The sequence below is a fragment of the Microcebus murinus genome, chromosome 22, assembly GCF_040939455.1.
Source record: "Microcebus murinus isolate Inina chromosome 22, M.murinus_Inina_mat1.0, whole genome shotgun sequence".
NCBI lineage: Eukaryota > Metazoa > Chordata > Mammalia > Primates > Cheirogaleidae > Microcebus > Microcebus murinus.
The window spans coordinates 11,914,827-12,057,061 of NC_134125.1; the positions used below are offsets into that span (position 1 = coordinate 11,914,827).

At 53.2% G+C, this 142,235-nt stretch overlaps 1 protein-coding gene and 1 non-coding gene across 2 annotated transcripts; one reads left to right on the forward strand and one right to left on the reverse strand.

The window, feature by feature from the left end:
* Positions 1–2,161: 2,161 nt before the first annotated feature.
* On the reverse strand, positions 2,162–107,536 carry NOS1 (nitric oxide synthase 1). The gene is made up of 30 exons (XM_012756647.3): positions 107,450–107,536; positions 83,753–84,900; positions 70,258–70,384; positions 57,347–57,475; positions 55,949–56,094; positions 53,816–53,978; positions 52,980–53,071; positions 49,252–49,393; positions 46,961–47,100; positions 42,465–42,639; positions 39,799–39,900; positions 38,554–38,748; positions 38,141–38,226; positions 34,639–34,783; positions 33,434–33,538; positions 32,819–32,877; positions 31,728–31,829; positions 29,770–29,886; positions 25,408–25,582; positions 21,803–21,941; positions 21,300–21,378; positions 15,529–15,722; positions 13,294–13,463; positions 10,444–10,654; positions 9,644–9,731; positions 8,121–8,242; positions 6,976–7,124; positions 5,691–5,885; positions 3,709–3,827; positions 2,162–2,772 (listed from the first exon to the last, which is right to left on the reverse strand). The coding sequence occupies exons 2-30, from the start codon at positions 84,475–84,477 to the stop codon at positions 2,757–2,759; spliced, it is 4,407 nt and encodes a 1,468-aa protein (XP_012612101.2). The 5' UTR covers positions 84,478–84,900; positions 107,450–107,536; the 3' UTR covers positions 2,162–2,756.
* Positions 45,532–45,648, forward strand: LOC142863778 (U5 spliceosomal RNA). Its single transcript, XR_012914419.1, has one exon. It is a non-coding gene; the product is annotated as a U5 spliceosomal RNA (small nuclear RNA).
* Positions 107,537–142,235: the final 34,699 nt, after the last annotated feature.

Below are 142,235 nucleotides of genomic sequence, written 5' to 3' on the forward strand. Positions count from 1 at the left end.
CCGGCCAAACTCCCTTTTGTGAAATGGGGTTGGAGCTGCTATCGGCCAATTAGAGGGGAAGAGGGCAATAAATGGGCCACGGCTGGGTAACCCTCAAATACCCAGTCAACTCTTCTTTTTGCTCACTTGTTGTTGCTTAATCCCATTTTGCACCGTTTTTTTTTTTTGGCTATGGTGTCTGACCTAAAAACCACCACAAGAGGGCAGTATTTACCCACCCTGGATCTGAGCTCGATTCTAAGTCTGGACTCTGAGCTGCATTTTTTCCCTCTGGATTGGCTAGTCATCGCAGTGAGGTTTCTGATACCAGGAATTCCGGCAAAGGACAGAAACACATCAGCTCGGTCTCCTGTCTTCTAGCCAGGAGCCATGAAGCAGCTCGTGTTGGGTTGAAAGGTGTTTACTTATCTATTTAAAAAAATCCTTCTTGGGAAGAAACATGCATCCTGGTTATATATATATATATATATAAATAGTGTTTCTTTGGATTCTCCAACAAAATGGGATGTTTCCATCTGCCTACCTGATATAGAAGGGCAGGGATATGCAGGGAAACGGTGCCTGGCACATAGGAAGCGCTCCTAAGTATTCATTTGGTGGTGGGAAAGATTCCATGCATAAAGCTTGCCTTAGAGAGGAAAGCAATTGATCAGTTTCTCTTTGATGGAGATTGGACACAGCAGTTCAGGCCCTGGGGAAGAACTGGTGACAGCTTAGGAAGTGTTTGCAAAGGTGTAAAGGATTGGGAAAAAAATTCCCTTAGCAGAAGATCTACTAGGAGCCAGAATTGTGTTTGCAGGGAAGAAGTTGTCACAATGCATTTTCCTCCAGGTTAGAAAGGGGTGGTGTGTGTGTGGGGGGTGCTGGGTGTTTGTCTCTGTGTCGGTGGAAGACCGAGCAGGAGAAAATGGCATTAAAGGCAGGCAGGGGGAGATCATAACTGGCATGGAGCGAAATCTGTGTGCCAGGAACGAGACACTGGCAGGGGCTGCCAGGGACGGCAGAGAACAGGGGGACACGGCTTTCCCTTTTAGAATCTTGGATGTTGGGCCCTTGGGGGTCTCGGTGGCCTCATTGTCAAGCCCTTCCAGAGTGCCAGGACACCTCCTCTTTGGCAGGCACCCAAACTGGGCATCCGAAAAGATATGCCCGTGCACAGTGTATAAATGGAGAACGGTTGTTCTGTAGGACAGAACACATCAAAAACAGGACAGAACTGGCTGAATACGTCTCCTCCATGCTTGGGGACCCCGGGCTGGTCCCCGCAGGCTGGGAGGGTCACCAGAATTCCTTGGTGTTTTTTCTGGCTACTGCCTGACATTGATGTTTAGCACTTAAGTAGAGAGAGAGAGACCCGGACACTCAGCAGGTCGGTCGCCTTCTGGGGAAATTGCACCGGCCCGATTCCTAACGAAGACTCTGTTGCTCACTTTTGATGTGAGTTGTGGGGCGTTTATTCGTCAACATTTTTATAGCAGGTTAAAAAACCTGGGGATCAATTTTAGAGGGCCCACCGTTCCCACGGAACCAGCCACGCGGCTGTCCATGGAAATGGCATTTCTTTCTAACCCCGTCCACTTTAAACCGGCGCTCAGTGTTTTACCCCCAAGGCTGGAGCAGCAAGCCTCATTTAGGGGAATTTTTTTAAAAAATCATATGCTTCCTTGATATTGTTTCCAGACTATAAAAACTTTAAAGTTCAGCCCATTCATGTTCTCTAGGCTGCTAGCATGACGGCCAGGGGAAACTGAGGACAAGTGACTTGTCCCAAGTCACCCAAGATTTCTTTATTCCCAGCACACTCCCGTGGACATCACTTCTGGGCTGTGTAAATGGGACCGCCTGGGTTGGGGAGCCGGGGAGGGGGGAAGGGAACGAATGTGGCCAAATCAGGTGGCCCTGGCTGGGGTGGGGATTTGGAGGGAGGTTTTGCCCAAGCCGTTCGATGGGTTCATTTCCAGTAAGGGCTCCCCAACTAGGCATCTGAATGCATCTAGTTCTGTGAATGCCGCTTTCACTGGGGGACTTCCCTTGGATCATCAGACTCGACCCCCCAGCCCTGACCCTCTGTAACCAGGACAGTTACGGGGGCTTCCAAGGGACACCGGTGTGAACCCTTCATTATGGAGGCGAGAAGAATTAACACGGGCCGGGGAGCGTGTTTCTTGGCACTAAAGGTCTTCAACAAAGGCGAAGGACTCAGATCTAAGATCAACACACTTGCACAGGCAAGAGGACAGACGAGAGAGCCGGCCCGTCACAGGCACACGTGCACACACACACACACGCACACGCACGACCAAAGCGTCATCATAAAAAAGGGGGGACATCGGCGGCCAAGGGACTGGCTCAGAGGACTTGTGTCCAGCGCCTGCCGCCTTCCAGGGGAAGCCCGGAGCACAAACCCGCACAGGGGTGGCGGCCACGTTCCGGTGGTTTCATGCACCCGTGATTTGCCCTAGTCAGCAAGAGAGGCAGGGGGGAGGGGACAGAGTTTCGGAAGAGCCACTGCAGAGTATAAAGGCATTGCATCGCAGCAGGAAAACTCGAGGGGGACAACCCAGGAGGGCCGAGAGCCCGGAAGAGGAAAACCAGGACACAGCGACGAGGAGGACGAGAGAGGCAGAGCGAGGGCTGCGTGGGTCCCGGAGGGAGGTTCAGCAGCGTCTGTCTGTCGGCGCTGGCGGAAGGGGCGGCTGCCCCCGCTGGGGCACTTGGGGCGGCCGCTCTGCATCCGGCTGGGCGGGAGGGTCCCGTTAGGAGCTGAAAACCCTGCGGGAGGAGAGGGGGGTGGGGGTCAGGGCCGGGGCCTCGTCGCTGTCATTTCTTCTGCAGCCCCGGTGTCTTGGGCAGGGCCTGGCACTCGGCAGGGGCGAGTCTCCGACGGATCAGTGAGTGAATCAGGGAGTGCCTGCTCTCCCCCACGACAGCGACACCTGAAGGGTCTCCCTGCTGACAGCTACAGGAGTGGCCATCTCAAAGGCAATGGCGTGCGCCTACTGCATGCGAAAGCATGTTCCCGGGACTGCAGTGCTGTCTTAAGGAGAAACAACGAGGATGGCGAGTTTGGGAAATGAGTAGCGTGAGTCTTGTGCTACCGAAAAGGAGAGACGGCTGAGTTCCCGCACGGCGTGAGGTCATGGGTACACAGTGGCGGCTTCCACGTGTTCTGCTGGCAGGGAGTGGGTGGGGGGAGGGGCCGGGCAGTGAGATGACAACCAAGGCCCCATGTCCCGGACTTACAGTAAGGTTTAAATAGTGAGATTCAGCCCCAGTCTCATGGCGCCTCGGACTACTGCTGGCAATCTCTACAGGTTGGATTAAAGTGTCCAAATCACACGAATTGTAATTTGTGTCCACGAAAAAGCCCTGGGTGATTAGGGGGTGTGAGGTGTAAAAGGCACCAAAGCTAATTAATGGGTAGGAATTCAACGCCCCAGAGGCAGGTGCCGTCATGCCACTAGGGGGCGCCCACCCGCGCCTGCCGGAGGGGCTCCGGAGAAATGCAGATTCCCTGTGGAAATGCAAACTGCTGCACCCTCCCTAACTCCCCAGAGTTCCAGATCCAGCAGGGCCGGGGGGCCTGGGCACCTGCATTTCTAACGCGTCCTCCGCTGGTGTTGGGGCTGCGGTCTGGGGACCTCCCTGCCACCGGGCCCCGGGAGAGGGCCCTGCCCGCCCTGCCCTGCCCGGGACGGCGCCCCTTACTCATCGGCATCCTTTTTGCTCTCTTCAATGAAGGCAATGGACTCAGATCTAAGGCGGTTGGTCACTTCATACGTCCGCAGCGTGACTCCGAAAATGTCCTCGTGGTACCGGTTGTCATCCTAGGGTCACGGAAAGCCAGAAAACAGCCCTCAGATGCCAGACGGGGGCTTGGAGAGGGGACAGACGCCACTGTCACCCGGGGTGGGGCACACCTAGAGAAGATGGTCCCTAAGGAAGTGAGGCCGAGGCCGGCGCCCCCGAGGAGCCTTTGGCACGTAAGACTCAGTTGCTCTCCAGGACACGGGGCCGCTCCAGCCCAGCGGCAAAGAGCGTAGGAACACACGCGTGTCACCATGCAAGAGCAGTGACGAGGTGCAGCGGGGACCCCGCCATCCCCCCGTTTGCGTCCAGCCTGCTCCTTCGGGCTCGGGTCTGGGCCAAGCTGGGTCTGGTGTGACGCGTCGCAGCCCGCAGGGACCCGCGGAGAGGAGAGCAGAGGACGAGGCCCGCCCAGCACCCAGGGGACAGCCCGGCCGCTGCCCAGAGTGGACAGCCCCTGGGCACACGGGTGATCTGAAGACGGGCGTCTCCGCCCACAAACGAGCGAGCAGAGAGAGGATCTTCCCCCCAGACTTAAGAAGCGGCCCGAGCGAGGACGGGCTCGTGGCACCTGAGAACCTACGAAGCTACGGGACCTCCTCTGGCGGAACCGAGGGGCGGGCGGTCTAGAATATTCTCAGAGGGCAGTGCGGTTGAGGACCGGACAAAGGGAAAAGGCACGCCTGTGCCGAGGAGGGCAGGGGCTGGGAGCACGCGTAGGGCCAAGGAGGCACGGCGATGCCCTTGCGTCCCGGCGTCCCCTGCTGGGTGAAGGCTTTTTTTTTTTTTTTGAGACAGAGTCTCGCTTTGTTGCCCAGGCTAGAGTGAGTGCCGTGGCATCAGCCTAGCTCACAGCAACCTCAAACTCCGGGGCTCAAGCGATCCTCCTGCCTCAGCCTCCCGAGTAGCTGGGACTACAGGCATGCGCCACCATGCCCGGCTGATTTTTTCTATATGTATTAGTTGGCCAATTAATTTCTTTCTATTTATAGTAGAGACGGGGTCTCGCTCTTGCTCAGGCTGGTTTCGAACTCCTGACCTCGAGCAATCCGCCCGCCTCGGCCTCCCAGAGAGCTAGGATTACAGGCGTGAGCCACCGCACCCGGCCGTGGGTGAAGGTTTTGAAGAAAGTCGCCCTTCTGTACAGCGGGATCATTTTTAGTTGGGGTGATTTTTCGACTCTCTTCTGCAAAGTCCTGGGGAATCTATGAAGGTGTCTCTTGAGGGCCAGACCAAAGGGACTGCGTATCTGGGGAGTCTCCACAGCTCTCCCTGGATCCATGACATTTCTACCAGAAAGTTCTTTTTTTTTTTTTTTTTTTTTATCCTACTGGGGTTTAGTATCAGATATAGAGCAAGGGCGTCTTCTGCAAAAATGTTTGACCCCTGATCACTGCTTGCTTAGGAAAGCAGGGAGAAGGACACAATCACTCCTGGAGCCTCGTGGAGGTTTGGGACTCAGTTTTTTCTATTTGGAGCAGTTGCTCACACAGTTAGGACTTTGCTTGCTGGGATGCCGCTAGCCTCTACTCAGCCTTTTGGCAAGTTAGGAAAAGGCTCTTCCTTCAGGGTGGGGCGACAAACATGGGGTAGCTTTCAGATCCTACTTGTCTTTCTTGGACAGGTCTTTTTGTGCAGTGCCCAACCTGTACAACTGAACAGTGCTGCAGCTTTTGGGAGCAGGCCGGGTTGGGGGAGGACGGTTTCTGTCTAGCTACCCCAGAGGTTCAGCTACTCATTTTCCTGCACCACAGCCCCCAACCATATTTATACCTGCACCTGCACTGCCAGCCTTTCTTCCTACTTTCTCCACCTCCCCTAATCACCGGGACAGCTGGGGTGAGGAAGAGGAGACAGGAGCTGGATCCCGGCCCGTGGCTCACCCTCAGCCTGCTGATAAACACGCCGGCATCCTCTGCTGAGAGCTTCCCCTGCTGGGTCATGATGCGCTGGATGGCTTTGAGGACGTCGGCGGCCATGGTGACATCCCCGCAGACATAGATGTGGCCCCCTTGCTCCTTCAGGGCCCGGTACACGGCCTCAGCCAGCTGCTCCTGTAGTATGTCCTGCACGTACTTCTGCAGGTAGCAGGGGGCCAGTGAGGAGGGGACGGGGACCCGGGACCTGCCTGTTGTGGCCCGTGTCCCCCCAACCCCAGGGAGCTGAGACTGACTCAGGGGTTTGTGGGCGCCCTACGCCAGACAGCCAGCGAAGCCCCAGGACAGACAGCAAGAGGTGGGGCGAGGGGAGGGGCTGGCGGCTTCCAATTTGCAAAGCCACTGCTGCAGTGACAGCTAGAGAAAGGTGGGCTAAGGGGACGTGGGGTGGGCACAGGGGTGTCCCATACAGCCTCCAGGAAGGGGTTGCCTTGCTTATTGAGGGTGTCTTTAACTTGTCCGGGAAACTCCCCACCCCGCAGGGAGGCTGCCGCTGAGCTGGAGTGACCTGGCGTGGCTGTTCCGGCTGTTCCTGACATCCTCCCGCTCTACTTGTCAAATAGCCACCGCCCAGACACCGTGAGTGCCCCCAACCCCAGGTGTCCTGGCCGCCTCCCGGGGATGCCCCGGACCGCCCCAGCATCTGATAGGAACATGCTCCTGTCCTGTGTACGGCCTGTGTCTTCTCTGACCAGTACTGCCTCTCATGGGCTGCTAAATACATGTTTTTAAAAATTCCTATTTTTATACAGTTGTAATATTTGTTACTATGGTAAAATACGCATCGCATAACACGGACCATTGTAGCCACTTTAAAGTGTGCAATTCAGTGGCATCAGGCACCATTCACCACGTTACCCGACGACGATCGCTATCTAGTTCCAGAACTTTCTTACCCCAAATGGCAACCCCGTACCCGTGAGCGGCCGCTTCCCGCTTCCCCTCCCCCGGCCCCTGGCAGCCACTCGTCCACTGTCTGTCTCTGTGGATCCGCCCATTCCGGATATTGCATGTAAGTGGAATCCTAAAATGCGGGCTGTTAAATATTTTAAATAGATGTTTTCCCTGTCTGCGCTTTTTGAATCGCAGAGCAAGTTTGCAGAGAAGAGTCAGGATGAACGAGGGTGGGGGGCGGTTTCTCGGAGTGGGCCGTGCCAGTGTGTCCACAAGAGCGTGTGCACCAGTGTGCTGGGCTGGGCTGGGCTGGGGGGCTGTGGACGGGCTGGGTTACCTTTGGTTTGTCCGGTTCCCGGGAATAGGCCGTGTACAGCTCTCTGAAGACCCCCTTGTTCTTGGCCTGCAGGGTCTCTTCCCTGTAGATGTGGTCGATCTTGGACTGCCGGCACCCGAAGACCAGGATCATGGGGCAGGGACTCATCCCTGGGGACCAGCAAGACCTCACGTCACCAGTCGGGCTCTGCTGCCCGGTTTGGGTGGCGCGGTGACTGAGAGGCCAGGGGCGGGGCTCTGGGACCTGAGTGTGCAGTGTGCAGACGGGCTCATGAACACGGGCAGGGAGGTTTGTGCTGGCACGCATGTGCACGCACGCAGAGGACGGAAGCAAAACGTGTTCAGACTTCGGCAGACCGCCCTTCCCTTCCCTGAGTCTCATCCTTCCTTCTGCCCCCCACAACTACTGTGAGCAGCCAAGAGCCCAGACTCTGGAGCTAGACGTCCTGGGTTCAAATCCCAGCTGGGTGTGCTGATGAACAAGTTACTTAACTTTCCAAACCTCAGTGTTCCCATGTGCAAAATGTTAACTTTCCAAGCCTCAGTGTTCCCATGTGCAAAATGCAAATAACAGCAGCACGTGCCTTGGGGGCTTAGTGTGAGAAACGAGCGTGACACATTCCGACCGTGCCCGGTACCTAGCGAGCACTTGGAAAATGCTAGCTATTCCGCTAGAACGACAGTTCCACAGGGCAGGCTTTTCTTTCTCTTGGAGTTGTTTTTGTGTCTCCTTTATTGCTGTGACCCCATCACCTATGATATTGTTTGGCGTTTATTAAGCGCTCACGGAATCCGTGTTTCACATGTGCCACAATTTGTGGGTCTCTGTGACGGTCACATAAACACAGCCATTTGAGAAGGACTAATGCCTATCACTCCTTTTGGATTTTTTGAGTGAGCTAAGCTACATCTTAATGGTGAAAGCAATATCCTCTGGGATGGCATTTCAGGCCCCTGGGACAAGCTGGGAGGGAGATTTGTTCAGACAGGCGTTCAGATTACGCCAGGAACTTCACCTACGGGGCAGGTGGGCACCGCGTTCCCCGCCCCTCCCCCGGGCAGTGACGCCACTGGGAGACAACGTCACCACTCTTCCTCCCCAGACCCAGGGCGTGGGAATCAACTGGCTTCCCGACCAAAACCGACCTTTATGCTGAATGTCAAATTGCCGCTGTTGCCAGAAGCTTCGGAAAGGGGCGATGCCGGTGCCTGGGCCGACCAGGATGCAGGGGACTTGGGGATTTCGGGGCAGGTGGAAGCTGGGCGCGCTGGACAAGGGTGAGAGAGAGAGTCAGAAGTCTCGCAGGGCTCCAATCTGATGTAGAGCGGCTGAGTCCTAGGTAGACCCGGTGGCCGTCTCGGCCAGACATACGATGAGACTCTCGGCTCTGCCGCTGGGGCAGGCAGGTAAGACATGTTTTCAGGGTGGGAGTCCCACAGATCAGGGGAATGCCAAAATTCCAAAAACGGGAGGTCCCCAGGGCCTGGCTGCTGCTCCATTCCCCGGTTCTCCTTGCTGCTGAGCTGAATCACAGACGGCAGTGGGATCGATTGGACCCAGTTTCTCTACGTTGGCACACCTGCCACTTGGGGCTAGATGCTCCTTTGTCATGGAGCTGTCCCCTGTGCATTGTAGGATGTCAAGCAACACCCCTGGCTTCTCCCCGCTAGACGCCAGGAGCACCCCTGAGTTGTGACAACCCCAAATATCTTCAAACAGTGCCCAGTGTCCCGGGCTGGGGTGGGGTGGGGTAGGTGAGAATCACTCTGGCTTGAGGACCACTGATTTATTTACCCATCCATGAAGTCTTTAAACCAGGGGAGCACAGACTGTGTGCATGAAAGATTCAACCGGAGATGCCCAAAGTGCAGATTCCTGGCCAGTGCAGCGAGTTTGGGCTCAGGAATCTATTTTTGGAACACCGAGGGAGATTCTGATGCCAATGGTACAGGGACCATCCTGAGAATATTCTAACCTCAACGGCTGAGAAGAACGATTGGCCGAAGCCACTGTGCAGGCGGAAAAGTTACTGATCAACAATGTAGACACCTGCAATAGGCTCTGGTGTAGCCTTTAAACTGGAGTTTTAGGGGAAAAACTCCAATTAACGGGGGTGGTTGGATCTTCCCCCATCTCTAAGAAACGGGGAGCACTGGTAGAATTTGGATAGAATGTCTACAGCCCATAAATTCCACGAAGATGGAGGCAGAATGGGCCTGGTTTCCCACTGTAGCCCCAGTATCTAGCTCAGCACATGGCCTAGGTAAACAGCCTGTTGTATCCATGTGACTTTGACTATGGCAGCGGTCCCCAACCTTTTTGGCACCTGGAACCGGTTTCATGGAAGACGATTTTTCCATGGAAGGGCGGTGGGGGCCGGAGCTCAGGTGGTAATGCACGGCCTGGGTCCTAACAGGCCATGACTGGTACCAGGCTGCAGCTCAGGGGTTGGGGACCGCAGGACCAGAGGACTTGCTTAGCTTGCTGTGTTGCTCTGTCCGTGATCCTGTATCCTCGATCACTTGGAGTAGTGATGCGGGACATGGGTCTCTATACCGCGTGAACAGCCACCTCTCTAGATCCCTTCCGGCCGGCCCACCTACCCCACGTCATGACATCAACATGCAGATCGGAGACATCCGCTCATTTCTCTCCGTTTGCTACTCACCCTCTCACGAAACAGGGGACCGCCTCGTCAGCCTGGATCCGGTTGAGCCAGGAGGAGCACACGCCGTGGTGAATTGGTCCTTCTCCATCTAGCACAATAAGCCGGGTGGCCTGGGTCACCCGCTGTCCCCAAGCTGTCACGGTCTCCTCCCCTAGCCCTCCGATGCAGAGCACCCCCAGGCCCAGTGGCAAGTTTCTGCCTTAGAATTTTGTGTGGCTCACTTCCCCCAAAGGGGGAGAGGAAACCGTGTATTGTCCCCTGGGCGACTCCCCAGGGCTCTGTCGGGTAGGGGTGGGTGGGATTCCAATCCTGCCCGCTGAAAGGTGCTCTGGGTGGCTTGCCGGGGTCCTGGTCTCAGAGCGCTCGGGCACTGCGCATTTTAATTGCTTTATATCAAGGCAAGGAGGGAAAACACGGGAGCAGGGCTTGAGTTACCTGACCCACAACTAGCTGAGCATGAGGCAGCAGCCAGTCCCCCCGGGGAATGGGTGGTGGTGGCTTGTTCTAGTCGCTGCCTTGTGGGGGTAGGAGGGCATGCAGAGACTGAAAGGGACCGCAGGACTGGGGACAGCTGAGGCTTCCAAATGCATGTCCTGCCCCTTTCCCAGTTCTGCTCAGGGTTGGCTCTGCCCTGGGGGGGACAGCTCACCTGCTGCCTCTTCCCCCAGTGCCCTGGCCTTGGGCATGAGTCTCCTTCCCGGGATTTGGGATTTAGGGGGTGGGCAGTGGTTTAGGGGAGACCTCTAGGGACTCCTGGGGGAAGATGCAGACCAGGAGGCTCGCCCCGTGCCCCCGCCCACCTCGGGTGCGGTAGGAGACGATGGCCACGGTGAGGTGCACTTCGTCCGGGTACATGTCCGGGGAGGAGCTGATGGAGTAGTACCGCGGCTGCAGCAGGGACAGCTGCGTCAGGAGCAGGGTGGCAGGCATCTGGATGGACGGGAACTCCTCCAGCACCTCCACGATGGTGGGGTTCTTGCCCCACTTCCACTCCTCGTACTCCTGCAAACCCTGTGCCAGGGAGAGGGACAGAGACGAGCTGGAACCCAGCTCTGTGTATTTCCAACAAGGACCCAAGGAGGCCCGGGAAGAAGAAGGCAACATAAAAGGAGTCAACGTTAACGCTTAAACAGTTGTTATTCCAGGCCAGGTTTCAATTCTCACGAGGACCTTATGAAATAGGTCTTCATAGATGAGGAAACTGAGGGTCAAAGAGGACCTAGCACTACTAGGTGTTGATGCTGGGTTTTGAATCTAAGCCAGACGGTGGCAGACTTCAGACCACAAACCTGTTTTGTGTGGCTGCAAGGCAAGAATTGCTTTTACATTTTTAAATGGTTGGGGGGGAAAAAAAAGAATAATAATTCATGACACAAGAATATGATATGAAATTTAAACTTCCTTGTCCATAAATAACATTCGATCGGAACATGGCCACACCCGTTCGTTTACGTATCCTCTATGCTGTAGAACTACAAAGGCGGGGTGGCATGGTTGGGACAGGGACTAAATGGGCTGGGAGCCTAAAATATTTACTGCCCAGCGGCCCTCTACAGAAAGTCTGCTGACCCCTGCTCTGGGCAGTCTGTCCCCAGAACCTGTGCTCCCGGCCACCACATACTCCTGAAGGACGAGCACTGCAGAAGGAGTCATGACTCGCTAGGAGAGGTAGTGGCAGGGGGTGGCAGGCACAGAAGGCAGACCTGCGATTCGCTGGTTACAGGGGATCAGATGCATCTGCAGAGAGCGTGGGTCACTTTCGGGACGGTAGGTGACAGCCCCGGAAAAACAGTTTGGGGTGTGTGGAGGAACATATATTTGGGGGCGTGTTGACAGCAAAGCCCAGCTGTTACCAGGGAACAGAGCAACTCTCTGGGGCTCTGGAGATATTTTTCCTACATCTCAGAGAGATGCCCTGAGAAGCTCCCCTCATTGCCAGGACAGGAGGCTCAGTTTCTGAGGCCAGGGGTCAAGTCTACTGAGACTGCGCCTCTCAGATCCAGCCTTACTGGTTTTCAGCTGTAGGAGCGCAATGGACCAGGAGCCTCAGCGCTCAACTCCTTGAAACTGAGATCCGCAGGAAACTGACATGCACCTGAAACTGACATGGGCCTGAAACTGACATCCGCCTAAAACTGACATGCACCGGAAACTGACATCCACGGGAAACTGACATCACCTTGTGTTGGCCGCAGGTCTGGCTTCCCCAGGCTGCTTCTAGCCAATGACTGAGCCCAGGAGAGATCCTGGCCTCCCCACGTCCCTTGCTGGTCCTTCCTTAAATTGCAATGCAGTCTAGGATGCTTTTGCCCAACCTTTCTTCCCTTTCCTTCACTTGGGATCAGAGCGAGACCATGTCTCTACTATAAATAGAAAGAAATTAATCTCCAACTAATACATATAGAAAAAATCAGCCGGGCATGGTGGCACATGCCTGTAGTCACAGCTACTCGGGAGGCTGAGGCAGCAGGATCGCTTGAGCCTGGAGTTTGAGGTTGCTGTGAGCTAGGCTGATGCCACGGCACTCACTCTAGCCTGGGCAACAGAGTGAGACTCTGTCTCAAAAAAAAAAAAAAAAATTCTTGCTCATTTAACCGCACCTTGGAGTCTGTGTACTTTTAGGAAGAAATGGACTAATACATACAGGCATATCAATTTGAACTTTAAATAATGCTACGCAAGCACTGCAATCTCTGGTCCTTCTTCCTACGACCCCCCCCCACCCCACTGATTAAAAGTTTTAAATTAAAATTATACTTGTATATAGTCTCAAAAGCTACATAATTTTGCAAAGCTTGTGATTAAAAATAATGGTCTCCTCTTCCACCTCTGCCATCTGTTTCTGACTCCCCAGAGGTAATCACTTACAACTCTTTAATTGTTTCTTCTGGTGTTGATTTTCATATTTCTAAATAACACGCTCTCACTAGTTGGCCTCTCTCTTGCTGCTCACCATTCAATTCCCTCTACCTGACAGCAGAAGAAAGCCAAACCATCCTTTGCTGGGGCTGGGGGCTTGCTCATTAGAAAGGAGCCCCCCCTTCCCACCTGGGAGGAACCCCTGGGCGGTCCTCGTGGGTAAGATTCTTTTCTTTCTTTTCTTTTCTTTCTTTTTAGAGATGGGGGTCTTGCTATGTTGCCCAGGCTGGTCTCAAACTCCTGGCCTCAAGTGATCCTCCAGCCTCAGCTTCCTGAGTTGCTAGGGTTACAGATGGCAGCCACCATGCCCGGCTCCTGGGTAGTGTTCTTACTGAGCAAGGTCTTGCAGCAGCTTGGGACAGGCGAGTCCATGGTTGCTAAGCAAGGGTGCTCAGAAAGGCTGTGTGTGTTTGGGTCACCTCACCATCAGAGGCCTCTTAAAAGAGTCAGAACAGCAATTTCTCTTGCAGCCAGAGAACTCTGAGATTCAAGCGGGGTCACTCTTGTTCTGTCGGGCCTTAGTGAGAACGAGGAGAGGTGGTGATGCCTAGCAAGACCCAGCTATTTATTAACAGCTGGCCTGGGTGGCAACCTTCCGCAAACCGGAAAATGGCAGCCTTTGCCCAAGGCCGCCACCTGCTGGAAGACTGCTGTAACAGCAGCCTCACAACTCCCCAGCCACCCGGAGGCGAAGGGCGCCCCCTAGGGTTGTGTGAAGCCGGGGCACCCACCTTGCTGAGGACCAGCAGGCGCTGCTTCTCCTTGTCGCTGGTGGCCAGGGAGGCGAACTGCTGCAGCTGCAGGGGCGTGGGCGGCGTGGTGATGTCCAGGTAGTACTTGAAGGCCTGGAAGATGGTGCATGGCGGCAGGCGGTGCTCGTCCGTCCAGTTGCTGATGACGCCTGCGGAGCCACAACGGCGGGAGGGCCCGGGTTCGAGTCCAGGGTCCGGGCCTGCCCCTGGGGCAGAGGAGGGGGCCGGGGGAGCAGGGCGGGCCCAGAGACAGGCGGCCCCTTGCTGTCCACGCTCCCCCCATCCACACCCAGCGTCCGGGTGGCCGAGTGGTCACCTCGTGTGTGCAAGAAGCAGGGCCCAAGTCCATTAGGCACACTAGTCTACACATTCAAAAATAAACGTGGAAGGAGGAGAAAAATATTAACGTATCCCAATAGCTCGAGACAGTCCACTGGTGTGCTACGCGGGGAGCCTCCGACTGCACGTGAGATGTGAGTCTACTTTGATCCCATCTGTCCTTTCCGTTGTGAGCCTCTCACCCCCCCAGTGGATTCTAATGTTCAGAATGACAAGCATGGCTAACCGATACTCATCTGGCACTTTCTATACGCCAAGTGCTATCCTCAGTCCTTTATATTATCAACTCAGTTATATCATCACAACGATCCAAGGTGGTCGTGGGTGCTATTCCCATCCCCATGGAGAAAAATGGAAGCACAGAGAGTGGAAGGAACCGGTCGAAGGTCACACAGCTCATGTGTGTGTGAAGTCGGGCAGGCTGGCTTCAGACCGTGTTCTAACTGCTACACTGCACGGCCTCTGTGTGCTTTCCATCCCATTCGGCCCCTAAGCAGCAGGCTCTCCTGCATCAGGCGTTCAGCCCCAGATGAAAAGCGCCGATTCAGGCAGGCACTGTCGCTCGCGCCTGTAATCCCAGCACTTTGGGAGGCTGAGGCAGGAGGACTGCTTCAGGCCATGAGTTCGAGACCAGTCTGAGCAACACAGGGAGTTCCTGTCTCTACCAAAACCCAAACACACCAACCCAAAAACCAACCAAATAAATAAATAGAAAGAAAGAAAGGAAAAAAAAAAAAGCAGCTGTGTTTCGACACAGAGGAAGGACGGGCTGGGTTGGATTTATTAAGATCGTGTCTGCAAAGTGGTGCCTTCCTAAGGGGTTTTGAATAGGGCTTTGACTATCATACTGTTTTCACATTCCGCCCTGACTGTCCCCTCTGGCCCCTATGTGACAGTCATGGTACCACGCTGCCAGGCAAGGCCACTGCAGTGCCTTGTCCCCGAGCCCTGTGCTTACTGAGATGAAGGCGCTGAGACCCATTTGCCTGTGAAAGTTCTTCCATATGAACGTCAAGGAAGGCCACTTAAACAGCCTGGAATTTGATCTAACGAGGTCAAGCGTGTGGGCTCCATTGCTAGTCGGCCATCGCGCATCACATAGCACCTTTCGATGCTGAGAGGAGGCAGGATGAGCCTTCAGCTGTCCTTCGCTTGGTGGGCAGTGGGGAACGCAGATTTTTTGGGGGTGGTGGCGATAAAGAAAATAAGAAGAGTGGCTACCGCTAAAATCAGCATCTAGCTGATGCAGGAAGGTGGAAACCCCTGTTCTTTCTTTTTTTTATTTATTTTATTTTGTTTTATTTTTATTTATTTATTTTTTGAGACAGAGTCTCACTCTGTTGCCCAGGCTAGAGTGAGTGCCATGGCGTCAGCCTTGCTCACAGCAACCTCAAACTCCTGGGCTCAAGCAATCCTCCTGCTTCAGCCTCCCAAGTAGCTGGGACTACAGGCATGCGCCACCATGCCCAGCTAATTTTATATATATATATATATATATATATATATATATATGTTAGTTGGCCAATTAATTTCTTTCTATTTATAGTAGAGACGGGGGTCTCGCTTTTGCTCAGGCTGGTTTTGAACTCCTGACCTTGAGCAATCCGCCCGCCTCGGCCTCCCAGAGAGCTGGGATTACAGGCGTGAGCAACCGCTCTGGTGGAAACCCTTGTTCTTAATGAAGAGCCACTGAGCTGGGCCAAGGTCGCCAGGTCACCCAGGAGAAAGGGGGAGTGCTCAACCTCTTAAGGTGGAAGTGACAGAGACCCGCTCTCCCACCCGGGTTGGTGACTGGGGGGAGGAGACCCGTTCCCCCCATCCCCAGACACCCCGAGTCTCTGCCCCCCTGGAGAAGGGCCGGGCCGGGCGCGTTACCCAGAGCCGTGCTCCTCTCCTCCAGCAGCTCCACCTTCACCGTCTGGTTGACGGGGGGCGCGTCCTCCAGCCGCTCGATCAGGGCGTTCACCAGGTCCTCGTGGTTGCCGGGGAAGATGCCCAGGTGGTCCCCAGGCTGGTACTGCAGCTCCTGGTGCCCGTTGGTGTGGAGCCGCACGAAGATGGTGGATCGGCTGTTGGGAATTGGGGGGAGCGATAGGACCAGGGCCACCAGCCATCGCTCCCTTTCTGTGCTCCTCTGACCCTCCTTGGTGGCTGCACTTCCCCTCCTTCCGTCCTCATGGTTGGGGCCTGTGCCAACCAAGCTCGTGCCCCCATCACTCCACAGCGAGGCTTGTATCAGGGTCACCCCCGAAGTCCTCGTTGCAAATCCAACGTCCCAGGGCTCACTCAGATCATCGGAACAGCATCAGACAGAGCCACGCCCTCCCTCCTCCTCTGCTCCCTTGTGTTGGACTCCGGCACCCCGTTCTCAGCACCAAGAGGGGCTCCCTTGGGGACTAGCACGCCATCAGAACCACGGGCAGTGGTGTCCCCAAACTGTGACATTCTATCTCTCCTAGGCATTTCAAACTCATCCCCTTGGGCAACAGGCATCCTCACACTATCACGGTTTAGGGGAAAGAAGACCTGGCCTTAAGCTCAGGTTCCTCTCATGCATAAATCCACCAACATCACAAAATCGAGAGACCTAGAAAGAAAACCGCAGAGGGAATCTCCTTTACGCCAGCCGGGTCACACTTTTTCGCATGGAGTTTTGCATTTCAAGTTCAGGAGTCCTGTGCTAACCACAAGGCTTCCAGAATGAACTCTCAGAAGGGGACTGTACTGGTCCCTTTTACCGTTTTGGTGGATACTCTGCACTCCACATAATGAGACAGATCACGCCTTGGTACATCGAATTCCTTTGCACCCTCTGAGCTACGGCTGCTTCTCAGCTCTGCTCTTTCTTCGCTGCCAACTGGGTTTCAGCAGCTAGAGATGCTTGATATTCAACATGAAGTTTCCATATTCTCTGTGGTATGTAAATCAACGCCTGAATAGACCAATGGGACTCGCTACTGAAAGGCGTTTCTGGCACAACCGAGAGCCCCTTTGTGCTGCAAATAGCCACCATTATTAAAAGTGGTTGAGCTGGCACATCATTTGGGGGTGTCAAGTATTTTCTTGAAGCAAGGCACCCCCGCCCTTAGTGTGGTGGGAAATCTGACAACCATAATTGTGAGTGGCAGTGTGGGGGGGGGCTGGGGTCCCGCTTTCTTTCCCTGGGAAGATTCTGCCCCGCGTGGGGCACTGATCTTATAAATTCTACCGACTCGTGCAATCCATTCTCTGAGCTCACACCGGGCGGTGACACGTCACCACCTCCCACTGGCCACAGGCTGGGGCTGAGCCCAGGCCGGCGGCCAGCAGGGGGCGCTGTGGGGCTTCTAATTTGGGAGCCCCCCCCCCCACACACACTCGAAAGGAGCCTTTGAAAGGCCCGCGAATCAATTCCCCCTTTCTTCCCAGATCATCACGATCTGCACAGAATAGACATGCGGAGGTCCCACCTTGCTGAGCTGGCTCACGAGCACGGCCACCTCCCCTCAAGTCCTCTTGAGCGAGGCAGAGGGTGGTCCCGCGGCTAAGGGGCAGGGCGGCTGGCAGGTGGGGCCCAGGCTCGGCCCTGCTGGAGTTTAAACAGGGGACTCTGCAGGTCGCTGGCCGGGAGCCCGGCACGGCACGGCCACGCGGTCCCGCACTGAGAGCTGGTCCTCCATGCTTTGCCGGGCCCCTGACGCACTAGCTCTGGCCCCGAAACCCATTGTCTTAAATCTCAGTTCTGCTGGGCGTTTCTAAGTGTAGGATTCTTAAATTATTAATTTTCTTCTCAAAGCTTGGGATACATATGGGCCACTGAGAAGTACAGGGAGAGGGGGAACAGGGCAGTGGTGGGACAGCACCAGCCTGGGGCTACATCCCATTCTCCACCAGGGCGTCCGCTGCGTGGGATGTGTTTATATCCACGTAGGGAAGCATCTCACACACATGCACACACACGCACACACACGCACGCACACACACATGCATGCACACACACGCACACACATGCACACACACGTATGCACACATACTTGGCGGTGGTTCAATGACAGGTTCGCAGATCAAAGAACAATCTGCTAACCTCCACCATTAAACGGTGAAAAAAAAAAAGCTAATCGTCCTTCTTCCATGAAAGGAGGCAATACTGTCAGTTGTGAGCCATCTGAGTCAACACGGTTCATTCGTTCGACACGTTTGTATCGCGTGTCAGGCACTGTACTGGGCACTGGTGCGGGAGTGTGGGCTAAGGATGACCAAGTGTCCTGTTCTCCCGGAGGAGTCACTTAAAACATCTCCGGTGGGGTTGGTGGTGTGGACGGGTGGGTGGTGACAGGTTGTAGGGCAGGGGCTGCCATCAGATGGGACGGTCGGGGAGGCCTCTCTGGTGATCTGACGCTTGCGCAGAGACCTGAGCAATGGGGAGAAGTGGGGACGCAACGATCTACAGGCATGGTGTTCCAGGAAGGGGGCAGAGCATGTGCAAAGGCCCTGGGGCAGGAAAGAGGGGAATCTGGCTGCTGTTTAGAAAATGGATCTTTGAGGCGGAAGCCAAGAAACAAGAAGACAAGTTGGGAGGTTTGGGCTGAAGCCAAATGTTGATGTCCTCTGTTGAGGCGGGGAAGGCTTCAGAGAAGCAATCTCTTTTGCAGGGAGGTGAGAAGTAAGCATTTCCCCCCACCAAGAACTCCCCACTGTAATATCCACCATTCTGCAAGGCACTCTGGTGCTCAGGCCCTCTTTTAACCTTGGCTCCTGCTGGTCCTTCCTCCTGGACCCCCTGCTTGCTTCCGCCTGTCTAAGCCCCACCCTCCCTTAGAGGTTCCCCTCAAACCCAGCGTTTTCCCTCCTCCCAACGTCTAGGATTAATTACCTACACCCCACCCATTAGCGCTCCATTATACCCTCTCTCCTGTATCCTTTGCTAACTGTTTTGCGTACATCAGAAAATGTATTTCCAGGCGGTGATGGTGGCTGTGGTCACTTTTCTCTTAAGATTTGCAAGGATCACCCTCAAAAGGCTGCATCCTCCCTCTCAAGCACTTTGCTCGTCATTAAGGGCCCCTCGTGGGGTGATGAGTGATATCTCGGTTATGGCCTCCTGGGCCAAACAGTCCAACTTTGGCCTTGGGCAGGAGAAAATGGGAGAGTCATGGTTTTCTACTCAATTATCTTTTTTTTTTTTTTTTTTAATAAGCCTTATAAAGCTGGAAATGGTATTCAGTGTGAAAATGGGTAGTGCTACAGAGTAGGCTTTAGAAGAGATAAACACCTAGGTATGATTTGGTCCTTTTTGTGCTAATGCGTAACCGATTTTATAATACAATGTTCCAGTTCCTAACCTTATTGGGATCATTCTCCTGCGAGTCACTTTAGACCCTCACCTAAGAGTTAGTTGCCTCTCCCGGAGGTGGGTGGGGGCTGATCTTGGGATTTTGGTTTAACTTAGAATCAAAACGTTTGCAAGTTTCCTTGCTGATTATGATTTAGGCAGCGGTCCTTAAGCGACGGCCTACGGGCCACATGCGGCCCTCCGAAAACATTTATCCGGCCCGCCGGGTGTTTTTGCCGCCGCTGCCTGTCCTGCTTAGCAGCCGACTCGCCCCGGGCCCACAGTGCGCATGCGTGGAATGTGCGCCGCTCTCTCCAACGGCCCTCCAACGGTCTGGGGAACAGTGAACTGGCCCCCTGGTTAAAAACTTTAAGGACCCCTGATTTAGGGCATAATTTTTATAAACTAGCCTTTCCTAGTTTGTTGCTATAAGAAATTGCCAGTAGATTCTTAGGCTTTCTCTTCTAAAGCTACGTAAGTCATACCTTTTGCAGGACAGAAATGGAAAGTGAGATATGTATAATCAAACACAGAGTCCCGCTTTGTATCAGAGGTCTTTGTATCAGAGGTCGTTGTGGTTTGGATGCTGCATTTGGCTAATTATTCAAAGAGATTAATTTCCCCAAGCCATTCCTTTCATGTTTGAGGATCCGGGAGAGAACACGAGTGCCCCGGGGCTCTGTGCTGTTGTCGCTCTTATCAAAGGTCTGGAAGGCTCCATAGAAAACACGCACACTAAGTCTGCAGGTGACATGAAGCTGGGGCGGCTCAGGAAGAGTGACGGGCATCTGTGACAGGCTAACGGCTTTATGTCCCTTGTCCTTAATACAGCAGCAGCCTTGCAATGCTGTGGAGGCCATCTGTGTAGCCATTTGGCACTGACTTTGGCGTCAGACAACCGGGTCGGCGTGACCTTGAAGAAGTCACTTGCATTTTCTAACTGTCGTTTCTCATATTTAAAACATCCATGACAACAGTCCCTACATCCTGGGTGGCTCAAATCCTGAGCCATCCAAGCACAGTGCCTGCAACGTAGAAAGCTCTAGATCAGGGGTCCCTAAACTATTTAAACAGGGGGCCCAGTTCCCTGTCCCTCAGACCGTTGGAGAGTGCGCACTGTGGGCCCGGGACGAGTCAGCTGCTAAGCAGGACAGGCAGCAGCGGCAAAAACACCCGGCGGGCCGGATAAATGTGCTAGGTGGCCCACGTGTGGCCCTCGGGGTGTAGTTTGAGGATGTCTGCTCTAGATACACATTAGCCATCTTTATACTTGGTCATTCTCGTTTTACAGGCAAGGCGACAGGGGCTCAGAGCGCCTGAGTGAATTGCCCAAGGCCACACAGCTGCTGTGTGGCAGAGAGGGGTCAGAACCCACGGAGCCCACTCTTTGCACTACGCCATGCAAACAATCAACCTTTCAAAAGATCTTCGTGGGGGTAACTGCAAAGTGAAAAGGATTCCATTCAACAGGGATCCACGCGGAGACCTTCATTAGTGCTAAAAACCTCACTTCTGTAAGTAGAGGGCGGACAGACGTGGTTTGAGCACTTTGAGAGGACGTGACAGCGTAGTGGGAGGACAGACCGGCTGTCAGAGCCCTGGGACCAGGTCTGGGGACGGCACCTGCAGCGGGACGGACCGTGCCCTTTTACTAAAGCCAAAAGCTCGGGGACTCAGGTCTTAGCAGGCATGACTTGGAGGAATGAGGACCCACGAGGGGGATCGGTCGGTGTCATTAGCTGTCTGTGGGTCTTTCCTTTGGGAGAAGTGACTTTGTTTTGGGTGTTACCATAGAGCACAACTGGGTTTCACATGAAGCATTAGGGAGACACGCTTATATCAGCTATTAAGAGGTTTGGTTATGTTGGATATTAAGATAATTTCTAACAAGTAGGACTTTAAAACACAGAGCGGGCTGTTTTGTGAGGTAGTGAGCCCCCCGTCATCCCAAAGGAATTTAAGAGGAGTCTGGGTGGCCATTTTCCGGCACTCCATGGCCAAGCGATTGCTGCCTAAGATGCTGTAGTACAGTGGACATTCAGCAGTTCTACAGGGGCGTGGTCCACCGTTCCAAACTGCTCATAAAACCATTTTCTCTCCTCTTTCCACACTGATCAACGCCACCTCCTTTTCCCACCACGCCTCCGGGTCGCAGCGTGGAAAAGGAAAAGCAGGAAACCCAGAGGCCACGCGGCAGCACCCGGGGCCCCCAAGGCACGTTGCAACGGCCGGGAAACGGGAGGCCAGTCCTTGGGGCGAGCGAGTCGCCCCCCCCCCCAGTGTCGGTGGCATCCGGGACAGAGGCGGGCGGTTGCGTGAGCCGACGCGTCCTCACCTGGACTTAGGGCTTTGCAGGTTCTGACGGCTGAGGAGCCGGGCGGCGGAGACTCGCTTTTTGTGGACGTTGGACAGACCTGCGGCGAGAGGAGCAACGGGCTTTCCTGAGATGCACGACGGGACGGCCGTGCGTAAACCCCCCAGCCCTCTGCAGACTCCACTCCCGCTTCCAGCGCCCTCAGGCGAAAAGAGACGGGGGAGAAGGGGTCAGGCGGGCTTGGCGGGGACGGGTGGGGTGGTCGCGGACAATGCAGAATGAGAAGCAAATTTGGGTGCACCAAGCTGCGGAGAGGAGGGTTCGGGGGACCACAGTGTGTTCCTGCAGAAAGAGACTCCTCCCCGCACACGGTTTACTGAGCTGGGGCGGCAGCCGCGCAGTCGCCGCGCCGCAGGGGGCCAGAGCGGCCAGGCCCGTGCTCTCTGAGCGCCTTCTGGGGGGAGGCCTCCCACCTCTCCCTTTCCCCGCCGTCATGAGTGCCCCAGGAGGGTGGCGGGAAGTACCTTGTGCGAGTTCCGGAGCTTCAGCGACATAGGTGAGGCGGAACTTGTTCCTCTTCCAGCTGCGGTCGTTGCTGATGAGAGAGTTGTTGGCCTTCTCGATGTTGACGTCATCCCCCACGCAGAAGACGTCGCAGGCTGCCTGTGGCGGGCGCGGGGCTCTCGATGACCTCTTTCGGCCAAGAGGTCTCTTTCCCAGTAGCTCCAACTCATGGCACATCTCCCTCCCCTGACCCACCCCTCCCCCACCCACCCATCCATCCACCTCTCCATCCATCCACCTATCCACCTCTCCATCCATCCATCCACCTCTCCATCCATCCATCCACCTCTCCATCCATCCACCCATCCACCTCTCCGTCCATCCATCCACCTCTCCATCCATCCATCCATCCACCTCTCCATCCATCCATCCACCTCTCCATCCATCCACCCATCCACCTCTCCATCCATCCATCCACCTCTCCATCCATCCACCTATCCACCTCTCCATCCATCCATCCACCTCTCCATCCATCCATCCATCCATCCACCTCTCCATCCATCCATCCACCTCTCCATCCATCCATCCACCTCTCCATCCATCCACCCATCCACCTCTCCGTCCATCCATCCACCTCTCCATCCATCCATCCATCCACCTCTCCATCCATCCATCCACCTCTCCATCCATCCACCCATCCACCTCTCCATCCATCCATCCACCTCTCCATCCATCCACCTATCCACCTCTCCATCCATCCATCCACCTCTCCATCCATCCATCCATCCATCCATCCATCCATCCATCCATCCATCCACCTCTCCATCCATCCATCCATCCATCCATCCACCCATCCACTTATCCATCCATCCACCCATCCACCTATCCATCCATCCATCCATCCATCCACCCATCCACCTATCCATCCGTCCACCCATCCACCTATCCATCCATCCATCCATCCATCCATCCATCCATCCATCCATCCATCCATCCACCTATCCATCCATCCATCCATCCATCCATCCACCCACCCATCCATCCACCTCTCCATCCATCCATCCACCCATCCACCTATCCATCCATCCGTCCACCTCTCCATCCATCCATCCACCTCTCCATCCATCCATCCACCTCTCCATCCATCCATCCACCCATCCATCCATCTACCCATCCACTTATCCATCCATCCACCCACCCATCCATCCACCCATCCACTTATCCATACATCCACCCACTCATCCATCACCCATCCATCTATCCATCCATCCATCCACCTATCCAACCATCCACCCACTCATCCATCACCCATCCATCTATCCATCCATCCATCCATCCATCCACCTATCCAACCATCCACCCATCCATCCATCCACCCATCCATCCACCTATCCAACCATCCACCCATCTCTCCCTCCACTCATCCATCACCCATCCATCCATCCATCCATCCATCCACCCATCCACCTATACACCTACCCATCCACCTACCCATCCATCCTTCCATCCATCCATCCATCCATCTATCCACCCACCCACCCATCCATCCATCCATCTACCCATCCACCTATCCATCCATCCATCCATCCATCCACCCACCCATCCATCCATCCATCTACCTATTCATCCAACCACCCATCCATCCACTCATCTACCTATCCATCCACCCATCCATCCATCCACTCATCCATCCACCCATCCATCCACCCATCCACCCATCCATCCATCTACTCATCCATCCACCCACCCATTCATCCACCCACCCATCCATCCATCTACCCACCCATCCATCCATCCACCCACCCATCCACCCACCCACCCATCCACCCACCCACCCATCCACCCATCCATCCACCCACCCACCCATCCATCCACCCACCCATCCATCCACCCATCTATCCATCCACCCACCCATCCATCCATCCATCCATCTATCCACCCATCCATCCCTCCACCCATCCATCCTTCCATCCACTCATTCTTCCTTCTTTCCTTCCTTCTCCTCTCCTTTATTTCCTCCCTCCCTCTTTTCTTTCCTTCCATTCACCCACCCATCCATCTATACACTTACCTGTCCAGCCACCCAGTCAGCTACACATCTACCCTTCCATCTGTCCTCCCTCCCTCCCTTCCATGCATCTATCCATCCTATATATTTTTTGAGTGCCTTTGGTATGCTGGACAGATCCTATTTTCTATTGACCCTTTAGGACCTAACTTCTACTTCACATGTTATTCTATAATGTCATGTATTTCTAAAATCTACACGTGTAGAGCTTTAACATTAAAAAGAAAGTAAACACCTTAGAATTTCCTATCCATCTTTCTCTAAAGATTTTAAAAATTATATAAAGGCAGAATACATTGAATGTCTGGATGCCTGTGTGTACAATTTTCTTTCTTTCTTTCTTTTTTGGTCAAGCTCATTAGTTCTTCAACTTCAACGATCCTAAGAATTGCTATTCAGAACATTAACAAGGTTGTTCCACCACTCTCTAGTTCTAGAACATTCTCAGCATCCTCATAAAAACCTTTGCATCCATTAGCAGTCACTTCCATTTCCTACCTCACTCCCCACCCCCAGCCCTTGGCAACTACTAATCTGATTTCTATCTTTATGGAGTTTCTGATTCTGGACATTTCATATAAACGGAATCCAACAATGTGTGGTCTTTTGTGTCTGGCTTCTTCCACTTAGCATAATGTTTTTGAGATTCCTCCATGTCGTGGCTTCATTCCTTTTTTATGGCTGAATAATATGCCATTGTATGGACATACCACATTTCATTTCTCCATTCATCATATTTAATTTTAATTAATGGAAATTTAAAATTAAATAGCCATGTGTGGCAGTGGCCACCAGATTGGTCAGTGAAGATCTGGCACAAGAAGGTTACGCTTGTCGAGGTAGACAGGTTGGGGAGACCTGACTTACAGTTCTATGAGGCATGGCAAGTGGTTTGGTTGGCCAGCTCTGTGTTTTCTGTGTACTTGTCTACCAGATGTGAGTGAGGGATAGATTCCTCCCAGCCCTGAAATTCCAAGACTCTATAATACTTTTTGTGGATAGACTCTTTGCCCATATGCAGGGCATTGGATTTTGGGTGGGAAATGTATATTTTAAGGCCACAAAACCCCTATGAGCTGTTAAAAGAAGCTGGATACATGGACTTCTTTCAACTTTCTTCTCATTCCTTTTCTCTCTCTCTCTCATTTCTTTTTTCTTTTCTTTTTTTTTTTTTTTTTTTTTTTTTTTTTTGAGAAAGGGTTTTGTTCTGTTGCCCAGGTAGAGTGCAGTGGCATCATCATAGCTCACAGCAACCTCAAACTCCTGGGCTTAAGTGATCCTCCTGCCTCAGCCTCCCGAGTAGCTGGGACTACAGGCATGCACCACCACGCCTGGCTAATATTTTTATTTTTTGTAGAGATGGGGTCTCGCTCTTGCTTAGGCTGGTCTGGAACTCCTGGCCTCAAGCAATCCTCCCACCTTTGCCTCCCAGAGTGCTGGGATTACAGGCGCGAGCCACTGCGCCCGGCCCCTTGTCTTTCTCAAGGATTCAGGTTCTGTCTTTGGTGGGCGCGGGGAGCAGGACTTCCGCCCCCGCGTCTCTGAGACCCAGGTTACCTTGAAGACCTTCTTGGCCCAGGTCCTGAATGCCTCTTCCTGCCCGCAGAGCTCGTCCCCTTCTCGCATCTTCAGGATCCTCTCTCCTCCCAGCTCTTCCAGGAGGGTGTCCACCGCATGCCCAAAGGCACAAAAGTGAGGGTAGGCGCGTGAGCCGAGGCCGAACACGGAGAACCTGCCGAGGGGACGAGAGAAGGTCTGTGCGAGGGGGCCGCGGGGTGTCAGGTGTTATGGGCTGAACTCCGTCCCTGAAAATTCATATACTGAAGCCCTAACCTCCTGGGTGACTGTATTTGGAGACAGGGCCTTTAGGGCGCTAATTAAGGTTAAATGAGGTCATATGGGTGGGGCCCTATTTTGTAGAATTAGTGCCCTTTCAAGAAAAGGAGCTCACTCCTGTGTACTCGCTTGCTCTCTCCCTGTCTCTCAAGCGTCCAGCAGGGAGGTGGCTGTCTGCAGGCCTGGAGCAGAGGCCTCACCAGAAACCAACCCTGCTAGCGTCATGATCTTGGACTTCTATCTTCCAGAACTATGAGAAAATAAATTTTGGTTCTTCGCTGGGTACGTGGTATTCCGTCACGGCAGCTGGAGGAAACTAATGTATCTGGTGTCTCGGGAAGGACTGTGCGTGGCTGCTGGTGGCCAGGCAACCCCAAGCCCATCTGTGGAAGGCTGTATTTAAACCAAAGAGCTCTTGAGGCCTCTTCTCCATTTCTTCTGGTGTCTTCCAGGTGTCAGGAGAAAATTCTAGCTGGTTCTAAAGAGGACAGGTTGGAGATAGCGATGACCCGCAACCACTGGCTGCTGGACCGACTGGGGAAATCAGTCTATGTTAGCAGCGGGTGACATATGAGGTTGGCTTTAAGTACAAAGGTAAGGAAACTACAACATAGTGGTCCTCAGGGACCCGTATAAACAAACAGACCAGAAGAACTTGTCATCGACACCTCGACTGCTGCAGTGTAAACAGGTTCTTCTGAAAGGGGACGAAAGGGTGATAAATGTCCTGGCTCCACGCCTTGTGATGTCTGAGAAATTAACCTGCTCCCCACCTCTCTGCATAGAGACCACCAAAAAAGGGTCGGTGTATGAACTAGCGGAAGATTTTTCTCTCTGTGGAGCTGGGGACACTTTGAATGGGGGACGGGGAGAGGAGGGCTGTGTCCTCGATGGCCCTTTCTTGCTAGGTCACCGTCCTAGAGACAGGAGCCTCCTGCCACATTCCCAGGGCGTGGTCTTGGCTGTGGCCCTGGACGTCTCAGGGGCAGGAGCAACAGGTCCACAGGCAGGACGAGAACACCCCACCGTGGCACTTCTTTCCAAGGGCAGAGTGTCCTGCCGTAGACTGTCACCTTAGACCAGCCGAGGGGTGGGGCTATGTAAGCTACTGCATCCAGGGTCTGGAGCTGTCCCCGAAGCTCTTTGTTAGGATGATGGGGACAAGATGGTGGCAGATGGAGATGGGGGGAGGAAGGGAAGCTGGGAAGGGACTGTCTATCATTGGCGAGTGAACTCAGCGGGGGTCAGGTGTCTCACTGATCACATGACGGCTTAGCGTCCACTCCTCTGGCATGCACATTTGACTGTCTCGCTCCTTCCTGCCCTCCTTCCCTGGGGGCCCCAGAGCCTTCCAAATAAAGTGTGTGGGATTAGGCCGGGCGAGGTGGCTCACACCTGTAATCCTAGCACTCTGGGAGGCCGAGGTGAGTGGATTGCTCAAGGTCAGGAGTTCGAAACCAGCCTGAGCAAGAGCAAGACCCCGTCTCTACTATAAATAGAAAGAAATTAATGGGCCAACTAATATATATACATATATATATAAAATTAGCCAGGCATGGTAGCGCATGCCTGTAGTCCCAGCTACTCGGGAGGCTGAGGCAGGAGGATCGCTTGAGACCAGGAGTTTGAGGTTGCTGTGAGCTAGGCTGACGCCACGGCACTCACTCTAGCCTGGGCAACAAAGCGAGACTCTGTCTAAAAAAAAAAAAAAAAAAAGTGTGTGGCATTAGACAGCATCTCCCCATCATTCCTTAACCCATGATCTTCCTGGATCTGGAAACTTTACCTTTTTTTTTTTCAGGATGGCAGCCTGACGGGTGGAGAGAGACCGTAACCAGCTATGAACTGATTGGAGGAGTGACAGGAAAAGGCACCCCTGCCCCAAGCCACCTGCCTCAGCCTCGGCTCAAGGCAGACCTGGGACCTCCCAGTACCAGTCACACTTTGTGTTAAGGCATTTCCCAAACCTCTGTCTCATCAAGCCCAATGCCATGGCCAGAATGTTTGCCCCCTCCACGCCCTGCCCAGATTCTCATATTGAAACCTAACCACCCAGGTGTTGGTAAGGTGGGGACCGTGTAAGGTGGGGACTGTGGGAGGTGATTCGGTCATGGGGGTGGGGCCCTCCGGGATGAGATTGGCGCCCTTGTAAACCAGGCCTAGGGGACCTAGCTCGCCCCTGCCACCCTGTGAGGACACATCTAGAAGGCACCACCTATGAAGCAGAGAGCAGGCCGTCACCAGACACCAAATCTGCCGGCACCTTGATCTTGGACTTCCTAGCCTCTACAAGTTTCTGTTGTTTACAAGCCGCCCAGTGTATGGTATTTTGTTATAGCAGCCCAAATGGACTAAGACTCCCAACTCTTGCATTCACCAATGGATGACGGTTCAGGTGGCTGATTCATTAACACTTTTCTCGATGGACCGGAAAACCTACACCATAGTTACTGCTACACTCACATTCCCACCACGATCTTCACCTTGTGATTTCAAAATTCCTATTTCAAGCCTCCAAATCGGGAGTTGGCAAACTTTTTATATGCGGGGTCAGATGGCAAGGAATTTTATGCTTGCAGGCCAAGAAACAAAATCGAAGCTCTTATGCAGGTACTACATAACAAGAAAGAAAAATTCTCGCACAGTTTTTTAATTGATAAAATTTAAAACACCATAATAATACTTGGGTGCAATTTTTTTTTTTTTTATAACACAGGTCTACTCATGAGAAGAATGGAATTCTTTTTTGGTGGGGATAACATTTTGCTTAATTGGGTTCAAAGGCAATGTTTTCTATCATCGAATTAATTACAAGTGTTCACTGGGAAAAAAATCATTCTTCGCTCATGGGTTATAAAAGTACCAGGTTGGGATTTGGCCTGCAGGCATTTGGCCAAGCCCTGCGATGATATATTTAATGAAGGAAAAATGGGTGTGTCAGACTCCAGAACTGATGTCTCGAAGCTGAGCTCAAACATGGACTGATGTCAAAACCCACAGAGGATGTGCAGGGCCGAGAGTGAACCCCAGTGTAAACTGTGGGCTTTGGCCGATAATGATGGGTAGGATCGTCACTTCTAATAAGTGTACCGCTCTGGTGCGGGATGCTTATAGTTGGGGAGACTATGGGAGGGGAGACAGGAACCCTTTGCACTTTCTGCTCACTTTTCCCATCAACCTAAAATTGCTTAAAAAAAAAATAAAGTCTATTAAAAAAATGCACTTGTCGGCATGATGGTTATTTCAGTAGTAGGAACCAGTGGTCTGAACCGTCTACTAAGCATTGCTCTGAGGAGTGATGAAGAGGTTCAATTAGCAAAGGACTGAGAGATTCGTGGCCAGGTCTGAACATTCTTCCTCCGGGGCTGCCCACATCAGCCTTGTCTCGACCAAAATTCACGAGGCCAAGGGTTTGGCATCCCAGTTTTCTTTCTTTGCAAATACTCACTAAACTGAATACATGACTGTTAAAATATAAAATATTTGCCCACGTGCCTTCTAAAATTATCTCATGGTATGTGACTATGCTTTTGAAAACACAGGGATTGGCCAATATTTTTCAAATCTGACTGCCCATTAGAGTTAATTAGGGAGAGTTAAAGGAAAAAAAAAAAAGCCATGCTTGGGCCCAATTCTAGACCAATTAATGTCTAATGGCTTGGTGGTTGCACTGGTATATTGCAAACATCCCCGGATTTTGATCTGCATCCAGGGCTGAGAACCACTGAGTCATAGCAGGACTGTGATGACAGCTTTTCTAGAAGCTTCTACACAGTGCACAATGTATCCCCTGGGAAGGGCAGCTTGTTGAGCAATATGTAGAGATTAATATCCTTCAGCACAAAGGAAGCGGTGAGTCTTGGGTGATGATGTGTGTGGGAAGAGAAGTCACAGAAAGGACCCAAAATGGCACATGGGAACCAGGGCGTGTGTTTTCACGGCAGGAGGGGTCCTGGACGACCAGGGTGCAGCTGGCTTGAGCAGGGACGAGTGGGCTTGGAGACCCCTCCACGCCACCAAGAGCCCACTTTGCAACTAGGTCCGGCCCCCCGGGGACCCCTGCTCCCCTGACCCGCTGTTCACCTCACATTGGCCAGCGGCCCGGCACTCTCAAAGTTGTCCCTGAGGTCGGGCCCGTCGCCTGATGATTTCCGGGAGTCAGAATAGGAGGAGACGCTGTTGAATCGGACCTTGTAGCTCCTGCCAAAACCCAAGAGAGTGTGAGAGCTCTGGCTGGGAGTCCCCTCCCCAGGGCAGCACCCCTGGTGGATCCCCAAGTCACCAGTCCTGGTTCTAGAGTCTTGTCCCCTGTGCAGAGTCAAACCGCAGCACTCCTGTGCTATGACCCCTTCTCTAATGTCTGATCTCGCCCACGCCCACCACAAGGATGTCCGCCCACCTGCACTTGGCCCTGTCTGTACTTAAAAGGTTTCTGGCCACGCCTAACTCAGGAACCTCGAGACCTGCAGAGTCAAAATGATTTAATCAGCAAGAAGCCGGGAATAGAACTGACTACATTCTGAACCATTAGACCATGCTTCTTTGCTTCCCAATTTTTCATGGGCACAAGTGCCATTCTGGGATCTCGTTAAAATGCAGATTCTGATTCCGTGGGTCTGGGACAGGGCCTGGAAGCTCCCAGGAAGGAGGCTCGTGCTATTCACTATGGTAGCCATTGGCGAAGTGTGGCTGTTTGAATAATTAATTATCAATTGATTAACTGGAATTAAAATGCAACGAAAAATTCTGTTCCTCACTTGCACGAGCCATGTTTCAGGTGCTCAATAGCCATGTGTGGCTACTGGCTGCTGCCGTGGACAGACATAGAACATCTAGGTGATTGTAGAAGTTTCCACTGGACAGTGGACTTTTCAGGGGTCTGTCCCATTTCACATTTCAAGTAAGCATGAAAAATGTTCGGCACTAACGCCTGGCATGAAATGAGATGGACTTTTTGATTAAATTGCTTTGAAGATGAAGAAGAATGTCACTGGGCTCAAATCTCAGCATGAGCAGCTCAGGAGCCTTAAGACTTAAAAAGAAAAATTCCAGTTTCTCAGTTTTCCTCTAAACTTGGTAAGTTTTGTTCTTAGACAAAGCAAAACAAAGCAAAGCAAAAACAACCCCCCAAATCCCCAAGACCAAACAAACAACCAAAACCCCAAACGCAAAACTCAAGACAAAAAACCAACACACAAATATGAGTACAAAAAACAAAAAGAAAAAGAAAAAAAAAGAAAGAAAGAAAGAAAGAGAGAGAGAGAGAGGGAGGAGGAGGAGGAGGAGGAGGAGAGAGGTGGGAGGGAGGGAGGGAGGGAGGGAGGGAGGGAGGGAGGGAGGGAGGGAGGGAAGAAAGAAAGAAAGAGAGAGAGAGAGAGAGAAAGAAAGAGAGAGAGAGAAAGAAAGAAAGAAAGAAAGAAGAAAGAAAGAAGAAAGAAAGAAAGAAGAAAGAAAAGAAAGAAAAGAAAGAAAGAAAGAAAGAAAGAAAGAAAGAAAGAAAGAAAGAAAGAAAGAAAGAAAGAAAGAAGGAAAAGAAAAAAAATTGTGCATTTTGGCAGCAGAGTTTCTGAGCGGGATATTCTTCAAAGGTTTTGCTCTGGCATCAGGAAAGTTCTAAATATACGTAAGTGTATTTTCTGCCCTAAAATAGTCTCACATTGAGTCACTTCTCCAAATAAGCCATGCAGCCTATCAGGGGGTGGCCGTGTTGTTAATATGGGAGGAACGGTTGATGGTCGTGGGTAAAAATAACAGCACGTGTATTTGTGTGAGGTTGGAGGTTCCTCCAAAAGCTTTCCTCTTTGCTATCACCCTTCCCCAGACTGCAGGCCCCAGAGGTGGGCAGGGCGGGGCTGATTTCTCCCCATTTGGCAGATAAGACTGAGGCCCACAGAGGTCAAGCGACTTGCTCAAGGTCGTTCAGAGAGTTAGTGACTCAGCTCGGGTTAGGACCCGGGTCTCCCTGAGACCCGGATGTGGCCTTGGGGGCCCGGGCATCGGGCATGCATGCGCTTGCACACACACGCGTGCACACACTCTACCTGCGCTGGCTGTCACGGGCTGCAGCCAGACCGTGGACTTCCGAGTCACCACGGGGGAGGGGAGGCCCTTTACGGGGAAAGAAACGCAAGCGTTCCGGGTACCTAGAGGGGAGAATGGATGGCGCCCTATCTCTCCCTGAAGGAGGGGTGAGGGGAGACCTGCTGGGAGCCCACCCAGGACGGGCTGGGAGGGGGAGGGGCAGGGAGAGCGAGGACTAAGATGCTGCAGCCGGGTGCAGCAGGAGGGCCGACCACAGGGGACTCAGGGATTGTCCGTCCCCCGGGTATTGAACGTATGTGAGTTGTTTGGCAACATGTTGGGGACACAAAGAAAACCAGCAGGGACTTCCTGCCTGACACAGAACTCGAAGCACCAGCGGCTACGGCATTTGATGCTCACCTTAGGACGCGGGGACCCGCTCCAGGCTGGAGGGGACAGAGCTGACCTCATGAAAGGCAGCTCAGCGTGCACACGACATATGTCCTACACCTTACGGGTGTACGGGGCACCTGCAGCTCTGTTCAGGGTAATTTCGACCGCAGATGTTTTCCGCCTTACCAAATACCTTCGGAACCCAACCTTTCGATTCAGTTCCACCATGAATATCTCTTGACTACAGGTATTTTTTCTCTTACGCGTTCTCTTATCTTTCAAATTCAACCTCCACTCGCTAGCTGCAACCCCGCTGCGAACACCACACAGGAAAGTTCGAAAGAAAGAAGCCCCTTTCGCTGACGTTGGGTGCAGGTTTCCAAAACAGGGAGAATTACAAGAACGATATTTGCTCAGCGCGCTCACATCTAGTTTCTGATTTGATTCTTACCCGTCAGAAAGTGAGAGCAGGTGTTATCATCTCTATCCAATTAAAAAAAAGGAACTGAGGCACAAGGTTGTGAAGTGACTTATTGAGAAACCAAATATCAGCCCCAGTGGACCGCAGACCTCCCCCAACCCCAGCTAAAATCGGTCACAAAGGGACTTTAGGTCCCAACCACCATCCAGAACTCAGATGTGGAGCTCTAGGCACCCAGAATCATTTTCCAGTTGCTGGGAGGTGGTGTCGGGTGACATGGAAGTGTCATTCACTTACTTCCGTTCCTCCTGTATGGAGTTGGGGTGCCTCATTTCCATCAAAGCACAGCCGAATTTCTGGAGGCCGAAACAGATGAGTGAAAGGTGAAAAACGTGTGTTAGTAAATCTGGAATCGGGTCGGGCACTGAGAGGCTGGGGTCCTGGCTGGCCAAGGCTGACAGTGCCCGGGAGCCAGGAGGGCAGGGGTGGCCAGGGACTCGGGCCGCAAACGCACTGCAAGGGGCCAACTGTTTAAGCGACTGCAAGCGTGGACCCCCGTCCCCAGCACACAACTCCCCTTTGTAGCCTTCTCTCTATAAAAGCATCGCCCCTACGTCCCTCATCTGAACCAGGGGCCACCAAGCTCATGACTGGAGCGTCCATTCCAAACAAGGAGCTCGCTTAGGTGACAAAATTTTCACTAGGGACCAGCTAACGAGTGGACACCACTAGGCTGAGAACTTAGAATCGTCCAGTCTTTGCATAACTTGGATCCACGTGGAAATCACTGGCTTGGGGGCTCTAAAAGGGTTTGCTACTGAATATCGGGTGTAGGGAAGGGTCCCCACTGTGCCCCTTCCTTCTCCTGGGTGATGGAGCCACAATGCTAGGACAGGCGAGTGCTCATCTCACCTCCCCGTTCTCAGGGGGGTCTCCATTGCCAAAGGTGCTGGTGACCACCAGGACCAGAGTTTCGTGTTCCAGGTGCACGATGTCATATTCTTCCATGGACATCACCTAGGCGGGCAGGGGCAAAGGCGCGGGGTGGCGGAGAACAAGGAAGAAGGTGACGAGGAGAGAGGAGGAGGAGAGACACGAAGCGATGGAGGAGCAGAAGAAGGGGGGAAGGAAACAGGTGAGTCATTCTGAGCCATCTATCTCCTTTGGGAGGAGAACCCAAAGTTCAGGGGTGTCAGTATTTCGATGGGCTCAAGTGGGAAGAACTAAAAGCTTATTGGTGGCGGGGGACCTTGCTAAGGTCACTGTGGCTTGAAGGACCGTGGGGAGTCTGGGGCAATGGTCCAAGAGACTGGCTGCCAGTACAGACAGCTTTCAATGGAGGCTTCTTATAGCCAGTTCATTCTGGATTCTTCCTGACCCCATTTGGGCTGGGAATGACCTGGCTGTATCTGGGCAACTCTGCTCAGCTTCCTCTCTGATCCTCCATGCTGCTGTGTGGAGCACTTGGGCCCAACAAGCCTGAGACACCTGCCTTAGGAAAAAGATTGTTGCCCTGTGTCTCATCTGAGCAATACTCCTCAAAATGGGCAGCCCAGTCTCCTGGGATGCTCCAGGAAAATAAGTGGTCCATTCTCAAATTTTTTCTCTTATGCACTCTCTTATCTTTCAAATTCAACCTCCACGCTAGCTGCAACCCTGCTGCGAAGTGGTCCCTGCTCAAATATAAGTGGTCCAAAAATAAGTGGTCCAGGCTCAAATATATTTGGGAAACATTTACGTTCTAACCGCTCGAAGATTATAGTACACCGTCGTAGCTTAAAGGCACTGAGAAGTCCTGTAGCAAGGAAATCCATTGAGCTGCATTTCATGCAGAGCTTCCCAAACTGACCTCAGAATGGTTTCTGATTAACCCTTTAACATTCTGCTCTAGAGATGGGGATTTCACTGTGGGACTCCTGGACTCCTGCAGGGGTCATGGGGACAGGGACATCACTGTCCCCTGAGATTTATGCAAATGTGTGTATGGGAGCTCACGGGCATCTTTGCGCATGGCTTCATCCACTGTCAAAGGGTTCTTCTCTGTTGGCTTCCCTGTCTCCCCCTTCCTGTATTTCTGTGCCACGCACGAGAGGCCGGGGAGCGGGCCCCCTACCCACCTTGGCATCAAAGGCGTGTTTGAAGATCTCGCACAGGGTCTTGGCGTAGGCTTGCGACTTGCCCGTCTCTGTGGCATAGAGGATGGTGGCTTTGACCCTCTTGGCCATGGCCTGCCCCATCAGCTTGGCTGAGAACTTGACAGCTCTGAGGGGACACGAGGGTGGAGAGGAGAAATGGGAAACGGAGAAAGGGAGAGAAGACGTCGGACTGATTGGTCCTTTGGGGCAAGAACCGAGATCCATGACATTTAACAGGCAAGAACACACTTTCTTCATCTTTGATGACTTTGGGGGGGGGTCCCTTCAAGACATCCTTGCAGCCCCTGAGTTTAGGCACCCTATTGGCGCCTTCATTAAATCCCACCGGAGCAATCAGTTATGAGTTAAAACGGATGGTTAGTTTTGCCAGTGTGTAATCTGACTGATGGATCCTACTCTTAGGAACCTTGGTCTGTGTACATATGCGTCTTTACAACCACACCTTGATCTCATACGAGCATACAAACTCCAAGAAATACAGATGTCACACACTTATCGAAAATAAAAATTACATATCATCAAAATAGACTCTTTACACATCTCAAGCCAACTCTTGCTAGTTATAGTCAATCCGTACTCCACAGCTAGTTTTACCAAGCCACTTTAAGGTACAGCAAAATGTTAGTTTTTGCAAGTGTGCCAGCTTAAACATGTGGACGGGACTTAAGCCAGTTGATTTAGTAAAAGGTAATCATTTTATCTAAGATATTTAAAGTCTAGGAATGTACAGAGCTAGTTTTAAAATAATGATCTTCAGATAAAAACCGAGATTAAGGAAATCTGCATTGGTATTCTCTCAAGCACTGACGGTTTCTATCACACTCTAGCTCCACGTTTGTATTTCAAAGTACTTCTGAATACATTTATGAACTAATTAGACTGGACTTATCCATACAAAGTGGAAATTCAGGCCTTAACTATTTGATGTTTCCAGTTCAACAAAGCCAATTGAAGACTGCCCGGTAAGCAGTAGAGTCCCGGAACTTTCTAGATCTTTGCTGCTCCTAGCGTGGAAACCTGAGACCACCAAACATATCGATCCTGCCCAACTCTACTGAATGGGGGTGGGCTTGGCATATGTCTAGCTAAAAAGGGAAGCCATAGAAATATGAAGACACCAAAGTGGTTTAGCCTGCAACTTAAATTAGTCAACTTGTAGATGATAACTTTTCTTTCTTAAATACAATGTCAGCTAGGGATATATCATTTGAAGTGCTTGTATTGATTTGGGTATAGGACTTTAAGATCCTTCAACATTGTACTAAAACGTTTCGATAAAATCATGCTGACAACTTTTCTTTCACAAAAAAAAAAAAAAAAAAAAAAGAACCTTGGGCTGCCAAGCATTGCCCCGGAAGATTCACTCAGTCCTTAGTCGGCCAAATTTTTGCTGAGGGCCTGCGTGTCGGGCAACGTTACAGGGGCTGAAAGACTGAGAGAACATAGCTGTGAACACGCAGGGGGGTCCTGGGGCTCGTATTCACATGTGTGTGTGTGATCGAGAGACATGCAGAGAGAAACGAACCACTAATATGTCACCAGGCATCCCTTTGAGTTCAAAGGGATTTTAGAGGTTTATAGATTCACAGAGGGAGGGCCAGGTCTGGTTTCTTCATCATTGCACATCCAGGATCTTGCCCAGAGCCTGGTACCTAATAGGCACTCAATAAATATCTATCTAAAGAAATTATGAATTGTAAAAGATGCTACACTGAAGCCCGGGGGAGTTTAAATGTCAAGTCCATGCTCTTTCTAGCTAAACAGAGAAGCCCAAACCGTTGCTCTTTCCTTCCCTGCTACCGGGCAGGGCTGGGGGGCGGGGGGCAGACCGGTGAGAGGCTCAGGGTACCCTGGGCTTTTGAGCGAGCCTCCCTGTTCCAACAAGGAGGAGTCTCGGTGTAGACAAATCGCTAATTACTCCCCCACCTGGTGCTTACTGGCGGTAAATTCATTATTTTTTTAGAAATAGGGCAGCCACCTACGTACGCTGCAAGGAAGCCTCCAAGCTAAGGGGGAGAAGCAGACAGAATAAAAGGTACCTGGAGGGTTCCCTCTGAATGAGTTGAGCATAAAAACGCATCTATAATTAATCCCCATTGTTACTACCCAAAACTTAATAGTGCAATTAACGTTTCAGATTTCTCCCTCCAGAGATGGAACTGAAGCGAAGCCAAGGGCTGTCCTCCCAGAGAGCATGCGCGGTACAGTAGGGAGGGGGAAGATTCCTGCCGGAGTGTTCTAGCTGGGCGGGAGGGCAGGTTGGGGGTGGAAGCAGAGAGAGAGAGAGAGAGGGACAGAGACTCCGCGGGCCATGTTAACGGAGCCAGGCTGGCCTCCCTGCAAGGCCCACCCGTGTCGCGCTCTGGGGCGCCCAACTCAGGTGGCACCTGCTAGATATGAAACACAGAGAGTTCTGGACTCAAGGGGGCTGAGGAAAGAGAGTAAGTAGCTTAGCTCACACCCATATCTCTTGCCCCAAAGTTAGCTACAAACAGCAGTGTCTGCTGAGTGGGTCAGTGGGGCTCTCTTTCTTTGGGCACAAGGCTGGCATCCCCATGAAATCGTCTCAGGTAGTCCCGTCCTTCTTGCCAGTTGGTTCCCTGGCTGGCTAAGTAGTGTTCAGGAAAATCGCTCCTCAGTCGTCTTGGGCTGTAATCCCCTGCCCTCCCCGTCTCTGCTCAGTTAAACCTTCTTCATCTCATTCTTCAGCTCCATGGTCACCTCCTCCAGGAAGCCCTCCCTGACCTCCCAAACTCTGTGAACCATTATGACGTCCGTGAACCCTTCCTCGGTGGCACCTGCTGCCACAGCTTCCACGTGTGCTGCATTTGTGAGACTCTCTGACAAATGAATGGCTGTGCGCGTCACGAGAGCAGGGACCCCATTTGTCTAGCTTGCCGTGACATCCCTGGGGCCTGCACGGTGCCTGGCACGGAGAGGCACTCGGCGCTCACTTGTCGGCTAAATGCATGAATGGCTGCGTAAACGGGTGAGTGAAGACAGGGCCCAGCCCCGGCCCAGGGTGCTGTCTAGGCAGTGGTGTCCTGGAGCCGACATGACGGCCCAGCTCTTCCCTACTCTGCGCGCAATGACTTCCGCGGGTAACTGGCAATTGGCCGCGGTGGGGGAATATTTACACCATGGAAATGGGCAAACGCCGCAAATCGAGGCGCTCCCGTTCCTGTTGTTAGGAGAGCTGGTTCCACCAACACGTCGCTGCGTCTGGGACAAGAATCTAGGACACGGGGCCAAGGAAGGTGAGGCTGGGAAGATAAGGAGTTGAGGGCAACGTTCAAACCTCAGACTCGGAGGCAAAGGGGGCACGTGGTGGCCGCAGAAAACGGAGCAGCCACATCCTAGGAGAGGTCGCAGGTGCAAGCACCTGCCCAGCTTCCTTTCTGGGCCTCTCTGAGTTCGTGGGCACGTCCCCCCCTCCCCCCACCCCCCCCTGCAGGGGACTCACTCCGCCAGCTTCTTGAAGCCAATGGCTCTCCGCTTTGTGGGGGTCCCGTTGGTGCCTTTCCAGACGTGGGTGTTCCAAGGGTCAGGCTGCGCAGGGAGGACAGGACACTGGTCACTGTGGGGAGGGCGTCTGCCACCTCCCGGGGATGCTCCGGGCTGCCCCACCCTCGGCCCTGCCCTGCCCCGCCCCGCCAGCCCTTCCCACTCGGCCCCGACGCTCTCTTCCGGGGACCCCTGACGACCCGTTGCGTCTCTACCCATCTTTCGGCCAGACCTGTGCCATCCGATACGGCGGCCACCAGCCGCGCGCGGCCACCGAGCGTCCCAAGTGCTGCTACCCTGGGTCGAACTAAGCGGGACGCCCACGCCGGACGCGGGAGACTTAGCGACGGGGGCGGCGGGCAGGGGCGGGACCTGGTACTCGAAGGACGGGGTGAGCCGGTAGTTGAGCATCTCCTGGTGGAACACGGGGGTGACGCTGCCGGACATGGGGGGCACGATCCACACCCAGTCGGCCGGGCAGCCACCCCGGCAGCGGTACTCGTTCTCCATGTGCTTGATGAAGGACTCGGTGGCAGAGTGGTGGTCGACGATCGTCACTTTGTCGCTCTGCGGGAGGAGAGGGGCGTCAGCAGGTAAGAGACGCTGAGGTTTTTTTGGGGGGACCCCCTTGCCCATAAAGCGGCGTTTCCCAGAGGGTGGTGGTCCCAGAGACGATTTTGATGAAACAGAGATTCTCTGCCAGCCCTTCTCGTGAGGCCCGGGAGACAGTCTCTTGTCAATGTCACTAATCTTCCTCCCTCCCCGCCCCCCACCTTTTTTTTTTTTTTTTAAGAAGAGAGAAGTGCCAGCCTGCCAGGCCCCAAGCCACGCTCCCGAAACCTCTCTTCCTCCATGGTTAAGGCAGAAGGGGGGTGGCCTCCTCTCCTCTTGTCCCGTCTGAACTTGTCACCTGCCTGCCTGCGTTCTCCCCGCACCTGACACGGGGACCTGTGGCTCCTAATCGTATCTAGTCTCGGCTCGATTTAACACGCCCGTTCTGCCGACCGTGTGTGCGTTTCCCACGCGACTGTGGGGGTCCAGCTGCCTAGACTGGAAGCCCCCAGATGACAAAGTGGGTCTCTACGACAGCGACCTCTACTCTCTGGGCTGCCTGGTTTGCCCAGGGGAATCCTTGGTTTATACCCACCGTCCTGGCATAATTATTATAATTATTACTGGTGTCCTCCTTGTGCTTCTAAAGTGCCACGGGGAAACCGATCAACGTCACAGCCACCCGACTGTACCGCTGTTTACCCCAGACCCACGTGCATTTAGGGGCCTGCATGTCCCTGACAGTGACGGTGAGTATTTGTCTCCGGTACGTGATCGCCCGAGTCCCTAAGAGATGGCGAGACACAAAGGAGGCCAGTCGTCTCCGTTCTTGGAACCCTGGGCGACAAGTGACAGCACCCCAGCCTCATCTAGTCGTCTCCTCACCCAATCGTCCCCACCCCGGGATCCGCGCTGGACAGGGAGGCGGGAGACCCTGCTGGGGACAGAGTCTCCCCAGAGGCGGTTTCTGGACGCGGCGAGGCGTGTCGCCCCTCTGCGCCGAGGCCCGGACAGGTCTCAGCTCCCCGTCGGGGCGCGGCCGGGTGGCGAGGGCCCCGGCGCTACCTGGAAGCTGTATAGGACTGCGATGTTGATCTCCACCAACGCCTGGTCCTTCCACAGGGAAGACGTCTTCCTCGTGTCCAGCTCCATCTTCTTGGCCACTTCCTGAAAGCGGAAGGAAACACACGCTCACAGGCTGGGGAGGGGGAGGGGCAGGACTAAGTGTCATCAATTAATTCCTTAATTAGTTAATCAGCTCATTCCGCAGACAACTGACTCACTCACTCACTCACTTCAAAGCTGTTTTCATGGAGAACCGACCGGCAGCAGGAAACTGCAGACTTGGCCGGTCCTTTAATTATTGAGCTTATGAGCTGACGGAGGAGAGAGACAGTTCGTATTGCTAATGATACGTGCTGATTCCTGGGAAGGAACTACGACAAGGACATGGGACGGAGAGGAATGTGGGGGCTGGGTTCCTGCAGGCAGGGAGGGCAGGGAAGGCCACTGCATTCAAGGTGGGACCTAAGTGATGAGAAGATACTTGCGGGTGGGGGGGAGGGAATGTTCTAGGCAGGAAAAACAGCAAGTGCAAAGGCCCTGGGGTGCGGTCAGGCTTGGGCGGTGTGAGACACAGAAAGGCCAGTGTGCGTGGGGGGGGCGGGTGATGAGGCAGGCCTTGGATGATGTAAGGCCTTGAAGGGTGTGCCAAGGAGTCAGGATTTTATTCCAGACGCGATGGGATGGGGTCTTTGGAGCGTTTTAAGAAGCGACGTAGTCTGCGTGTGACATCATCTACTTCCTAGTATGAAAATCTCCCCATGCATTCTACTTCACCCCCCCGGGGGGGGGTTATTACTGATCATCACGGGTGCTTTGAGCTCATGGGGACACCTGTGGGACCCCTTCTGACAGATGGGGAAACTGAGTCATGCAGAGGTGCCCGGACTTGTCCAAGGTCCACAGAGCCAGTTGGCCTTGCATTTGGAGCCCAGGGGGATGGCTAGCGTCTAAGACCCGGGAGCGACTCCCAAACCAGCCGATGCCTCTGGCAGAATTACTTGCAGGAAACAACTCACGGCATGTACGTTACAGCTCAGGCAGGAGCTGGGAAGACCCAGTCGCAAGTGCATTAATTAAAGCCCCGCTTTTCACTTCCTCTGTCAGTGCTAGTCACCAGCGGGGAGCTAGGTCTCATTACGGAGCCCGAATGCAGCCACGTCTTAGGTTTGAGCAAATTTCTTCCCGGCCCCGCTGTCAACATTTGTACATAATGGCAGTTGGAATGGGAGGGCTGGGGTGGGAGGGAGTCTCACTTAGGTTACCCGGTAACTACTCTTCGCGACTGAAATGTAAGCAGAGATCAGAAAACACACTTATTAATTCACTCTTTGGGGCTGAGGCGTTAGGATCTGTTTGGGGTCTTTGTGAGTGACACGTGTGCAGGAAGTCAGAAATTCGATGCCGCTTTACATAAATACATACAAAACTCGAGTTAGCTGATGACAGAGCAAAGTGTGTACAGCCAGTCATGCTGTTACTGTTATTCTATTTTGGTTAAAAGAATAGAAATTAATTGCAGGGGGAAAAAAAAAAAAAAAACCCTCTATGACTTTAAAGAAAAATATCCCCAAATGCGACTTGAGCCATGCTCATGGAAATTTCCTGAAATGTCTTTTCCTTTTCCAGAAGTTTGTACGGATCGGTGGCTACCCAGTAGAATCTCCCCGGGAGCTTTGCAAAATGCTGATGCCCAGGCCGTACGCGAGAGCGATGAAGTGAGAACCCCAGGGAGTGTGACTTGGGCGTCATAAACACGCCCCGCCCCCGCCTGGCCACCCATGTACAGCAAGGCTGAGGGTCCCTTGCGTCTATTTTTCCAGGGTGACACGAGTGGATTTTAACAATATAAACCTAACGCTTGGTTCTGAGTTCTAATCTTGTCTCCGGGGCCTATTTACTGTGTGACGCAGGCCCAGCGCTTAACGTCTCTGTTTCTTGGCGCCCTCTCCTGAAACAAAGCCAACAGCGGCAGACTGTTGTCAGAAGACATTTGCTGACAAAAACGCAGCAATCATGGTGCTTTCACCGGAGCTGAGCTTCAGGAAGCTCCGCTCCAGCACTTTCGAGTAGATAAGGATGACTCAGCCCGGGAGGGAGTCGGACCCTCCGCGGAGAAATGCTTAGAGTGGGGACCACGGCCAGCCCTCCTCCTCTGCTTTTCAGAAAGGAGACTCACTATGTCCTGAGTTTGTGGGTCATCCTCCAACTCTTCTAACGGGGTTTAGCGCTGAGAGGCAGTGTCGCGGGGTGGCTATGAACTTGGGCCCTAAAGCCAGACTGGGCTCACATCCCAGCCCCGCTGCCTGCCCTGACCTTGCACTTGTCACTTCATCCCTGGAAAAGGCCTCAGTTTCTGCATCTGTGAAAGGGGATTATCATAACTCCAGGTTATGTAGGCATTAAATGAGCACGTAATATATGCAAACTGCTTTAACCAGTGTTAGCACATAGTACGTGCTACGTGTGTCCTTGCTGTTATTTCAGCCACTGTTAAAGAAAGACGACAGATGCCTCTGGAATTTCTAGGGGTTCAACAGGATTGAAATTCCGTTCTGACCCCTTCGAGTCTCTGAGTTCCGGAGCTCGGCTGCGGGGAAGGATTGCCGAGCCAGCAAGCCCCCCACGCCTTGCGCTTTCCTCCTGGCGGGACCAGGCTGGGCCCTCACCTCCAGGATGTTGTAGCGGGAGTTGTCACAGTAATCGCGCACGCCGATCTCCGTGCCCATGTACCAGCCGCTGAAGGGACAGGCGCTGAATTCCAGGCCGCCGATCTCCAGGAGCATGTTGGACACGGCGGGCAGCCCGTACCACTTCAGCCCCAGGGCCTTGAACCACTCGAACCTACGGAGAGACCGCAGCCCAGCTCGCCACGGGCAGACTCGTGAGCCGGAGAACCTTCCTCCGGGGACGCGGAAACGCCAAGGGCGGCCTGCGTCGGAATCTGATCCCTGGAGCCCCTTCAGGGCTGTGGAATCACGGGCTCCACAGCCGGGGGGCCTGAGAACGTGCATTTTAATCATGTTCCCCAGATGTTTCGGATGGACGTCCGGGCCTGAAAACCACTACCTTGGGCTTCTGTTTCTCTCCCAAATCCACCCTGAAAAGTGAATCCAGGAGAAAGTGTGTTAACCTCGCTCTCCCCCAACCTGCTGAGCTCCTTCCTACCTCAGGGCCTTTGCACAGGCAGTTCCTGCCTCTGCGGAGCTTTTCCCTCCCTGCTGTGCTTCCAGCTCCAACCCATCCTTCGATTCTCAGCTAAAATGATGCTTACTCTGAGAAGCCTTTCCTGGCGCCCAGTTGCCTCAGATGATTTCACGCTTCTGGGTACCATAAATTCTACTTGCAGCATTTCAGTGGAATCAAGTAGTTATGTGAGCAATTGTGTGTGTGAGATCTTTTCCTCCTTGAGATCATAAGCACTTTGGAGGCAGTGGCCAAGTCAGGCCCTGAAGCTAGCACGACGCCCGGCCTGGGAATGATAAACTATGCTGAACAAGACAATGCAGGAAGGAAGGAATGTAGGTTAAGTTTTACTGAAGAGACTAGGTGACTTCCCAGACATCACAGTGTCAGAGCCTCGGGACACTGGCTCCCTCTCCCGGGCTGACACTGGGGTTGAGGCATGTGAGGCCAGCCCTGGGTGGAAAAATTTAAGGGGAGGGGTGCACCCAAAACTCAGTAATCATGATCAATGCTGGTATTTATTTATGCAATATTTTATTTATTTATTTTAATTTATTATTATTATTTTTTGAGACAGAGTCTCACTTTGTTGCCCAGGCTAGAGTGAGTGCCGTGGGGTCAGCCTAGCTCACAGCAACCTCAATCTCCTGGGCTCAAGCGATCCTCCTGCCTCAGCCTCCCGAGTAGCTGGGACTACAGGCATGCGCCACCATGCCCGGCTAATTTTTTGTATATATATTTTTAGTTAGTCGATTCATTTCTTTTTCTATTTTTAGTAGAGACGGGGTCTCACTCAGGCTGGTTTCGAACTCCTGACCTCGAGCAATCCACCCGCCTCGGCCTCCCAGAGTGTTAGGATTACAGGCGTGAGCCACCGTGCCCGGCCTGTGCAATATTTTAAATTAATGCAACATTTAAAAATATCAAAGTTAATGCTGTGTATGTATGTACACATATATATGATGAACAAAATATCAACAATTTTAATAAAGACAGGACCCACTCTGAGCTGCATGACTCACTTCCCTTGTCTCACCTTAATCTCAGTCCTGAGCTGGATCCTGCCTTTAATGAAAGTGTTGATATATTGTTCATCACGGGTTTTTATTCTTTTTAAGAAATATTAACTTTGAGACCCAAACTTATAAAACTACTAGAAGAAAATATAGGTGAAGTGCTTCAGGACATTGGTTTGGGAAGAGATTTTATGAATAAGATCTCAAAAGCATGGGCAACAAAAGCAAAAATAAACAAATGGGATTCTATCAAACTAAAAAGCATCTGCACAACAAGGAAACAATCAACAGAGTGGAAAGACAACCAACAGAATGGAGCAAATATCTGCAAACTATTCATCTGACCCGGGATTAATATCTAAAATATAAAAGAAACTTGAACATCTTGACAGCAAAAAAAAAAAAAAAAAATCTGATTAAAAAATGGGTAAACGATTTGAACACACATTTCTCAAAAGAAGTCATACAAACGGCTAATAAGTACATGAAAAAAATACTCAACATCACTAATCATCAGGGAACTGCAAATCAAAAATCTTAGTTTTGCAAAATCTCACCTTAATTAGGATGGCAATTATCAAAGAGACAAAAAGTGACGACTTCTGGCAGGATACTGAGATAAGGGAACTCTTACACACTGTTGGTAGGAATGTGAACTAGTACAGCCAGCAAAGGGGTTGCTCAAAAAGCTACAAATAGAACTGCCACATGGGCCGGGCGTGGTGGCTCACGCCTGTAATCCTAGCACTCTGGGAGGCCGAGGCGGGTGGATTGCTCAAGGTCAGGAGTTCGAAACCAGCCTGAGCAAGACCCCGTCTCTACTAAAAATAGAAAGAAATTAATTGACCAACTAAAAAATATATATATAAAAAATTAGCCGGGCATGGTGGTACATGCCTGTAGTCCCAGTTACTTGGGAGGCTGAGGCAGGAGGATCGTTTGAGCCCTGGAGTTTGAGGTTCCTGTGTGCTAGGCTGATGCCACGGCACTCACTCTAGCCTGGGCAACAAAGTGAGACTCTGTCTCAAAAAAAAAAAAAGAACTGAAAAAAAGAATATTTGAAATGATATACTAATTACCCCGATCTGATCACTCTATATATGTCCTGAACCATCACTAGGTACCTTGTGAATATGTGCAATTATGTGTCAAATAAAAACCGAAAACAAAATGCATTAACTTTGATTTTTAGATGATCCAGTAGTCCCGCTATGGGGCATTTCTCCAAAGGAAAGGAAACCAGTATATGGAAGAGACATCTGCACCCCCATGTTTATTGCAGCACTATTCACAATAGCCAAGATGTGGAATTAACCTAAGTGTCCAACAGCAGATGAATGAATAAAGAAAACACAATGGAATACTATTCGGCCACAAAAAAGAATCATAGCCTGTCATTTGTGGCAACGTGGCTGGAACGGGAGGACATTATGTTAAGTGAACTAAGCCACGAATGGAAAATTAAACACCGCCTGTTCTCACTCATATGTGGAAGCTAAAAAAAGTTGATCTCATGGAAGTGAAAAGTAGAACAATACTCTGGTTTCTCTTCAGATCATATGACTCTTTTGGCTTTTACTAAAGATTTCCAAGGATATAAACAATTCTGAGTCTTAACCCAATTTTTTTGAGGCCTTGCGTTTGGAGGGCTAGTAAAAAGAGAAAAAAAATATATAAAAAGAAGTAAAAAGTAGAACAGAGGATACTAGAGGCTGGGAATGGTAGGGGGAAGAGAGGGATGGGGAGAGATTTGTTCAAGAATACAACATTACAGCTAGAAAGGAATAAGTTCTAGTGTTCTATAGCACTGCAGAATGACTACACTTAACAATAATACATTTAGTGGTTTCAAATGTCTAGAAGGAGGATGCTGAATATTCCCCAGTACAAATAAAGGATAAATATTTGAAATGATATACTAATTACCCCGATCTGATCACTCTATATATTATATGTCCTGAACCATCACTAGGTACCTCGTGAATATGTGCAATTATGTGTCAAATAAAAACCGAAAACAAAATGCATTAACTTTGATTTTTAAAAATATTGCATTCAAGGCTGGGCGCGGTGGCTCACGCCTGTCATCCTAGCACTCTGGGAGGCCGAGGCAGGAGGATTGCATGAAGTCAGGAGTTCGAAACCAGCCTGAGCAAGAGCGAGACCCTATCTCTACTATAAATAGAAAGAAATTAACTGGCCAACTAAAAATATATAGAAAAAATTAGCCAGGCATGGTGGCGCATGCCTGTAGTCCCAGCTACTTGGGAGGCTGAGGCAGGAGGATTGCTTGATCCCAGGAGTTTGAGGTTGCTGTGAGCTAGGCTGATGCCACAGCACTCACTCTAACCTGGGCAACAAAGTGAGACTCTGTCTCAAAAAATATATATATTGCATTCACATATTATTTATCTCAAGCATTACTGAGTGTTTTAGCAGCTGCCCCTGGGTTTTGTCCAATACTAGTTTTGAGTCTAGTGCCTCCCTGGGTCTAGCACCTTCACTCTCAAAGGGCAAAAATGCTGCCTGCATTGCCGGCCTCAGCTCTGGCAGCAACTTCTGCAAATTCCTTTTGAACCTGACCCACAACAGGTCCCACAGGGTTTTAAATAAAAACCTTGTGCCCACCACAAGACAGTAGGTACCTGCGCTCTTCCAACCCTTAGGGCTAGAAATAGGGCAGGTGCTTGTCAATCACGCAGGAATGAGCTGAGGGGGGAAGGGTACGTGTGATTCAGAAGGGACAGCGGTCCCCAAGGCTGGTCAGGGAGGACTTACTGGTCTTTGCGGGAACTCGCTCTGCCCAAGACCTGCAGTGAGGACAGGAACCAAGCCGCCACCCCCCCCCCCTTTTCAGCCTCTGTCTGGGCTGGAGAGAGAGCGGGGGCTCGGGGGACGGCGATGGGCAGAGAGGGGCACTGGGAACCCCATCACCACCCCCGATCCATGGGGGTCCCTCTTACTTGGGGTGCCTGATGGGAACTTCCAACACCAGCTCGGGAGGGATCTGGAAGAGCTCGGGGTCGTTGCCGTTGGCCTGCAGCAGGAGCGGCAGGACGTCGAAGCGGCCTCTCGGGGGCTTCCAGCCCTGCTGCACGCAGATCTGCAACCAGACCCGGCCAGGTGATGCCCCCGTGCCCCCGACCCTGCAGGCCCGGCCGCTCTGCGGGAAGAGGGGCTGAGCGGAGACCCAGACGCAAGCCCCAGCAGCAGCCAGTCCCTCAGAGGAGGCTCTTGGACCACGTCACCTCCTTTATGAAGGTCTCCCTGACATCGCCACGGAACTAGCACGCCTTCTCGTGGTCCCACCGGGCACAGGGCAAACCTGTCCTCCAGCTCTAAGCTCTGTGGTTTTGACTAACTGTCGCACCTGCCCTGTGCTCGCCCCACAAGTGCTCGCATTAGTCGCCATAAGATACGAAGAAAATCTACTGAAATTGATGAAGGCAGACGTATGCAGAATTACTGCATAGCCTGCATTTGTTACAGCAGCTGTCCAATGCACATATAATCTGAGCCACAGAGGTAATTAAAAGTTTCTAGTAGCCACATTAACAAAACCACAGCTGAAAATAATCTTATTAATATGCTCATCTTAAATGATATAGTTTAAATTCAACAATATCCTTAATATTAATTTATTAACAATGTATCAATATCTCCTAATTATATACTTGGCATTAAAATTATTTCCTAATGTTTCCTAGTCCAATAGATATATCAAATGTATATAAAAAATACATAACATAATCAATGCATTATATATCAACAGTAACTTATTAATGATAAAATATTAATATGAATGTACTGAAATATATTTAATATTAAAGCTAAATATGTAATATAGCAATTAATCCAGTAAACCTATTAATTTATTAATATGTTAGCCTCCTACTATATGCACATTATTATCATGTCAACATGAAAAATTATCAGTGAGCTCTTTCCGACTCCTTTCTGTGCTCGGGCTTCGAGATGTGGTGTGTGTTTTCACTACGGCACGTCCCCACTGGGAACTAGCTGCATCTCAGGTGCTACCAGCCACACGTGGCCGGTGTCCTTGTGGGGCGGGGCAGGGCTGGAGGGTTGGGGAAGATGTGAGTGCTACAGTCTGGGCTGATTCTTCGTGCTGCGTTAGGGGAGGCGGGAAATCGCGGACTTAACAGAACACGTCCCGGTCAGCGAGTTTCTGGAGGACAGAGCGAGAGGAAGAGGCTGGGGCATTTGTGTTCCGGTGACCACGAGGACAAGGTCAGCCAAGTACACAGTTAGTGCTCAGCCAAGTGGAGCAGCGAGTCTGGCTGCGGCTGCCGGCACAGGTGCGACTCCTGGTCGCCCTGGTGACAGCTCCATCCCCCTCTGACAATGACGTTTTTTTTCATAAGAAAAGCCACACGCAAATGAAGCCGGCAGTCCTGGGCACTGCAGGAGGGGCAGGGGGACCCTCGGCAATGGCCAGCTCTGTCTTGGGGGAGGTTCTGGGAGCGGGTGTTCGAGGGGCATTCGGGCAGCAGACAATGGTGACAGACAGAAGGTGATCCAGGCCTGTGTGGCTGAGATCATTCCAGACACGGGGTCTGCCCGTGGTGTCTCCCGTGGGCACAGTCCCTAGAAGATAGGGACTGTCCCTACCTGTCCACGCGACCACCTGGAAGGGACACCGGGTGGGGAGATGGCGGCGTTTGCTTTCCTGGTGGCTTTTACGAATCGACCTGGGCTACCGGCAATTACGTGGGTGCTGATGCCACGGACAGCCACGCCCTCTCAGAGGGTTGGGCGGGGAGAATTGTTGTCTCCACCAATGGATGAACGGGTGACGGGAATCTGACACACTACCCAGCGCAGAAAAGGCAGGTGCCAGGCACGGCTACTAGCCCTCGGCCGCTCTCCTGTTGAGAGGCAGGAGACCCGGAGTGTGGCCCTAGGCCTCCCTGTCTACTTGTTTAGTAGCCTTGGGTAACTCGCTTGGCCTGGGTGAGACTCAGTCTACCCATCTGTGACATGGGACAACAGTGCCCGCAGGAGGGTTGGGCGAGGTAATGGCATGAAATTGACCAAATGATCAGCTGAGAAAGAACCAGAGGACGGGGAGCAGCCCCGTGGGGGTGATCCGCCAAGAGGGGAGTACGCTGCACCCCACTGGCGGCTCTCTCTGTGATGACAACATTAAAGGGAGACAAGCCCGTGGACAGAGACAGTGTGGGGGCGTGGCAGCCCGGGTGGGGGCAGGGGTGGGTGTCGCAGGCGCTCGTACCTGCGTGAACTCCACGTTGGCGGGGTCCCCCAGGGTGGAGCCGTCGGGCTGTTTGTAGCCGGCGTAGCGGATGAGCTGGGAGTTCCACACTCGGAAGTCGTGCTTGCCGTCCGTCCGCTGGGGAAATATGGTGATGGCAGACCTGTGGCAGAGAGAGGGGAGCCCTGGCATCAGGGCGGGACTTGGACTTCTCGGGGACATACCGAAGAGGGTGTCACTCAGGCCAACAGCCGTTGAGGCTCGGGGTGGGTGACGTCCCCCGCAAGGTCCCCAGGGCCAGTCCTGTTCCTCCACCGGAACCTCTGGGAGGGAGGAAAGTGGGAGGCCCCCGCCAGCTTGCTGAAGGAAGGAGAAGGCCTCTCTATCTGGAGTCTTTTTTTTTTCTGAGACAGGGTCTTGCTCCGTTGCCCAAGCTGGAGTGCAGCGGTGCGATCACAGCTCACGGCAGCCTCCAACTCCTGGCCTCAAGTGATCCTCCTGCCTCAGTCTTCTGAGTAGCTGGGACTGCAAGTGTGGGCCACTATGCCTGGGCAATTTTTTAAAAAAATTTTTCATAGAAATGGGGGTCTTGCTATGTTGCCCAGGCTGGTCTCGAACTTATGGCCTCAAGTTATCCTCCTGCCTTGTCCTCCCAAAGCGCAGAGATTACAGGCATGAGCTGCTGCCTCCGGCCTAGCTAGAGGCTTTTAAACAATATTGACTAGAGCTAGTCTGCCAGGGAGCTCTGTTGTAGCTGGTAATCTCCAGGAAAACGTCAGACCCATTTCCCTTTCAGAATGTATTACCAATTCCCAGTTCCTGTCTTTCTCCTAACACCACCATTAATTTGCATCCAATTGCCCGCCTCCCGTACAAAGCTGAAGTTTACAGGTGTAGGGTTAAAAAGAAATCAGCTTGCATTTGTACTCACATTTATTTATTTAAAAGAAAACGGTAGGTTGCCAAACACTGGCCTTGCCTACCTAAATAGGAACCTCGAAGGCCGTATTATTTTATTAAATTGTGGAAAGAGGCCTGCAGGCTGGCTCACCCCTGTAGTCCCAGCACTTTGGGACGTCAAGGTGGGAGGAATGTTTAGGTCCAGAAGTTTGAGACCAGCCTGGGCAGCATAGTGAGACCTCGTCTCTACAAAACATAAAAAAATTAATGGGGTGTGATGGCACGCACCATGAGTCCCAGCTACCCAGGAGGCCGAGGCAGGAGGATCGCTTGAACCCAGGAGTTCGAGGCTGCAGTGAGCTATGATCGTGCCACGGCACTCCAGCCTGGGCAACACACAGAGACCCTGTCTCTTAAAAAGAAAAACTGTGGGAAGATGTCATCTGCCAAAGCTCCTAGCTGAAGCCCTGGTCTCTTTGCTAACGGAAGATCAGCAAATGTCAGATAGGTGTCAATGATGTCTTAGCACCAGACTGAGCCTTTTGCCGTGGCATCATCAGAAGGATTGGAAAAGAAAAAAACCCCCCCAAAAACAGAAAGGAGAATAACTTTTTCACGACGTGGTTCAAGGTTATCTCATGCCGGGGGCTCTCGCCAGCGGCACTCACCGATCCATCCGTGGACTGAATCCCAGGCCATGGAAACGCCGTCCTGTCCCTGTGTCAACACGGGGCTGGCATCTCAGGTCCAGCCCATTGCTCACAGAATTTCCCTCATACACATTCCCTCCCGGGTCTTTGCCCTGCGGGTCCCCTTGCCTGGACGCCCTGTCTCCTGTCATGCGTCCTCCTTCAAGGCCTAACCCAAAGCCACTTGGCCCACGAGGCAACGCCTGCCTCATCTAGTTCCCGGGGCTGCCTTTTTCCCCCAAGCACTTTTTTAAAGGTCTTGTTCTCTCCCCAAGACCACGTGGCATTTCCTACTGCAGGGCGTGCGTCCCACCTGGGGGTGTGGGGAGTCCAGAATCGGGCTCAAGGCGAAAATCACACAAGTTCAAAGGTGCCTCATGGGTCTTTGAGCAGAGGGGCCGTATTGGAGAGGAACGCAGAATGAGTCAAACCATGTTCCCTCCGGCGCTGAAACCCATCTCTGCTTCTCTGGCTGAGCACCAGATACAGGGTGTTTGTGTGACGCGTATCTCTAGAAAGCACGCTTGGAAACACTAGCTTTGCACGCCGCACGTGTGCGCCCGCAGCACGGTGTCACTGAAGGGCAGATGGAAGGTTTAGATTCTGTCTCCCTCCCTCCTTCTACCTCGACCTTCCTCTCTCATGCATGGACTATCCCTCTAGCATGGTATACATTCTCCTGTGGTGCTCATCGTTTTCAGACGTGGGGTTTAAAACTTAAATAAAAAAGAATCAGGCCGGGCGCAGTAGCTCACGCCTGTAATCCTAGCACTCTGGGAGGCCGAGGCGGGCGGATCGCTCGAGGTCAGGAGTTCGAAACCAGCCTGAGCAAGAGCGAGACCCCGTCTCTACTATAAATAGAAATTAATTGGCCAACTAACATATATAGAAAAAATTAGCCAGGCACGGTGGTGCACGCCTATAGTCCCAGCTACTCGGGAGGCTGAGGCAGGAGGATCGCTTGAGCCCAGGAGTTTGAGGTTGCTGTGAGCTAGGCTGATGCCACGGCACTCACTCTAGCCTGGGCAACAAAGTGAGACTATCTCAAAAAAAAAAAAAAAAAAAAAAAGAATCAGCTGAATATTTTCTTTCATAGATGATCTCATGAAGACTTCACCCCAACAGGTGATTGGAAAAGTGGAGGTGCCCCGCCCAGCCTGGGCCCCCCCCCAGTGGCTGCTCATAGCACCACTTGAAACCACCAGAATAGCCCGTAAGCTCCCTGGGGGGCCCAACCGTGACTGGGTCCCCTGTTGAAGGCCAGGGTAGCAGGAAGGTTCTTTGGTGTTCTCTGAGGGGCGCGGTGTCTTGGGAAGGAGACCTTTATACTGATTCCTCATGCAAGCCTGGGCTTAGGCCACAGGCCCGTTCCCTCCCGGTGGACCCGGGCAGCTGGAACACTCTGTCTCCTTCTCAAGGAAGAGACGCAGCCAAGAGAACTCATGCTCACTGCAAATAACCTGCTTCTGGAGGAGCTCAGGGTAGCCTGGGGGCTCGTGGGAACATCCTGGCGGTGGCCCCAAGGTGGGACTGGCCCTGAGCAGCTGGGAACACACGCTGCAACAGCAGCAGGGAGCGAACAGGATCAGCAGGTGTGGCCGGCTGCTGTGGGGCCCCGGCCAGCTGTCCCTCTCCCAGCTGGGACTTGCCAGCGTGGCAGCCTCCAGCCACACGGATGCCTTCCTGCCTGGGCCTGCTCCCTGGGGTTTTGCCCTCTGTGCTGGTGCAAGAGGAGTGCAAGGTGCGGCTCGGCTCCGTGCTCCCTGAAGGAGCAGTCCCCACCGCAGCAGGAGGGAAACTGCCTTTGCAACCAAGGCAGATTTGGAGGCAGCTCCAAGCCACAGAACAGGACACAAGAAGAAGCAGGTCACCACCAGCAACGGGCGTTTCCTATTCCTAGGAATCTAAGCTACCTCTTCCTGCCCTCAAGGCCGGGTTGAACGTGATGCGTGTTGCTGTGGCTTTGCAGACCACACAGGCGTCTGACTGTCCCAGAAGAGAAGGAACACGGAACGAGGGCGTCAGGACACCTCTCCCGGCTTGGCCCCTCTCGCTGAGAGGAGGAGCCTTTCTCTGGCAGATGAGCCGACTGCAGAGCCCAGCCTCGATGCTGGGGAGATGCCTGACTCCCCACTCCCCACGACCAGCTGGTCAGCTCACCTGAGGTTCCCTTTGTTGGTGGCATACTTGATGTGGTTGCATATGTAGTTGAACATCCCGTGAGCCGTGGTGCAGTCGCGGGCATCGAACACCTAGAAGAGGTGTGGGGTGGGATCGGTTTACCTCCTCCTTCCCTCCCCGGCCTCCCCAGCGTGGCCTTCCAACTTTAGGAAACTCTGGAACTCGCTCCAGCTGCTGCCCCGCTGCCGTGACCAGCACCTCACTGCTGACTCCCGGGCTGGGTTCTATATTTTCTTTTCCTATCCTAATAACCAAGGTCAGCCAGACCAGGAAAACTCCCCGAAAAGAAGGCATGGAGTGTGGGCGAATACGGGAAAGGGGGGGTGGATCAGAGAGGGGGTTTCAATGGGCTGGTTACATTTCCTGGTAGGTCATTAGAGATTAGGGATCAAAAACAAACACAAAAATTAAACAACCCCCTGCATCTTGATAATGAGTCCACCTCCAACTTTAAATTATTCTCTGCAATAAAATCGTGCCAAGGGACACAGAAACTCACGCCTTCAGGCAGATAAATAATGGAAGAGAGGAAGTGTAAGACAAAAGGGAGTGGTAAGGTCTGCGGTAAACTGGTAAGTCTTACCAAGAGATATAAAAAAAAATTTTTTTTTAAGGAATCCCTGTGTTGGCTAAATAAGACATGGCTATCATCCAGATTTGGCCATGATGTGAGAATTGGGGGCCCCGTGGCCACCATCTGTCACCATGGCCACCCTTGGGAGGAGCTGAGCCTTTTTAAAGCTCCATTGGCTGCCCTTCCCGCCCAGCCCTCCTCTCGTTGCAGGGCCTCGAGGTGTCTGAGCCTCAGCACCCACCTGCAGCTTGGACCACTGGATCCTGCCCACGCAGCGGGAGGCGTTCCGCCAGGCGTGCTTGGCCCCGTAGATGAGTTCTGTGTCCTTGAGCTGGTAGGTGCTGGTGGTCTCGATCTCTCTGTTCACCTCCTCCAGCCTGTCCATGTGGGCTTTGGAGCCGAACCTGAGTGGGCAGGGAAGGGACATGGGAGCGTCACCCTCTCGCCTCAGTCGGAGGTTGGCGGGAGGGGTGAGCTGTCTCGGGAGGTTGGGAGCTACGGAACGTCCCCAGCTGACTTCTGCCCGCGACAGTCTGAGCAGGATGTAGAGACTGCAAACTCAAATGCCCACGCGGGCCTGGCACTGCACAGACGACCGAACCCGCCGGGGTGGGGGGGGGGGACTGCGGCAAACATGCCACCCCAGGCCTTGTCCAAAGGGGGACGGCCACCGCTCAGCTTTGTCACCTGAAAGGAATGGGGCCTAGTGCTGCTTGATATTCTTTCAAGAGAAACTGGGAATCTGATTTTTTAAATTTTATTTTAGCGTATTATGGGGGTACACGTGTTAAGGTGACATATATTACCCATGCCCCCCTCCCCCCTCGAGTAAGAGCTTCAAGCGTGTCCATCCCCCAAACGGTGCACATCTCACTCGTTGTGGTTGTATATGCCCATCCCCCCTCCCACCCTCCTGACACCCGATAAATGTTACTCCTTCTAATTTTTAAATGTTGGCAATGAATTCAATTTTAGAAAGTTTAAAAAAAAATGATTACGGAAAAATCTAGGCTTACAAAAGATATATGGGAGACTATAATAAACACCCACGTCCCAAGCCTAAGAAATAATATTGCAGTTCCTTAGGGATGACTTCCTCGTCACAGCCCACTCTCTGCCCAGAGGTGACTGCTACTATTAACTTGAATCCGGTGTTTATGATTCTTATATATTCATTTATGGTTTTGCCCCAGGAGTATCTAGCCCTAAACCATGTGCAACAGCGGTCCCCAAGATTTTTGGCACCGAGGACTGGTTTCATGGAAGACAGTGTTTCCACGGACCGGTTGGGAGGGGGAGGATCTGGCAGGAGGCGGAGCTCGGGCGGTGATGCGAGTGACGGGGAACGCCTGTAATCACAGATGAGGCTTCAGTCGCTCGCCCGCTGTCACCCCTGCTGCGCGGCCCCGTTCCTAACAGGCCACAGACCAGTACTGGTCTGCAGCCCAGGGACTGGGGACCACAGATGTACAATGTCACACTACATGTTTAATAAGTTTGTACAGGGCCAGGCGCGGTGGCTCACGCCTGCAATCCTAGCACTCTGGGAGGCCGAGGTGGGAGGACTGCTCGAGCTCAGGAGTTTGAGGCCAGCCTGAGCAAGAGGGAGATCCCTGTCTCTACTAAAAATAAAAAAAAATTAGGCAGGCATGGTGGTGCAAGCCTGTAGTCCCAGTTACTCGGGAGGCTGAGGCAGGAGGATCACTTGAGCCCAGGAGTTTGAGGTTGCTGTGAGCTATGATGATCCCACTGCACTCTACCCGGGGCGACAGAGCGAGACCCTGTCTCAAAAAAAAAAAAAAAGCTTATATAGATGGTATTACATTGGATGTAGCTTTCTATGAGTTAACTTTTCTTTCTTCTGCTCAAAATTATTTGTGAACTTCAATTCTGTGAACATTCAGAGCTCCACCCCTTCCTTTTTTACAGTTGTATAGTATTCCATTACTGGACTATAGCACAACTTACTTGCCCATTCTCCTGTTGATGGTTTTAATATGGTTTCTTGCTGGCTCTTTAAGAGTAATTTTCCCTACCATAAAGAATGTTCCAGTGAACATTCTTATGCATGCCTCCTTGTGAACAGGTGGGAGAGTTTCTCTAGGAAACGACACATATATATACCCCCCCACACACACATATATCTAGGCATGGAATTGTTTAAAATATTTCAAATTTTAAGCAGCTCTTTGCAGGCCAATAAGAGCACTTCTGGGGGGTCCCCTCTGGGCTGCCGATTTCTGACCCGTGTGTGTGGCGGGCAGAGGCCGTGGGGTCAGGTCTTGCTTTAACTACACACAAGGCCGGAGCTCACGTCTCTGTCCCCGGCACTCAGTGACTTGGCCCAGGCTTCCCAGAGCTGACACACACTTGCCTTTTAATGGACGAGTAGTACTGATCAATGAACTCCTTGGCGAGAGGGGAGAGCTGCTCTTTCGTGCGGACGTCCTCGGGCCGCCGCGTGTGCAGGGAGGGCAGCATGATGGAGCCCGTGCAGATGTGCTCCGTGCAGCCCGTCTCCTGGAAGACAGAGATATGTGGCCACCGCCCGGTCGCGCCCCAGCGTGGCAGGTGTCCGGCCGCGCGCCTGGATCTGCCAGTCGCGGGCGAGTCTGCCCGGGGCCCGCCATTCTCAAAGAGGATTTCTCAAGCGCCGGCTTTAAATCGTCGCTGGGCACGGTCACCAGCCAAGGTCAGGGACGATACCCCGCGTTTTAAGGTCCCTAAAGTGTGTTCGCTCTACTCAACTGGGGGCGACAGGAGCTTTCTGCCTAGGAATCAGAATCACTGGTACTAGATTCTGGAATATTGTTTGATTCCACATTGATCAAGAAGGAACCTGCAGAAACTCATCTGAATGCATCTACGATAGACTGACTGCAAAAAAAACAGTCCCAGTTCGTCTTAGCCCTGTATCCACGCCCTTTGCAATGTGACTTCATAGCAATTCCCCATCAGGAGGTGGAGCCAGTCCCCTCACTCCTTGAGTCTGGGCTGGTTTTGACCCACAGGATGTGGCAGAAGTGACACCGAGCCAGTTCCAAGCCTGGGCCGCAAGAGATCTTGCATGCCTCTGTTTGTTCCCTTAGAACCCTGTGCCTGCAAGTGACAAGCCCAAGCTAGCCTGCTGGGATAGGAGGGACCACACGGGAAACAGAGCGGAGTCATCTCAGCCAGGGCCAGCCTACACCAGCCTTCCCTTAGCGGACTCCTGAGATATCTGCAGAATAGCGTCTCCAGCCACTAAGTTTCGGGGCAGTTTGTTACTCAGTGGTAGCTTACAGAGACAACGTTCCCCCAAGAGGCCCATGTTCAACAAAAACGGAGAGCAAGATGTAGATTTGTTGACTGTGAAAAATGTGAAATAAATATTCCAAGAACACACTGTGAAATCGAGGAAGCTGTGTTTGATACCAATCGGTGGTCAGAGTATAAAGAGAACGTATTCGGGGCCGGCAACTCCCCTTAGGTTCCTTGGTGACCCAGGTACACGAGTAAAAGGTATTCACGTAAGTGAGTGAGCATCTACCTGTGGTTACCAAACAGGGGTGAATTTCCTGGCCAGGGGATGTTAGGCAATGTCTTAGAGATGTTTTTGATGGTGACAATTCTGGCGGGCAGTTCTGACATTGATGGGTACAGCCCAGAGGGGGTTGTACCCAACACTCTGCAATGCACGGGACAGTCCCCGACAGCAAAGACTAATCTGGCTCCAAATGCGGATAGCGCTGAGGTTGCCACACCCAGGTCTACACCCTCCTGGGGTACTCACCAGTGTGCTCTTAAGGTGGAGGGTGTCAGTGAGAACCACGTCAGTCTCCCAGTTCTTGACCTTGAGGAAGCGGGGACACTTGGAGGGGCTGCCATTCTTGGTGGGGGACTGTCTTCCCGAGGCAGGGGGCTGCAGGAGGGGAGAAAGGTGGAACGTCAGGTACGGTCTTGGGTGGACTGTGAAGTTGTCTCCGCTGGGACGGGCAGAGGCACTGAGCTTCCCGGAGTGTGCCTTGAGTGGGATCCAGAGTGTGCACAGAGAGGGATCCAGCCCTCCCTGGCCGACACAAGGTTCCTGGTATAACCTGGTCCCTCCACCTGTGCAGGAAGAAGCACCATGGAAGAGCCCTTTGGGTTCTGTTCTAGAAAGAGAGGCCAGGAACTCAAACGTGGTCTCTGACATCTGGCACAGGGTCTGGCACATTGAGCAGGGACTCTGTGAATGTTTGTTGAGTGAATAAATGACTGACAGGGCACCATGGGCCTCTCTGAATCATAACAGCCCTCAGTACTGAGGAATCGATATGAAGCTGGGTCAATTTACTCGGATTTCTGGGCCTTCCTGCTCCAGCCCAAACTCATCATTTATGTGAAGTAGTTGGAAAACAGGTTTAAACGGAAAAGTTTTAAAGCACAGACTATTGTCCTCAAATTTCAGGCGTCTGCCTCTCAAGAATGCCAGGCTGTTTCCTGCCTCAGGGCCTTTGCACATTCAACTGGTGTTCACTGAGCACCTACTATGCGCTCAACAAACACGCACTGGGGATACAGCAGTGAGCGACACAGACAGGGTCACTGCCCTTCTGGAATGTTATCGTGGGAGAGGTGGAGATAAATAATAAGTAGACTAATGCACGGACAGTATCATTTCAGGTGGCGACAAGAATAGAAAACAGGGAGCAGGTGATGGTGGCGGGGAGAAAGGCAAGTGCAAAGGCCCTGAGGTAGGGATGAGCTTCTTCAGTTCAAAGGGCCAGGGGCTGGAGTGTGTGGGTGAGAGTGGGTGCGAGGAGATGAAATCAACAAGGAGGCAGGGCCTGCGTCTCGCTGGCTTGGAGGAACTCAGGCTGGCGAGGACAGCTGTGAATTACGATGAAATTGGCCAAGTCCACGGCAGCAGTCACAGAGAACCCTGAAGGCCTAAAACTGAAAACCAACATTGAACGAGCACTTATGAGGTGCCGCACAACAATCTTATCATTCCCATTTTACAGACTGGGAAACTGAGGCACAGAGCGGTTACCTAGGTTGGCCAGAGCCAGTAAGCTGTATACAGGGGTGGAACCCAGGCAGTCTGGCTCCCAAACCTCACCCTTAGCAGCTCGACTACCCTGCCTCCCAGACACCATGCATCCTTCGCTCATTCAACACATGTTCTCTGGGTACCCGTGTGCCAGGCAAGGCAGCCGGGACCAGGGCTACAGCGGCCCCGAGGAGCCACAGTCCAGTGGGGCGGGCTGACAACTGAACGAGCCACGGCCGTGCAAAGGTCCTGGGGCGACAGACCCACCATGGCCACCCCACTGGCCAGCGGACCCGGAGCTCTGGGCTAAAGTGTTCTCGCTGCCATGTCGCAGCCTGGGGAACAGGAGGCGGGGTGAACCGCACGCTCCCACTGAAGAGAGTTCCGGAAGAGTGCAGCGAGCGACGGCCGGGAACAGAGGGAAGGCGCTGGGACTCACGATCTCCCACTCGCGATCTCCCCGCCCTGGCCAGGGCCGGTCCTCCGCGGTGGCTCCCACTTTGGACAAGCCACAGGTGGGACCTGCCCTAACACAGCCCCCACTTTGTCTCCCGCACCCAGCCACCACTGACCCCCGCCTGCACTTCTAAATAGCTCTAGAATCCACCCGCTCCCCGCCCCGCCAGGGCCAGCACCTGCCCAAGCCGCCGTCACCTCTCGCTTGGATGACTGCAGAGTCACCTCCTCGATGTCAGGCATCCTAGGCTTACTACCAGGAGTATTATTACTACGCTGCTACCAGCCCAACGCCTGGCATGCGTACTACGATCACCGCTACTGCTGCCAGTGTCATCCCGACGCCGCCCCCACGCTGGGCAGCAGGTGGGATGAGTTCTTCCCTTCGTTTCGAGTCTACACTCTCCGCCCTGCTGAGCTCCAAGTCGCCTCACTCTTGTCTCTGCAGGAAGCCGCGGGCCAGCCACCCCGCCTCCCTGGGGGCCCTGGCCGGACGCCCTAGACGCTTCCCTAGGATTCTGTCTACGCCCCTGTCTCCTCCAGGACACGCACAGATGACAGAAGTCCCACGTGGGCAGGGCTCTGTAGTGACATATGCCGCCGATCGTGCCCACAACCCGCACGCCTGAGAAAAAGCAATCCTACCTTGCCCACGGGGAAGGCGGCCCAGCCCTTCTCCCTAAATACCGGGTTTCGCTTCTCCAGTTTGGAAACGCGCTTGTCCACCCACGCTCAATCCCAGGGTGGGGGTGGGGCGACAGATGTGGGGCCGGCGCTGGGGTAGGGCCCAGGACCCGGGGGTGGGCAGGGGGGCCAGGCATGGCGAGGAGGCGTGGGGTGTGGCCGGTGGGCGACAGCCTTCTTCGCAGGAGAGACGAAACAGGCCCTAATGAAAGAGGCCATCTGTTGAGGGCCCAGGCGTGTGCGGGGACGTCCTCAAGAGCCCAGTCATTGGCTGCCCGGGCGCCAGCCCTGCCACCTTGCACCCAGGGGTCGGGGGGGGGGGGTTTCGCTGGATGGCACCCTTGAAACCAGGCATCAGGAGGCCGCTGGCAGGGCTGTTGTACGTGGGGCTTTGATGTTTTAATTAGCCAGCGGTAATATGAGATGACTCAGCGGGGGACAAACGGGGAGACGAATATAGCAGCCAGGGGCGCTGCAGGCAGGGTGCACATGCCTTTGCCGAGTGGGCCTGGAGTCCTCCTGCTCAAAGTGCAGACTAGCCGCACTCGGGAGGCGGTCCGTTGGCCACAGGGCACAAACGGGCTTTGGGCTGTGGCTACAGGCGTCCTTTTCCGGAAGCTTTCAGGCGGTGGGAGATGGGAAGCCCGCCCTGAAATTTGCAAAGCGAGTGTGAGCCCGCTGGGCCTTTCGAAGGCTTCGCCCACACCACCTTGCTCAGGGAGCCCCAGAGGCCTCCGGGAAACCAGACCCCGAAGGAAACAGGGAGGCGACATTGGAACTTCCTAGAACTTTCTTGTGGCACAAAATCTTCTGCTTTTGCTTTTTGTATTCAAGGATCCCCAAAATGGAAAAACCCTTCTTAGCTCGTGGGCTGCAAGGAAAACAGGCAGCGGCCACAGTGGGCAGACGGCTGCTTCAGAGAAGGCAGCTGTACGATGCTTTTTTTAGTTGTGGGATGACAGTCACTCTACGGCTGAGACCCGGAGTACTAGTTCCTGGCACACAATAGGCACTCACGTACACAGTAGGTGAGAGCACGTGAGCCCGGGGCCCTAAGCTGAGAACCCTACTTTGCAGGATCCTGAAGCTCTGATTTCCTTTCTCCTCTCTCCCTCCTTTATCCTTTCTTTCGTTCATCAAATGCATACCGAGAGCCTGCAAACTGTGGCCCATTGCCCGTGTTTGCACACCCCATGAGCCAGGAAGGACTTTTCCATTTTTTTGGATCATTGAATACAAAAATCAAAAGCAGAAGAATATTTTGTGACACACAAAAGTTATAGGAAGTTCAAGTTTCGGTGTCCATAAATATAGTTTCCTGGGACGCAGCCACGCTCACTTGTTTCTACGCTGTCTGTCACTGCTCTTGCCTGACAAGGCAGAGCTGGCTGCTGACTCATGTCACGGAGCCCGAGACCGCTGGCACGCAAGGCTGACAATATTTATCTTGCCTTTTACAGAAAAAGTTTGCAGATTCTTGCTCTAAAGGATGAGATTCCAGTGGCTGACCACTGAATGCTGAAATGTCAAGGTGTCAGAGATATTTCCTGATCATTCTTTAAAACAGCGTCACCTCCCTGGTATTCTCTGTTCCCTAACCACCGTCACCTTTGTTTTTCCTCCTAGTACTTATCACTGCCTTTGACTATTGGTTTTTTGTTTTTTTTTTGAGACAGAGTCACACTCTGTTGCCCAGGCTAAAGTGAGTGCCATGGCGTCAGCCTAGCTCACAGCAACCTCAAACTCCTGGGCTCAAGCGATCCTCCTGCCTCAGCCTCCCGAGTAGCTGGGACTACAGGCATGCGCCACCATGCCCGGCTAACTTTTTCTCTATATATTAGTTGGCCAATTAATTTCTTTCTATTTTTAGTAGAGACGGGGGGTCTCGCTCTTGCTCAGGCTGGTTTTGAACTCCTGACCTCGAGTAATCCACCCGCCTCGGCCTCCCAGAGTGCTAGGATTACTGGCATGAGCCACCGCGCCCCGCCTCCCTTTGACTATTGTGAGCGTACGTGTACGTACATAATTGTATCTCTAGATCTTATATTCATTTACATATATCTAAATACACATTTAGGCAATACTTGTTTTCTGCCTACTCACTGTTCAATTTTCTCTATCCCCCGCCCCTAGACCTGTGCCCAGCACACGCTACCTGTTCAATAAACATTTGAGGTCTGTGTTAGCCTGAATTTTATCCCCCTCCTAAATTCATGTTAAAGTTCTTTACCCCAATGTGATTGTGTTGGGAGGCAGGATTTTTAGGAGGTAATCAGGGTGAAATGAAGTCATAAGAGTGAGGCCCTACTCTGATAGGATTGGTGGCCTTATAAGAAAAGGGAAAGCTCCCTCTCGGCACAACACGTGGGGAAGCAGCAAGAAGGCGGCCGTCTGTCAGCCATCAAGAGAGCCCTCACCAGAAGCCGATCTCGCTGGCCCCCTGTTCTCGACTTCCAACCTCCAGAGCTAGGAGAAATAAATTTCTGTTGTTTAAAGACGCCCCGTGTATGGTCCTTTGAGATTGCATCCCAAGCAGACGAATACAAGGTCTGAAAGAATTTCAACACTGCAGAGCCTCTTAAATGCTAAGCCAAGGAGTGACCTCATCTGAGCTGAGTTTGGGGGCATATCTGATTGCAAGGACTGCAGGAGGGAGGGGGCGAAGGCAGAGAGGCCCACGAGGAGGCCGTTGCCACGTGGCAGGTGAGAAACCACGGAGCTGGGACACGCAGTGGCGGCCGCAGGACAGAAAGGCAGGAGGTGCCGGGAGTGGAGCACGCAGAGCCTCGGGGTGCCAGAGGATGGCAGGGCAAAGGACGAAGTCAACGTGGACGTGGGGGCTTCCAGTCCGTGCACGTGGAGGACGGGGATCCTCCTAGCACACGCGAGGGAGTCCGGAGCAGGAGAACTGGGAGGCGGACGGAGGGAGGAGGTTTGGCGGGAAGACAGAAACTGAGCACCGGAATCAGGAAGTCTGAGGGACAGAGGCCAGTAGCGGGCTGCCCTTCCCGGCAGTGGGCTGTCACCGGCACGAGTCTCACGGTGGAACCAGGACCGAGAGCTACAGCAAGGCGGGGTGCACCTGCCAGACCTAGGACATCTTAGCAGCTGTGATGGGCTGCACTGTTTCCCCCTGAAATTCATATGCTGATGTCCTCAACCCCCCCCCCACTCCGGATGTGACCTTCTTTGAGGACAGGGTCTTTACAGAGGCAATCAGGTTAAACATGAGGCCGTCAGGGTGGGTCCTTATTCAGTACGACGGGCGTCCTTATAGCAAAGGGAAATTTGGAGACAGCCACATGCACAGGGGAGAATGCCACGTGATCATGGAGACGGCCACCTCCTACTAAAGGAGCCAGCCTTGGATCGGGTTCTCGCTCTGCAGTCCTCGGAAGAAACCAGCTCTGCCAGCACCTTGACTTTGGAATTCTCCCGAGCTGGGAGACGATCATTTCTGCTGTTTCAGCCGCCCCGTTGGCGGTGCTCTGCTACGGCAGCAAACCGATCTCGGAGCTAAGGCCCAAACTTGCACAGAGCAAGTGGCTTCTTATTCTCGTGCTGCTGGCGCCGGCCACAGCCCCTCTGCCACAGGCCTGCAGCAACCTGCCCCGCTCGGCTTGTCCCGAAACGAAACGAGGGCAGCCTGCTAGGACTAAGCTGGGCCGAGGGCCACGCGCGCCTGGGGCCAGACGCCACCCACCATGCCCTTTGCCTCTCCCGGGCAGCCAGCGTGACCCGGTTATGAGCCGGGGCAGCCCAGGGTCCAGGCCCGTTGACCTGTAAACCAACAGGTACCCACCCATCCATGCAGTTAAAAAAAAATGCCGCTTATAGAACTTAAGCAACTGTGTTTAGCACCTTGGAGTATAATTTCCTTGTGCTGTATGCAAACATCATATCTCCAATGATGTGTTCTTTGTAATAGCTGCGTGGTAGCTTGACATGCTTGCTCTGTCGCTCTGTCTCTTTCTCCCGTACACCAGTCTGCGGGGGACAATTAAGGAAGGGGGCGCTTGGCGGTGAGACCCATCCCCGTTGGGGGTTGGGGGCGTGCTGAGGACGTCTGGAGTTAAAGGGGCATTTTAAGCGAGATCGATGCTTAAGTGCATTGATATCGCAGAATAGCTGGACGTTTCCAGACAGCCTTAAACTTGGTCCTGCCACCAGCCCCGGATGTGTACGTGCGTCAGGAGTTAATCTGAAGATGAATCTTGTCATCATGTCGTGGCCTGTCCCTCCGCCACAATATGGTGCTGCACTGTGCGTGTCTGTTAAAGGCATTAACTTCCCAAATGTAAATTACGAAAATGCACAAGTTTTCCGTTTATGTGTTGGCCCTTTTGCCTTTAAAAATAACCCGGGACCCTCAGAAAAGTGGAGGTGGGCTTGGTCTCTTAACCTCTGAGAGAACCTCTATTTGGAGAGGGTTTCGGCGAGTGACATCGATTCGCAGAGAGAGGAGGAAAGGTGATTTTGACCCAACTTGGCCTTCACGGGAAAAGAGTTTGAACCCGGGGCGACGCGGTGAACAGACACGCGGGGTGGTGCCGCTGGTTCTCGAACCAGAACATCATTGTCCCTCCCGGACGGCAGTCGGGACAGCCTGGGTTGACTGTGATCACTGTTTTTTTGCTTTTTCTCTAGAAAAAGCAGGAAAGAAAATACTCACTATGAAAACAAACAACCAGCAAAATATGTGGAAATTCCAGCAGGGCTGAACCCAAACACTCAACATTTCAGGCTCCATTTCCTGGCTCCAGCCTGGCTCCGACCACCCGGGGCGGCAGGAGTTCGGTGCTGGCCTCTCGGCTCAGCGACCCATAAAGACCGGGGAGTCCCTGAGCAGGTGATGGCTCAGGTGCAAGGAAGGGAGGTGGCCTGGGGACAGAGGGAGACGCTGTTAAGTACAAATTCCTGGGAGGCATCTTTGCGGAGGGGTTTGCTGCTTGCGGGCACCCTGGGGGACATTGGTGACCAGAGAAAGGAGGGCTCTGACAATGCTTTTGGGAAATTCCACCCTGGGTGGCGTCTAACTCTGGTCGTGAGCTGCCCAAGGCGAGAGCAAGATGAGAGCAAAAAGGAATTGATGAGCAGCTTAGAACTAGGGATTCGGGGCACCCTCCTACAGAGAGATTAATCTCAAAACACGGGAAGTTTCTGAAATGCTTAGAGAGAGACTCAGGGACGGGAGTGGCCGACAGGCGCCCCGAGATGTCGCCTGAACGGAGCCGAGGGAGGCTGCCGCCGCCAACCACGTGGGCTCTGCCTGTGAGTTCCGCGCAAGAGTCTCTGAAACCCCAAATATCACAATCTGATGGCTGCTGTGTGCATCCCTGTCTGCAGCTTGATTTGGCAGTGGAGGTTTCCAGAAGTTTCCAGAAGCCCAGGCAAATATGTACTAAACAGAGGGGGCGGCCCGGCTGTGAACCCCTCCAGGGCAGTGATCATGCCCAACTTCATTTCATTTTGAGTGACATTTAGTAAAGGCCTACCTGGCGCCCGCCCTGGCAGCCCATTTTCCAGATGAGGAAACAGAGGCTCTGGGAGGTCCCGTGGCTCTCCCCAGATGAACAAGGAAGAAGCAACAGAGCTGGGCTCGGAACGCAGGCCCTCAAAGGTCCTCCCTGTCCACTCGAGGCTGTCCTGTTCCTCCCTGCCTGCTCCTACAGCCCGGGCCCAGGAGGCACAAGTCACTGCCATTACGTTGCACTGACTGAGCGACAGGGGTGGCAATGGGGGAGGGGTTTCCACGTCACGGTCATTTATCTGACTCCCCCGACCGCCTTTATCGGCCAGGGGCTGGGGAGAGGGGCAAAGGCAGCGGGAAGGCCGGATAAGAAAGGAAAAACCCACGTGGAAATGCCACTTCCTGGGGCCCGGACCCATCTCCCCTGTGCCCACTACAGGTTTGACGGATGCTTAATTAGCATCTGAAAATAGATGTTCTGTCCCCAGACGGGGCAAAGTTCTAACCCTTCTCCTTTAGGAAAGCAAACTAGGCAGGCGGGGGAAACAGAGGCTGAGAAGGGCTTGATTCAAATCCCAGAGTTTCGCGGGGAGCATGGAGGAATGGCGGTCTCTCATGTTATTGATCTAAGGCATTTTACTTGAGATGACTATTATGATAAGGTGTCAAATATTAGAATGGTGTCAAAACTCCACGTGTCTCAGGTGGTATGGGCACCCAAGACAACCTCAGAGGACTAATCATGATCTTTAGCAAGAGAAAAATATGCAACCTTGCGTCAGCCACGACCATCACTTTTATACTACAATGCCTTTCTCCATTGCCTTCTAGGCGAACTCCTACTTGATCTTCAAACCCCAGGGCAAATGTCCCTTCTGGGAGGTAAAGCTTTCCTGGTCCTGGCCTGCTGAGGTAATTATGCTCCCACTGCATTTTATGTCCCTCTCTGTGTTGACATTAATTGCACCTTGTATGAGTCTTTCCCCACACACATATCCGTGGGGGTGTCCAGGACAGGGAGGAGATGTTTGCTCACCCTCACTTCTACCCCAGAGCTATGCTCGTGACAGATGTTGGACGAATGACTGGCGCTGACTCACCTGATTCATGCTATCTACTACCCCAGGCCAGAGGCAATTTGCAAGGGAGTGTTAAAGGCGAGGGTCACTGTGCTCTATGACAGGGGACTCGAGTCTCACTGGCCCCAGCCACAGATGACCGAGGCTGTTGGCAGGAGAAATGACCAGCAGATAAAGATCTCAGCCATCTGAGACTGATTTAACAGAAGCTGCCTCTGTGGCTGACTTTCTTTAAATTCAGAGCATTAAATTTAGACTTTCTTTAAATTTCTTTAAATTTAGAGCATTGAAGAAGGTGGGAATCCCTTCTAAGGCCCCCGCAGAGGGACACACCTCACTAATCCTCTGGGAGCGAATAGTCTTCTGAGCCAGGAAGTTCCTTCTCATGTCTAGCCTGCATCCACCATGCTTCACTTGTGCTCTGCTGCCTTTTGCCCAGTCCTTGCAGTTTCGCCCTGCCCAGCTGAGACTTGCACCTGTGTCTTCCACACTCAGGAGAGCAGGCAGCGGCGGGAGCCCCTCTTTGTGTCGTTAGCAATGCTCAGCCCCCCGCAGATGTTTAAACAAGCGGTAGAAGTGGGTTACAACTGGGAGGACGGAAGCTGATTCCAGGAGCGCCAGGTAAAGTGGCTTTGAGCAGGCAGAGGTGAGGCTAAGTATAGGAACGGGTCTTTCAGGACGGAAAGAAGAACACTGAGTTTTCTATTAATTTGCTCAGCCCGGCAAACATCTCTGAAGCCTGTGCCCATGGCGACGTCTAGCAGGCGGTCCCCGGGCAGTTTCCCTAGCTCTGGCGCCGGGGCTCACACAAAACTGAGCACTGGGTTCCTGCCTCCTGACAGCTCTGAGGGGCATTTGGAAAATTCGACCTCAGACAACAGAGCCAGGATGATTTTGCAAGCCCGTGGTTTTGAAATTTTTCGGGTCAAATCCCACATTGAGCAAAGCTGGGCGCAAATCCCAAGCCCCGCTGGCCTGTCTGTCGTGTTCCCCGGAGCTCTTGAGGCTAAAACGCCTCGGCAGACTCAGTTGGCCTTGGAGACTCGGTCTTTCCTCCCCTCTGGCTCCTTTAAGGTCTTTTTCTCCTTTTCCAAGAAAATGGAATTTCCATTTTAGCAGAGGCCCTAGGACAGGTTTGCAGTCCCTCTCCCTGTCCTCTTGTCACAACACTCTGCAAAGCAGGCCAGGGATCCTCTATTGATCCTGCCCTGTTCTCGGTATTGAACCCCCTTCATCAGGCTTCAAGTTCAAGGTTAAGTTTTGCAAGTCGCCATTGTCTGACTGAGGCGGATGGCGGGAAACGGAATGGCCAGAGTCCTGCCATGGCTCAGATTTCTGCAGTGTCAGGAATGTCGTGCAGTTCTGCAGACTTCCGGTGTCTGTCTTGTGGGGTCAGGGCCCCGTCTGCTTCTTCCCTTTAACCCAGATCTCAATGGCCACCGCAGACCAGGACCTACAAACTCTGATGCCTAGAGGTGGCAGGGAGGTAAGATAAATCCATAAAGCAGGCTGGGTGACTTCAAAACATGACACTTGGTGGCATATGAAATGCATAAAAATAGGCTTCATTTTCACAAAAATCTTTCCTGAAACATGTCAACCTCTTGGTCTATCTTTACCTGCCACCTAGAGAAAAGAGGTAGACACGAAAAGATGTAACTTTCGTCCTAACAGTTATAAGACAATCAACAGTACTAATGCTACCGTATTTCTCCGAAAATAAGACCTACCCATAAAATAAGCCCTAGTAGGATTTCTAAGCATTTGGGCAATAGAAGCCCTACCCTGAAAATAAGACCTGGTGATGGGCGCGGGTCCACATCTCGTCTGCACAACCCATGCATTTTGTCACGGAGCAATAAAGACGACGAGCAGCCCTTCTCATCTGCCCCATGAGAGCTCTTTTGCTCAACATGAGAGATCGGGGCCAATGATTCCAAAGGAAATAGAGTCGCAAGAAATTCAGGATGGAATTCGGGGTTTGGAGAGTGATGATGATGTTCCAGAAGAAGACGACTTCACTCTATTTGAATCAATGTAGATTGTTGTACCGTACTTAAAAAAAAAAAAACAAAAACACATCCCCTAGGGAAAATAAGCTCTAGGGTGTCTTCTTGAGGAAAAATGAATATAAGACCCTGTATTATTTTCGGGGAAACACGGTATCATACATGACAATGGATACTTGGCCTTCACGAGAGAGAGAGAGAGAGAGAGAGACGATTGGGAGTGGTGGGGACTGTGGCAAACTGGAGAGTCCCACCCTGTGTAGAGAGGGCAGCTGCTATTCAGCCTATACAGATCATTGCCCCGTAAGAAAATAGCCTCAGTGTGGTCAGACTGTGCACAATTTTAAGAGAAGCTGTAGATATATTTATGTAAAAATTTGAAACGTTGTCAATAAATTTAAAATATAACTATAAATTCTTTCTTAGGACAATACAGTGTAGACCTAACGACTTAGGTCTACAGCATGGATCTGGCCTGAGGCTGCCTCTTTCTGTCCTTCGTCTTGGGAGAGCTCATAGCATGGCAATATCCTTTTATTTTCAATTAAGAAAATAAATATAAAAAACTTTTAAGCTATATTTGTTCATTTAGTTATCAATAGACGGTAGTTCCCTCGCGCTCACAACGTGGCCTTGGTAGGTTGGTTCTTCTACCAAACATTGCTAGTTATCACTGCCGGGCAGGACAGAGGGTCAGCCGGCGTGACGGTGGGTCTGGCCCACCATGGAATCCCGGATGTCCTTGTCTTCATGGCCAGCTGCCAGTTTCCACCAAGGCTCTGGAATGTTCCACCCTCCCCCTCTGGAGCTATGCAGAGAGGCCTTGAGTCTTTGTCCAGATGAGCTGATAGCGAAAGGTGCTACCCATAGATCAAACATAAGGAAAAGGAGGCCCGTGGTCACCTGCTGAGTGACCTGGGCCACCCCCTGTTCTGACCTCCTGCTCGTCTTCCTGCCCAGACTTCACGGCAAGGTAGAGGGTGGGTGGAAATCCACACGCCTCCCTAGCGTGGCTCCGGCCCGGGCTGCCAGCTACCCAGGCAGGTGAGGAGAAGACACCGCTGATCTCCAGCCAAATCGAGCCACTCTTGGAAAACGATACAGACTCAGCTGTCAAAACACATCTGAACAGATGGGCAAAGACTGAAAAGTTGGATAACAGACAGAGTCGGCGAGGTTGTGCGGAAACAATCACTCTCCTACTTAGCTGGTAAGATTGGACCAACCCCTAAGGTGAGCGTTTTGGCAATTTCCACCCAAATTGCGAATGTATTTGATCTTTGACCCAACAATTCCACTTCTAGGAATTTATTGTATGGATATCCATGCCCAGGTGACAACTGAAGTATCTGCACAATGCCACTCATTACAGCACGGTCATAGAAAAATATTAGCAATGGCCCAAAAGTCCATTATGAAAGACTGACTCAGTAAGTTACGGCACAGCCACACAATGGGAATACTACACAGTCATGAAAAAGAACCAGGACCCTCTCTACCCACTAATTGGAATAACCTCCAAGAGATGTTGGTACGTAGAAAAGCAAGTTGTAAAACAATGTGTGTCATGTGCTCTCATTGTGTAAAAAAATAATACATGTGTGTATATTTGTCTGTCTAGGCATAAAATATGGACAAATAAACACACAAAACCCATTAATACTGCTTGCCTCTGGGGAGACAAACCACGCGGCTGGGATTAGGAGAGAGAGAAATCCTTTCTTTCATATCTTTTTAATTTGGAACCACGTGAGCGGCTTTTTGGGTAGAAACGGGACTGACATTTGAAGAGTGGCAAGCTCACAAGCAACAGGAAACAAAGCCAAGATCCATATCCTACTTATTAAGCGCTCCTAGCCTCGGCCTCCCACGCTCTCCAGCCCCGGTGGCTGGTTTGCGTCCCAACACAGCTTGGGGTGTGGCTGCCCTGCCGCAGCTCTGCGCCTGGCGGGCCGGGGGACCCACACTCACCTGCTCTTTCTCCGAATACGGGTTGTTGAGGACGACGGGCACGCTGCCCCTCCCCCACAGGTCGTTGAAGACGCGGTCGTTCTCCATGCCCAGGGGCAGAGGTTTGTGTGACTTGCCGTCCAAGTCTCTGAAAGGCAAGGAGGGGGCAGGTGAGGACCGGGAGCCTTCAGGGGTGACCGCTGGTCGCAGGGATCTGGGAGTCCCGAGAACGTGGAGGCCCACTCTCGTGACTCTACGTAGCGCCGACAGCCTTGGGGACCCGGCTGCTGCCACCTGAGGATGGCCAGTGACACGTGGGAGGCAGCCCCAGGGGTTAGGCACAAAGGTGAGGTCGCCCGAGCAGACCTCGAAGGCTGGCGCGTCCCCGTGTTTGTGGACACTGTTTCAGGATGGCCCTGACACGGACTTTTCTCATTCCCCCCACCCCTGCCCCATTCTACGGGTCTGAGGACACAGGAGGCCCGTCTCCTGGCAGGACTCCACGGACTGTGAGCCCCGAGCAGCGTCACGCCGGGGACACTTAATGCTGGAAAAAGGAGGAGGCGGGAGAGTTAGGGAAGTCCTGTGGCCGAGTGACAAGCCATCGCCTGCACCCTGACTAAGGCTTTGGGCTTGGAGCAACGCCAGCCCAGGATGCGCAAAGTGATTCTGCAAATAAAGGGAACATGGCAACAAAAACAATAGTGCTATTAATGACGATAGCTAGCATTTATTAAGCACCTACTGTGTGCTCAATGCTTTACATGTGTTTTTTTTTTTTTTTTTTTTTTTTTTGAGACAGAGTCTCACTTTGTTGTCCAGGCTAGAGTGAGTGCCGTGGCGTCAGCCTAGCTCACAGCAACCTCAAACTCCTGGGCTTGAGTGATCCTTCTGCCTCAGCCTCCCGAGTAGCTGGGACTACAGGCATGCGCCACCATGCCCGGCTAATTTTTTTTTTTTTATATATATATCAGTTGGCCAATTAATTTCTTTCTATTTATAGTAGAGACGGGGTCTCGCTCTTGCTCAGGCTGGTTTTGAACTCCTGACCTCGAGCAATCCGCCCGCCTCGGCCTCCCAAGAGCTAGGATTACAGGCGTGAGCCACAGCGCCCGGCCTTTTACATGTGTTTTAATCCATTTAATCCTCGCAGTGGCCGTTAACCACCATTTTACGGATGGGGTGAGGGAGGCAGGGAGAAGCTAAAAGGCTCAAGGTCACGTAGTTTGTCAGTGGCCAAGACCAACATTCCAGCCATGTTCACATCCCACTAATCATCATCTTCGTCACCATCATCATCATGGTCATCACCACAACCACCATCATTACCACTGTCATTCTCATAATCGTCATCACCCAACTTGTCCTCATCAGTAGCGCCACCATCATCACCACCATCATCACCCTCATCTTCATCACACTGTCATCTTCATTGTCATCACCACCATCATCATCATCTTCCTCCTCCTCTTCATTACAACCACCCTCAGCGTCTTCACTGCCACCATCGCCATCTTCACAATCCTCACCCTATGAGGAAACTACGGCTCAGAGTGGTTAAGCCACTAGCCTGAGTCGCACAGCGCGTGGCAGTGGATTCCAACCCAGGCTTGTTCCTGGCGCTAGAGCCTGACCCGGCACCGCCGCGCTTTCCCGGCTCCCTGCTCTTGAACTCTAGCAGGCCCAGGGGAGGCTCTCTCAGCCGGGTTCCACAGGCTCGGGGACCAAATTCCAGCTGGCCCCATCTGCCCCGCCTCCCCGTGTCCTCCCACCCTCTGGGTGCAGCCCTCCCGCTTCCTGCGGGCCGGCCTCCTTCTGGGCCTCCCGCCTGGTTTCGCTCTGACTGTGGTGTCTGTCTCTTCCCCAACGTGCGGGGTGCCGCCTGCTCTGTGGCTCGCCCCAGCTGTGGTCCCAGACATTAAGGCTGGCCCCTGTCTGGCCCTGCGTTCGATGTCCCCAGCTCCGGGGACTTCTCCGTCCCCCAGTCTGGTGCACTGACAGTCACTTGGGCAGAACCAGAAGCCAGGGCCCCAGCTCGGAGCGCACGACCCTCCGGTGGCCCCACCCGGGCCCGTCGGCCCCCCCTTGCTGAGCTCCACAGCATCCCTGTGGCCCACATCATGGCCACTTCTGCCCACAGAGGTTCGTGAGTGTCAGGAGGGACACTCTGCTTTGCCCTCTCTAAAATGTCACCGAAACATCCCCAGAGTGGTTCCTGATTACCGCCATTTCCCAAGCCAGCGGCTCACCTCCGTGGTGATAAACAGAGGAACCGTCTGCGGAGAGGGCTGCCCCGAATGTCACTCGCCTCCCGATCAGCCCCAAACCCCTGACCCTGTGACTTCACATGACCACACGTGGGGATCTCAAAAACTGCATCTTGAGCCTCTGCAACATGCCAGGTACTCGCACCGAAGTTATTTCACTTAGTTTCGGCAGACACTAAAAGCCCTATTTCACAGCTGAAAACACTGAACCCAGAGAGGTTGCATGAGTTTCCCGAGGTCCCACAGCGAGCAGACAGCAGAGCTGGGGTTTGAAACTAGGCCTGATGCACAGTCGGCCCAAATCCTTCCTTTTGTAAAAAAAATTTAAAAAGCAGGTAAAATTGGTTAGGATGCTCCTATAAGCCAGAGGCCACAGAACAAGTGACCCAACATCTCTTGCTGAATGAGGCCGCCCCAAAAATGCCCCCAGACATTTCGAAATGTGCTCTGGGGAGCAAAATGACACCCCTCCCCGCTGAGACGCAGCGGAGCATTCTAATGTCCTGCTTTGAGTTCCTCCCGTCCCTGCTCCAGGCCCGCCCAAGGGTCCCTTGTTCCCAGATGGGACTGAGGAACTCGCTCCCACCCACCCCTCTCGGGTGTCCTCACCCCTGTGCAAAAGCCACTCCCCCCCCCCCCCGGCACCCTCAGCATTCTGGTGGACCAGTGTCCCCAGAACTATCACATGGTCACATTGGGTGGCTCCCAAACTTCAGGGTGTAGCCACCTCAACCGCAGGGCTTGTTAAAATTCAGATTGCTGAGCCCCTCCCCGCGGGACTTGGAGGAGTGGAGGGGGGGCGCCTTGGAATGGCACTGGCGGGAGCACCAGCCAGGGAGCACCAGCCAGGGAGCATCACCCGGGGTGGCCCACAGGCCCCGTGCTGGAGCTCTCTGGCCTGGACTCAGCGGCGGGCAGCAGCCCGCTTCCTTCTGGGTTGGAAATGTCACCCTCCCACTCTCCTTTCCTTCCCCATTGGGCCAGGTGTGGCGCTCTGCCTCCCTCCCGGCAAGCGATTTCTGTGCTTTCTGGCAAGAACTAGACTGAATCCTTTTTCTTCCACTTCGCCAGCTAGGTGATCATGCCCAAGCCAAGAGCCGGTCTTGCATCTCTAAACCTTCTGGGGAGCTTTGCCAGTTCCTTCTAGCAGAAGCTTCCAGGAAGCTGGGGCCCCCGACCCCTAGCACAGGAGGGGCGGGGTGCGGGGGTCCCCACAGGAAGCTCGGACGGGGGTGGGTTGGCCCGGTGCTGGCCGCTGGAGGAGCCCGGGGACCCCGGAGGGAGCAGGTGGGCCAGGCCTGGGTGCGGGGCGAGGGGAGGCCGGGCTGCCGCCTGCTCTGGCTCGGCCAGGCACGGAGGCCAACGAGGAGCAGCTGGCCCTGGCGGGAGGCCCGGCCTGCATTTTCCGGCAGACGCCAGGCTCGACTGCCACCTCTCCTTGCCCTGCGCGCCCGGCAGACGTGGGTCTGTGCCCCTACCTGCGCAGGCGTGCTGGGAGCACTCGGGGCCGTGGAGACCGGGCGTGGGTCTCTGCGAAGCTTCCCTCCTAGATTCCGTCACGTGTGGATGCGCGGGGCAGGTGTGTGGGGGTTTGACACTCTTGTTAAATATAAAAGTATCTTTTTTTTTCTCTTTGAGGCAGTCTCACTCTGTCGCTCTGAGTCGCGTGCAGTGGCATCATCACAGCTCACTGCAGCCTCAAACGCCTGAGCTCAAGCGGTCCTCCCACCTGAGCCTCCTGAGTAGCGGGGACTACAGGTGTGCACCACCGCACCTGGCTAATTTTTCTAGTTTTTGTACAGGTGGGGTCTCGCTCTTGCTCAGGCTGGTCTCGAACTCCTGAGCTGCCCAAGTGATCCTCCCGCCTCGGCCTCCCAGAGTGGGAGGTGTGAGCCACCGGGCCCGGCCAAAAGTATGCTTCTGAGAGCAGGAATTGTGTCGCAAAGCTGCAGCTGAGGAGTGCGGTGAGGGTCTCCGAGCTCAGTCACAGTCAAGACTCGTAGTCACTAATATCACAGGAGCTGGGCGGGTTCTCAGACTCGCACGCCCGCAGGGCCCAGGCCAGCGGGGTCCACGGGTGGCCTGGGCTGCATGGAGAGCCCACGGCAGCCTGGCCCAGGCCCTGCCACTGGGCGCCAGGCCGGGAAGCCGATAGAAACCACTTTTTGAGGCCTGGCGCGGTGGCTCACGCCTGTAATCCTAGCACTCTGGGAGGCCGAGGCGGGTGGATTGCACCAGGTCAGGAGTTCGAAACCAGCCTGACCAAAAGCGAGCCCCCGTCTCTACTATAAATAGAAATAAATTAATTGGCCAACTAAAAATATATAGAAAAAATTAGCCAGGCATGGCAGCGCATGCCTGTAGTCCCAGCTACTCGGGAGGCTGAGGCAGAAGGAGGAGGGGCAAGGCCACTGGACTCAGTCCAGTAAGACACCCGGGTTGGTGGCGGGGACGGCCAGTGGTCAGCCCAGGGCCTGGGCACAGCGCTGTTCGATGCTTGGATGAGTGCAGTAGACTGAATCTCGGCCTCAGAGATGTTGGGTCCTCATGCCTTGAGCCCTAAAAAATATGTTTCCTTATATGGAAGAAGGGTCTTTGCAGGTGGGATGGGATTTTAATGAGATGGGCAGATTACCTGGGGTTACCTTCGTGGCCCCCAAATGTGATCCCGTGCCCCTAGAAGAGGGAGGTGGGGGGAGAACCACCAGGAGCCTTGTGGTTACCTGCAGTTTTTGGCGGGTGGGCGGGCAGGTGGGCGTATTCCATAGCTCTTCCCCAGGAGGAAGGGCGGGCGCCCCCCTGACAAGAGGGCAGGGACAGAGATCGGAAGAAGGCACAACACCAGGGTAATACCCCAGAGGGGATGGACGGGGCGGCCACCCACGTTCCCGCGGTCAAGACGAGAAGGAGAATTTGTGCTGAGATTCGGTGGAAAGGCCAAGTTTTGGGGTTCAGTCCCTTAGCCGAAAGATGCCCCAGCCGAGGGACCCCATGCCATGCGATATGCCGAGTGCGGCCTGGGAGGAGACTCCTGACTCAGTGCTCGAATGGCACTGTCGCTGTCATTCCAAGGTCAGCGCCAACGGACAGAATTCTGATAGCCCTCGTCCTGCTGAGCAAACCCTGAGCCAGCCGCCCTCCCTCTACGGGGAGGGTATCTCGGGGGGAGGGGACAGTCATCCCCTCGTCTTCCTGTTGCCGGAGGAGGACCACAGCTGCAGGGGAGACTGCCGCTGTCCCCAGGGAACCCGCACACAAGGAGAGGGAGTCAAGGGGGAGGGTGAGCCTTGTGTCCCCCCTGCCCAGATGGAGCCTCTATCTTCCTACTCCGGGGTAGGGGCTCCGGGTCTTGCTAGGCTCGCTCAGTTCGGCCCAGGTGTGCGGAGTAGGAACCCCAGGGTGCGAAGGTGGGCTGAGGCCACTGCCACAGGCTGAGGGGCCAGCAGAGGGCGGGATGTTTTCCCACCGTCCCTCCTTCCTTTTCTCCCTCCTTCCCTTCCTTCTTGTCTTCCTTCCCTCTTTCTTGCCTGCCTTCCTTCCTTCCTTCCTCCCTTGTCTTCCTTCCTTCCTTCCTTCCTCCCTCCCTCCCTCCCTTCTTGTCTTCCTTCCTTCCTTCCTTCCTTCCTTCCTTCCTTCCTTCCTTCCTTCCTTCCTCCCCTCCCTCCCTCCCTTCTTTCCTGTCTTCCTCCCTTCCTTCTTGTCTTCCTTCCTTCCTCCCTCCCTGTCTTCCTTCCTTCCTTCTTTCCTCCCTCCCTCCCTTCTTGTCTTCCTTCCTTCCTTCTTGCCTGCCTGCCTTCCTTCCTTCTTGTCTTCCTTCCTTCTTGCCTGCCTGCCTTCCTTCCTTCCTTCCTCCCTTCCTTCTTGTCTTCCTTCCTTCCTTCTTGCCTGCCTGCCTGCCTTCCTTCCTTCCTCCCTTCCTTCTTGTCTTCCTTCCTTCCTCCCTCCCTCCCTTCTTTCCTGTCTTCCTCCCTTCCTTCTTATCTTCCTCCCTTCCTTCCTTCCCTTCCTTCTTGTCTTCCTTCCTTCCTCCTTCCCTCCCTGTCTTCCTTCCTTCCTTCTTTCCTCCCTCCCTTCTTGTCTTCCTTCCTTCCTTCTTGCCTGCCTGCCTTCCTTCCTTCCTCCCTCCCTTCTTGTCTTCCTTCCTTCCTTCTTGCCTGCCTGCCTGCCTTCCTCCCTTCCTTCTTGTCTTCCTTCCTTCTTGCCTGCCTGCCTTCCTTCCTTCCTTCTTGTCCTCCTTCCTTCCTTCTTGCCTGCCTGCCTTCCTTCCTTCTTGTCTTCCTTCCTTCTTGCCTGCCTGCCTTCCTTCCTTCCTTCCTCCCTTCCTTCTTGTCTTCCTTCCTTCCTTCTTGCCTGCCTGCCTTCCTTCCTTCCTTCCTCCCTTCCTTCTTGTCTTCCTTCCTTCCTCCCTCCCTCCCTTCTTTCCTGTCTTCCTCCCTTCCTTCTTATCTTCCTCCCTTCCTTCCTTCCCTTCCTTCTTGTCTTCCTTCCTTCCTCCTTCCCTCCCTGTCTTCCTTCCTTCCTTCTTTCCTCCCTCCCTTCTTGTCTTCCTTCCTTCCTTCTTGCCTGCCTGCCTTCCTTCCTTCCTCCCTCCCTTCTTGTCTTCCTTCCTTCCTTCTTGCCTGCCTGCCTGCCTTCCTCCCTTCCTTCTTGTCTTCCTTCCTTCTTGCCTGCCTGCCTTCCTTCCTTCCTTCCTTCCTCCCCTCCCTCCCTCCCTTCTTTCCTGTCTTCCTCCCTTCCTTATCTTTCTCCCTTCCTTCCTTCCCTCCCTTCCTTCTTGTCTTCCTTCCTTCCTCCCTCCCTGTCTTCCTTCCTTCCTTCCTTCTTGTCTTCCTCCCTTCTTGTCTTCCTCCCTCCTTTCCTTCTTGTCTTCCTCCCTTCCTTCCTTCCCCCTCCCTCCCTTCCTTCTTGTCTTCCTCCCTCCCTTCCTTCTTGTCTTCCTTCCTCCCTCCCTCCCTGTCTTCCTTCCTTCCTTCCTTCCTTCCTTCCTTCCTCCCTCCCTCCCTCCCTCCCTCCTTCCTTCCTTCCTTCCTCCCTTCCTCCCTCCCCCTTCCTTTTCTCCAGCGGGGCTCACCCTGTGACAAGCTCCGAACTCAACTAGGGGGATTCAGGGATGGGTCAAGCAAGAGTGGGCCTTCGAGGGTGAGAGCTGCAGGTGGAAACCAGCCTCAGCTAAAGGACGGGGCTTTGCACTATGTCCCTTTTCCCTCCAGTTCCTCCCCACCAATAAATACCATCGATGACAATGCTGGAAGAACTGGAGATGCCCCAGGATGACGGGTGTGTTTTTCAGACGGTGGGAGAGAGCCTGTGAGGACCACGGAGCACGTGAGGGGCCTTTAGTGGCCGGGGAGGACATGATGCTGGGACTTGGGCATCCCCCAGGGTGACCTGCATTTGTTGTCCCGGGCCCGGGAGCGGGGGCTGTCTTTAGGAAATGGCATTTTGGGGCTGCAGTTTCCCTTTCAGACTCTGAGAAAATATCCCGACATCCTCAGGGTAGAAGCCAAGTGCACTGCGGCCGACAGTGCAATCTGCAAAGTTGGTAGAGTCAGCAACACGGACTTGGGGGCCCGTCTTGGCTTTGCTGTCTGCCAGCTGAGTGGCCACGCCTCTCTGAGCCTCGGTTTCCTTATCAGGAAAAGGGGGTGCTGGGAAGAGCAAATGAATTCATTAACATAGTCCTTGCGAAACAGGCTTGACCCAGAAGGAGCCTTCTTCTCCAGCCTCTGATGCTCTGGGGTTCAAGTTGACTTTTGTTCCTCTAGCCACATTCTCTTGGTTTCCCTCTGATTGTCAACACTCGTCATGGGGGCTTCTAGGTAGAAATTGTGGCCGGTGCTGTGCAGCCCTGGGGAAGTGGCTACCCCTCTCTGAGCCTAAGTCATTTCATTTAGAAGAGGGGGCTCAAACCACACGTCCATCCTACTTACAGAGCAGAGTTCACACGGTCGCTGAAGAGGTCACCGCTGTGACGGCCCCTGGTGACTAACCCAGTGCCCTGCAAGTGGGAGGGTTCTCGGAGTGCAGGCCGGGGCTGACCTGCTGGTCCAGGTGGATGCTGGACCCGGGACCTTGACCTCTTCCGAACCGCCCCCCTCAGGGCAGCAAGCTGAGCAACCTGGATTGTCTGATGTTCAGCGTTTTAAAGCGACCGCTCCCTGGTGCAGAAGGTGCTGGAAGCTTCCGGATTCACCAACTCCCTTCTTCAAACTATCTCTGAGGCTGTCACTGCCTGCTGGGGCCACCTTTCTTCTGGGATGCGACTGTCTCCAGAATAAATATTATCACCTCTCTCCCCCCAGATAAAAGCCCCGACCCCCAAACGACAGGGATGACCCCCAAACGACAGGGATGACCCCCAAACGACAGGGATATCCCACGTGGGAAACGGGGCTGGGGCGGGAGAGTAAATCCGTTCCCAAGAGGGGACAGGGAAGGAAGAGGGAAAATGAGGGTGGCGGGAGAGACAGGGCATCGCTGTGAGCCAGGGATGACCGAGCAGAAGCCACAGACTGGTGAGCGTGTCCTGAGTGTGGGGCTCCGGGCCTGGTGGGCGCTCTGCGGCCCAGGCCAGCGGGGTGGCTTTGCTGGCCACCTTGCACCCTGCATTTGGGATGCCCACCCCCACACGGAGCTGGACAGAGAGGTCATTAGGAGGACGAGAATGTTCCAGGAAGTCGTGTGCTCCAGTCACCCCCAGCCTCCCAGGCCCCAGAGTGACCCCAAAAGAACATTCTGTCTTTGGGCTTCCAAGTCCTGATTTGGGGCACTGATTCTTGGCTAACCGGCGAGGGTACTTTTGGTTGTCTCAACGATGGAAGTCAGGACGCTCCTGGTATCAGAAGGGGCCGGGGGTGGCATGACGGGCGGTGGCCGTCCTGCAGCTCCAGGGCAAACCCACACAGGGAAAAGAGTCTGACTGCCACACAGCCTTGGGACCTTAAAGGCAGGCTGAACTTCCTGGCTTGCCATCCCAGCTCTCTCTTGTACGTGGCTTTAAAGTAGACTGAATTTTCCATGCATGCAGCTATTGGGGAAATTAAGGAAAGACTGATTTATCAGAAGTCGTTCGCCGTTTCAGAAAGCCGCATCACCAAGGCGACACTGCTGGTGGCATTTGAGTTGCCAGAACAACACACCTGTGTCAGTCTGCTTTTGACACTGTTGTGTTTGCAACAATTCTATGTTTAGGCGCAAACATCTGACCACTGCCGTGAAGCCATGCCCGAGCGCTGGGACGTTAAATGACAGGCCTTTGATATCATAAGGTACTTTTATGCCACCTCCTTAATTTTATTGTTAGGGCTTTACACTGGATAGGTTATATCCATGAATTAGCTTCTGGTTAGTAAACAAGGGCTTTTAAAAATATTTGTAAGCCGGGCGCGGTGGCTCACGCCTGTAATCCCAGCACTCTGGGAGGCCGAGGCGGGAGGATCACTTGAGCTCAGGAGTTCGAGACCAGCCTGAGCAAGAGCGAGACCCCGTCTCTACAAAAATAGAAAAATTTAGCCAGGCGTGGTGGCGTGCACCTGTAGTCCAAGCTACTGAGGCAGGAGGATCGCTGGAGCCCAGGAGCTTAAGGCTGCAGTGAGCTATGATCATGCCACAGCAATCCAACTGGGGAAATAGAGTGAGAGCCTATCTCAAAAAAAAAAATATATATATATATATATATATATATATATATAAGCCCAACAAAACAAACAGAAAAACACCTTATTAAAAACTAGGCTTTAGGCCAGGCGTGGTGGCTCACGCCTGTAATCCTAGCTCTCTGGGAGGCCGAGGCGGGCGGATTGCTCAAGGTCAGGAGTTCGAAACCAGCCTGAGCAAGAGCGAAACCCCGTCTCTACTATAAATAGAAAGAAATTAATTGGCCAACTAATATATATATATATAAAATTAGCCGGGCATGGTGGCGCATGCCTGTAGTCCCAGCTACTCGGGAGGCTGAGGCAGAAGGATCACTGGAGCCCAGGAGTCTGAGATTGCTGTGAGCTAGGCTGACGCCACAGCACTCACTCTAGCCTGGGCAACAGAGCGAGACTCTGTCTCAAAAAAAAAAAAACAACAAAAAAAACTAGGCTTTGAGTCCGACCCAGGTGCCAGCCATTGAGGGGGGGGTGGGGACACGCACTACTGATAAATATCACTCGTCCTTAGAATTACTCATGTAAGTCGTAAGTCAGTTTCCCAGAGCTCTGTACTTGCCCTGGGCCACTTTCTGCCAAATTTTACCTCCTTGGAAGCAGGTTTTTCCTGCTGCTGTTGGTCAAACCACCTCATGGCGAGCATGAGATAGGGTCACCGGGACAGCTGTAAGGGATCAGGGCGTTTGGGAACATAGATCTGCGGGGACTCCACGCCAGACCGGTGTGTCCCTCCCTCATCGCTGGGCAGACAAAGGCAGGGGACAAAGGCAGGGGATGGCTGCCCTGAGACGGCGCTGGGAGAGGCCCCTGGGCCCGGCTCCCAGGACGTGCTGGGAATCACACCCAAGCCTCCTGCTCCGCACAGGCAGAGGGTCCCCGACCGCCGGCTGGGGGAGGGGACCAATTCAGCTCCCCGTTACGGCAGGGGGGGCTCCGCGCCACACACGGAGACGCAGGCTACCCAGGTGGCTGGGGGTGACTGCAACGGAGCCCCGGAGTCCCGACACGGCCACTGTGTGCCCGCCCCACGCCCAGCGGAGAGCCACAGTCGCGTGCAGGGAACATTCGACAGAGTCGGGGCTCGGCTGCCCTCGGGGAGGGGACTGTGCCCACGCACGGTAAGGCAGGGCCCCCACTGCCCGTCCCACCTCCCTGCTGCTCTTCTCAGGGAGGGGGTGCATTGGAGGCGGAGGTGGCGCCTAGGAGCAGCCCCTGGGGACAGAAACTTTCTAATCCCTCCTGGCGGACAAGGCCAGCGCCTGCGATTCTGCATCCTGCAGCTGCTTTGGAGATTAAGTGCCCTGAGTGGGACGGGCTGCGGGGTACCCGGAAGGCACAAGAAGGTGCCACCTCCCCTGGTGCACGGCCGCAGGGGCCCTGGGAGGCAGCAGCTCCCCCGAGGACCAGCTTCTAGCCCCGGGAGCCTCCTGTGCTGGTCGGGGGCGAACCAGGCGTCCAATCTCCGCCAGCCAGGACAGCCCCGCGGCCTCATGCTGGCCGCCAGCTCTGGAAAGGGACGCGCAGGGCAACAGAGCCCCCAAGCATCCGTCCCATTGAGAGGGTCGCACCGTGCCCTGTGTCCCGCGGCCGGCCGAGACACTCTGTCTTCCTGTTCCTGGAGCTGAGGGCCATCTCCAAGGTGCAGGGGAGCCTGCAGGCTGTCCCCAGGGAACTCGCACAGGGAAAAGGAGTGGCTTGGGGGCAGGGGCTCAAAGGGACGTGAGGCTTCCGACAGAGCCTCTGTCTTCCTGCCCGGGGGCTCCGGGGTCTTGCTGGGGTTGCTCAGTTTTGCTCAGGCGTGGGAACTTAGGAAACCGCAGGATGCGAAGGTAGGCAGAGGTCACTGCCACCGCAGACCGAGGGGCCACCAGGAAGAGGACTGGATCCCACGGGGCTCCTCAAACACACTAGGCACATTCCCACCTCGGGACCTTTGCACGGGCTCTTCTCCCTGCCTGCAACACGCTTCCCCCACACAGCCCCCGGATCCTCTCCCTCCCTTCCTCCAGGTCTCCCAGCGTGGCCTTCCCAGTGAGGCCTGCCCCGGCCTCCCTACGCAGGATGTCCCCGTCCCCAGCACTCCCGATCCCCTTCCCGACATCGTTTATCTCCTCGGCACGGATCACAGGCGTACAGTCCCAGGTGGCTCACAGACGAGGGCACATTCTGAGACGTGCATTGTAGGCGATTCTGTCATTGTGCAAACATCATGGAGCGTCCTTGCACAGATCTAGACGTTTGTAGCCCGCGACACACCTAGATTCTGTGGTCTAACCTATTGCTCCTGTCACTGCACTGCACACTGCTGGCAGCTGCAACACCATGGGCAGTGCTGCGTAGCTAAACATCTAAACGCAGAAAAGGCGCAGTGAAAGTACGGTGTCATAGTCCTATGGGACCCCCCGCGTACATGCAGCTTGTTAATGGTGAGACGTTATGCAGCACGTGACCGTACAACATGTTTGACGTGTTCATCCCCACCTCCCTGTAAGCCCCCCGAGGTCAGGGCCTTTGTCTATTTCATTCATTGCCCTACCCTGACCCTGAGCCTAGAACAGAGCCTGGCACACAGTAGGTCCTCGATGAACGTTTGTTGAATGAATGAACGCAGGGGCCTGGGGAGCTGCCTTAATCCAGGTCGCCGGGGGCTTCCTGGAGAGCTCTGAGTGCTCTTGGGACACTCAGGGGTTCTTGCGGAGGGGGTTAGGAAGTCTCGGCCTAGATTTCTGGGGGTCCCCAGACCGGAGCCTCCCTCTGGGTGTGCCCAGACCCACCCTGGCAGCATTGGGGGCGGGAGGGACCGGGCCAGACCCATGATGAGAGTGGAAGGGGGCGCAGAGAGAAACTTCTCTCTCTCTGTTCGATCTCCTGACCCAGCATCCTCCGGCCACCTGGCCCAGCTGCCGATTCCCCCCCGGAGCAGCAGCGACATCACCCACCCACGTGTTGCCAGCTCTCTTCCCCCCCCCCCCGGAGAGTCAGAAAATGCCAACCTGGCAAACCCAGGGGGCTGGTACCCAGTTCTTTAAGTTCTAGCCCCGGCTTCCACCCAATCCAGACACGACGGCCGTGTCTGGGACTCAGGGCCGATTCTATACCTCGGTTCCTTCCTCCCCTTTTAGAGCCTTCCTCGTCCTCACTGGCCACGGCACAGAGAAAGCGGCTTGGGCCGGGGCCGCCCGGGGCTCGGCGATTCCCTTTTCTCTTCCCAGGGCCTTGCCACGAGCCACACGCGCAAGGACACCACGCACCTACGCGCCTCTCACTCGCTGGCGACCTCAGGAACGGCCCCTGCTCTCTGGGCCGTGTCGTCTCACCTGTGCAACACAGGGTGCAAAAATACCCGCCCGGGGGGCCCCTGGGGGATCTCACAGGACAGGGATGGGAAGACGCGCTGCCTGCCACCATGACTGTCAGCTAGCCCCGGGCGTCACAGCAAGATACACACCCGGAAGTCATGCACACGGCATTGTGCGATTGCAGCTTCTCGTGACAATCCGGGCAGGTGGAGTGGACGTGCGTGTGCGGGTGTGCGGTGGTCTTGGCGCTCACACGTGCACACTCACACACACGCGCGCGCACCTGTGGGCTTACCTGTCCACCTGGACTCCCGTGTCCTTCGTCTCTGCCTTGGCCGGTCCCCCGCCCTTGGCCCCTTTGCTCCCGCCGGCGAGAAGGCTCAGCACGGGCTCTATCTCTTTGAGCAGCTCGTCGTGGTCCCCCCTGCCTTGGAGGCCGGCCCTGGCTGCTTTCTTGGCAGGGTCCTGGCCTGGGGGCGGGGGGGCCGGGCCGTTGGCATGGGGCCGAGAGCCGGCTTCCTGCCCGTCGTCTTGGGCGTGCTGAGGGCCGTTCCCGGGACCCGGGGTCCCGCCCGCCGCCGGTGGCTGCTCTTTGCTGGCCGAGGGCTGGTGGGACAGGTCAACGGCCCTGGCGGGAGGCCCCAGGGGCTGGGTCACCCGGATGGTCTTGGGGGTCCCGTCCCCGGTGAAGGTGGTCTCCAGGTGTGTGGTGAAGCCCTCGGGGCCCCTCAGAATGAGGACCACGTGGGTCTCGGCGGCGACGCCCCTCAGCACCTCCAGCGCGCTGTCGTAGCTTAGGTCCACCAGGGGCCGGCCGTTGACCGCCAGGATGATGTCCCCGGCCTGCACGAGGCCGCTCTGCTCCGCCGCGCCCCCTCGAATCAGGTCTGAGATGATCACGGGGGGCTTGCTCACCCGCTCCTTCACCAGGAAGCCCAGGCCCCCGACCTTGCGCTTGAAGAGGCGGACGGAAATGACATTGGGCTGGATCTGCTGCACGCCGACCACGGGGTCCTCCATGGCGGCTGGTTGCCAGGGGCCCGCCTGGAGCCCCCCGGACGAGCTCGGGCCGAGGCGATCCCGCCCGGAGGAAGCGGGCTTCAGGCTGCGCCGGGAGCCGGGGGCTGCGGGGAGCCGGGGGCTGCGGAGCTTCGGCCCTGCCCGGGTCTGACGTCAGCCCGGCGTCACCCACTCATCGCCGCCGGGCCGTCGGTGGCATGACTCCACGCGCCGCCTCCCGCCCCCCTCTCTAAGCAGGCGACGGTCGGCCGGGCGGACGTCAGGGGAGCGGTGGGACGTGTCCCCGAGCAACAGGTCAGGCAGGACGGGAGGAGAGGCGTCTGGCGGATGTGTCTAGAGGTGACGCGTGACGGATGTGAACTATTCCCTGGGCATCTTGATCGCTAGCCGGTCAGACGCAGATCAGAGCTGGGGCTTCCCGAGCTGCAGAGAAGGAAGAAGAAAGAGGATGAAAAGAAAAGGAGAGAGAGAGACAGAGAGGGACTGAAGTGGGGTGCACACCGCCACCTTCCACACGAAGAGGGAAAACGCAGCCACCGACAAGGTCGAGCCACAGGACCCTAACTCTGGAGTTTCGAAGCCAGCCTGGAAACGAAATCCTTCTTCCAGGATGGGGACACCCTTCCCAGTTAGCTGCCAATGGCCTGCTTTCGCCTCCTCTATCAAAGCCCTCAGAGACCAAAGGGTGTCCCTGGGGGAGGCACAGCGTGGACAGTCAGCCACAGACACCGAATGACCAAAACCGTACAATCTCTCTTCTCTCTCTCCCGCCCCAAGGAGCCGCCACTCCGCCCTGCCAGCTGGCCTCACGCCCCATGTTTTGCACGCACGTCCCACTTGCAGCTTGGGAGCTTAGCTGGCACAGGTCTCTGGAGTCTCCATCCCAGTCCCCACGACAAAGAGGGGACCCTTCCATGAACCCCCCAATGAGGGATGCCAATTGGCCTTCATGACCATGTTTGTGATTATTAGCTTGTTCCAAGTTCAAAAGGACAAATGTGGTCACACTGCAGACATCATAAACACCAAAGAGATGGGTCTACGCAGAATCCTGGAAGCCTCTTGTGCTCCGCAGAGCACCTGAAACCCTGGTGGAGAAACGTTAGGAAGAGTGGGTGCCGGACCCCTGGGGTACAAGGCACATAGTAGGTGCTCAGTGAACATTTGTTCATTGAAGACGAAAAAAACCCTCAAAGGCTAAGCACAACAGACACCTTTTGAGCACTTTCACTCTTAACACACGGATATACTTTTTCTCCTTTAATCCCCATAATGGTCTCTCAATAGACAAAGACGCCGAGGCCTGGGAAGGTCTAGGAGCCTGCCCAAGGTCACGGACAGAATAAGGGCAGAGGGAGGCTCTGACCTTCCGTCGGCTCCACTCTCCAGCCCGGGCTTTCACACTTACCCTCTGGCTATTTCAAATTCATGTTCTAGATGTTTTCTCAGGTCCTAACATTTTCCCTGAAACGCCGGCAACTTCCGAGCCACTGACTCCCGCCAGGCCCAGGGAGACGGGGTGTAGCTGGGGTACCGAGAGCCAACAGGGGCCCCGCTGGAGATGCTCTGTGGGCCAGGTGAGCGCGCACACCTGTCCACGGGCTGTGTGTGTGCACAGGAGGACGCGTCTGGGTTGGGGCAGGTGATCCGCGGGTGTGGGCGGGGTGGGGGCATCAGAGAGCCCCCTCCATCTCTTTCCCATCCCCCACTCAAGTCCCATTTCCGTCTTCATGCCAGCCCCCCTCCCGCCGTGCCCTCGCCACACTCGAACACAAGGAGGGAGCCCCGACCTGCCACCGCTCACAGCCCCCACTCACTCCCTTGTCCCTTACAGCGACTTCCCAGGGTCACCCCAGGCCGAGGCGGCTGACAAACTCCCGCTGCCTCTGAGAACAGGAGGTGGGTGCGGAGACCCCCTCCCGGAAGGAGGTTCCACCCCCTGGATCCCCTCGACGGGGGTGGGGGGTTAGCAAGTTCAGCGCCCCCCCTGCAGCTTGCACCTGCATTACGCAACTCCGCCAGCCCCTCGGTGTGGGTGAAGCAAACACGGATCCCCCGCCCAGCCGGGCTGCGCTCTCCATCTGGCGTCTCCGTGTGTGTGCATCGCCCTCGTGCCCTGTCACTTCTCTGTGTGTGTGGCCCGTGCACGCACCGGCTGAGTGTCTTTCGGCGTTTGCTGCGGTTCTGGTTTGCAGGGAAACCATCTCTTCCACGTACCAAACCCAGGATGCTCGTTCTTTAGTGGGAGGCAGAGACAGCGGGCGCCTCCAGGGCTCTCCTGGCTGTCCAGTTTGGCACCGGGCTCTGCTCTCTAATGAAAGAAGGGACTTGAACATGAACTCTTGGGGAGGTTACGTCCCCCCGCCAAGAGTTCACGTCTTCCAGAGACTGGCTCGGGCCAGTCCTTCCCGAAGGACAGAAACTGGATTTGGCCTTTGGTGCACTTTGCTTAAGAAAAATAGAAAACAGGAACGCCTCCAACCTCAACAAGCCCCCGGCTACTCTCAGCATGTTCTAAACCACTCCCAGCGAGTCCCCGTCCCCCAGCTGCTGTCTAGAAGCCGGGGGTGGGGGTGGGGGGATCTTGGCTGATGCTGGGGACACGGGGGTGCCGTTTCTCTCTCAGACCTCGGCCCTGGAAAGGAAACTTTGGAAGGAATTGGAAAGCAGCTGGGCTGGGTAGAAGCAGGGACAAGGACTGTTTGCTGAGGGACAGAGACAGAGAGAACCACCTCTGTGTTCTCAGGGTTCGGAGCACCCTCTGTTGTCAATCACAGTCTTAACGACACCTCCACGGCACGCACTTTGTCTCCCCCCTTTTCCTGCCCAAAGAATACCCTCATCTACTATCATGCTTTTCATCCTGGTCCTGACCATGGTCAGGTTCGGTCGTCTGCGTTTTAAAGACGCATAAATTAAGCTGCTACAGGGACAACCACTTGTGCTGGTTTTCGAACGCCCAATTTCCACGTGGCACTCGGGGACGGCTAGATCCCCTGCTGCCACAGGGAAGACGTTTCAGGTCCTCCCTGGCTCTCTCCGGGTGAGTTCCTTATTTGCTCTGAACCTCAGTTTCCTTCTCTGTAAAATGGGATCATCAGTAATCACCGGGTAAGGCGGAGGGCGAAAGGAAATAGCAGGTGCAGGGGACTTAGCAATGTCACAGACGGATGCTCAAAACCTCGGTTTCTTATTATGTTACGTGACACATAATGCTTTGGGCTTCCCGGCTCTGGAGAAGGTGCATTTTCGACTTCATCTTGGTCTAACCCTAACCAAAGGTACTTCAGGTGCCGTCTGGAAGGGGGTCCTTCCCTTGAAACCCCACAGAGGGATCTCACGCCTGTGGAGGGTGGGTAGAGGGGGGTGCTGGGGGGAAGAGCTGACAACCCGGCTTCTGCCCCCGGGAGCTGCGATCTTAAACAAACCCCGTCTGCGCGCTCGCCGGAGTACGTGCCACGGAAACAGCGCTTGCACCCAAGCCTCATTCCAGTAGTCCAGCGGCCTCGGGCGTGTTTATTACATTTACCTTGCTGTAAGGAGATCGGTGGCTTGGCTATGAGGGACGACTGCCAGTGGGAAGGGAACAGCCCAAACGGGCCCCCGCCTGCCACTGCGTCCTGGCTGCACGACCCTGGCCCGCCACCCCCACCCCGCACTCGTTTCTGCAACCCCAGGAGCGGGCCGGGAGCGGTGCTGAGCGGGAGTTTACATCGCGCTGAGCATGGCGCCCAGGCCCTCTGCACAGGTGCCTCATTCAATCTTTACGGCCCCCGTCTGCAGCGCGTGCCATTTTTATCCCCCCGCTAGGGAGGGACGGGAGAAGTGAACCCAGGAGGTTGCCCCGGGGCTAAGCGAGTGATTCTGAGCAGTGTCTGTCCTCAATCACGGTCCCAGTAGCGATCTCACAACACTATGTCTTCCTCCTTTTCCTCCCCAAGGCACGGCCCCCTCTGCTGATCCGGGTCACGTCTGATCGCGCCCATTTTGCAGATGAGGAAATGAGGCCCCTATGGAGAGACCCGCCTGGCCTGGCCTGGTCTGCCTGCCTGCCTGCGTGCGTGCGGCTTTCCATTGCTAGCACCGAAATCGGGGAATGTTAGGGTGAGGAGGAGCCTTCGAGATCTAGTCCACCCGCTGCATTCAAAAAATGAGGAAACAGAGGCCCGGAGAAGCGACGGGCTCATTCCACAGGGACTGGCCCCGGCTGGGGCGTCCAGAGCTGGGCCCTTGGTTGCAGCAGCTGCTCGCCACATGTGGCCATTGGGCGCCTGCACCGCGGCCGGTCCCCCTCGAGATGCGCCGTGACAGTGAAATGTACAAGAAAAAGAACTCGAGCGTCTCAATAATGTTTAAATACGGATGATTGCATGCTGAAATGACACCGTTGTGGATGTGTTGTGTTAAACAAAAATTATTGTGAAAATTAATTCCCCCTTGTTGCTTCTTAACTTTTTTTAATGCGACTGTTATAAAGTGGTACATTACCCACGTGGCTTGCCTTATACTGCTGTTGGGTGGGGGGAGGGGGTCTATGCAGTCCAATAGCAGGATCATTGTTCTGCCCTGCATCCTGTCGTCTCTCGGTCCCCTGGGGAAGCTATGACAACTTAGGCAGAAGATACTTCCTAACGTTTCACCTTCCAAAGAAACCAGAAAAATGACAAAGAGGGTTTGCAAATATTTCACCACATTTTGAGGTTGACCACTGGGAGCAGGCTTGGTGCGGTAGGATTGAGAGAGAAAAAAATCCACCTAGGCCACATGAAGAGAGGTCAGAGTGGGATGTTACCTGGACTAACAGTTGAGAGTTCGACATCCTGCCTTCCGAGTTACCAGCTGAGACCTAACCCATCTGTATAAGGAATGTGTCATCCAAAAGGATGAGGCAGATGTCTATTTACAGGTAAAGAAATGAGCTCCCAAGAAATACCATTAGGTGACAAAAGAGAGGTGCAAATGGGTAAATTCTGTACCTGTCAATGCAGAGATTATTCTGGAAGAAACGGATAATAATGGTTGCATCTTACGAGGAATATTAGAAGTCAGAAGTAGGAGGGAGACATACTGTGCACTGAATACCTTTTTTTCCCCTATTTGAATGTCATGTAAATTTCTTCAAGCACACGTGTATTGCCTTTTCAATGAACGATATTAAAGAAAACAAAACCGGGCCTGTGAACTCCTGGCTGCTTTCAGCCCGCACACCCACAAAATCTCTGATGCAGTCACAGCCCCGTTTCCTCTCTCCCTCCGATCTCATTTGAAAACAAACTCCAAGTCCTCCACGTCTTTAAAAACAAAACAAAATACTGCCACCTCCCCCCCAACACAAACAAAAGACTGAAAAGCGTAAACCCAACTGTGCACCTCTTAAAAAACAACAACAACAACAACAAAACAACCAACTCCCTTATATGTGAACGGCTAATTTGCACTCTTTCCTGGAGGGATCGCCGACCGGGAAGCCGGAGGAGGTGGGTCCTCCCACGCTGCAAGATCGTCATGGCTGCAAACCCGCCAGCCCTGCCCCACTCCAAATCAGGGGGGTAGGTTGGCATTCCGTGCCTTTGGAGAACCCAACGACACACAAGCAGCCTGGTCCAACAGAACCTCCCTCGCTGCAGAGTTCTGCAAGTTTCATGGCTACAGTGTGCCCAGGATGACTTTGATCCTTCCGGATCTCATGCTCACACCTCAGGGGTAGGAACGGGCTCAGTTTAGAGTTAGCAGCAGGAGCACTAACGAGTCTCTAAAATCTGACGGTACACCCTGGCGCCGAGGGTTTGGGATATTTGCACTCTCCTGCATTGCTGCTTGGTATAACCTCGTTGAACAGCAGCTTGACCGTGTCTACTGCAAATTCACAAGACACAGATCTTTGGCCTGGGAATTCAAAGTTTGAGACTTCCTCCTGCAGATAAAATATAAGGAACGCCCTGAAACACACACACACACGCGCGAGTGACTCTTCCTTGTAGAGTTTTCCAGAATATCAAAAGATTGGGAAAACCTAAGTACTCATCAATAGAAGACTCTTCGATGCACTATGGCACATCCATACAGCAGAATTCTGAAAAGGCTGGGAGACTGATGGAAATGATCTTCAAGATGCATGTTTGAATTGAAAAGCAAGGTGCAGCACCCTGATACAGAAATGTATCTACATATCCATCCTGTGGATCCGTCGTGTATCCACCCATGCTTCCTTACAAGCTTGGAGAGGCGCCGGATCTCCCTGGAAAAATACCCAAGATTATCAATATAACAGTGGTTACTTTTGGGAAAAGGGACTGGGAGGGTAGGGGTAGGGTGGGAGGACAGCTTCTATTTTATGGTATATCCTTTTGTATTGTTCATTATTATTTTTTATGACACTTATTTGTATCACCTTTAACGAGAGAGCAAGCTCTCTGAGGTCAGACTGTCTCAGCTTCTCTGCCTGGCTTTGTGACGGAGGGCAAGTTACTTAACCTCTCTGAGTCACGGTGTCTGCATCTATCAAATGGGGATGATAGTCGTGCCTGGTTAGGGTGCCTGGGAGGATGGGACGAGATGCTGGCTAATATTTCCTAAGTTCTTACAGTGCACCGTTTACTTTTACTACTTTTTTCTACACTGTGACTAATTATTATCACGTAAGCAGTCATTTTTTTTATTGAGTGGCGTGCAATGGACACACGTTGTTTAAAGCACTTTGCGCCAAAGGGCCTCTCCCAGTGGAGGGGGCTGCTTGCTGGCTCCTCTCCGGATGCCGAAAAGGCAGGGTTTGGTGTGTTGGAACACGGAATCCAACGGCTGCAGCCGGAAGCACTCGGGCCCCAGAACTCGGTGGTGCAGGGGTATCACCGGCCCAGCCCATTACCAGGAGAGAGCGACAGGCCGATGTCCCCGTGTTGGAACAGATCTGGGGACTCACAGAGCCTTCCCTTCACCTCTGCTTCACAGAGTTATTTCACATGAGCTGGTTCAGCCGACAGGAGACCCTTCCTAGCCATCATATCGATGGCAATTCCGGGATCTGGGGCTAAGGTTCTTAAATTCCTTCCAGCCACAGGCCCCTCAGTGGCTGGAGATTCACCTCTGCCTCCCACCTTTGCCCCTGTGGACAGGACCCAGGGCTGCAAGTGCCGTGCTGTGGCCGGAGGCTTGGATTTGCGACAAGCGTTTGCGACCCGCCTCTGGAACCTGTCGGCCTCGGATTGCTCATCTGTAAAATGGGAGTGATGATGATTTCTACTTTAAAGGTGGAAACCAATCAATCACATGGGATAACTTCAGTGGGGTGCATTACACGGGATCTATGGAAAGTGTGTGGCACTGGTAATTATTATTTTTAGAGTCACTTTAGATTACTGAATGATTTCAGGCCAGACAGGCAAACATAACCACAGCCAAGAAAGTGGGCTCATTACTGTGAAAAGGAAACATTATTAGTGGTCTCAGAAGCATTTCTTAAGAATCATTAAAATAAGACGGCCCGTATTTTCTACCTCCAATAAACCTTATGCTCTTTTAAAACTTTCTATTTTTCCCTCCCCCTTTCTCTCCTTTGCTTTCTCTCTTCTTTCTTTTTCTTTCATCCATGCCAACCATTCATTCACTAACTCTTACATAGCTCGCCCTGGGACTGCAGGGGTGGGACAGCGTCCCTGCCTTCCAGCTCACAACGTGGGTTAGAGAGAGAGAGAGACTAATGACAAGTATGACAAGCACGACAAAAGGGGACATGCAGGGTGCTAACGAGAACATGCACAGGAGACCTAATGTGGTCTGGGTGGTGGCAGTCATGGAAGGCTTCCTGGAGGAAGAGTCAGGATACAGAGTTGGGCAGATAAAAAGGTGGAGGGTGGAAGTGACAGGTGATGGGAGAGACGAGCAAGTGAGAAGGGGCTCAGGTGGGAAGGAGGAGGCGTTTTGAGGCACTGGACAAACTCAGCTGGGATGAGAGAAGAAAGCTGGAGGGCTAACCAGGAGCTGGGTCGTGCTGCCTCTCGGGAGGCAAGTTAAAGATTCTGGACTTTATTCTTAAGAGAGACTGCGAGCATTGGAAGGTTCTGAGAAGAAAGGTCCTGTGGTCGGACTTAGATCTTATGAAGGTCCCTGTGCCTACCGCTGGACTGAAAATGGGGGAGGGGGGAAAGCAAGGCAGGCTGTGGGGAGCCCGGCTGGGAGGCTCCTGCGGGCCAGAGGTGAGAGGGATGGTGGTCAGGATTCAGGCAGTGAAAGCAAGCAAGGAAGGAAGTGAATCGATTTAAGAGACAGGAGGTTAAGCCACCAAGATCTGGTGGCTGGGCCCAGAAGCCGAGGAAGAGGGTGGCGTCTATGGTCGATCCCCAGCTCTTGGACTTCCACAAGTCGATGGACCGTGAAGCCGTTTCCTGGGGCAGCAACCACGGAAGAGCAGGGCAAAAACGGGGTGAAAGAGAGAATAAGAACGAATGAAACTCATTTCGTAAAATCGTCTTTCCTGAGTAGCAATGAATAATTTAATTGTGGCCTGGTGCACTGCAAGAGCCACCATTTCCTGATACCATCATTTCCATAATTCTGAGAATTCAGGGAGATTATAAAAAGTACACTTGATTTGGCTCCTTCCCCAGTGTACCATTTACTGGCCATTTGCTCCCGGGCAAGTCACTTAATATTCTGACTCTTAATTTCCTTTTTATGAAGTTGAGAAGGTAGTAACAAGTAGTTCCCAAGGTTTTTGTGAAGAGTAAATGAGATGGACACTATAAAGGGTACTCTGTAAATGTCAACGGTATTGACGATGTCGAGCCTATATTTTTAGGAGGACCTCAACGATGGTATTCTGCAAATTGCAGCTCAATTGTTAACGTAAGGCTCGTCCAAGTTTCTCCCCTAATGCCTGGCACCCGTGGGTGAATTCTGGTGTCAGGTTGTTAGGTCAAGAGGATGGCAAAAGGTGCTCAGGGAAGGGAAAAGAAGTAAGAATGGCTATTTTAAAGGAGGAGTAATATCCGCTCGCTTAACTTGAAAGTTCTTATTTTCATCTATGCATATGCATGAAAGTTCCCTGTAAATAGATCACGCGTCCACACAGGCCTGAATCAGTTACAAATGAATTTCAGCAAAGAGAGAACATGTTAGAAATAGAAAACACAAACTACAATGGTAAAAATGACTTCACCTATGTCAGATATGTCAGTAATAACAACAAATGTAATCGGGTCAAACTTTAGTAAAAGATCAAGACTCTCTGATTGGATAAATGCATTTGCAGTTGTTCTATAGTAGCATGGATGTGGGGATAAGGACCAAGGATAGGAGGGAAAATAGTTCACCAAGGCAGGCCTGGGCTGGTACGTATTTGCTAGCCACTTGGGGCTAAGGCATCATAGGTCTGCTTCCATTTGAACAATATAATTGACTTTCTTCTTAGAATATGTTAGTAAACAGTAAACACACAATAAATACTTGCTGAATAAATGATTACCTATTCACAGAAATATCTTTTGACTATTTACTAATTAGGTTGAAATATATAAAATGAACAGTTCTGCAAATGATCAAATATAGCAATTTCATGTGGTTCGATTTAATCTCTCAAGCATTTTTATATATAAGCACTTTATCAAATTATCTCATTTCATTCTTCTAACACCATATGAAGAACAACAACATTACAGGGCCCAGGGATCTGTGAAAATCCTGGAATTGTGTCCACAACTTTTGTGATTACGTGCGTATATGCATTTATATGGGGGAAAGGTCTATAGCATTAATACGATTTTCCAAGTACTCCCTAACCCAATTAATAATAAAGGTGTGTGTGGGGGGGTCACTGGAGTAACACTACATTTTACAGATGAGGAAGTTTAGAGTTGGGAAAGGACTTGCCCCAACTCCTTAGAAACAGAGTCGGAATTAGGACCAAACTCGGCTTTCATGCTCATTTTCTTTGCCTTCCCGGGAGGGGGTCATATTTCTCTGGTTTGCTGTTGTACTCTCAGTGTGCAGCACAGGGCTTGGCACGTAGTACGTGCTCAGTAAAACAGGGTCTCAGTCTCCAAGCCTACAGCTATCGAATGAAGCTGCCCGCGTGAGAGGTGCCCACGCCATGCCTGGAGGGCAGCTCCAGCCGGTTGCTGCCACGCAGGTAGTCAAGGCTGGACTTCCTGCCCAGCACTTGCAGGCAGGCGATGACGTGGCCCGTTACAAATGAAGGAACGAATGCATGAGACTTCACACACTGGGGTAACAAAATTAGGGTTCAGAAAAAGCGAGCTAAAGAAAGGGAGATCTTAATGGAGTTTGTAAAATCACCGGTGACGAATGGTCTAATCTTGCCACCCACAGTGTGGTCCACCAGGTGTGGTCACCTGGGAGCGTGTCCAGAATGCAGACTCTCAAGCCCCCACCCTGCCCTACGAATCAGACTCTGCATTTCAGGAAAATTCCCCAGGGACTTCACGTGCACGTTAGAGTTTGAGAAGCACTGGTACAATTTGCCTCCAAATGCTCTCATGACTTTCTGAAGCCCTGCGAAACTTCAAACAGACCACTCGGACGTAGTGAGTGTGATACCATTAGGTTGAACCGTATAAAACAGCCGAGATTCAGCAGTCTCGTGACCTGCAAAAATGGCCATTTCAAATGAAATTCCAATTTCAACTCAAACCATCACCTGTTCTGCACAAACATGTTTCAGATCTAAGATATCACACACTCCAAATGGGCTCTGGTCAGATTCTACAAACAACAGCCCATAGGCATACAAATGAGTTTCGTTTGGTTAACACAGTTAAAAATATGTTTTTTCCCCCCAAAATTAGTTACCACCATTTAAAAACTGCAGGTTTCACAAAAGATACAAATTTCTAGCTTTCTTGGAACGGTGGAAAACGTGTTCATGCTAGGCCTGGATTCCTGAATGTCAGCAGATAGCTCAGGTGTGAAGTGGGCGATGGCGCCCCCTTCAGGTGGGGCGTGAGATCCCCGGTTCCCCTGGGCCACCACGTGGTCCTCCTCGCTCATTTGTCTCTTGTCGGGAACCTGTAGGTATTTGGCTGTGGGGCCCCTGCTAGGTAGTGAGTTTTAAAGGGAAATAAGGAAGGTCACCTTTGAAAGGTACTCAATGAAGGGACAAAGTGCGCTGAGTGATTTGGGCCATGGCAGAGGTGTCCCCAGTCGGTCCAGGTGTTTGATGGGATCCCCGCCCACCTTCCCGTGACCTCATAGCACCTGTCCCGGCTGGTGTCCTGTGACTAACGCTCAACTGTGACCTCATTCTCCCTGGGTTCAACCTACTGACAACGGGACAGTGTTGTACACGACAGTCATCCTTCGGGCTGTATCTGTTTCTCCTCCCACCGGGTGTGGGTACCGAAACCCTTCCTGGAGTGACACCTAGCTGTCCAAATGGGGCTTTCCCTTTTGAAAATGGGGCTTTTACCTCCTTTCAAAGCAGCCCTCGCACACTCATTCCAACAGGAGCCGAACAGAATCCAACTTCCTTTCTCCATGCAGGGGGAAGAGCCAGCCCCAGATCCCATACGGTTTCCTTCGTGCCTCCACCTTTGGGGCTACCTGACCCGGCTTGGACTTCCTGTCGTGCCAGGACACCTGGTAAGCCCCTGGAAGACACCCCATCTCAGCAGAGAGCGACACATTCCCACCCGACCCAGGCTTCCTGAACAGAGCTCTGCGGATTTCCCCCGGAAATAAAATCACAGAAGAAAGAGAATGATGTCACTTTAAACAGTCGTCACAGAGGTGGGAAGGAAGGTTTATGGGGGCAATGTCACGGTTGAGATCTGTTACTGACCACGTGGCTTTGGACGGGACTTTTAGCATCTCTGTGCCTGTTTCCTCATCGGTAACATGAAGACTAGCAATCGCACTGGATCTACTTTGCAGGACTCTTGGGATCCCATGAGATAATGTCACATTGCCCAAGCTGGCCTCTCCACTGTCACTTCTTTGCACCATACCTGTGTCTCACCTACACAATTATTTATTTCACATTTTCTTTTAAGATCAACTCACTTTTTTTTTTTTATCTTAAATAGTTACCATATAGCTTCATCCTGAAGCATAATATCCCTGAAATCATTGTAGGAAGGTGCTAGCTGCTTTTTTTTTTCTATGATCTATCAAAAAGCATTTTGTGAGTAAATTTAGAAAAATGGGTACCACCTCGCTCTCATCGTGAGTAAACCCCGAGCAAATGCACACCGAACAAACTCGTGCGTTGTAGAAAAAAAATAACTGACCAGGCATCTTCAAAAGTGTCAAGCCCACGAGAGACAAGGAAGGACTGACAAACTGCCATGCAATCGGAAGGGACTAAGGAGAATTAAGCACCGAAAGCAAAGTGGGATTCTGGAACAGCGAAAGCACTTTAGTGGAAAAAGTGCTGTAATTGGAATAGGGTCTGCAGTCTAGTTAATATCATACCATTGTCAATCTCCCGTTCCTGATAATTGTACTATGGTTACGTATGATATTAACATAGGGGAAACTAGGTCAGGGCATAAAGGAGCCTGTACTAATTTGCAACTTTTTCTGGGAGTCTAAAATTACTTGAAAATAAAAGGTTTTTAAAAATGGGTATTAGTTAAGCCGTCATTCCCCTCCCTCCCCCGCCCCGCCCCCAGCAATCACTAATCGGCTTTCTGTCTCTATGGATTTGCCTATTCTGGTCAATACCTATAAAGGAATTCTAGAATATGTGGCTCCTTGCGTCTGTCTTCTTTCACTTATCATAATTTTTTTGAGGTTGATCCAGGTGACAGCATGCATCAGTACTTCAGTCCTTTTTAGGGCTGAATAATATTCCATCGCACGGCTAGACCACATTTTGTTGATCCACTCATGAATCAGTGGACATTAGGGGTCGTTTCCACTTTTTGGCTGTTGTGAATAGTGCTGCTGTGAACATTCACATTCAAGTTTTTGTTCGAATACCTATTTTCAATCCTTCCTAGGTACGGGGGTTTCCTTTCAGGGCGATGGAAATGTTTTGGAACTAGATAGAGGCAGTCACTGCACGACATGGCGCATGTGCCAAGTGTCGCTTTACAATGGTTAACTTTGTGTTACGTGCATTTTACCTCAATGAGATAAAACAACAAAAAATGGGCACCCCTGGTGGGGTCACTACCATGGTTTGGAAACCTGAGCTTGTGCCCAGCCTTAGCATGGTACCCGGTCTGCAGCGAGCATGCACATAATGTCGGCTGGTGGCGGTGTTATCGCAAAAAGACACACAGACTCCCAGCTCCCACTCCAGAGTTTTTTCGACACTGCCATGCTGCTTCCACCAAGCAAATTTCTCCAAGTTTAATCGACGACTGTCCTTGAGGGTCAGCAGTGAAACCTCAGGGTTCCCGGGATCTCCCACGAGAAGACCTTGCTTTGAAATCCAAGAACTTTTCCCACTTGATAAAAGTCGCACGCCCAGTGGCACGGCAGGGCTGGCCACTGCCAGGGGATGACGTGCATGGGGACAACACGGAGTGATAGTCACCATTTGCCAGTTACTTGCTAACTGTATTCCAATGCTATTTCAACGGATTACTCAGCAAGCCTCATCTCCTCAATTAACTGGGTGATTTATTTTCCTAGGACTCCACCCTACCGACAACTGGGTGGCTCGGTTACAATGCCCTGGCATTGGTCACCTGGTTTAGTAACGCCGACTCCCGTCTCCTCAATGTACCTTAGGACGTAGTTCAGTGTTTGAAATGAAAGCAAATGCCTGATTTGTTTTGAGAATTGCACGAAGACTTTACAGAAAACTGGAGACCCTACAGCATGTCCCAGAAGATCAGGGAAGCATCATTTTGCTCAGAGCTGATGAACTGGGGTTGGTTTTATTGACAATTATCAGTGAGATCTTCCTCTTTTCCCACAGTGGTGCTAGTTGGGCTCCCCATCCTAAACTCCCCAGATCCATTCTCCACCCTTGTCCAAACTTATCTGGGCTCCAGGAAGAGGCTGGCCTCTAGGTCTTGCCCTCCTGCATCTGATTCGGTTTGGTCTCAATGGCATAATCAAATTATAGTGGAAAGCCCGGCTGCAGGTGCCTTCTGTTCCCTGCTTGGACCCTGATGACTAATTGTGACCTCTGCTGCCCCTCAGGTCAAGGGACGAGGAATATCAGAAGTGACCCAGAAGGCCAAGGCGATGCCATGTCTAAGCTAAGTTATCCACATCACCAACCTTGCCCTTCCCGAGAAAACGATGGAGCACCAAATACACACCACGCGTGGAAGGTCTCAATGACCCAGTGAAGTGGAGTGTCCCTGCATTTTCAGGAGGGGAAAATGAGATCCAGCGAGAGATTAAATAACGTGCCAAGGTTACGACGGGAATAGATGGCAGTGGTTGGATTCGAACCTAGCTTGGATGGGCTCCAGAATCCTGCCTCGCCTCCATCACCTCACATCTAGAGGGGTCTAGGGTTCAAGAGCTGATGTCACAGCACTGCACTCTCTAGAAGGGAGAGAGCCCCAGGCCCGGGGAGAAAGCTGGCTGACCCCGAGGAGGTGGTCAGAGCTGCGGTTTTGAACAACCCTCCGGAGCTCCAACGCGCTCGGGCACGCCCAGGCGACACTGCCAGTCCCAGAAAAGGCAACTTTGGGAGCTATTCCAGGGACGAACCTCAAGCTCATTTCTCAATTCCTCAAGAGGCCCCGAGCCTGTTCTCCTGCTGACAGAGGGAACTGTCGCCCGCTCATGCTCAATGCCCCGATGTAATGAGCACCGCCAAAGAGCGCTCGATTGGGATGCTAAACAGCCGTAAATGACATTGTCACCAGCCTTCATAAAGCACGGTGACTCACAGCCCTAATTAAAATGCTGGGGGGAAAAAATGTAAAGAGAGGCTGCCATGAAAAAACAGTGACATTCTGCTAAACTGCAGGATTATTTTCTTCTAGGAAGAGAGAGAGAGCGAGAGAGCAAGAGAGAGAGAGAGGAAGAGGAGACGTGGGCTCATGAGCATGTGCATAGGCTTGGGCACACACGTGTGTAGACAGGAGGGAGCAGAGACGAAGAGGCCGGATATTATTCTAAGAAACTCGGGAAAATTTAATACAGAAGTCAAAAGCCATTCCTGCCTTCCAACTTTTTTTTATCATGAAATATTTAAACAGAAAATTTAAAAGAGTAGTCTAAAAACACCCATAAACTTTCATCTTGATTCAACAGCTATTAGCATTTATTTGCACATTTGCCTGCCTGCCTGTCTGTATCTATGAAACAGTCATCTGTCTGTCTGTCTGTCTTTACAATGAACTACTTTAAAATAAGTTGCAGAATCATGATGCCTCGGCTCTCAATTTTTAGGCGTGCATATCTTCAGAATAAAGACAGCCTCCCACAAGACCACGGTGCCATTATTATACCTAAGAAAATTAACTATACACTGTATGGCAAAATTTTACCAAATACTCAGTTAAGGTTTTTTTTTTTTAAGAGACAGGGTCTCACTCTGTTGCTCTGTGACTCAGGCTAGAGTATAGGGGTGCAGTTATAGCTCACTGTGGTCTCAAATTGCTAAGTTCAAGTGATCCTTCCACATCAGCCTTTCAAGTAGCTGGGACTACAGGTGTACCACCATGCCTGGCTACTTAAAAAAAAAATTTAGAGTTGGGGTCTTGCTATGTTGTCCAGGCTGATCTCAACTCCTGGGCTCAAGTTATCTTCCCGCCTCAGCCTCCCGAGTTAAAGTTGTTTGTTAAACTATGACAACCTAAGTAGTAAAACTAATCGCCACTGTTTAGGAGAGAGACGCAGACAGCCTGCCTCCCAGAAATAGGCAGTTCTGGGGTTGTACAGCAGGAAGATTTTTAGCTTCATGAAGGCTGGTTCCCGTTAACGGAGTCATAAGATGATGACATGCACAGGGTACAATGCTTGACTTAGACACCAAAGTTTTGAACCAAATAAAAAATACAGTCTGATTACATCATATCATTTTTAAAAAGAGCCTTCCTCAAAGCTAAACCTCTACATTTCATACAATGTCATTACCGCTTTAACCAAAAAATGTAGCTCCCAATGACTTCTTGCTGTTTCTGATATTCAGATGCACCCTTAAAAGCCTGGGCAGATATCACTAATAGGGAGATAGAGAAAGAAATGTACTTTTTGAGGGGGGGGGCCTTGAAGAAAGTACCCCTAACAAATTCAAGGCATTAAAGGTAGCCATAAAGGAAACCACATTTATCTATACGTAGGAGTTTGGCATATTTATTTAAAAGAATCAAAATCGGGATGGGCTTGGTGGCTCATGCCTGTAATCCCAGCACTTCGGGAGGCCAACGTGGGAGGATGGCTTGAGGCCAGGAGTCCAAGACCAACCTGAGCAAGGATGAGACCCCATCTCTGCAAAAAATAGAAAAATTAGCTGGGTGTCACAGGACATGCCTGTAGTCCCAGCTACTCGGGAAGTTGAGGCAGGAGGATCACTTGAGCCCAGGAGTTTGAGGCTGCAGTGAGCTATGATGATGACACAGCACTGTAGCCTGGGTGACAGAGCAAGACCTAGTCTCAAAAACAAAAACAAAAAAAGATAATCAAAATCAGTAAAAATACCAAGCCAAGAAACCCATCTGGTCCCATTATTTTATACCATGCTTTGTAAGAAAGCAAAAGATTTCATTTTAGTGACTACCATGATATTAGGGGGAGCAATGACAACCAAAAACATTTCCAGCTAAGACTTATCGCAATAAACGAGCACATCGATGCTCCTGGCTCCGGTTGTTACCTGAATTCTGGTACGTGAACGTACTGGTTTTCATTTTCCTTACTGAAGATTTCAGAGCTGAGATCCTGCTTCAGAAATCAAAGAGAAAAACAGGCCCCAAATATGTCAGTTGCTGTCGAGTACTGTTCTGAGTGATCCCTGTAGGTTACACTTTTATGCTAAAAATTCCCGCAGTGAAATAAATACGGCCCGAGGTGATCCATGTGGCTATTTGAATGACTAAATGACCGACTGTCCACATCCTCTGCCCCACTGCACTGTAGTTACTGGCAAGTGGATATCTTTTTTTGGACACTCTGAGCTACATGAGGGTGGGGACTGTGTCTTCCCCTTCTTTTAGCTTCTCTGACGGGGTCAGGCACGGAGCTGGGCGCTCAGGGCTTGCCTACGGCGAACCCAATTCTCGTTTGCGACATAGATCATTTAGCTAGAAAGGATGGCCGCGCGCTGGCACTATCTGAAGTTGGCCGAGCTTTTTGAATTTGCAAGATTCCCTTCTTCATTTCTAACTGGAAATGGGTTCCAGAAAGGGCCACCTTTTTAATCCCCACAGTGGCAATTCTGCTGTCAGATTTCGAATAAAGAAGCAATTCCTGAGTATTACTTATTGCTCGTGGGCAAATGTTTCTGGCAGAAGCTGAGATGCTTTTCGGGGTACCTCTGAAGACCTGTAGGATTTCTTTCAGGTGCTTTTAAGGCCAAGACTCCTGAAACATCATGGATGGACAAAAGAAAAGAAGGCCCATCGTTCCCGGGAAATCCCAGCTGAGAAGAGGCGGTCCTAGCATAGTAGGCAACAGAACATGCACACCAGAGGTCGAAAAGTACAAATAAAAACCAAAAACATTGCCCAGGCTGGAAATGGGAACGTCACCCCTTGAAAAGGGAATCGTGCATCCTATCCAAATAGGGCTAACTTCTCTTCTAGAAACTGTCAGTAGAAATCACAAACGCAACCGCCGGACGATTGGGTGGATATTTGTCTCCGCTGTGCCAGGGAAGTTTAAGCCGAAGAAGGTCTTTGGGGGAAGGTGGTCCGGGAGTTGTAAACTAAAATGCTCTCAAGGAAGAGGCAAGTCACATAAAAAATAGTTAATGGCGGGGCTGGTCATTTTCCTTTAGGAAAAACAACAACAACAACAACAACAAAACAAAATGAAACAAAAACCCAACAAAACATCCCCCCTCCCCCGCAATCCAAGCAAACAGAAAACGAAAAACCCTGCATCAGCCTAACAGAACATGCCTGCAGGCCCCTGAATGCAGATGCCCTTGAACTTCAACGCCTCCATTTCACAGGTGAGACAACTGAGGCTGAGCGAGAGGTAAGGGCTGGGACCCCATCAACTGGCGGACTAAAAGGGGGGGTCTCTCTTTTTTGCATCTTTAAATTTGTTATGATCCCTGAGATGGGCCCGACCCTGTCTCTGTTTTCTAGAGTCACACACAGACTATCCCGTTGAGCCCTCTTAACAGCGCTGTGCGGTCGTTACAGTCTCTGCTGTACGGATGACACGCTGGAGGGTGCCATCCCAAGTCACACAATTCACAAGTGTCAGAGCCTGGGCTAAGCCATGTTCCCCAAGATGGTGCTCTGCCTTTCAACTTGGCCACCGATGGCCCAGTATGGCACTGAAGAGCCCCCCTGAGAGAGAAGTGCTACCAATCAGGCCACCAGCTTTGATGCCACCTCCTCCGAGATGCCTTCCCTGATACCCTCAACCACCATTCTGGGTACTGACTGCCGCAGCATCTCACCTCCACCTCTCTTGCCAAAACTTCACGCCCCCATGCAGGGCTCGTTGGGTGCCCACTGCCCTGTCAGACTGCAGGCTTCCTCAGAGCGGGGCTCATGCCACCTGTATGTGGGCACCTGCTCTTGGGGCCCGGCACCGGGCTTGCCATGTAACACCCACCATGACACATTTGCCAGATGTGCCTGCCCCAGAGCTGCCCGTGACAACTGCTGCTCGCCCTCAGCTTGTTGTCCCTAAATACGATTGTGCCAAGGTCCGTGCCCGCCGCACCCTGTTAATTACACTTGTATTGGGGACTTAGAGGCCCTTGCTGTGGACACATCATTTTCACAGAAAAGATTTGATTGGGCTCAGTGTTCCGGCATAGCTGGGTGCTGCTCAGGATTCTTCTTCCCCAGGAACGGGCACGTGAGCAAGATGAACGTACTTGCAAAAGGCCGCGAAGGCTCGCGAAGGTGGCGTGGGTAGCTGAACTGGCCGTCGAAATGCACTCAAAGCAATGGCTCTGGCAAAAATCAATGGTAGTTAAACTGGTTGTGCTAGCTCCTGCGATTACTTGATTCCTGAAGTTATACCTGATAGATCCCTTTTAAAAGGAATTTTCTTTCTCTCTAAAAGGATGGAGAGCTCAAACAATGGGGCTAATGCCCAACATTCGATAGGAACTCAGGGCTAATGTCCAGCAAGGTCTAGGTAGAAGGAATCATGCAAGATCTCTTCCGAATCATTTGTCTAATTTAGAATGACAAGCCGAAGAGATGGAATTAAATTTCCTTTAGGTTCAGGATCCATAGGGCTTCTCTAGACTAAAGTAAACACGACGTTGTCATCTCTGGGTGTGACGCCGAGTCAAGCCACTGAGGTTCCGACCCAGCTTTGTCAGTAACATACTATGTGATATGCCTTTTCCGGGCCTCAGTTTCCCCATTTTTACAATAAGGACGACGGACAAGAACTGAAGGCATTAGAATCTCCTGGAGAAGTCTTGTTAAAAATATACATACCCCTCGAGTCTTTGCCTGGGGGTGCTGACTCAGTAGATGTAGGGTCGGATGTGGCGTCTTTTGTTTTTAATCGGTGACATGGTGGCCTGTGATGCTGACTGTCTGCTGGGCAGCTGTCTGGCTCTCACCAGATTAGATGATGTCTAAATTCTGTCACACGCGGGCTGGCCGGAAAGTACCCAGCCATCGCTAACGCAATGAGAACGGTGTTGCGTGGCTGGATACTTTCCGGACAGCCCCTGCAGGCTATTAGACAGAACGAGGAAACCAGTCACGTCTACAGCCCTCGCGGTCTAGGTGCTGGGGACCACGCAAACCCATACTGGTCTGTGGTATGGGGTGCACGCCCCTTTGTTCAAGCAACCCAGATGAAAATGGTCCCGAAATGCCGAAATCCACTTTCCGTGCACTCCCCGGTTTCTAACTGGAAAAAGCTCCAGGTCTAACAGGCACAGGTTGTTGCCCGTGGCTCTCACCCCCATGCCAAGGCTCACCAGATCCGCAGAACCTGAGTGACAGGCAGCACGCGCAGTCCTCGTGTCGTAAGATGCCACAAGACATATACCCAAGAACGTGGCACTGCCAGACCTGCTTGTGTTCACAACCCCCAGGTGAACTGACCTCCAGGGCCTCCCGTGTCCAGAGAAATCAGCACCCCCACCGGCGGGGACGTTCCTGCACAACTGCCTGGCTGGTACCTTGGACAGCTCTTCGCGGCGCAGTCTGGGACTCACCCGGAACAGCCTACCCCACCCCGCTACCTACCCCCGGCCTCTCGTGCTGCTCCGAGTGTGGTTCCTCCCCGTGGAAGACAGAACCTTCTGGAGACCGCCTTTGGCCACTTGGGGAAAATAAAGAGGCAGAAAGAGCAAAGGGTAGGCTGGTCTGAAAGCCAGGATCACACTATTGGCCTCAGGCAGCTGCACAGGATACTGTTTGTGGTTCCCTTTCTTCCTTACAATCACCAATCCTGGCATAAAACTATCCTTTCCGGAACACCTTCTACATACATAATTGTAAAATCTTCAAAATGACCCCTTGAGGGAGTCATTGTTCTCATTTTACAGATAATAGCACTGAAGCTCAGAGAGGTTAAGTGACCAACCAGAGGTTACACAGCCATGGAGTGAGCTAAGCGTGGCCTTAAGCAACGGTCCTCACTAGGTCTCTCTACTATGCTGCTTGCTCTGTCCCTACATGGTCTGGGACTTTGGGGGAAAAAACCCCACAATTTCTGGAGACACATTTGTGCCCCTGAGCACGGGGATAGCCTCTGGGCGAGCAGATGTACCAGGAAATGAGGCTCTGTGTGCTAAGGCAGCGGTACATGTCACACTGCTTAGGTGCCCGGATGCATGCAAAATGCCCAGGTTAAGAACCAAAGACAGGGGTTGAGGTCTCTGGTATTGCCACTTACCAGCTAGATGACAATGGGCAGGTAACTTGGTTTGCCCTGCCTCAGTTTCCAAATTTGCAAAATGGGCTTCAGACTGCTGCGCTGGTGACCTGGGGTAACTGTTAAGGGGTTCCAGGTATTTATGGGTGAGACAGTGCCCTGGAGTTGGCACAAAGCTGTCCCGCCCTCAGGGGGCTTCTGGAATCCGGGCTGGGGGAAAGGGACAAAGGGACCGAAAGAATGCCTCCCTCCAAGACCTGCCAAGGCTTCTCACACCTGCCAGCTGAGATGGCCTGAGGCCAGAGAAACGACTCGCCCCCTGCGTGTTTGGGGAGATGCCACAAGAAGCTCCTTCCCTGTTTTCGGTTCCGGAAAGCAAACAAGCGAACAAGCAAACGCGGAAAATCGAGCTGCGCCACTGTTTCCCTGAGTCTCTGTGAACCCCCTGCGTTCGCCCTGATCCCAATTAGAGAAGCAGAGAGAAAGGGGGAGTTTCCCTTCATTCTTCTGGGGGGCGGTCTGGGGGTCAGCTCCTTCCTCCCGTCTTCCCGGGCTGCCAGAGGCCAGACGTGCCCTGGACGCGCTCGCCTGCGCCGCGCCCTTGCCCAGTGGCGTCCTTGGGGACGCTCCCTGCACGGTGGCTGCTAGTGCGCCCTTCCCAGGCCTGAGCTGGGCTCTGGGGTGGCGGGGTCTCCTGTGCGGAACGAACCCAGCGCGTCTGGGGCGGAGATGGAGGCGAGCGCAACCTTCCGCAGCCTTTGGAACCCTGAGAGGCAGACCCCGTTCCCACTAGCGGGAACCGAGACCCGCCAGTCTCCCGCGTCCCCAGAGCGTGACAATAATAAAATATCACAACGTTTCCCGCGTACCCAGCACTTGCCCTGGACTTCATATTCGCATTTATGATTCCTTCTAAAGGTTCTCCTGACAGCCTCGCAAGAAAGGCATTGTTTCTCCATTTTACAGACGAGAAAACCAAGGCTTAGAGAGATGAAGGGACTTACCTAAGGTCACGCAGCGAGTAAAGGGTGGCTCTGGTACTGGCACCCGGGGATTCACTGGAAAGGTTCCTGCCCTCCTCCACTGCCGCCCAGTCTCTGTCTCCGGGTGCCCAGCCCTGCCAGCCCCGCGCTGCGCGGAGACCCAGGAGCCCTCCCGCCACGGGCCCTGGAGACGGGGGCGAGCACCGCGCGCCCTCCAGGCGCAGTCCTGGGAGAGCCCCGTCCGGACCCTCGGGTCCACGGCCCCGCGGTGGCCCTGGAAGTTAGATCTCCCGGAGACCCCGCTCCGGCCCCTGGCCACGCGGAAGCAACCCCACTGAGCGCGCGGGGCGCTGCCCGGCCCTGACCCGCTGCGAGCGCGTCCCTGCCCGCCCGCCGCCCGGGGGACGCACCCGGAGCCCTAGCGCTTCCTCCGCGGGAGAGGCACAACTTTCCCACGTTCTGCAGACCGCGCTCTTCCACTCGCGCCCCAATGCCGCCCGGGCTGAAGAAGTAAGAGGCGCAGGCGGCCCCGCCATTACCGCGGGAGCGCGAGGCAGCGAGGATCCTCGCAAAGTTGGAAGCCAGGCAGGAGCGCCGTTCCCGGGAGCTGAGCCCTGCCAGCCCGGGCCCCCCGCCGCGGGTGGCTGGCAGCGCCCTAGGGGCCGCCATTACCGCCGGCTGGCAGTTGCGATCCGGCCAAAGAGCCGGGCACGGAGGGAAGCTTCAAGTGGAGGTTGGGCAGGTGCAAAGGTCCCCAGGGACGGGCGTCCCCCAGCCTCGGGCCGCCCGCTGGGGGTGGCGAGCGGTGCCAAAGGGTCCGCCATTACCGTAAGCGCGCAGCTCGGAGGCGCGCGCGGCTGCCGGGGACTCGGGTCCCTGCAAAGTTAGAGCGCGGCGGGTGCGTCGACCCCGGCCGCAGAGACCCCGGCCCTGGGGCCGCCCGCTGGGAGGAGGACGAGGCCCCCGAACCAAGTTGGGACGCGCAGCAAAGCCCGCGCGCCTCCTGCGCGCACCGGGGTCTCGGCGGGAGCGGGCAGCCCTGGGGCCAGCCGGCCAGGGGGCGCCGGACGCCTGGGCCGGGAACTCACCTGCCGCCGGGCCGGGCAGCGCCAGGCTGCCTCTCCGCGCTGCGCCCGCCCGCCTCCTACTCCTCCTCCTCCTCCTCCTCCTCCTCCTCCCGGGCGCCCGCGGCCGCCGCGCTCCGGTTCCGAATCCGCCGGTCCGCCGCCCCGCGCGCGGCTGCAGGGCGCCAGTGGCACCCACTCACCTCCGGGTAGGAGCCGCGCGCGTCCCTCCCCTGCCCCTCCGCTTTGTGCCTCCAAGATCCCTCCCCACCCCCTCTCGCCTGGCCCCCACTCCTCCCTTCTCCCCTCCCCTCCCCTCCGCTCCCGTCCCTCCCTCCGCCCCAGCGAACCCAAGTTGGGGACGGAGGCTGCGGGCTTCCCCGGCGCAGAGCCGGGCGCCCCGCGCGCGCCCCTGGCTCACCCCGTCCGCTCGCCGCCCGGCGCCCCTCGGAGGAGCCGCGGCGCTAAGTAGCTGCTCGCCCGGAGCCTGCAAACGCGGCATAAATATGTAGGGACTGAGCCGTGAGCTCAGCGAGGGTCGTGAGGGGAAATTTATTTCTTAATGTCCCTCCTTTATCCTATCATCGCCGAAACGAATTAACGGTGACGTCCAACCCGCCTGGTCTATGGGTGTGGGGAGGGAGACGTCGCAACCCTCATTAAAAGAGCCGCTCTGGGCTCCGAAGCATACATCTTTTATATAACCTAATTTCCATTTTTTTTTTCTATCAGGAAAAACACACACACGCACACACACACACAAAATGACAATTTCTGGGCGCCTGGAGAGGGCTGGACATAGTAGCCAGGCAGGGGAGGGCAGGGCCATTTGGGCAGAGAAGGCCCCATGGGAGGCAGGGCTGGCTATTTCTGTCCCCACATCAGTGTTGGGATGACATTCCTTAATGGGACAGGGGACTGCGCAGCCCCTGGCCGGGCAGAGCTGGAAGGCCCGGGGAGCCAGAGGAGGTGGCAGCCGGGTTCTGGCCCCGGCGCTTGGGGAGGGCAGGCAGGGAGCAAGGCAGCCTGCTCTGGAAAGGTTGCCTGGTTCTGGTCTTTTCTGGAGCAGCGCTGAGGCCTGGCAGCTGGGAAGGGGAAAGATAGAAGCCACACGTTCACCTGTGGCCAGGGAGACCCGCAGGTGTGGAGAGGCCAAGGTCTGGGGGCCGGGGGGAGGGGAAGATGCAAAGAAAGCAGCTTCCCTTCCTTTCTTAGGGGCCCTAACATATGGGTAACCATATAAACCCGTCTCGAAAGCTGTCTTTTCCTGGGCAGATTGCAAAGGCTTTTGCATCTCACAGTTGCTGCTGCTGCTCACACAGTCTTGGGGAAGCAGCGGGGACATTCGAGAAAAGAGAGGAGGCTTCAGACACACGCGTGCACGCACACACTTGGCACCTGGCTCTGGGTGACTTGATCTTTCCTCCTCCCCGGGGCGCGGAGTTGTGCAGAGAAGAGGCAGAGGAAAAGCACCGCCCCTTTGTCACTAATAAATGCTTTTCAGATTGTCTTGCACATGGAGCAGGGGAGGGGGGCTGTGACTTTGGGGGCAGGATGAGGGGTGTGGGGGATGAGGAGGGAAGGAAGGAATAAAGAAGAAGCTGACAGGGCGCGACAGGGCTGCGAGGAGCTCTATGTTGTCTTCAACACCCTGGAAGGACACGAGAAATTCCTCCAGCCCTGGGGCTCTGCCACTTCCGGACTGCGAGGCGCGAGACTGTTTCCTTGGTGGCGACGTGGGCCTGGGGCGGTTGTAGGGGTCCACGCAGTGAGACGATGCCGGGGAAACTCTCGGCATCGTGCCTGCCGCGTAGTAAATGCTCAGGAAACGGCAGCCCGCCGCAACGGTGAGGATGATGGGGGCGGGAGAAGAACAGCAGCCTGTCCCGGGAAAGCCAGGCTGGAGCCCCGCGTTTGCAGCCTGGCCGGCCCCTCCTGTCCTGGGCCCCGCTCTCCCTGCCTGAGCCGTCTCAAAGTTGAGCGCTGGGTTTCAGTGGTGTCAAGTCTCAGAACACTGCTCCCTCAATTACCATGGCAACTGGGGAAAAATCAGGAAGCCAGGGGAAGGGAAGCTGCTCCTCCACCGGGCTGGCGGTTCACCTGCTCAACGCAGAGTCCGCGCCTGCCCGGGTGTGGCTCGGGGCCACGAGAGGCTCAAAGTAGGGGCCCCTCCTCTCCCGGAGCCCCGGGCTGCTTGGAAATGGGGGAGACGCGTGGTTTGCAGAGGATGCGCAGCCACGAGACCGGGTGCGGTCAGGGCCGAGGCTGGCCTGAAGGCAGAGTTGGCCTGGGTGTGGGGACAGGGTGACAGAAATCCTGTTTCTGCCAACTGTGTGCTCACACCACTCACATCAGGTGTCCTGGTGCAGTTACGAGCAAAGCACGGTGATGTAGCTCTCGAGACAGATCGGGAAGATAGAACCTCTGAGGGTAGAAGTGGAGCCAGTCACCACAAGGGGTCCTCTGTGTGTGTGTGTGACAGACAGGCAGAGAGAGATGCACAGAGAGACTGGCAGAGAGAGGGAGACAGAGACTTCTCTTCTCTCTCTCTCTGATTGTTTCTGTAGGGTTAAGGGGAACTAGTGAAATATTAGTTGTAGTAGTAGAACAAACAATGGCCATCATTTAGCACTTCTCATTTTGTTGGTTTTTAAGCCAAGTATTTTATGGGTATAGCTCATCGAATCTTCATAAAAATGGTAAGCGGTGACTCCCTTTCTTGCTCCCATTTTACAGAGGGGAAAACGGAGGCTCTGGGGGCAAAGTGACGTGCTCCAGGTCACCTTGTTAACAGCAGTAGATACTAGAACTCCAGTCCTACTGACCCCAAACGCAGGGCTCTGCCTGCGTCCTCGCCGCGGACTTGGGGAGACAGAGGGACAGTGACGATGTCGGAGCCGTCCGGGCAATGTCTGGGGTCTGGGGAGCGGCTCCTGGTGTTTGGGGACCCCACCACACCATTGCTGGGCAGTGTCTCCGGAGAGCCCCAACAACTGGAGGTAAAAGAGACGTGTACCATCAACCAAGTGGCCCTGGGATGAGGCACAGTGACAGTCCCTAAAATGTTCCTTGGATGTGGTGTCTTGGAGGCTGCTCTGGGCAGTCTCAGCAACCTGATTCCAGCAGGGCCCCTTTGGTGTTGGGGGCAGATGAGGCCGGTAAGGCCACCCTTCTCCTGGACCGCTGTGGGATGAAGCCACCCGAGACGCGTCCCAGGCATCAGTAGAGAGTAGTAAATGGCCCATGGTCACAACTATTCTTGCATCTTCTCTCTGGACCACGCCCCTCGCCCCTGCGTGGATGGTGGCTAGGTAAAGAGGTGTCCCTTTTGCCCCCTCCCCGCCACCCTGGACCCTCGCTGGTCCCCACGCCTCAGTTGAGAGGTGGACCCCAGGGGAGCAGGGCGCTCTGGCGGAGCCCAGAGGAGGAGCGGGAAGCGGGAGGCCCACCTCACGGACATGGCTGCCACCGAGGGGTAATACATTATCCAGGGCTAATGAAAACATAATTATCTTCTTTTGGCTGCAGAGAGGGGCTAATTTAATAGGCTGCGATCGAAAGGCATCTGCTGAATTCACCCAGCAGTGAAAACACTTGAAGGGCTCCGGGCGGGGGGAGTGGACAGACTGCGGTGGCCGGGCGCTGCAGCTGAGCCCAGGTGGCGGCTCCCCCTGGGGGGGTGGCGGGGGGGGGGGGTGCAGGCAGGAGCTGCAGAGGGGCCGTGGCAGCCGGCGGGTGCCCTACACGTGCACAGACCTGGGCCGCTTTCTTGCTGTGAATTCTCAGGCCAGCCCTTTGCCTCCGCTAGCCTCAGATCTCCCGTCTGTAAAATGGGGGTTCATCTTGTCTCCCTGACATGGACTGGGACAGACAGATGCGTGATGCAAGAGAGGGCCTGGAGCATTCTAAGTAAGTGTGTAACAAAACTTTGCCCCGTCTTCTGCTTGCCGGGCCAGCTCTGCTCGGCCTTCAGGTCTTAGCATGACCCCCCCCCTGCCCCCCGCCACTCTTTGGAGAAGCCCCTGCTCTGAGCTCCCATGGTGCACTGCACCGCCCCCTTCACGACACACAACACGTTTGGGAATGTTCACTGACTCAATGTCCTCCAAAGCGCTGGGCGGTCTGTCTCCTTTGTCACATTCAAAGCGCATTCTCTGGACCACTGGGTGGACATCACCTGACAGCCTGCTAGAGGTGCCAATTCCCGGGCCCCGCCCCACACTTACTGAATCAGACACTCGGGGGCCCCCGGCCCACCCAGTCTGTGTTTTGAGCCTTCCAGAAGATTCTGATGCACTCGAGCTCGAGAACCCCTGTTCCAACCAAAAACCGAACTGGTGTTTGTCCGGGTAAGTGAACGAAGAGCTCAGTGTTCCGCTGGGGCTCAGCTACGTAATGACAATAACTCTCCCTTCATTAGGCACCAACTGTATACCCAGCCCTGTACATCATGTCTTTGAACTCTGTGATGAGTCTTTGTCCATCACTCACCACCCCCCACCTGACTTTGTCCCCAAGAATGGCAGGTGCCTCCCCTGTGCCCTCCTGTTCACGTCACACGCAGATCTCCTCCCTCCCTTAAGCAGCACCGCCCGCCCAGGGCTTCTGATTCTGGAAAAGAATTTAGCGTTTGAATTTACGGTGCGTGGCTGGGGAAGTCATTCAGAGGTGCTTATTGTGAAGGACGGCGCCCACTGGTCAGTTTCACTGAGTTAGTGTCAGGAGGGGCCCTTGGGGGTGGCCGTCCCCAACACAGGCATCTTATGCAGAGGAAGCCAAGGTCCAGGAAGGTTCGGCAGTTCGCCCAAGGGCGACAGCCCGTCAGTGACAGATCAGTTTCCTGTCCCGACTGCCAGCTCAGGACTCTGGTTCTCAGGCCCCTAACAGGGTTGAGGGTGTCACCAAAGTGGCCCTGGGAGGTACGCTTTTGCAGGGGCCAGGGGGCTGGCAGGACAGAAAGGAGCCAGGATTAGCGGAACAGGGTTGTCACAGTTCCTGGGGATGTCAAAGCCTCTGCAGACATTTGCAGGGCCCTGGCAGGGAAGAAAGAGGGAGGGGCCCTTTAAGGCTTAAAGAGGCAGCCTGGGCATAAAAGCAACCAGTAGATTTGGGGCCCTGAGCACCTGGCTTCCAAACTTGGCTATGCCACTAATGTGCTGTGTGAGCTCAGGCAAACCACTTGGCGCCTCTGGTTCTCAGAAGAGGATATTAAATGAGGATGGCCAAAATCCCTGGAATTGTATGCAAATCAAGTGCAAGTTTGTGTGTGTGTGTGTGTGTGTGTGTGTGCGCGTGTGTGTGTTTCTGGAGTAGAAGATTCATGGACGCTCAGTGGCTTTTTAAAGGGGTTTGAGACTTTGAAAAGGTTAAAGGCAATGGAACCAGACGGTCTCCCAGGGAGCTTTAAATGTGCAAACAGGAGGCGATTTCTTGCCTGAGAACCCCCGCTGGCAGATTTGCAGGTGCCCCTTTGCTCTGCGCGGCCTGTTCCCCAGAGAGGCAGTTCCCCGCATGACCGACAGATGGCACTACACCTTCACCGTAGCCCTCCCGTTTTCTCGAGACCTGCCGGGTAGGCCCACCGCTTCTCTGCTCTCGGGGTCCCCGCTAAACTGAGCCGACTTGGTGGGCTGAGTTCTTTACAGAACTCGCTGTGTGCCCCACTCCCACTGAAGGCACCGCACTGCAAGAATCCTCTAAGCCTGGAGTTCTCATGGCCTAACTTACACTAGAGTGTGAAAGGCTGATGCAAGTGTTTGCCTCTTGAAGGCAATGGCAGGTGACGCCAGTGCTCACAGGGGCTGCAAACGGACTCTCCTCCAGGGAATAGGTGGCGCGGGCTGGGTGGGAGAGACGTCAGGGAGTGGTGGAGTCTGCGGCTAACTAGAACGCATGCTCCACCTAACGGCACGCACACGCCAATGTTTCCAAAGTAGCGTCCCACCAAACCCAACCACTCGGGCCACGCGTGTAAGAGATCTGACCGCCCGGGAAATGGGTCTCAGCACCGGAGAGTGGCGTGGAGCCGTTTGAGTGGGAAGGGAGGTCCCAATCAGAATGTAAAGCAGTGGCCCCCAAAATATCAGGTGCATAAGGGTTTCCTGAGAAGGGGAACCCGCTCCTGGACCCTGCCTCCAAAGACTGAGCTTCTGTAGCTCCGGGGTGGTACCCGAGAGGCTGTATTTTTAGCATGCTCTCTGGGGGAAACTGAGGCAGGTGGTCTTCTGGCTCCAAGTGGGCTACTTTGTGCAGGTAACACCGGCCCAGTGAGCTGGGCTGGGCCGTCATCCTCGCTCCGCAGGTGATCGGAGGTCAATGACAAAGATGCTCGGCAAGAGTGACGTCCCCCCAACACACACACACAGAAGGAGAGATCGTTACGACTCCGCCCTCCCCACCACACCACAGACAGGCACCGGAAGGTGACACAGGTTGGCTTATTGCTAAGAGCTAGGAAAATCCTGACGCCTGTCCCCGAGCGAGAGTAACGAGGAGATGGTAGACAGAGGAGCAGGTACAATTCCAGCTTGGGATTCTGGAAAGCTACCAAAACCAGGGCCAGGGGATGTGACTTCTTTATCTGACTCTGTCCTCCATCCGCTGTGTGACGTCGGGCAAGGCCCCATCCCTCTCTGGGCCTCTGTTGCCTCATCTATAAAATGAAGGTGGGTGGACTGCAGCGGAGCTTCTTCCTCTGCTCTGGGACCGCCCTGGGCTCTCCAGCGGTGTCTCGGGGACTGTCCGTCATGCGCATCGAGGGGGAAGGCTGGGAGTGGCGCCGCGTGTGGGACCGTGCAGCCCTTGGTCCCCCCTCCATTCGGGTGGCTCTGTTCTTAGTCTGTCTGCGTACCTGGCTTCCTCGTTCAGCTTCTATCCGAGAGCTGCAGGGCTGGGAGCTCTCGGTGGCACCTCCGTGATCCGCGTACTCGTTCTCTCCCTCCCTTTGTGCGGGTCACGTGCCTGGCGCCGTGCCAGGGCCCGGGGCAACCAAGACCCTTGGACGGGCTTTTGGCTGAAGCGTCCCAGGCTGCCCCGCCCAGGTCGCAGAGAGGGGCCCCTGACTCGGACAGCCTTAATGAGCGAAGCCGCTTTCTTCTCGCTCGCCTGACGGCCCAGGGCTCTGTTAGCGTCACCTGCTCTGACATCTGATTTATTCAAACGGACACGCGAGCAAACTGCCTTATACTCTTCTCTAATTGTGTGGAAGAGGGGAGGGCACCGTGACAGGGCGTGATTTGAAAGCTTTGGAGTTAGTCCTGGGCTTTGCCACTTCCTAGCTGTGTGACCTTAGGCAAGTTAATTACCCTTTCTGAGCCTCAGCTTTCTCATCTAGCGAAACTGGGGGTAATGATCGTCCCTACCTCCTAGGATTGTGCTGATTAACTAAGATAAAGCGCGTGAAGCCCTTAGCACAGTGTTGGGCACATAGTATGTGTACAACCAATGGTAGCTCCTCTCCTCCTGTATTATTATTATTAGTTTGTGTGAGCTTCCTGTCTCTGATTTGAGACTGGAAAGATCTCTAATCTGGTGAGCCTGGCACAGTTGTATGGATGCCAGCAAGACACGAGATTCCTGGATCAGAGACACAGGGTTTTATTGCTCGAAGCAACGGTAGCAACCAGAGCATCAGCATCTGCACCAGCTCCTCCAGCCCCAGATGCCACAGGGCAACACAAAGAGAACCAGGTGACAGGGTGAGATGACAGGAGAGGATCTGACACTTAGGGAACCTGAATCGTGTGTGATGAACAAGCCTGCCCTTTATTCCAGAGGTAGTCAGCATCTTTATCACACGGGACTGTAAACATGCCTGCTCTTTGCTCTGAATGGAGACGTTATTTCTGTCTCCCAAAGCTGTTCTCTATACAAACATCCTTGAAAGGATAGTCTGGAGAAAAAGCAATCAGCACCTCTGCTGGAGAGACGTGTGGAAACGCAAGAGATACATGGCCTCCCAACAGATAGAGGTGAATGGATTGGTGGGTGGGTGGATGGATGGATGGATGGGTGGGTGGGTGGGTAGATAGATGGATGGATGGATGGGTGGGTGGGTGGGTGGGTGGGTAGATGGATGGATGGATGGGTGGGTGGGCAGATGGATGGATGGATGGATGGATGGATGGGTGGGTGGGTGGGTAGATGGATGGATGGATGGGTGGGTGGGTGGGTAGATGGATGGATGGATGGGTGGGTGGGTGGGTGGGTAGATGGATGGATGGATGGGTGGGTGGGTGGGTAGATGGATGGATGGGTGGGTGGGTGGGTGGGTAGATGGATGGATGGATGGATGGGTGGGTGGGTGGGTAGATAGATGGATGGATGGATGGGTGGGTGGGTGGGTGGGTAGATGGATGGATGGGTGGGTGGGTGGGTAGATGGATGGATGGATGGGTGGGTGGGTGGGTAGATGGATGGATGGATGGGTGGGTGGGTAGATGGATGGGTAGGTGGGTGGGTGGGTAGATGGATGGATGGGTGGGTGGGTGGGTGGGTAGATGGATGGATGGGTGGGTGGGTAGATGGATGGATGGGTGGGTGGGTGGGTAGATGGATTGATGGGTGGGTGTGTGGGTAGATGGATGGATGGGTGGGCGGGTGGGTGGGTAGATGGGTGGATGGGTAGGTGAGTGGGTAGATGGGTGGGTGGGTAGATGGATGGGTGGGTGGGTAGGTGGGTAGATGGATGGATGGATGGATGGATGGGTGGGTGGGTAGGTGGGTGGGTGGATGGATGGATGGGTGGGTGGGTGGGTGGGTGGGTGGATGGATGGATGGGTGGATGGGTGGATGGAGGGGTGGGTGGATGGATGGGTGAGTGGATGGATGGATGGATGGGTGGGTAGATGGATGGGTGGGTGGGTGGATGGGTGGGTGGGTGGGTGGGTGGGTGGATGGATGGATGGGTGGGTGGGTGGATGGATAGGTAGATGGATGGGTGGGTAGATGGATGGGTGGGTAGATGGATGGATGGGTGGATAGACTGGTGGATGGATGGGTGGGTGGATGGATGGGTGGATGGGTGGGTGGGTGGATGGATGGATGGATGGATGGGTGGGTGGGTGGATGGATGGATGGATGGGTAGATGGATGGACTGGTGGATGGATGGGTGGGTGGATGGATGGGTGAGTGGATGGATAGGTGGGTGGATGGACTGGTGGATGGATGGATAGGTGGGTGGGTAGGTGGATGGATGGATGGATGGATGGATGGGTGGGTGGATGGGTGGGTGGATGGGTTGGTATATACAAAACCTTGTTTTCTTTATCTCCTGGGCTCAAACACTCCACTCAATATTCGGCACACAGTGAGTATTTAATAAAGGTTTACTGACTCACAGGAGGACTTTTAGATCATATTAATGATGATGACAAGAAATATAATAACCACTTAGATAAACCCTTAGTAGCACTTTAGCACTTTTTATGTCACATCCCTATGTTTGAGATCCTCTCTTGTGATCCAGTCCACGTCCCCTGGTTCTCTTTGTGTTGTCCTGTGGGAGTGGGGGCTTGAGGAATGGCCCTAAAATTCTCACCCACTAAGTAAGTGGCAGAGCCAGGATTTGAACCTAGAAAGACCGGGTTATGTGCTTATACACCTCATGATGGTTAGAAGGAGCAGTTGGGGGCACAGAAAGATGGGTAGGAACCAGCAAATAAGCTGAGCATCATTTCACCAAGATCACCATGGTTACCACTTCTTGGACACTTACTATGCGCCATGCTAATCCTCTTTATTCTTCATAGCCACCCTGTGTGTTGGTCATTATTGGCCTACTTTTGGGGGAAACTGAGGCACAGACACATAGAATTACTTGCTCAAGGACACATGGCTAAGCAGTGGCAGCTGCAGAATTTGAGCCCAAGTCTGTTGGACTCCAAAGCCCCCCAAGCTTAAGGGGGTAAAGCCTGGTAGAGGTGAAGTCCTGGAGGGTTGGGGTGACTCCAAGGCAAGGGGGTTCATTAACTCAACTTTGGTGTGAGGTTGGGCTGACTCAGACTGGAGCCAAAGAGAAGAAAATAAAATAAGGGGGTGAATGAAAAAGGTGGGTACCCTTCCTGAACTTTGCAGCCCAGGGCACCCACATCACTCTTTATTTTATTTTATTTTAGACATAGTCTTGTTCTGTCACCCTGGCTAGAGTGCAGTGGCATCATCATAGCTCACAGCAAACTCACACCCTTGGGCTCAAGCGATCCTCCTGCCTCAGCCTCCGAAGTGGCTGGGATTACGGGCATGCACCACTGCACCTGGTTAATTTTTCTATTTTATGTAGAAACAGGGTCTCCCTCTTGCTCTGGCTGGTCTCGAACTCCTGACCTTAGCGATCCTCCCGCCTCGACCTCCCAAATTGCTAGAATTACAGGTGTGGGCCACTGCGCCTGGCCCACGTCACTCTTGTACCCCACCAGTCAACATTATGAAAAGAGAGGGAGGGGGGGCACTGATGCCAGACAAGACTTGGCCCCAATCCAGCCTCCTGCCAGCTGTATGACCTTGGGCAAGTTACCTAACCTCTCTGAACCCCACAATCTACCTCCCTGTCAAAGCTTTGAAAATCACATTCACTAACAGCTACAAGGCACCTGGTATGTAGTAGGCGCTCAACCAATGTCCATTCATTCATTTATTCATTCATGCAATAAATATTTACGGTGGCACTTTCGGACGGTGCCCCACCCATGTCACCTCGGCACCTGCCATTCCCACACCTGCCGACCCAGCTTGCAGCCGTCAGCACCTGCAACTCGTTTGCTGAAGAAATGCCGGGGAATTGATATCCCTGCCCGGGGAGGACACTTAACCAAGCACTGGCAAGACTTGGGGTACTAAGTACCCCAGTACTCCCTTGCCTCTGGGTGGGGTAACTGTGAGGCGTGCGGTCCACACTGGTCGCAGGATGTTCCTACAGCGGTCGTCGTTGCCTGACAAGGCGACCTTCCCCTTCCTGCCTTCCCCATCTTTCTTCCTCACTCTCCTACCTGCCTTTCCTGGGATCGTGTCCTAAAGAAATTCCTAACACTCAGCCCTCGTCTCAGGGTTTGCTTCTTGGGGACCCAGAGTAAAGCTAAACTTAGACATTGCCACACACTGGACTCCGCCTCGTGCCTAGACAGACAGGTTCCCTGCCGCCAGCACACCTGGGCTCAGGCCACCAGAAGCAGCAGGCAGTAAACAGAGAAGCCCCTTCTCCTCCCTCTCTGCCTCTCAGAGAATGCTAAGGCCCCTCTCTTCGAATGCACCCAATTCTTTCTAGAATTGTAATGAACTTTCCCAACTCTTTTCTTGATCACTCAATAAATAAGCATTTTCAAGCCAGAATCACTTCTTACTATTCGTATTTTTTTTTTACCCCTGCAAAAGGCACGGCCCATTGCTTGGTACTCATTTCATCTGATAAACATGTATTGAGCACCCACTGTATGCCTTAGGCCCTGGAGAGACAGAGCCAGCGCCAGCCCGCATGGAGCTGATATTATAGTCCCAGAGGCAGACCATACGCAGGAAAAGATGTAAGTAATGTAAAAGTCCACAAGTAAACAAATTAATAAGGTCAAACTGGGATGAGGATTACGACAAGAGCAGCAGGACAAGGGGGCAGAGAGGGGTACTGGGCTGGGGCCGGGAAGACCTCTTGGAGGATGTGCATACAGTTGATGCTCGATAAAGGGTTGTTAAATGCCGGAAGTCAAATCTTTAACTGTCCAGCCAGTGAATCATACCACGGATGTGGTAGACGTTTCCAATCATTTCAAGAACCTCTGATCCCTCTTTGAATGAAAGCCACAGAAATGGTATCAATGACTTCATTCAGAAACCTGTTAGGTCCCCAACACATGCAGTTCTGAGGCCAATTAACAGGTCCTCACCGCGCCTCCCCAGAGGAAGGTGGCTTTGCTGTTTGATCGATACTAGTAGGAGAGCTGCCAGAATCGATGAGGGGCCATCTGAGGTCTCTGGAAATCACAGGCACTGGCGAAAAACAGGGTCTGTCGAGGATTCTGCAGTAAGTCTCAAGACTGAGAAGTGGCTAAGGCTGGCGACAGCCAATACTTACTGCTGCTTCTTAGGCTGAAGGCACCCGGCTAAGTGCGTTATAAGGTCCACACCGTTAAGGTTTACAATAACCCTGTTAGGCGGTTACTATTATAGCTCCATTTTCCAGGGGAAAAAACTGAGCCCGAGAAGATAACCGACTTGCTCAGGGTCACACAATGACCATGCCACCTCCACGCCTTCCCAGCCTGGGGCAAAGGAGCCCCCTCTGGGTGTAACTTCTGAGTGAGCATAGCAGAATGATTGGAGGTGGCCCAGGGCAGGTGGGCAGGAAGGAAGGGGAGGAGCTCATTCCAAAGACCTGGAAGTGACGGTGCATCCAGGAACCCCCCGGAGCTTACATTTTGCTGAAGGTGGAATTAACCCCCTGCCTAAGGGTTTGTGCAGGTCAGGGCTCGGCTGGGTGAAATCCACATTTCTGGAGCCCTGGTTTAGTCCCGGGCTGCCCTGTGGACCCCCGGAAATGCTGTGTGGAGGGTGTGGGTGTCTCCCAGGTGATTTCCTGTTCCTTGTTCGGGCAAGGTTATCACTGTGTCCATGTCCTGTGCTAACAGCACGGAAGCTCTCTGGGGTCAGTGATGGGTCTCCATCACCCTGGCAGCTACAGGGGTCTTTATATCAGCTTGTGAGATTGGCTTGGGCTCCTGGGATATCTGGGGTCTTGAGTCAACAGCTGTGGCAGGTTAAGGGTGGCTGCGGCATCTGACAAGTTTGCTAGCACGCACTGAGTGCCTTACTCCCTGCCAAGGCCCGCCAATGGGGTTCTGAGCTGTGTTCAGCAGCTTCACCCACGGTCAGAGTATACAGTCCTAAAAGCTCTGGCTATGCCTCTGGACCCCAGATGGCTCCCCTATGACCCCATCTTTCCTTCTCTGGGACCACTCTCCAGTCTGAGCTGCCATCTTCCTCACCTGGGACGCTCCACCAGCCACCACGCACTTTCCCGAGCCCTGCAATCCCAACTCCCAGTCCAAATCGGAGAGATCTTTCCAAGGTGCAAATCTGACCGTGTCACCTTCAGAGCTTGAAGCACTTAGAAGTCCCCAGTGCCCTCTGGATGAAGCCCAAGTTCTCTGGCATCCCTCGGTTCATTTATCCCACCAGTCCACGGATGTTGACTGAGCACCAGCACGTGATCCTTAGGAGGTTTGATGAGGCATTTGCTTCTCAGTTGATTTAGTTTCATTTTCTTTTTGGTAGCAGTGAGTCTAGTGAGACACCTCTTGTCATCGTGGGCTTAGCATTCCCATCCTTTCTTTCTGTAACTGTGCCCCAGCTTTTTGGGGGGTGCTCCTTCACATGTGGTCTTTGGACTCTGGTTCCTATTCCTGAGGCCCAGTTGTTTCGCTTTCCCTTGAAATCTTGGCGCTATCCCAGATCCCTCTGATATATTCCTCGTTTTGCTTAAGTTTTGCCAGAATCCCTTTAGGGTACTTGAGACCAAAGAAACCCTAACAGATGCGGCCACCTCTCACTGTGCACCCTGAAAGGGGCATTTGCCCCTCCAGGTGCTTTCGCTGGCCTCTGCACCCCGCTTGGTGCCCTTGGGGGCTGACCCAGTCTGCAGACCTCCCTTCTGGTCAAGTTCAGCCGGTAGGAAACACCTGCAGGCTAACGGTGGGTAAGAGGAGAGTGCAGTGGAGTTGGTTCCCTCCTGGCTTCTGCTTTGGCTGGGGGAAGCGGGGCTCTGTTCGTCTGCTAGGGCGGTCCTCTCCACGTTGCTCGTGCCCGAGTTCTGCCAGCTGCTCCCTCCTCTTCCTCTCTGCGGCTCCCATGGTGCCCGGTCTTGCACCGTTCCTTGTTGGTTTCTCTCATCCCTGACCCCGTAAACTGGCCCTTCATCAATCTCTCCTCAATTGCACAGTGTGAGTGCCCGTCCCTTTCCCGGTATGCCCTGACTGACGCAGGGGGGTCTCTCTCTGCCACCATCCGTGCCTGCTTAGGGCCCAGGGGAGGTGGGAAGCAGTTGGGGCGTCTCCCAGGCTCCGGGGAGGTAAGAGTGGGAAGGAATGCCCTGGAGAAGACGAAGACTACATTTCCCAGTATCCTTTGCATCTGGACGAGGTCATGTGACTGGTTCTCACCAATGAACGGTGGGTGTATCTCTTAAAGTACCCCCAAGCGGGATCACTGAGAAGAGACCTGCTGGAAAACGTTCTGGGTGGTAGGTCAGAGGACTGGGGCCCACCACTTGCTTGCTGTGCGTCCTTGGGGGGAAGCCACTTCCTGTCCCCAAGCCTCATCTCCTCATCTGTAAAATGGGAATGATGACAGAGCCCCTCGCATTGGGTCGTGCCGGGGAGTCAGTGACATCCCATCATTCATACATTCGTTTATTCCTTCACTCAGTAAATATGTGCCCAGACCTGTGCTAGGTGCTGGGGCACGGCAGTAGGGCGAGCGGACGCTGCTCTCACCCTGCGGGAGTTTACTGCCTATGCAGGAAAAGAAATTCGAAGGAGGAGCCGCGTGAATAAATACGTGGTCATTCACTGTGAAAAGCCCTCTTCTGCAGGGGCTGCATTTGGACTGGGAAGGGACAAGGATTTGAGCTGAGTCCAGGAGGGCGAGGACAGTCACCCAGGTAGGAAAAGTGACCCACGTGGAGCCAACAGCACAAGCCAGGGTGGAGGTGGCTGTTGGGGGAAGCTCGGGTGACGGGGAGGAGATGACCAGGTGGCAGGGGCCAGGCCAGTCAGTGAGGACCTCGTATTTTATCGAGCACAAGGCGTGACACGGTCTGATTTGTGGTTTGAGGGACCACTCTGGCTGGCACATGAAGAACAGACTGGAGAAGGGACAGGAACAGAGTCAGGGAGACCAGCAGGGACTGCTGCAGTCACCCAAGGAAGACCTGAATGTGGCTTTGACCTGGGTGGAAGACAGTGAAGGTGGAAGAAATGAATGAGACAGAGGCGGCTGGCTGTCCACCAAAGGTTCGTGCTCTGCTTCTACGGTTTATTTGTGGCTGGGAAGCAGCTGCCCAAGGGGAGACTACATTTCCCAGTATCCTTTGCATCTGGATGGGGTCATGTGACTGGTTCTCACCAATGAACTGCGGCGGTGTGTGTGTGAAGTGATGGCATCACTTCTGAGCGGAAGTGGTTAAGGGCGGGTACATCTTCCCTGCCTTCTCTTTCCCTCTGTGTCGGTGGGAAGGCAAAGATCCTACGGGATGGCAGAGTTGTATGATAGGAGCTCCCTGAATCACCAGCTGAACCCTTCCTTAGACTTTATTTGACTGCAGAGTAAACTTTTATCATTATTAAGCCGCTGAGATTACAGGGTCTGCCTGTTGCAGCAGCTAGCACTACCTAAACTAACCTATGGGCAGATCAGTTGGACAGATGGAAGCAGCGGGACTTGGCGATGGGTCGGCTGGTGTGGCTGAGTGAGAAAGGAGGCCAGGAACAGCTTCTAAGTTTCAGCTTGAGCAACTGTGGAGATGGAGTTGGTGCTTATGGAGCTGAAGATGATGTCAGAGAGTTATTTTCTTGCTTTCTTTCTTTTTTTTTTTGCAGAAGTAACGAGTTGACTTTAGAATATGGATGTTTGCAGTGTCTGGGAGACGTCTGAGTGGATGTGTCAAGTAGAAAGTTGGACGCAAAGATTCAAAGAGGTGTGGGCTGGTGACGCGGTTTAGGGATTTGTTGGCTTATAGATGGTTTTTGAAGTGCCTAGTAGGTACTCAATAAATGTTCTTTGAATCAGAATGTGACTCATCTGTCCCTTGCTTCTACCCATCCTTGGGAAGTAGGTGGCTAAGAATCATCCAGAAGTGATCTAAAAGCCCCCCAAAACTCTGCCGGGAGGCTGCAGAACCACCCATTCCTTGTTTTGCTCTTATGTGCCCATTGAAGAGGCTCTCTGAGCTCAGAGCAGCCTGAGAATCAAGCTATTCAAAGGCTGAATGAAGGTAATTCTGAAGATGCTTAAAACCGCCTTCCTTCTGCACTGGGTAAAACACCCACTCATCTTTGCTGCAATGAAAACCACTTGAATGTCTGCCTTTTATTCCTTCAAGCAGCTTCACCTAATGGGCTGGGGTTTGAAAACAGTGCGAGAAAGGCCAGGCTGAGCCTCACCTGTCTCTGGAGGAGGCTCCTGGTTCCCCACACCCCCAGACTGCAGGTCTTTCACTCCACAGGAGTTTTGGAGGAGCTGCTAGAGAAGGAGGGGGTTCTGGGTAGGCTGGGAGGCAGCCCTGCGAGGAACAGACCCCACACAAAACTGACATTGTCACCCATTGGCCAAAATCCCAGGGTAGCAAACTCAAATGCTTGCGGGAGCCAACCAGTCTATGAATCAGAAAAATGAGTCACGTGGGGGCCTTGAGAACCAGAGAGCTCAGGTCTTGGCTAAAAGGGGGTGCACGCAACATGGCTCCACATGACTGTTGCCCTGCAGAACTCAAACTCTGTATCGGTAGGTCTTCTGGATTCTCAAGAGAAGCCCTGAGTTTGACATGAATTTTAAATTGAGTTTTAAATGCTGGCAATGAATTACATTTAAAAAGTGCCCCTGGGGCCAAAAAAGAACATGGGCATCATGCAGTGAGATCTGGGCTTGAAATCAGCTTGCACCCCCCACCAGGGAGGTGTGGAGTAGACGTGCACCTCCTTCCCGATCCATTGACCAAGGGGGAAAACCATCTTGGAATTGTGATTAAGAAAGAGCTAGAATTTGAGCATGAAGGCTGTGCATGTCTTGCCCACTGCTGAAACCCAGGGCTGAGTAGGTGCAAATATATATATATATATATATATATATATATATATATATATATATATATATATATATAATTGAATAAAGTAATGAATGAAAATAAACAAGTGAATAAAAGGAGGAACAAACCACAGACCTAAGTTTGCCTGTTTCAGGGTGTGGGAGAGTAGCCCCATGGTACTCCGTGCCCCCACATTTTAGTTCTGTTACATCTAGGATGCTGGCGCAATGTGTCATGGTCCCCACTGAGGAATATGAACTTAGCTTGACGAAGGTCTGTGTGTCTGACCTGGCATTCCCTTCTCCCTTCTCTCCCTGCTAGAATGCTCTCTAGCCTTTAAGCTTCAGCTCCAGATTTTGCCACAAATAAAGCTGCCATTGACTCCCCCAGATGATTATAGCAGCAATAACATTCCCGTTTAATGAATAGCCACTGCTTGCCAGACCCTATCCGAGATGTTTGTAATGGGTGTTAGCAACATTTTAGAGATCTTTCCGCCATTAGAGAGCCTACTTCTCTGGCCATAGTGGTGAGTATATGATTAAGGCCTGGCCAATCATAGTACCTCATACCCGTCCCTCAAAGCGATTGGTCTGAAAGGTGAACATGTGACTCAAGCAGGGCCAATCAAGTCCCTTCCCTGGAACTGATATACTGTTACTGGGTGAAGGGGGCTGTCTTTCTGCGGAGGCTGCTAAGCTGAGGCTGGGGGTGGTATTGTCCCTGCCATTTGCGAAAGGCTCACCTGCAGGAGGAGAGACTGAGGTCTACAACTCAGGAGAGGAGATAAGCAGAGAACAGGAAGCCCCTCCCGCCTCCTAAGACTGGGTGAGGTGGCCCCTCTGTGTTTCCAGAGTCCCCCGGGCTCACCTCCAGCCTGGTACAGATCACACTGCCCTTGGCTCCCTGGTCGCCTGTCTCTGTCCCTATGTCATGTTCATGGCTGGTTCTCTAACAGCTTGCACAGTCTCAATAAAGACTTTTGCACGAATACCACCTCTTCTTTCACTTCTGCCTCATGTCACTTGCCTCCGTCCCTCAGGCCCCTGGGAATGGTAAAGAGAGTCAATGGTTCTCCACCACGGCAGGGAGGGAAGGGCTTGGGCGGGTCCCTCTGCAATTGCTCCAGCTCACCAAGTGTCTGAAATGCCACGGTTGGCAAGTCATCGGCTAAGGTAAGCATTGCCCCCTGCTGGGGGTGGAGACCCCCCACGAGTCATAGGTGTGCGTGTGTGCGTGTTCCTCCCTGCAGCACATTGCAAAGGTCCCCCACGCCGACCCGCCGAGAGCAGTGCAGAACACAGCCCTGTCTGAGGTCACCGGAGGGTCAGGTCGGGCAGAACATCTTGTCCAGAGCCCACAGCTGGCCCACGGGGAGTTCTTGTAGCCAGCCGGAGCAGCCACCAGATGGGAGACCAAGCAGAATTTAATATCTGGCCATCTGCAGCCAGCAGCCCCCAGTGCGGCAGAGAGCCCCTCCCAGCGGTGACAAGGCAACCTTGCGTGCTCGAGTGGCCGCTGGCCCATGAAGGCCAGGCTGCAGAGCATAGAGCATTTCACATGTACTAGATACACACGTGTGCACGTGCACACGCGTGCCCACATACAGCATGTGTCCCCTGAGTGCCAGGAGCTCTGAGACCATTGGTGGCCATGACTGTCAAATACTGTCTGTCCTATGCCTGCTCCTATCTCTCCTTAGGAAACTGGTGCATGTTGAACAAGGACAGAGGGATTCTTTACCCCCCATGCCAAACTGGGGAAAACACCAAGACTGCTGTGCGTGGGGGCATGAAGCATCTAGGAGGACACGCAGAGGTGGCAAGGGGGGAGGGTCACCTACCTGTCCCCAGCCCACCCTAAGCCTTCAGAAAGACCCAGTCTCCTCTCCTTCCCTCCAGCTGCCAGCAAAAATGCTCTGCTCCTCCTTGATCTGTTTCCAGGGAAATATAACCAGCTTCCCTCTCGGGGATCCAAGAGAGATCTTAGGAGTTACAGAATGGGTGTTGGGGGCATGCTACCCTTCGAGGTGGCCAAAACACACCCACGGTGCCAGGCAGGGCGTAACATCATTGGCTCATTTGGCCAACGCTTCTTTAGAAATAGGGCCGCAGCCCACTTCACATGCACTCGACACCTTGAACTTGCATCTTCCAAGCCTTCACCTTATTCAGAAATTGCATTCTTTAATCTGTTACAGAATTAGTTTAAAAAAAAAAAAAAGAAATTGCATTTTTCCTTGATGCTCCCACTGATGACGAAAGGTGACGACAGACCGAGTCGGAGCCAGGCTTGAGCAGCACGGGCCCAAAGGCAGCGGATCTCTGCCTGGCTTGTCTCAGGTGCCGGGGACAGGGGCTGTTAACGTGTTCAGTGCTTTGCAGACGCTGCGTTTCTCAGGTTCCTGGCGGGCCCGTGAGGTTGGATCACCATCACTTTCATTTTACAGGTCAGGAGCCTAGGCCTCGGAGGGGTTTTGTGGCTTGCCTAGGGTCCTGAAATCAGATAGTGGCAGAGCTGGGACACGGCCCCAGGCCATGCTGGGGTGTAGGTCCCTTCGCTTCTGGGTACCATCTCTGCCCACGGCTGGAAGGCTGCCCTGCTCCGAGCTTTGGGGGGGGGTCAGGATGGGAAGCCCAGGACGGGGACAGGCCGCTGCCTTTGCCTTCCAGGTTGTGCTGCTGAGCTCTGCTCTCTTTGGGGTTCCACGGTGGTTTCCTCCCAGAGCATAGCATTAGCTCTGCTCTCCTGATTTTAACCCCGATAGATGGTGCTGGCTGCAATTATCAGGGGGCCTTCCAGTCCCCAGCGACACGAGCCAGACAGGTGAAGGACTTCACTCGCCCTGGCCTGGCAAGGAGTTTACATTCCTGGATTACTCTCCCTTTGCGAGGTAGCCCTGACCAGCCAGGACGCCGGCTTCCTGGCACCGTGAGTCAGACGTTCAACTTTCCAAGTTTAGGGCAGCCAGGGACTGGGTCCGCGGCTGGATCCCAAGGACAGTGGCCCGACCTTTGTAGAGTAAGAATCTAGAGCTGAAAACACAGTCCCAATTCCAGCCGTTCCCCTGATGTCCAGGCAAACTGACCGGGCTTCTCTGACCTTCAACACTGCCCCCTACAAAATAGGGGCAGTCATAGTATCTGGCCGACTTTTCTCTTTTTCTTTCTGATCTCTTTGTTGCTGGCCTCCCCGCCCCACTCCAGTTTTCAAGGAGAGAATTCCCCCCCCAATTTTTTTTTGGATAATTATGTGTTCTGCTCTTTGCAAAAGACAGGTACTGCTCAGCCCAGGCCGGGGGGGTGGAGAGAGGATTAGGTAGGACGGTGCCTGTGATGAGAACATTCAAAAACTTCTCTTCCAGCTCTTTTCAAAAGCACCCAGGGCCTGGCACTCGGTAAGGACGCTAACTGTCCCCTAGGGGTAAGCCGCCTCCAGGGCTCCTACCCAGCGACTTGCTCATCATGGAGAGACACAGCAAAAGGGAGGGGCTGTCACTTCTGAGATCAGGTGACAAAAAGGCAGTGGCTTCCCTCTTCTCCTCTCCTCCTGCCCTTGCTTTCTTGGAGCCCTGGGGACAGCAGGCGGCCAGGTTTTTAGCTGCCCTACAGAGACACCCACGTGCCATGGAGCTGGCGTCCCTGGCTCGCAGCGCGCGAGCACGCACTCGAGGCTTGCCGAGAGCCACGCGAGGGAGGCTGGCTGCGGAGCGAGGCGGCTGACTCCGTCCCTGGCCTTTAGGGGGACAGCGCTCTGTAACACAAGCCCTGAAACCCGTAACGGTCTTCGCTATTTTTCTATTAACTATTAACTCCAGGAACTGCCAACAGCAAGCCCGGCTGGCCAGGTACTCTTCGTGTGCCAGGCACTGTGTTTTGCCCATTTGTCTCCTTTTTGGTTTTGAGGCCGGGTCTTGCTCTGTTGCCCAGGCTGGAGTGCTGTGGCATGAATCATAGCTCACTGCAGCCTCGAACGCCTGGGCTTAAGCGATCCTCCTGCCTCAGCCTCCCGAGTAGCTGGGACTACAGGTGTGTGCCACCACACCTGGCTAATTTTTTTCTATTTTTTTATTTTTTATTTTTTGGTAGTGACAGGGTCTCACTATGCTACCCAGGCTGGGCTTGAACTCCTGGCTTCAAGAAATCTCCCTGCCTCAGTTTCCCAAAGTGCTCACTTTGGGAGTGAGCCACTGCACCTGGCTCCATTTGTCTACTTTTTTATTTTTTATTTTTAAACCCCATTTTATAGGAAGAACGGAAGCTTAGAGGGGTAAGAGTCTTGCACATGGTCACACAAGCCAGCGTGTGGCTGAGCAGGGACCCAAATCTAAGCTGGCCTGGCCTCTAAGCACCTGCTTCCCGATGGCGTAGGCGGGGCCTTCTGAGAAGTGGGCCCCAGGGAGCACTTTTCTCACGCCTGGGAGCACCCTCAGCATGGGTTGGTGAGGGACATCTGTGTCACCTTGCTCCCAAGGTCACCCAAGCTAAGACCGTTCTGAGAGACCCAGAGACGGAGAGTTTATGGCATCTTCCTCTCGGGTCGGGGAAGGCGCTGGGGCAGGCCTGCGCAGAGGCAGAGGGATGGCCGAGGTGGCCTGCCTGAGCTCCGGACACTCGGGGTCCCTTTCCGCACCCTCCCGGCCCTGCGCTTGGTGGCCCTGGCCGCAGGCTTCCGGCAGTGGGTCCCTGGGGGCTCCTGGGGAGAGCGGCCCCCACTGTGTGACCAAAGAGGTGAAGGACCCCCGTCCCAGTCGGTCCCCTGCCTGGGGAGTCTCCTCTGAGCCAGGGGTCTGTGGCTGCTGTGGCCTCATCCCGTGTCCACCCTGCTTCCCCTTGATTGACGGTCACGCCCACGTTAATGGATTCTGCAGAGGCTGTGAGCTGGGCTAATTGTTTCCAGATATTGAATTGCAAGGTTTCTTGCCCGATGACGGGGGCGTTCGAGGGGGACGCAGGAAGGTTCTGCTGCTGTGACAATTAACGGTGGACCCCGGGGACGCCAGCTGCCCAGGTGGGATGCAGAGACCTGCACAGGGCGCGCTCGCCAGCCGACCCGGACGCCCTCCAAGCCCCGGCCCCGGGAAGGGCGCCTCTCCTGGGAGGCACGGGGGGGGGGGGGCTCTTCCCTGTGGATATCTCCTCAGTGCCCCCCGTCATCCTGTGATCACGATCTAACAGAACGAAAGGCGCTTCCGGGCCACAGAGGAAGCAGGTGCTCGCGGATCGTGATGCTGATGATATCGCATTATAATAATACTCGCCATGTGCAAGGCTTGGTGCCAATGCTCTCCCCAGATCTCATTTAGTTAATGCATCGCCCTTATGGGGAAGGTACTCTTACCACCCCCATTTTGCAGATGAGAAAACTGAGGCACACAGAGGCGACGCCAGGCAGCCAGCGTGTGGTAGAGTGGGGGCTTTCACCCTACATAGTCTAGCTCTTGTTCCAATGGTCTTCTTGAGGACAAAACAACATCTTTTGGTTCCTTGGTCTCCAACTTCAGGGCCTCAGATAGTCTCACGGGGGAAGCCAAACCCCCAACCTGCAAGATTGCCGAAAAATAAACCCACCCCAAAGCTTAGCCTCCTCCCCGAACACAACCAGTTCTGGAAGTCGCCCTTTCAGGAGTAAATATCAGCTCGGCGCTGCAGACTCACAATTCTCAGGCCCAAAGGACAGAGGAAGCTATGCACGCTCACTCAGGGGCATTGCCAGATTTTAAGGTTGGAAAATCATTTTGCAGAAAAAGTGAAGCCAGGGCTGACAACTCTCACTGGTGATGGCTTCGTGATGTCGGGCTGAAGTGTGAGTGTCCCAGGTGGACGGGGTGGCCCAGGCCCTTCCTTCCTGCTCATGAAAGTTTGTCAGCAACTGAAAGTGACATTCCTTGTAGGGACCTTCTAGAATCTTCTCTGATTTATCTCGAGTCGGTATTTGCGTGCTCTGGAGTTCTGGCGCCACTAGGTTGATCCTGACATGCCAACGTCCCACCCTGGAGGTGACAACCACTCCCTAAGCCACGGTGCCTGGCACGGAGCCCTGCCCGCTGCGGCTACCTGGTGAAAGGGTGACACACTGTGTCCGAGCCCGAGCCTGATCTGCTGCAGTCGGCAGAGGGCGGCTCCTGGGTTTGCCCATCTCCCCCGCCCTTTTTCTGTTAATGGCACCCCACCTGCCTTTGCGGAATAATTCTGTCCTTACTGTCATTGCCACGGGACTGGCTGGGGAGAAATAAATGGCTCCAGGCAGGGTGATCAGAGGCAACGCACATCAGCTGAGTTCTACCGTGTTCCTTCCGCCACACTGCAGCTCTGTCCCGCATCTGGCTGTCCATGGTCCGTCTTGCTTACACTAGAATGTAAGCTCCAAGATCCCAAGGACTCTTCCATTTTGCTTTTCCCATGACTCCTCAATACTTAGTTCCAGTGCGTGGGACATAGTAAGTGCTCAATCGAGACTTGTCAAACGAGTAAGTGGTGACTTGACTTTGGCTGCAGTGATTAGAAAGCAGAGCTTCTCTTTCCAGAGGCGTTGACCCATTGGTGGAACAAAAGTCTGCCTTGAGGAGACCCTGCCTGAGAATGAACACAGCACAGAGGAAAGCAGACCCAAGAGGCGAACTGAGAAAGATTCCTGATGACTCTGATCTCCTGGATACAGCCATGCCTGAAGCCAGCCCAGAGCCGCTGCATTAGATGGCTGCCTTGTCATTTATTCTGCTATGTGTAAGTCGTTGTGTTAGATGCTGGGTGACACTTGGCCAAATAAAGATCCCTGCTTTCATAGTCCACAAGAGGAACTAGACAGCGTAAGAGCAAGCAACTGAGCAAAAACTATAATTATATGCCACGATAAAGACCATAAAGAAATGCCATAGAGTGCAGTTAGAGAGAATGACAGGGCAGACTTCAGTTGGGTGTTCTGGAATACTTCCTTCTGACATGAAGCTTAAATTTGAAGATCGAGAAGGAGTATTCCTCTCCCCACGTGAAGAATGGGTGTTCCAGGCAGAGGAAACGGCATGTGCAAAGGCCCTGAGGTCGGAACAAGCTTGGCAGGTTAGAGGATGGCATGTACAGGGAGAGGGGCCACCTGGCTCGAGATGAGGCCGGACAGGTGGCCATTAGCTCACACCTGAGCCTAGAACCTGGCGATCAAGGTGAGGCCTTTAGATTTTATGTCCCTAGAAATGCAGTGGGACGTTACAGAAGGATCTGGAATAAGGAAATGCCAGTCCCTTGGTCTTGAGTTGGATTCCTCTGGCTGCCTGAGGCAAATGGACGGGCGGGGACGGGGGGGGCAGGGGGCGAAGGTGAGACAGGAAATGAGATCCATCAGGAAGTGTGTCAGGGCTGTGGGTGACAGAAGACAGTGGATCGGATTGGCGGGGTGCCCTGGACAGGACAGGAGAGGGCAGGTGTGAGATTTACGGCCCGGCTGAATGTTCTGGGGCCTTCTCATTGGCACCAACTCTCCGGAATCATTGTCACCGATCTCCCTCGGGGGCGCCCACGCCCCAGCCTGGCCCCGAGACATTTCTAGTCATAGCCTTTCAGGATGATTTTCTTACCTGCTTTTCCCTCTGTTTTTTAAGCTCTTCATTGCTCCCTAATTGTCCTTATTTCAGTTCTCTCTTGTTCTTGTCAAACACCAATTTAAAAAATGAGTCATCATTAACTTCACGCCACTCTTCATTTATAATTAGGCCCATTTTTCCCCTGCTCTTCCTTCCGCTCTCTCTCTCTCTCTCTTTTTTCCCTTTTCAAAAAACTAGGGGAGAGAAAACATTATACTTTTTGGAAATCCTTTTTTTTTTTTTTTATCTCTTTTGCTAGTACAAATGCTACTGGCTATTTGATGGCCTTAAGGGCGTCTTTAGTAGCCTAATCAAGAAGCCGTGTGATTGTAGCTTTTGATGGCTCTGGGAGGCGTTTATCACCCGAACCAAATCTCCAGGCCCCAGGAGTGGACGGCTCAGGTGTGAGTGGGGGTGGTCAGGTCTACCGGGTTGCAGGGTCTGTGCTGGGGACAGGACGGGCTAAAGGCAGGCTCTGGGTTCAAACTGCTGGAGGCTGCTTTTGGAAGGCTGTGGAATTTGGGGCTAATGGCTTAACTGCTCAGAACCTCAGGTTTCTCATCTGCAAAACAGGAGGGACACAAACAGCTTCCTTCCAGAGCTGTTTGGAGAATTGCAAGGGACGATGTAGAACCCTTTTCCAGGCAATGAGAATGAAGAGGAGCTTGAGGGAAATGCACCTTGCGCAGGCAGAGAGGCACAAAGCACAGTACTGTGTCAGTGGACACAGGCCACCCAGGCTGGGTTTTCAGAGTGAGTGAGAGATTTGGGGCCAACTATGCCAAGGGGCCTGTGGCACAAAGAGAACATACCGCATGGTTCCATCTTTTGAAGTTCAAGGGCATGAACGCCACTGATTACAGCAGATGTTGGAATAGTGGGGACAGTGACTGATTGGGATGAGGGCTCTTGCAGGGTGTACTAGACGTGGCCTGCACGTGCCATGCTGGCGGATACACGGCATCTATGTAAAAAACCCGCCAAGCATGGGCCTTTAGGATTAGCACACTTTACTGGGTGCAAGTTATACCTTGATTTCAAAAGAAAGAACCACAGAAAAATAAAGGGTCTGAGGGAGTGGGCAGAAAGGAGCGGGCGAGTAGGCAAAGGAGGGGTCAATAGCTCAGGGACCTGGCTAAGTGCCTGGGACCCTAGACCTTCTGATGTTCCCTTCGCTGTAAGAAAACCTCCCCTCTACACCGTACTCTGGCCCTCAAAGCACGGAGCCTGGACCAGACGCGGGGACATCGAGCGGGAACTTAGAAATGCACGTTCCTAGGGCCTGCCCCAGACCTGCTGAACCAAGAGCTCTAGGGGTGGCCGAGGAATCCGGGTTTCTCCAGCCCCCTGGGGTCTCTGATGCCTGCTCCTGAGTGAGACTGCTGCTCTAGGCGACGCCCCTCCCTGAGGACCCCTGGCCTTGAAACAGCCTCTTCTTCCTTTGATGTCCTCCACGCTGCCCCGTCCTGCTCTCCCCCTGCCTCTCGGACCCTCCTCAGCCTTCACGGGGACACCTCTCCCTGCACCCGGGCCACGTAGGTTTCTCAGCTCACAGTTCTTAGTCCTTTCCTCGCTCCTGAGCAACCCCACAGCTCAGTCCTGAGGCTTAAACCATTGTCTACCTCCTGTCGCCTCCCCCGACTCTCCCATGAGGGCGCTCCTCCGTCCTGAGCCACCGGCAGGCCACCTGGACGTCCCTGGTCCACTGCCTGGGCCAGGCCTTGGCTCCGCCACCCCGGCGCGTGGCTTTCCTCTCTAGGCATGAGTTCCTTCCCTTTAAGTGGAGATCGTGCCACCTGCTTCATCAGGTTATCCTGAAAATGCAAGGAAGGAGGTGAATTATGGATCCCCACTAGCTGTGTGGTCCTCACTGGACTATACTGAGCCTCAGTCTCCCTCTCTGTAGAGTGGGTGTTGAATACACATGCTACACGGAGCTGCCTAGGCTCTGGCAGAAAAATAAGCCCTAGGCCATGATTAAATATCTACAATACATTTAGTTGTATGTGCAATTAGATTTAATAAGAGGGTTCCTGGATTTGTGTAATAAAATACAAGGAGTGTGTTATCAGGTGAGGTTTGATCTTGATTTAATTAGACCCCGGCTTCATGCAGCTGCAGGGAATGGGGAAAGGACTGATGGGTTAGAGGATGACTTTTGCAGCAGGGTTTGTCTCTGACCTTCTCCAGGATATCTGCTGAAATCACCAAAGGAATGTAAAAACCAGGGAGAGCCTTCATGAGTGCTGGAAACTAGGGAAAACTGGCATCCACGTACATTCATATGATTTATGCAGATGAGAGCGTGGATGGGATTTAGATTGAAAGAAGGTCTGAACAGATTCATGGAAGGTCATGTGTGAAGGAATACGTCATGTTCCAGTTAGGAAGAGACCCAGAGCATGTAAGTGGTCAGTAACGGGGAGTAACAAACCGGCTCATTTAAATCCTGCTGGTGCCAGTGCGGAGGATGCAGCGCGGGCCGCCATGTTGTGAGGAAGCCCAACAGGGAATTAGTCCTTGGCTGGTGGCCACGGAGGGAAGCCAGGCTTAGCAGAGAGCAGGGGCATTGCCTTTGCTATTTCTCTGATTCCATAATCACCAGAGAAAAGACACTATTTGGCCCAAGGCTGGGATCTTTGGATAGAAATGTTCAACTTCAGCAACCCCAATTTTTCCACTTCATCCTTCTGCTGGGCCTGAAAAGATCGCCAGGGCTCAAGTAATCTTAGAAACACAGAGGATCCATCCAGAAATTGCAGAAGAGGGAGCAGAGCAAAGGAGAGAAACATAATTAAAAACATAATGATAGAAAATTGTCTTGAGGTTTCAGTTTACAATCGGCTGAGCTGAGTCAGTACCAGATGAATCGAACAAATAAATAAGAGATGAGAAAAACAATTCTACAAGTATTTAGGGGGAAAAAAATGAAGCAAAACAGACCAAAAAGCCTTAAACCACCACCTCTACCCTAACTTCCACCCCAACTACCCAGGAAATCTTTATAAAGGAACAGGATCAGGCTTGCCATAGATTTCTAACACTCAACACCAAAAGCCAGAGGAATAAATGTGCAAAAGAACAGATCCAAAGAATATATCCAAATGACCGACAGGCACGTGAAAATGTCATTTTCAGTGTCGTATGATGTTCAATGTCATAAGACATCAGAGAAATGTAAATTAAAACCACAGCGAGCTCTTTCTATACACCCCAAATGGCTAAAACGAAACCGAGTAAGACTTAGAATCAAAATAAGAACAGGAATGAAAACGCCGGCAATTCCAAGTGTTGACAAGGACGTGGGACACGTGGGACTCTCATGTGCATGGATAGTGGAAGACGGAACAGCCACACTGGAAAACTACTTGGCGGGTTATCGGATTCCCCTCCTACGTGATCGAGCACGTCTACTCCTACATACACACCCAGGGCGATGGATTCAGTGTCTACAAAAAAAACCCCTATAGTAACGAGAACCCCCAAACTGAGGACCACTCACATGTCTACCGCCAGGAAAACAGATAAAACAAATGGTGATAGAGTCATTCGATGGATTACGACTCAGATGGAAAAAAATGTTAAAAGGGCTGAACTAGTGATATAGGCAGCAACACGGATGAATCTTAAAAACATAATGTTGAGTAGAATAAGCCAGACACAGGGGTTCAGACTGTGGGATTCCTTCCATTCGTATGAAGTCCAAGAACAGACAGAACGAAACTATGGCATTATCATACGAGTCGTGGCAGTGGGGGTAGACATAAAAGGGAAGGGCATAAAAGGGAACATTCTGGGGCAATGGAAATATTTTATATCTTAGTCTGGCCGATGGTTACATGGGTAAATAATTTGTCAGAATTTTGTTGAGCTAACTAAAGATTTATGCATTTTACTTTATGTTTATTATAGCTAAGTACTTACACACGTACACACATACACACACACACACACACACACACACACACACACACACACAGAGGCAATGGAGCAATGTCTGCAGACAAACCTCATCTGGGTAATGGATTATGGCCCAAGAATTCTCCGCCTTCTAATTACCTTTCATGCACCAGAAATACATTCTCAGACAAAGACGTAGAAACTTTGCCACTTGTGTGTCCTCAAACAAAACAAAACAACTTGACTATAAGCCCCTGTTGACCAAATGATCAATAAATCATCCAAGAATGGCAAGAGCATGGTTTTTAATAACGGATATTGAGCAACGAAACCAAGAAAACAAAAAGATAAATCCCCCTATATTTTTATTAATAGTTACCGACAATGTAAATATAGTTAGCTAAAGGGAAACCTATTAAATAAAATTATTTTTTTTAGTGCTAATAATTGCAATCTAAGCCACCAGAATACAGTGAAAGAAGCTGGGAAACCAGGGAAAGGGGAGAAGAAATAAAATCTTAAGGAAATAAACAAATATAGGAAAAAAGACAAATTATACAAAGAAAGTCATGGAGTTATTGACTAGAGAGAAGAAATGATTGAAAATTTCCATAAAGGGCTATATGACAGAATATTACACAGTCCCTAAAATTATGTTGTTTTTTTCATCTGGACTCTTCTACTGCAGGCTGAGTGACCTCAAGTGAGCCTCAGATTCTTTTTGTAAAAATAGGGTTGTGCATTGATTTAACAAATGTTTATTGAGCACCTACTGAGTACCAGGCACTAGATACAAAATGAACACGCCAGGGCTCTGCACCCATGTAGCTGAAATTCTAGTGTGTCAAGAGGTGGTGGCAACTATGGAACACTAGGGCAGGGTAGGCAGACAGAGGGGACAGGGAATGCTGGGGTGGCCAGCAAATGGCCTCCTTGAAGAGGAGTCACTTCGTCAGAGACCTGATGGAGCTGAGGGAATGAGACATGGGGGTACCTGGGGCAAGAGTTTTCCAGGCGGACGGAACAGCCAGTGCAAAGGCCCTGAGGCAGGTGCATGCTCAGTGTGCTGGAAAAAAATCGCAGGGTGGCTGGTGGAGGAGGGGGCAGTCAGTGAGAGGGGAGCGTGATAGGAAGTGAAGGCAACTCGAACCTTGATGTGGGACGTTGTTTTTCTACTTGTGCTCCTGAGACAGACTCTGGCCGAGCCGAGACAGCTCGCAAGGCCTGCTGGACACGGCACGGCTTGCTCTGCCAAGCTCAGTGCAACGCCACTGCTAGAAAGGGACCGGAGGGTCATTGCCAAGCTCTCACCCACATGGCGGCTGGCGACCTTTCTGCAGGCAGAGGGTGACGACACTTCCCTGAAGTCCTCTGCTCTTGCCTGGCTCACCGGGATAGGTGGCCACACCCTGCGAAGTCACCTGCAGTCCTCGCCTTCCTCCAGCTGCCCCAGAGCTAAGACTGTCACTGAGAGCCACTTCCTCCTCCTGCCGTCCCTGGGGGTGGGAGCCAGGGGGTGCCTGGAAGTACCCCTGTGTCCACTCACTCACTCACTCAGCCTCATCTAATGTGCAAACTCCACATGTCGAACTCCCAGGGGGGAAGCGTGGAGTGCAGTGGGAAAGACCATAGACTCTATACTCAGCTGGCCCCGGGTTCGAATCCTGGCTCTCCCATTGACTCCCTGTGTGATCTTGGGAAAAGTCACTTTACTTCTCCATGACTCGGTTTCCTCCTCTGCAAGATGGAGATCCCCGTGGCAGAGGTGACGTGACATGAAATGCTTAGCCTCGTGCTTGGCGTGTGATGACAAGACAAAATGGTAACTGCCATTATGATTATTATTGTTGTTATTAATTAAATCTGCCTGGGCTTGAATCCCAGCGACACCACTCACTGCTGGGTGACTTTGGAGAGTCGTGGAACCTTCTTCCTCAGGGGTGTGGTGGGGCTTCCGTGAAATGAGTCAGGGGAAGCGTTTGGAGCGGCGTGCGGTGTAAACGAGAAGGTCATAAATGTGAAACCCGGCACAAAAACGCCCAGTTAGTCCTGGTGGCTTCACGCCACTCGGACACCAGGAGCGGAGCAAGGAGTCCGTTTGCCCCGGTGGAGGGTGGCGGGATGGCGGTTTGGGGTCCCCCCAGGAAGAACCCCTCGGAGTGACCCACCTGCTCTGCATGACAGCATTTGTTCTCTTGTATTTGCCCCAAACAACTGGAAGGCCTGGGGGCCGGGATAATTGATGCTCTTCTTTGCGCCCCTCTGGCCTCAGTTTCCCCAGGCTGCTGGGCTGCTTGCTGGACACGGCTCTCCCCTGCTCTCAGGGCCTTGGGCACGGGCTGCGGACCGAATGGGAGCGCGCCTCGGCCGGGGAGAGGGGTCAACCGGGAGCGCTTCAGGCCGCAGCATCTCAAAGCTGGTTTTAGACCGAATAACAAAATCATCAAAAGGGCCCCTGGCCAATGCTCAGTATTTGAACTTGGGTGAAAAGGATCCTGAGGGTGTCTGGCCAAACCACTTGGGTTTTTCCTGGGAAAATAGACAGGAAGATGGATGGAGGCTCCACGAGGGGCCTGTCAGGCCGAGGCTCCTGATGAATTAGGAAGAACTTGGCTGGGGTGGGAGAGGAGCACGTGCTCAGCTGGAGCAGCCGGGCCTCCTGCTGTCTCAAGGACTGACAGTAAAATAACAGCCTCTCCTACCTCTGCTGTTTATTCGCGCTTCTGACAATCTATGAGGCATAGGTTGCAGGCATAATTTGCCTATAATATAAATAAGGAAACTGAGGCCCAGAGAAGGTAAGTATCTGCCCAAGGCCACATTGCCAAGTAATTGACACTTTCTTAGAGCCAGATTCCACTCTGGTGTCACTCACCAAGAGGACTTGAGATAGACGTATGACCCCAGCCTGGAAGGGAAATGCCATCGAGGTAGACTGCAGAAACGACGACGATACTTTGTGACTCCTCCCACCAAGAGGCGTGGTTTATGTCCCTACCCTTTGAATCTGGCTGGTTATGTAACTTGCTTTGACCAGTAGAAAGACAGCAGAAGTGACATGCCCAAGTTCCCAGTGTAGGTTTCAAGAGTCCCCGTGGCTGCTCTCATGCTCTTAAAATCCTGCCGCTGCCACCTGTCCAAGCTCAGACCATTCTGCCGGAGGAGGAGAGGTCAGGCGGAACAGAGATAATCCATCTCAGCTGAGAACCATCTAGATCAGCCAGCCCCAAGCCCACCTGGTGGCTGGCTGAAGGTGCACGAGGGAGCTCACTTGAGACCAGGCATGCAACTCATTCGACCCAGTGCAAACTGCCACCTTGCAGAATTGTGAACTTAGGTAACTTCAAAGAACAAGCCTCTCCGTTTGGGGGCGGATTGTTACACAGCAAAAGCTGACTGAAACATCAAAGGGAGGGACAGTTGCAAAGGACATCAGTGACCCAACATCTGTCAGACTAAGAGCATCCGTAGAGAAAATACCTTCCCCTTCCCTGAGGTTGGAGCGCCGATAGGCACTGCCTCATGCTAAGTCCTCTTGGGGGTTCCCACCCCATCTGCTTCCAAAGTTGGGACCACAAACGGCTGTGACACCCCCAAAATGTGTCCAAACACTGCCAAATGTCCCTTGGGGGACACAACTGTCTCCGGCTGAGAGCCACTACCATCGCCACCCTCTGACGCCCGGGAACCAGGGCAGAACTTCCTCCCGAGCTGAGGACGGCCGAGAGTGGAGAGAAGGCGGCTAAAAATAACAGCTCCCAATCAGGTGTCATCCGCCACAGCGAGGGCGCGCTCTCCCCCAGGTGAGCCCATCTGTGTCGTCGTCACCGAGACGCGGCAGCCGGATGGCGAGCAGACAGCATCCATCAGACAACTTTTAACCGCAGCCCCGCCCCAAACCCGGCTGCCTGTCGTGCGCCGTGAATTAGCATTTCAGACAAAAGGTGCTAGGAGCGCCTCTCCAACCCGCCCACCTGCAGGCCTCCCGCCGGGAGCCGCCCCGATGGATCCTTCTAGAACCACAAGGGCATTTTCCTTAACCAGATCCAGACCCTGTCTGGGATCGTCAGGGTGGGTGGTGCCAGGGCGAGACTCGGGGCTGCAGAGACTTGGCAGAAAGCCCTCCCTGCTGGCCCGATGGCCTGGCCAGTCCCTGCCCAGCCTCCTACCTGGCTGAGGCTGCTAAGGCCCGGTCGAGGCTCCTCCTCCTCCTCCTCCTCCTCTGCAAACGCTGGGCAGGTCCCGAGGGCACCTCCGTCCTTGTTCTCCTGGAGGCCTGGCCTCCTGGGGCTCCTGGCAGCCGTGCACTGAGCAGGTCTGACCCCTGACCTTGGCGAGCCCCGCCCCCACTGCCCGGGCTCTGCGCTGCTGTGAGAATCGGCCCAGGTGCGCCCCAGAGCCCTGCTCACCTGGGCCAGCCGTCCCCCCGCCCCCCGTCTCGGGCTCCGCGTGAACCTTCAGGGAGAAAGTGGAGCCGAGACGTGGCACATCTGCTCATCGCAGCCTCCCAGTCCCGAGGGGATCTCCAGGAAGGTTCTAGAAATCTGGATCTGTAACAGGTGCACCAGGGATTCTCATGGTCAGACACACCAGGCAACAGTGAAGGAATGTTCTGGGCACCCTGGGGGCCGGCTCAGGCTGTTAGCTGGGCAGCCCAAGATGTGTCGGGAGGGGTGGCCGTGCAGGACCAGCCTACGTAGGGACAGCCAGACGGACAGCCAGACAGCACAGCCTGTTGCTTCCTCCCCTCCCCCGAGTCTTAGCCCAACTTGCAAGTGTGCATTTGTCTGTCTGCTTGTTTATTGCCGGGTTCTGCGCTGGAATGTCAGCCCCAGGAGGCAGGGACCGCGTCGTCCTTGTTCACTGCGACATCCCGGGCCTGGTACACCGCCTGGCACTCAGCAGGTGTTCAGTGAACGTTTGTGGAGCAAATGAATGAATGAAATAACGGATGTGTGAGGAGACGGACCAGGCAGACAGGCAGAAGAGGAGGCAGGTGGGTGGGTGAATGGAGGGACGGACGGACGGACAGACGGATGGAGAAGTAGATGAGTCCTGCTCCTGCCCTCTCGCCTGCTCCCTAGCAAAGGAAATCTACTCAGGCCCAAAGCTGAAAGGAGGATGGGGGCCCGGCTCTTTCCCAGCCACCGTGGCCCCTTGGGACCACCCGCCCCTGCCTTCCAGCCCCAGAGAAGTAGGAGAGCATCTGGAATTTTTAGAAAGTGCAAAGAATAAAATAACCCTTCTGGGTGTGTGGCCACCCCCAGCATTAACCTTTATTAATATTTTGCATGTCTGCTTCCAGTCTGTCTTCCTGGGCACATGCTTTTTAAAATTATGTCATTAATGGATGACTATGGATACGTTGCCCTCTAAAAACGTGGCTTGCGTTTGTTGAGCATCTACTACATGCCAGGAGGGGTTTTATGCATTTGATACAAATTATCGCACGTCATCCTCACAACCACTCTATGATATGGGTGTTATTGGCTCCATATTACAGATGGGGTAACTGAGGCTGGGAGAAATGAAGTGGCTTGCCTGGAGGCCAGGACTGGAACCCAGGCAGTCGGAACCCACACTCTTAACCGCTCTGCAAGCAAGAGTTAGAGTATTATAGGTAAAGCTACAGTCCCCTTTAACTCCCAGGTCTGTCCTGGTCCCCTACAAGCCCTCCCCAGCAATGGGGCACCAAGCGTGGGACTAAGGGGGTGGTCCACCTTAGATGTAGGTAGTGAGAGGCTGGGCTGTCTGTAGAAAAGTTTACAACAACAATAAAACCGACTTAAGTCAGTTTGCCTTTTCTTATCACTGCACTAGTTGTTCTGACCAATGTTAGGAATCAAATATTCCTCCCTGAGAAAGTATTTTGTTTGTCTAGATTCTAAACCCTTGCTGTATTACTAGTAGGTTTTATGAACAAGCTTCAAATCAGTACATCTTATTACTTATTCTTAACGAACATAATACATTATTCTACATGGAAGCGAATTCAGAGAACCCCTCAGTTATACACCGGCCAGTGACACAGGCAGACTGAGCTATGTGTGATTGTTTCAAAAACTTGAAACTTCATAATGGTTTGGAATTGTTCAAAGTCACTGAGGGCTCAGTCTGTGTCTTCAACTTCGGGAATAATGTATCTTCCTACATTTAAACAACAGACTCAAAATAAATAGGGACTATGGATACAAAGAAACAGCACTTCACTCTGTCATTCTTTGTCACCACTGGGAAGGGTGTTTAAAATGTATTTGTATTTAAAATTTAAAATGGTGAAATGGAGTGTGAGCTTCGAGATATATTTTTGTTTTAAGCACAAATTTATAGTTCATACACAATCTATTTTGCTCTGAATTTGAATATATCTTTGACATAGAAATTTATTCTTTTAAAATGATTGTTTTAAAATAGAGGAAGAAACTGTGAATATAATACTTATCATTGCAAGATTATTACTGAAAATAATTTTATCATATAGAAGAGGGAATCGTTAAAAATTGATCCATTCCAGGAGTCAAATATTCTCCAATGTCACATGTTTCCC

Bases quoted from the DNA above. Each gene is read 5' to 3' on its own strand.
- NOS1 (XM_012756647.3), bottom strand. From the start codon at position 84,477: ATGGAGGACCCCGTGGTCGGCGTGCAGCAGATCCAGCCCAATGTCATT. The intron at 34,784-38,140 runs GTGAGTCCCCTG...GTGTCCCCTCAG, and splicing joins GGCTTCAAGAAGCTGGCGGA to AGCTGTCAAGTTCTCAGCCA. The intron at 21,379-21,802 runs GTACTTCCCGCC...CTCTCGCCGCAG, and splicing joins AGCTCCGGAACTCGCACAAG to GTCTGTCCAACGTCCACAAA.